Genomic DNA, 144,179 nt, shown 5'->3' with positions numbered 1-144,179 from the left:
ATAGAAAAAGAATCCTCTGAAGACTCAGACATTTTTTTAAAAAGATTACTCTTAAGTTTTGTTTTCATGCCTGATAACTGTACTTTGATCAATTTATCTGTTGGCTGGGAAAATTTATTTTTATTTGGGGGGGGGGATTTGAGATGGGAATATCAGTTTCTCAGAAGATGAACAGATCTGTAAAAAAACAAACAAAAAAAAAACTGCCAGATTGCTTGGATGGCATAGGATGGGCACGGGATGATGAAAGAGGGAACTCCAGTATGACCCTCAACCCCATCCCACCCCACCACACTGTTGGTGATGCCAACAGTGGTTGCTTTTCCTGTGGGCAAGTGATGCTGGGTGAGAGGGGAAAGAACAGTCAAGCATCTACTAATCACTGCTCTGAAATTATCCTGCATTACGTTTCTGCTACTCGCCAGCCTCGTTGCTGAGACCTAATAACATTCACCATGAGAATGGCACACATCACGTCAATATAATTTATTGCCAATTGCCAATTCAACGGCAGGAGGAATGCAGATTAACATTGCCATGAGGACATACCTTAAACCTCCCCCCACCCCTCTTTTTGCTATTTATGAACTCATCATCTGCTAGAAACGGGAAAATGTATACCCAGAGAGTGGAGAGGGAGCGTTTATTGCTGATAATCTCTGATAGGTTGTTTTGCTGGTCTGTGCACTCACCTCCTGGCTGGCTCTGGCTAAACTATGATTGGCAGAAGGCACTCTCAGCAAGCTCCAGACTCAACAAAAAGATGCTAGTGTAGATGTGTTTGAGACATGCAGGTGGGGTATGAGTTGCATGTGAGGTCCATAAGGGCCCAATTCCGTTGGGCTTTCATAAAGCTGTATAAACCTGGCTCTTTCATCAGGGCCCGGGTAAGGTGCAATGATCTGCCCCTTATGATGTATTTATATTGTTGAGAATATGTTTGAGCAAGCTATCCTTTCCTGATATGTTGTATGTATTTTTGTTCTTGGTTTTTGCTGTTCTTATTGTTTTTATTCACTGTTTTTAACCCTAATATGTAAGCTAGAGTTATTTTGGTGATTGAGGCAGCATACAGGTAGGGAGAGAAAGAGACAGACAGTGAGTGCACATTGGGCATGCTTTGTATATGGGACAAACTGTGATGTGGCAGGGTTCCAAAATAAGCATATGCATATGGCTAGCTGTGTGTTGGGAATAAGAACACAACGTCTTGGGGGATGGGGGGAATTGCGTGTGAATGCTAAGGATGTGTTATACCAAAACTATTTTGAATTTTGAATTCAATCCACAGAGTACTTTGTACCAATTCCATTCACCCAGTCAAAGCTCTAAGAACAAAAAACATTTAGAAAGAAATACAAGAATCCTGCTAACACCAATTTTAAGTTTCTTTGTCCTCTATGAACCTTTGGAAGAAGTTAACGCTCCTTGAAACATTACTGAGTTCTTCCAAATTTCAAAACTGGTATGGTACAAGTTGCTATAGGTATATGCCTTTCTCTTGTTTATTCCTATCTAGGACAGGAATATTGTGAATCTGGTGAATTTTTAAATTCCTGGTTGTCAGAGAAAGAAGTATTCAATTTGTTTGATAGTACTCTGAGCAGTTCAGTCAATGAGCAAGGTCTTCCTGCCCCAGTAAAGCTGAGGGTAGGGAGTTTGGCCAAAGAGATGTCTTGCCAGCGTGGTTCACTTGGTAGAGTTTGAAATCTGGGGGAGAGTCTATCATTGAATAGTCAAGCTACCTGTTGGGCTGTGGGAGGGGCAGAATTTGCTGAGGAGTTGTAATAGAAGTCCAGCAGAATAGCAAACTAATTTTTTAGGCAAGTAAAAGTAATGTATAGAGTTGGGAAGCTGTTCTTGGGGATTTTTTAGTATCAGAAGATGAAGAACAACTAAGTTGGTCATATGTAAGCATCTCCTCTTTGCTTTGGCTATGGAGTTATAAGACACAGCAGACACCTTTGTTATGCCTTCATCAACCATTTTCTCTTCTCCAAACTCTATTTCATGCATGCATGTTGTACAGATAATAAATCTAATTCCTTAGCAATGTAGTCAGTTGTCCAATTATTTTGCATTCTTGATGGTAAGAGCACTACATTATTTAACAATAGCACAAGATAGCAAAGACTCAACAATGCATCTTTCCTTGAATTTCTGCTATGCAGAGTAAACACTCTTGAGATTATCTGCATGGGTATTTGGGGCTGGAGTCTAAATTACATTGACTAGTCCTGTGTTTCAGTGGTCCTGACATTTCCCTGGGAAAAAAAGAACATAATTATAAGCAATGCAACCAGTAATCTTTTTATTAGATTTATGAAACTGTGCTATGTTTTGCAACCACTCAGCAATTGTAGAATAACTGATTAAAGTGAATGGAGAGTGAAGGCTCTTATTTAATTTTGCAAATTGCCAATAATTTTGCAAATTGCCAATAGATTCTGAATCAGACTCCAAACATGATTTAAATAAATATCTGCTCCCTGAACTGATAGATATTCCTAATATTTAGGTGATTTCTGAATTTTCATGTGTTTTGTCATATTCTAGGTGTAGTATCTTAAGTACTGGATATATCATTCTGTGTATTTATAAGATGCATTTAACTTTACTTTAAATATGCAGCTAATGCCAGGCATTGTGAGCCCTTCGAGGTAGTTCAGACTAGGAAACCAAACTTATGAATGCTAATACTATTTTTATTGTAAGGTTACAGTAACAGAATCAAGCAAGTCTGAATGCGTCTCCCCCCTCCCTCCCTTTATTTTCATGAGAACTAGGGAGGGTCATGTCTGAGAGACTTTCTCAAATTACATTTCTGCCCCGGCCCCAGACTCAAATTTCTTTTATCTGACCATTGCCTTGGTTGTGGCTCTTCTTCCTGTTCCTCAAGGTTATCCCTACTTCCCATTACAGGCATCTAGCTTAACTTAACCCGTATTATTGCTTAATTATTTGTTTTTTGTTTGTTTGTCAAAGACCAAAACAGACATATCAAAGAAAGGAGAAACCACTGTAGAAAACAAAGCAATATAGCCAGAAACTTACACAGAGTATTGAAGCTACCAAGATAACTCAACAGCTAGACATAAGATAGCAGTGCAGCTGCAAGAAATGTAATGGCTATTCTAGAAATATTTGGTAGCTTGTCAACTAAGAGGAAAAGTAATTATTGCATTATATTTTGCATTGCTGTATTGCACCATATTTCTATCATCACTTTGTGATGGAAATCTACACATGGAATGTGGGAAATTTTTCAATCGGTGAGCCAAACTGATTTGTCAATTATTAGTTACAGCATCTATGTCAACCTATTGATTTCTGCTAGCCAACTTAGCTTATTGTGGGAGAATAATTCTGGGAGTCTACACAGGTTGTCTAAATCATTAAAACTTCATTCATATGCTGATAAGTGGCCAAATTTTCTATGAATTTTAGTTGGCCTAAAAGGAATTAAAATCTGCATTAGATTGTAGCCGAATTCTATACTTGATCACCAGGAAGCAACATGGCTCCTTGGCTTTACCCCTCAGCTTCTTGCCAAAGGGCAAACTGGCTGGTTTCCTGAAGTAGAACCAAAAAAATTAAAGGGGTATCATGTTTTTTTTCATTTCTTGCATGGACAAGGAGCAGGACATTCATGTGGAATTACAGCTGGGAACCAGGGGGAACCTGACATCCCCTCCAATAATTCCCCAGGGATGCAACGGTGTGGATTGCTTCTCCTCCACTGAGATTTTTGCTGCTACAAAATGGGTTTTCCCTTTTGTAGAAAAAGCCAGCACTTGTGGAACATCATGCTGTGGACGCATATGCACGATAGCTCTTTGAGATTAGGGAAGGAGTTACCTTCCTCAACTGATGGTACAATATCTTGGTCTGACACTTCCTTGGTTAAATGGGGACAGATTCAAGGAACTGCTACCATTTATATTTTCAAACGAACTGGGGATCAGCCTTGGGTGTACCTGCAATCCTCGATGCAAAATGAAACCAGCATGGTTTCTAGAAGAGCCTACTGCAGCCTTTCTAATCTGGTGCGATCCAGGTTGTTCTACAGTACACTACTGTATTTTATGGCTGCAACTAAATGAACTCTTGGACCAGTTTTGTTGGCCTCTCTGCTCCTTACCCCCACCCCCCATGTCACTTTATGTAATAATTTAACTATCAGCCTGATGAAATGCACCTGACAGTTTCAAACTTTGTTTGCTGCTTTTTGATATAGTGGTTGTTTTTAAGAATCAATCTAAGGATCTATTTCAGTGTTTTTCAACCTTGGCAACATTAAGATGTGTGGACTTCTACTCCCAGAATTCCCCAGCCAGCATGGGAATGGAAATCCACACATCTTTAAGTTGCCAAGGTTGAGAAACACTGATCTATTTATTTGATTATGGATTTGATCCATACCACAGATGCCACCACAGCTTCTTATTATATGACAAATTTGGTTTGTAAGTGAGAAACATCTTTATGGTCACTGACCAGCATTTGTATTTGTATAAATTTGGGGAGGGCGGGTCAAGGGGGGCTAGCATTATTCTATGCATCTGCCATCAAATATGCAAACCTTTGCTGATTAAGCAACATCTGAATGGATGTCATTTTTAATGGATTCTGACTTACTTTCTATTTTGTTCTTCTACATATGTAAACAAATAGCGATCAATAACCCATTTTTGGCTTATATTAGCAGATGTGCGTATTTTCATTAAACAAACATGGTCCCTATCAGGTCCCAGGACAGCTTCTTCAAGGTCTTCATAGAAAAAATAGCTTAGGATTTATGTAGAGTGATACACTAGTTCTCTCTCTGTAATTTTGTCAGTATTTTTTTTTTCATTTATTGCATCCTGCACATTCCAGTGTCGGGACTAATGATCTTTTTGTTTCTCTATGGGTTGGTGTTTAAAGCAGAAAGTCAGCTGGGGGCAATTTTCCAAGAACAATTCCTATAGTACTTGTCATTTATCAAGAAATTTAGTCAGATTATTTTTCCAAGAGACCACATGATTATGAAATTTTTCCAAATGCCAATGAAATGGAAAGACTGGGGCAAAGAGAACTGCTACAAGCTGTAAAATATCTGTATTTTCAAGAACATTAACCTTTTGTGTGGTCAAAATGGTTGTGTAGATGACCTCTGATGGTAAACTACCTTAGGGACACCACACATAATACAGGAAAGAGGACTCCTGAGAGCCCGCTCTTAAGGAGCACGTATTTTGTAGAGGTAAATCTGGGCTTGCCATGAGCTGTATATTTTCAGGAAAGAACTACAGTCAATCGTGGCTGCACAAGGAGGGCACGTTTATGATAAATGAACCTATACCTGTAAGTAAATGTGTGGCATTCACTCTTTACTTACGTGGGTGTAAATGGAAGAGAGATATGCCCACTGATCATAAATTTTGACCAGACTCAATACGTTACCTCAGAAAATAGTCAAAATAAACTTGGAATAAATCCAACATGAGAGTGTTGCCTCCTATTAATTAGCATAGGAAACCTGCAAATTATTCTATTTTCTGATACTTCAGCAAAATGGGATGACCTTTGCCAAATGGTTGAAGCCTAATTTTAGGTAAAATGGTGCACCTTTCAATTCCATTTTAAAAAAGGAAAGGAGGCAAGGCACTTTACTCTTCTGAGAGGAAATCAGGTTACATTTGCAAGAATAGTCTGGGACAATAGACACTGCCCAAAAGTTCAGGAGATGTTGTGCAAAGGGAGAATTTACAAATTTGAGATGATTAAACACCCACACACCCACAGCCACTTATTATTTTATGAACAATTTGTATGAAAACTGCAAACACTGTGGATGGGGCATTTGGTATGAAATCGATTTTTTTTTAAAAATGAAGGTGTTAATATCTTTTGGACAGAATTTGATATGAAATTATATTTGCTGCAAGCAAAGGGTACATCTGCACTTACTGTTTAAGCGTTCCTGGCAGCTTAAGTCTAAAGTTAAGACAAACAGATCCAGACTGAGATACTGCAGTAACAGGTTGTAAGGTATTCAGTCTGAAAAGCAAGCTACCACATCCTCCTATCAGATGATTCCCCAGTTGTTCTGCCCCTCCCACAATTGCTTGTGGGTGAGTCATTTAACTTTACTTCGTGTGTGTGTGTGTGTGTGTGTGTGTGTGTACATGTTTTATGTATACACAACCACACACAAAATAAAGTTGAATTTGCATATTGTTGCTTAAAGTATCAAAATGCATATATATACAGGTACAATAACCAGCTTTAAAAGAAAAAAAGTAATTTCTTGCCAGTCATTTTATACTCTAATCACTTTTACTTTCCCTTTATAATCAATGCTAAAATAGCACAGTGACTAAGAACTTTACCTAGTAGGTAAAAAGTGGTCTTTTATCTCAAGTGACTGGAATAACAATGAAACAGTGGAGCCCTCCACATCACACACATCCTCACCGCAAAAAAAGCCCTCAGTGATGGGACGGAGGTGAATAAAGGCAGTCATCGTCCATTTCTTTGTTCAAAAAATGGTTGCTGTCTTCGGGACACCTAAGCAGCATGGGCAAGAAACCTTTTTAAAACACAGTAATATGTAAACACCACTCAACATCCTCTGTGAGAGTTACATGTTCTGTCCTGCTCATTCCTCCCAGGCTGTTGCTTTTTTTTTTTAACCTTTGTTTCTGCTTTGAAGCACATCATGCATAGGATCCCCACTTAGAGTCTCTGAATGTGTAAGGAGGAGGGGATATCACATGTTATACAGTTGCCTTGGGACTGCTACAAAGTAGCATGCGCACACACACAAATCTTGCAATTCTCGCTGTCTAGGTTCTTTCCCCCTTCCAAACAAATGGAGGGCCCAAATTCACTATGAGCAAATATAGACTGCTAGATGAGGGGCGGGAAACTGTAGAGTAGGGAAAGCACATATTGGAAATATCTTGAAGCAGATATAGAAGGAAAAAGAAGTTGCTTTGTGGGTTTCCCAGAGGCATCTGATTGGATCTTATGGGCTAGAGACAGGAAGTGAGCACTGGCTTTGAGTCTTAGGAAAGTAGGGATCTTCTTAAGATGGTATCGCTTGATCCCAGGTCATGGAGCTTATGAAGAATTTGGCAAAGGAGGATCCATCAGAGGCTGCCTTTGAATCTGCTCTGTTATCAGCAGCCACATGGAAATATGAGAATGTCCAACTGGCCTGTACTCCAGGGGTTGTTAAACTTGCCCCAGTTCTGTCTCCCTATAAATAGCCAACCAAGTGCGTGTCAGACTTGTAGTTTTTATAAAAATATATCTGGGAATGGGCCACTGACCTTGTATAACCCCAAAAGCTATTTGACTTTTCCTGGGTATTGAGGGAAAAAATGACCACAATGCAGTACAGTAACTGATTAACTATGTGATATTGACAGGGGAATCATGTACATGACAGAAATGTACTCAATCTCCTTAAGAACTTGCAGTGGGAGATTTTACTAGTTAGCTGCCCCTTTTTGCTTTATGCATTGTTGATATCAGGTTATCAGGTGCCAGCAAATGCCATTCATACAAGGTGCAACCGGGCATTTCACGAAAACCTGTCTCAGAGTAAGAGAGTATTGAAGGTTTGCCGGCCAAACCAAACATTAATAGAAGTGAACTTTGTCTTCTTCTGGATCCCCTCCCCCAATCTGGCAAATAACAGATGATTTTTACTGCACTGGAGATGGCAAAGAAACTGAAAAATAACTCTGGCATCAAAGAAGAGCCTGTAAGCTTCTCCTCGCTTCTCAGTGTAGTTGCAGATATGTGCATTCTCACCTTCTCTGAAGCCTGGGGCTGATTCAGTGAACAGTGCCTAATTATATTAAATAATTAAATTATTTCTCACTTTTTCAAATCTGAGAAGCCTGGTCTTCAAAATGGTCTTTTAAATGGTCTTTTAAAATCCATTTCAAGATGTGGTTCTATTACAGATGACTTTACTAATTCACAGTTTGAGAATTGACTCATTCACAAAGTACTTTTGGTGAAAGAGGAGTCATTCATAGAATTTTCTTTTCCAATGGAGATCAGGGTGGAAAGTAAAGATTTGACCCATAACACGTATGGTGCTTTTCCTTTAACGCTGCCACTTCTGTAGGCCAGAGGTGCTCTGTCACATGTGACAAGTGTGCACCCACTGTTCTCCCCATTTGGTTTGCTGTAAGAAAGCTGCAACTGGCTTTTCTTTCTCCACCACATGCATCTGTAACATGTAGTGTTCTGCAAGATACCTACACACAGTCACAACGTTATCACACAACTCACTGTGCAATGAAGGGACTGTTCTATTAATTTCAGTGTGTTTTAGTGACCATAGAGAGTCAACAAGTTAAGGAAAGAGGCCCTACTTCTTTTGAAATGTCACGTTCTTGTGCTAGTATGTATGAATTTGTTTGCCACAGCAAATGGAGATACAGTAAATAGAACGATAAGAACTTATTAATGCTGGAGAAGGGAGGCTGAACAAGACATGAGGTCTTGTATTCATATTTTATATATTTATTTTCAATACTGCTAGATCATCTTTAAGAACTATAACTCCCAAGGTGGCATACTGATCATGATGCAATGAATGCACAAAATATTAATAAAATAAATGACTACATGCAGTTACTTCTCCCCCAAACAATACAATCTAACTTGACAACCATGCAGGCCAAGGTTTGAGAGAATAGGCCTTTAAGGCTTGATATGGGGCTACTATGGAAAAGGCACTCTTCCTTGAGTTAGTCAATTTCACAGTCCTAGAAGTAACACCAAGGTAGACTTCAGCAATTCATGGAGCGAGAATTGCCAGATGTACAAGCTGGCTTTAGAAAAGGCAGAGGAACTAGGGACCAAATTGCCAATATCGGCTGGATAATGGAAAAAGCCAGGGAGTTTCAGAAAAACATCTATTTCTGTTTTATTGACTATTCTAAAGCCTTTGACTGTGTGGACCATAACAAATTGTGGCAAGTTCTTAGTGGAATGGGGATACCAAGTCATCTTGTCTGCCTCCTGAAGAATCTGTATAACGACCAAGTAGCAACAGTAAGAACAGACCACGGGACAACGGACTGGTTTAAGATTGGGAAAGGAGTACGGCAGGGCTGTATACTCTCACCCTACCTATTCAACTTGTATGCAGAACACATCATGCGACATGCTGGGCTTGAGGGATCCAAGGCTGGAGTTAAAATCGCCGGAAGAAACATTAATAATCTCAGATATGCAGATGATACCACTTTGATGGCTGAAAGCGAAGAGGAACTGAGGAGCCTTATGATGAAGGTGAAAGAAGGAAGTGCAAAAGCTGGCTTGCAGCTAAACCTCAAAAAAAACCAAGATTATGGCAACCAGCTTGATGGATAACTGGCAAATAGAGGGAGAAAATGTAGAAGCAGTGAAAAACTTTGTATTTCTAGGTGCGAAGATTACTGCAGATGCTGACTGCAGTCAGGAAATCAGAAGACGCTTAATCCTTGGGAGGAGAGCAATGACAAATCTCGATAAAATAGGTAAGAGCAGAGACATCACACTGACAACAAAGGTCCGCATAGTTAAAGCAATGGTGTTCCCCGTAGTAACATATGGCTGCGAGAGCTGGACCATAAGGAAGGCTGAGAGAAGGAAGATCGATGCTTTTGAACTGTGGTGTTGGGAGGAAAATTCTGAGAGTGCCTTGGACTGCCAGAAGATCAAACCAGTCCATCCTCCAGGAAATCAAGCCAGACTGCTCACTTGAGGGAATGATATTAAAGGCAAAACTGAAATACTTTGGCCACATAATGAGAAGACAGGACACCCTGGAGAAGATGCTGATGCTAGGGAGAGTGGAAGGCAAAAGGAAGAGGGGCCGACCAAGGGCAAGGTGGATGGATGATATTCTAGAGGTGACGGACTCCTCCCTGGGGGAGCTGGGGGTGTTGACAACCGACAGGAAGCTCTGGCGTGGGCTGGTCCATGAAGTCACGAAGAGTCGGAAGCGACTAAACGAATAAACAACAAAGAAGTAACAGCAAGGGAGAAGAACATCCACTGCTAGGAAGAAGCGGCGGAAGAGCGTGGCTGCCTTCAAGGCCTGCCTATAGGTTCCCTAGATAAACCTGCACAAGACATTCTGAACTAACATTCTGGGTTACTTCATTCATTATTTCATGGGCTGGAATGAAACTGGATAATGTCCAAGATGCAATTCTATATTCCCAACTATGAAGTATTTAAGGAAATTTGAAATACAGGCAAAGAAGAGCCAGGAAGCAGCATATTAAATGTAAGGTGCCACTTTAGCTGCAGCAAGAACAAAATTGGGAGATTTTTCTCCACCCCATTTAGTAACAAATAGGGCTTACAAACAAGTGTCAAGGAAAATTCCAAACAGTATGCACACAATCTAGTACTCCTCATTTATCAAACTATTTTTAGTCTAATATTCTTATACCAGCATTTTTTGGGAACAGAAATTCTCCAAATCAGAGTTTACATTCCAGAAATTATGACGTGGGACCCACAAGCTCTTTTGCAGAATCATTTGCAACCCACTCCCTCCCTTGAAAAGCACCTTGAGTGAACTGGCATGTTAGAAGGAGATTCACCCCTAATGTTCATTATCCATTAAGCTGCAGATTCATTTTCAGTCTTGCTCACCAAAGCAGTTCTAGGAGATGATGGAGCCTCACCCCAAACTCAGGTTAAATAGTATCATCAGAGATAGCCAAATGTTCATAGTGATCAAAATTGTGCTGGTTTGATTCTAGGTCAATGAAACTTCACTAATAATGGAGGTACAGTATATGAAACCTGCATCTTAGCTGCAGGAATGACCTTGCCACACAGTCAGTTCCATAGATGTTATAAAATGTGTCAGCTCCCAGTCTAAATAGGTGCTGAACTTTTTTCGAAAGTTTTTCGAAACTGGGTGCGCATGAATGTGTTTTCCCAAGTAGGCAATGAAAGTATTTTAATCATTTTAAAAACATCTTATAAATAAGGAAGAATGTAAGTCATTTACAGTTCTGAAAACGAAGATTTCTCAGAAGTTAGAGGTGGGTGGCTCAAGCAAGGGAAATCTTTGAAATGATGATATGAAGCCATGACAGAATGCTTAACAAATCCTTTACCATAAGAGGGGCTTATTTGTTTACCGGAAACAATTGTTTGCATTTACTTACTTATAAATGTGTTTTTAATAAACAGAAACTTCCTAGCATATGCCTTGGCATGTAGTATTTTGCTGTTAAAATGATAAAAAGGGGAATAAAACTGGTAGTATTTCAAATTCAACAAAGGAACAGCAATCCTTTTCCTGTTATGAAAAAAGAACGGAAAGAAAATATTAAAAAGTGGGACATTTCTCAAGAGGATGTTTTTTAGTTTATTTTTGTTCAAGAAAAGACAACATGTCTTTTCTGGCAGAAAATTAGGGGTTTTTTGCTTTCATACTATTTAAGAAGGTGATGATTTAGGGCACTATCCTGTCTTTTGGATAATGAAAACTCGTTTTCTGAATTATTTGGGAAGTTTCTTAATTTTTAGGGCATTTTAGACAATAAACAGGCACCAGGTCAAAAAAGTTCTAAAGCATATGCCAGATTTAAAACACTATATACAATGGGACTATTAATAGAAAGGCCCATTAAAACATGTGCTTGATTGCTGTACTTTGCTGAATCAGGTCCATGCATTGTTTCTAACATTCCTGCAAAAAAGGGAAGCCCAAGGGCCAATTTTAGTCTGATTAGAGTGAATGCGACTTGAGATTTTCTGCTAGAACTGAACTGATGCCTGGAATTAAATAATTCAGAATAAATCTTGCCATCTAATTGGGTCCATGCTTAAGCATAGTTCTGACCTTAACGACAAATCTACAATCAAGTCAAGGCATTTTTCTGCCTGAGATGAAGGGCAAGATAGCAGACACGTCCCCATCCGCTGTACACAAGCTGACTGGATTGGCAACTGAACCTGAGTTCACTGCTAATGAAAGGACAGCATCGCTCAAGACGCCTGAAGGCAGCAGCCTACCTTAAGACAAGCTCTATGATATGCAAAATCTGGTCTGCTTTGCTAATATTCCTGTCTCCCAGCATCTGGGGCCTTCTCTGTCTGAAGAAAGGAACACCCCCCCACACACACACAAAACAGTAGCCTTTTTGTCCTAAGTGATAATGCCAGAGTTAAGTATTTCTGTTCTGTTCTAAATCACTCATCATGTTTGGTTCAGAGGCAAAGTAATAGGACTTGCTATGGAGCTGGGGTGGCAGGGAGGGGCAGAATATGCATATCACACGGTAAATATTTGTTTGTTTGTTTGCTGATTTATACCCCACTTTTCCTTCAGGAGCTCTAGGCAGCATACACAGCACTCTTTCCTCCAATTTTTCCCCACAACAATCCTGTGAGGTAGGCTAAAGGTGACTTTGAACCTTCCTGATTGAAGCTCTAGGATATCTGGGAAACTCCCCCCCCCCTTCCCCTGCACACATCCTGCATTTCCATTCAGCTAGCTCAGGGTTTTTCAAACTTGGCAACTTTAAGATGTGTGGACTTCAACTCCCACAGCTGCCAAGTTTGAAAAACACTGAGCTAGACTGTTCTGAAGCAATTTTAATCTCTGACTGGTAAGTGTCACTGGTTTCTACTGTCTTCCTACATATCTTCAACTGTTCTAAGAACAGCAGGAATTCAACTTCTATTATTTTTTTAATTAAAATATTTCTAAGATTTTTAGAGCAAAAACTACCTTAGTGAGTTACAATAAAAATGCATTTATTAAACAACAGTAAAGCCTGTAACACATAAAGTATGAATAAGGTTTACAATCACCACCAGTTAAATCATCATCACTGTATCAGGCTACTAAGATAAGGCGTGTGTGTGCGCATGCACGCGTGTGTGTGTGTGAGCCTTTGAGTCAGTGCTGACTCCTGGTGACTGCCTGGACAAGTCCCTGCAGTTTTCTTGGCAGCATTTTCAGAAGTGGTTTGCCTTTGCCTGCTTCCTAAGGCTGAAAATGACTGGCCCAAGGTCACCCAGCTGGCTTCTAGTAGTGCCTAAATAGTGCCTTAGTGCCTAAGACAGGACCACAATGCATGGTCTTCTGGTTTCTAGCCTGGTGCCTTAACCACTACACCAAACTGGCTCTCAAAATTAGCCTTGGTTACAGCTAATATCCAGAAGAGAGCACTAAAACCTCATTAGGAAAAAGACTTGGGGGTGGGGGGAGTCAATAGGTCTCTAGGGCTTTTTAAGAAACTGGTGGTGATAGAGCCTGACAGAGCAAGAGGCCTTTTGCTCCACCTGTAAGATGCCACCATGGAAAATCTCTCTCTTAAAAGCAATTCCAGGAGGGTGTCGGTCTCTGTTCCAGGCAAATAGGGTGAACACCATCCTACCAGCAACACCGTCCACAGCAGTTTATAAAGTTAATGTTGGCAACAGTCTGTGAAGTAGGCTGGGCTGAGAGGAGGACCCAGCGAGTTTCCATGGCTGAGGGTGGAACTGAACCTGGGTCTCCCTGGTTCTAATCCCAGACCTTAATCCAGAGTTTCCCAAACTCTGAAATACTAAGACACCACCTAAAATGAAAAATGAATTTGTGCTACCCCCTTGTTAATAAAACTAAATCATCAATCAGTCAATCATCAAACTGTTGCTACTGGTGGATGGTTTTCATAGATATCTGGATCCTCCAAGATTTAGCCCTTTCTCAAAACTACTCCAGGCTTCATTTCCCACTTGGCTTGTACAAGCCTGCTGTGAGGTTGCCCAAGCAAGGTGTAAGCGAGTTCTTAGAGTGCTCCTGTTTTTCCTGAACAAGCCTGATCAAAGTTGCTATCTCCCCTATACACTGCGCCCAGGCGGTCACAACATCCCACTTGAGACCACAATTTTTAAAAATAATATTTTTATTCAATATTTTAAATTCTGTGCATGTAAACACCCTAACATTCAAGAAAAGAAAGAGAAAGAGAAGTGGGATGTTGTGCTCGTCTTTTGCAAATGCATGCTGTATCAAAAATATCTACTTTACAGCAGTCTGTTTTAACTATGCTGTGAATAGTTAGGCATAGAGCTCAAACATATGCAGTCCAAACTTCTGAAAAGGTCAATAGTCATCAGTCCACTGAGCTGTAATGAAACTTTATTTTTCCAGTGAAAAGGCTACATGCCTCCATGATCATGAGATCTGGGGACTGCAACTGTTAAAAGGTTTCCAAAATGTGCATTGCTCAGGCCAAACAGCTAACGGCTACAGTGGTCCAAAGACATTGACGAATACAATGGACATACTGCACCTGTAGAACCTTCCCGTCCCCTGTTAAGCATTATCCTTGCTCTGGCTTCTTTATGGAACAGGTGAACTTTGAAACTCAAACTCCATGAAATAGCCATAGTTAAAGTTCTTGGGATTTGGGTCTAGTAATTATATTCTGGATAACTGCTGTTCTGAAGGATGGGTAAGAACAAAAGAGTCACCATCTCATCTTCACTTGCAGTGGGAGGTTGTGGTGGTGAGGTTTGATTCTCAGAAAGGTCCTGCAATTTGCAGAATCAGAATAGTGGGCTATCCTTGCATTGAAACCAACTCCCAGATGTTCAGAGTGGACATTACTGCAGATGAAGCCTAGCAAAACTGGGTATGTGAATAAAAGGTACACCCAGCTGCAGTTAAAGTATATAATGAATTTAAGAATAAAACATTTACATGATATTGCTAGCTTTACAAGTGAAATCAGATTGAGGTTGGTCTTGGAGTTTTGTGGGAGATTTAATGTCATTCATTAATAACTAACTTGGCATGCCTCACCTTCCGTTGACATTTTCAGCAGGCTATAAAAACATTCCCGTAGAACTATTCTGCAGGAAGATTTAATTTCAATTCAGGGGTAAACAGTGAAAATTACTGAAATGGGGACATCTAGTGGCTCCACCTTTTCCTGCTTTTCAAAAGAGTAACACCTTGACAATACAAGGGCAAAAGACATTGGGCTTGTTCTTTTACTGAGAAGTAGATTTGATTGGTTGTTTTTTCCTTGCTGGCTCAAAAGATAAAAGGGTGCAACACAGAACCAGGTGAGCCTTAAAGAAACAGCACTGTACAAAAGATTCATGCTGTAGAATTCATTGTTTAATGCACATGTTCAGAATTTTCCCAAGTTATATTTAATCCAGAATGCAACAGTGCATTTGTTATCAGGATTTAATACGCCAGTATGTAGCAGTGGTGCTAAAATACAGCACGGGCTACTAATTAGTTTCCAGTTACAATTTAAAATGATACTTCATTTGACTGGCAGATGTTTCTTGCATCACATGAGAGGAAGAGATTATATTTTAATAAAGCAAATATTTTTTTAAAGTATGTCCTAACATTCAAATGCTGTTTTTATAGTGATTATAGTTTACATTCTCATTTTTATTTGATTTTCAAGAATATGGCATTTTACTTTTCTTCTTAGTGATACACACACTTTCTGTGTGTAATTTGCATGCACTACTTATAATAGTGGAATGCTATTGATTGCTACAATAAGATGTGAGTTTGTTATTAACTCTATGTTAAAAGAGCTCAGGAGGAATTAAATGATGCAAATCTGCAAGCCAAATTTGTGGGTGAACAGAGATATTAAAAAATGTGCCTTTAGAGGAAGTGGCAGGAATTTGAAACGAAGCTAAATTCCAATGGCATGTAAAGCATGTAAGATAATCTCTGCTTAATGAGCCTTTTTTGGCAAGGTAACAAGTACAGTTGCAATAAACCAGCTTATATAAGCGATAGCGTGATTTATATGAAAAGTCAGCCTTTCTGATATGTAGCTTTTTAATACAAAAAGAACAACAACTTTGTGGGACTCAGTTAGATTGAAATATGGTGACATCCAATGCCATTCTGTTAGTTTTCAGACAACTTCATATTCTTCCTGCTACACCATTCTGAGTCTGTGCAATAAGTATAGTTTTTCTTTCTCTGCTTTTGCCATATTATATGCAGGACAGAATCCTTGCTATAGGATGGGAAATAAAATAGCTAAAACAAAAATAAGCAGTGTTTGTGAAATACAATAAGGCAGGCTAAATCTGCTTTCAATTAAATATATCTGCATATTGCAATTGTGTGGGAAAAAATTCTTCATACATAAAAAAAATCATGGTTTTATACTGGTTAGTGTTAACTGATTTTTAGTTTATTCAGCCTGGATTTCTGAAATCTTATCACTGAATTATAAAAATCACAAAGACTGATTGCAAGGCATACAAAGATGTGGTAGATTCATTGCTTGGTTAGCATAAGAGTCCCCCTTTTAGGGGGAGATGGGCGGTGATAGAAATGTGAATAATAAATAATAAATAATGTTTATTCAACTTTTTTACTGGGTGCCCTGAGTCCAGACTGCAATTATTTCATGAATTTGTTCATAACCTCTGCCCAATTACAAAAAATACATAAAAATGGTATTTTTGAAACATTATTTTAGAAACATTAGGTACAAGTATACCCATTCCAGATTACAAGCAAAGGAACAGACTATTTTTAGGTGTATAGAATTTATTAAGAATGATATATGATCAAGAAGGAGCAGTGGTGCTGGATATGTTTATCATATCTGGGCTGCAAAAATCAAGACCACCACTAGATGGCAGGAAAGAGATTATTTTCTGGGTTGCCTTGCTGCCACCCAGTGGACATCTGGATTTTTGTAGCCCAGATATGATAGCCTACTATGGAACTATTCTCAGTCTGAAAGCCCTTATTTATATACCCCCAAAAGCTGTGCTAATCCAACACAGAGCCTTATTTAGGTTATACGGGATGGGCAAAAAGCCTTTCTTATTCCTTTTTTTTCCCTTGTTAAGCATTGATCTATGGAAAAAGGATATGATGGCTTCCTCTTTTATCAGCCCTTTTACCATAATCCAACTGTAAAGATGCTATTCTGACTATATTTCTTAATCAACTTGGGTTTCACCTTATGCCCTTAATGGAATGTACTGATGTGAATATAAAGCAAGCTATGCTATGTAGGATATATTATGCCTCAGCCTTTTCATTCAGCAATTATAACACTGTCTCCTTCAATATGTTGTGTGAACATGGCCACTGATACACCTAGCTCAGTCCTGAGGGGCAGTAGATTTTTAGGATTTCAGAAATGCCAGACATTGAACCTTGGGCCATCAGCATGCAGAGCATATGCTCTACATTTCAGAGTTATCTATAACCAGTTTCACATGAACTTTTTCATCCTCACATGAAGAAGCTCCAAGTTTGTATGCTATCCTAATGCATCATCGACTATGGGCAGTAGTACCTAAACAGTACCAAGTAGCAGTACCTAAATAGAAATAGCCACATAGCTTCACACCAGGTATTCCTTTAATCTGTGAGCGGGCAATCATTGTTTTGATAAATGGAAACCCGTTACATTTCCAGGCCAATGCAACATATATGCATCTTCCCCTATCAACCCCAAAAAGCATTTACAGGTAATACTACTTCAAGTATTTCCAAACGATTCCATTAAATTCTGACCTCTAAAGGAAGTTCATATGTTATGCGCCCGGTTATTGACCTTTCTTTAAATGGGCTGTAAATTAAACTTGAGCAAGTTTTTTTTATCACTGTGAAAGAAAGTGAACTGCTGTTAACCTCAACTAAATATATTGACACATATTGGTTTCTGGCAACAATTGGCCATTTAAAACTTTTAAGGACAATCTTCACAATTTACAAAATCTCTATGTCACTATACTTACTGGAACCAAAATTACTCTGGGGTATTATTTTCTGAGCCTTTTCCAAATAATAATTTAGAGCACAAACCTGATCTTTAAGATAATAATTATTTCCTAAATCATTATCTGATAACAATTATAAGTAGCCTTGTTAGAGATTGAAAAATAGTTTTGTTGCTGAAATTTCTTTTATTTATTTCTCAACTTGTATCATAATGATTGAGGTAATTCTATGCAGCTTACTTATTTGGGTTAAAACAGAGTACAAATAATATAACAAATAAGAATTAAAGCTCAGTTCATTTTGTTGTTGGGCTTTGTTTTGATGGGTGGGGGAGTAATGCTGAAAAGCTCTCTTCCTTGAAGCCATTATCAGTTTATAGATTTGTGATCTGGCAAAACAGATGGGTAGCTTTGCTTGCTGTTTTTAAAAGTTGTGAGGGATAATAATGTCATTAAAAAGAATGGTTTGAAAGGGCAGGTATGGAGGCAGAGATGTTACACAGCATATAACATGCTGTCTGCCTTTCCATGAACTTCTCCGGCCTTGGGACCATTGGTTCTGCCTGTTTTGACACTGCCAACACTAATTAAAATTAAAATTCCATACTCAAACAGGACAAACACCAAGGTCAGTAAATATTGCTTTCAGAACCCATGTTTCTGTACTAATGAAAGAATATTTCATTATATTTCAAATAGTCAAATATTCATTATATTTATTATATTTCAATTATATTATTTATATTTATGTTTCATTATATTTCAAATATTCATTATATTTCAAATGTTTGATTTCAGAGTCAGTGTGGTGCAATGGTTATGGCACCAACCTAGAGAAACAGGGAGACCATGAGTTCTAGTTCCATGTTAGATATGAACGCCAACTGGGTGACTTTGGGCCAGTGACTAGGAAGCAGGCAATGGCAAACCACTTCAGAAAACGTGGCCAAGAAAACTGCAGAGATTAGTCCAGGCAGTCACCAGGAATCATCACTGACTCAAAGGCATGATACATATATGTATGAAATAATATTTACAGATACCACCTCAGACTCCTAAAGAGTCATTGAATTTATTATGCATTATTATGTTTTCTGACATTTAAAAATTCTTTTACACGTATTTGTATTTATTCCTGATAAAGACAGGATACAACATTAGCCTCTACATGGGGCTACCCTTGAAGAGTATCCGGAAGCTACAGCTGGTCCAAAATGCAGCCGTGCAAGCAATTTTTGGTGCCCCTAGATTGGCACACATTACAAGCTGTATTGGGTACCGGTCTGCTTCCTGTTGCAATTCAAAGTGTTGGTTATTACCTTTAAAGCCCTTCATGGCACGGGGCCAGGCTACCTGAGGGACCGTCTCATCCCCATGACATCAACCCGTCCCACCCGATCATGCAGAGAGGGCATGTTGCGGACCCTGTCGGTAAGAGAATTCTCTTTGGCGGGGTCCAGGAAACGCACCTTCTCTGCAGTGGCGCCCGCCCTCTGGAATATCCTTCCCACGGAGATAAGACAGATTCCACCTCTTGTGGCCTTTCAAAAACAACTAAAAACCTGGTTCTGCCACCTCGTTTGAGGTGGGACGGGGAGTAATCACCCCTGGAGATGGTTAGCACCCTAAAATGGCCTCTTAGATACACGTGGGTGATATTCCAACTAGTATCATCATCTGGATTTCACACTGTATTTATTTTTAATATTATATTTGTATTTATATTTATTATGGTATTTTAATGTATTTATCCTTGCTGTAAACCACCCAGAGTCCCCCTTTTGGGGGGAGATGGTGGTGGCAAAATTCAATCAATCAATCAAACTTCTAGGAAGTAACAACAATTTAATATAAATGGTTGAATGTATTGTTGGCATTCTCAACAAAGTTTTGGAAAAAAACAGGCTGGAAAACTATTAAGTGTTGTAGAGGAAGAAATATCTCGCAAAGAGCTATGCAGAGATACGCAGAAATAATCTCCCGATGCACCGTTGCAACGAACAGACTCACAACACCTTTAACTCGACTAAACTCAGCTCATCACAGCCCTTCGGAGTAGACGTCACTTCCCCAAAGTCAGTCTCACGAAAAGCACGTGGCCGCCCAAACAGCGATAACGAAGCCTTGACGTTCCTTCGCAATCACGCGCTTTCTCCCTCGCCCGTCGCCTCCCCGTTGCCTCAACAACCGAGCCGTAAATCCATGCCATCATCCGAACGGCCCTCTGCTGCGCCTCTCCGTTGCCACAGCAACCACGCTGGACCGTAAATGAGAGCAGTCGTCAAACGAAGACCTTCGGTTCAAACAGTACGTCGGGATTTTAATAAGCTGGGTGGTCTCTTTCCGGTCGGGCTCGACTCTTGCCGACTTCATAGACATTTCCTTACTATTTTCTAGGCCACCGCGTGGGAGTGGTTTGCCACTGTCTTCCCCCGGGATGCTTTCCGATTTCCTATACGACACTGCAGCCCTGGGATTCCCTAGTGGTCTCCTATCCACGCACTAACTAGTCCCGACCTGCGTAGCTTCAAAGGTCAGCCGGGTGCTCCCAAGGAAGTGGCTAGAAGAGACACTGCTTTGAAGGATAACCCCTGCGCTAGACTCCCTTTGACTCACCCTTGGCGGCGGTGCACTGAGCCGTGCTTTACTCCAGAGCCCAGTTCCGCCTTAGGTTGTAGCTCGCGAACCCAGAAGGTGGGGCATTTGGAACAAACCAGAGTTCTTTTAATCTTGGGCATGAGTGTCGCGTGAACGCGAAGTCGGCGGGTGGACTCACTGGATCGATCAAGAGAGCTGTCTGTGGGAAACGGAGCGACTGAGCGGGATCCTCCCTCCGCGGGGCCTTTTTCGCGAAAGGGAGCTGCTCTGCCGTTCCGACCAAACGAAGCGGAACCCCCTCGGTCAATCTCGCTTTTACTTCGGAGGCGGCTTGAACACGATTGCACCGGGCTCGCGTTTACCACGCGCCACTCGGTGGGTTATTCCCGCAGAGCTTCAAATCCAGCAGCCTCTTTCGAGAGAAGCGCCGCTTTGCTATCTGGGCGGTGAACGAACGAGAAGCGGCTCCGCTTTAAGACTAAGAGTCCGGCGTAGGGAACAGGGTTTCCTTGCTTGAGAAACCGCTTTGAAATCCGGTTGCGGGTGGGCTATGATCGCTTTTAGTTGCAGGAGCCCATGAAGCGCAAACTGGGAGCGAGAGCTGCAGTCAGTCATCTAATCGTAAAACCTTCGGTTCCGCGTTTTAGTATGCATGTGCGGAGTGGAGACTCCCCTTTCTGTGGTTGTAAATGTAGTCCTTTGAAAAAAAGGTTGCAGAAAATCTCTGATCAGGTACTTTGAGCTTCTAAAATTATTAACTAATAAATTAAGTTCATATTCCTCCTTAGAAAGCATATAAAGGCTGAGTGTCAGACCTAGAAGTATGCATGGAGCTGTTATCTTTTTTATCTCTGAGGGAATAACAGGCTCTTCATTCTTCCACTGTTGCAGAGAAATCTGTGTGGAGTTTCTTTCCTTATTTACCAAGAGTAGGAGATCCCTGCAGGAGCCTATTTATAATCACTGTTTGTATTAAGTTCTCTACTGGAAACCATAACTGTTCTGAACAAGAGAATGAAAAAAATGCATGTTTGTGTGTGGGTGTGGGAGGGAGGGAGGTGTTACTACTTTCCCCTCAGTTGGTGTGTGGCGTGTAGAAGAACTTGTGCAAGTGTCTTTTTTTTTTCTTTCCCATATTCCTTTTGAGTGAAAGGTTATAAAAAGTGCCAGAGCAGATGGCAGCATCTAGCAGACACTGGCCATTCCCCACCCACCTCCAGAAGTGCTAAGCATGATCCAACCTGGTTAGTACTTGGGTGGGAGAGATCATTGCAAATGACTAAGCTGGAGACTAGAGTGGGAAGTGGAAAAACATTCTAAAAGAAGGCAGTGCTCACATTACTACCAAAGGTTCCAGTGTGGATGGGTCTATAACGTCCCCTGAAGCCATATTTGATTCAAAAGAGACTTTCTTTTGTGTTTAGGAAGGGCCTATACCTCAGTAGAGAGCCGTACCATTATCATGCATAAAAGACACACTCAGTCACTGGTATATCCAGTATTTTAGGCCTTGGTCCCACTTTGCAAGCTGTTAAGAGTACAGGTAGTCCTCACTTAACAACCACAATGGGGACTGGCAACTCCATCACCAAGCAACATGGTTGTTAAGTGAGATATCACATGACCGTGACAGGCTTACAACCTCACTTCCACCACGGTCTTTACATGAATCACCTGCAATCGTTAAGCATGACATTACGTGACCACAATTTCCAATTTTATTGGTGGCTTCTCCATTGACTGTGCTTGTTGGAAGCTGGCTGTGAAGTGAACAAATGGGGACCCTGAGACGCTGCAACGATTGTAAATGCCTGCTGGTTGTGAAGTGCCCAAATCTCAATCACATGACCACGGGGATGCTGCAACGGTCATAACTGCAAGGCTTGGTCATAAAGTTACTTTTTCAGCATTGTTGTAGCTTTGGTCACTAAACAGGGCAGTCATTAAGCAAGAACTACCTGTACATAGCTTTGGACAGCAGGAACATAGCTCCTGAAAGCTGTGGTTGCAACGTTGAGAGTCCCTGTAAAAGTTGCTACCAAACTGTAATTTTTAATGTGGCAAGAGAAAAGTTATTAAATACACAGTAATTATATTAACTATATTAAATTAAAACCCAATTCAGCATTTTCTTTGCCTCATTTTTTTTTGTCCTGAATCTGCCTCCTTTTGAAAAAAGAGTCCCCACTGTAGTGATGAAGCACCAAGTGCAACCCTTGGTTCCACAAGCGTACTCTGGAACTAGAAGAACAAATAGTCTGACACGGTGTGAGACAGCTGCATGTGCAGCCCTGTTCCCCACAGCCCTTTTCTTTGAATATGTGCTAAGTAGAAGGTTCCTTTATTTTGTTTGTGGGTATAGGAGGGGAAAGAAAAGAGCATACAAGAGACCAAGCCTCTTCAGGATTTGCAAATCAGTTTGACTTTGATTTCCGAGATGTGGTAGTTGCTTGCTTTTGTCAAGATCCCTTTTGCACGTCCACAGATTTTACTGGATTTTCTTGTCAGTCCTGCAAGTGCTTAGTGAAAAGCTTGAGTGCAAGTACAGCAAGGAGAAAAGATGATTTGATTGTACAAGCATGTCAGAGAATTGTATGCCATGTATCACTACAAAACGAATTACCAAAATAGAAAAATATTTCTCGCTAAAATTTGGGTTGGCAATCTTTTGCTTTTGTTCTGTTAATTTCGGTATATCTAATCAAGGGAAGGAGTTTTGGCATTAGTGGTGGGTAGAGTACAATTAATAATTAAGAGTATAACAAAATATATCAAATATTTCTTTATGCTATTTATCTTTAGGTACTTTTGCTGAAAGAGAGAGAATACAAAATGGCAGAAGCAGTTTTTCATCCTCCAAGAAGGAAAAGGAAAGTATACGAATCGTATGACTCTCCATTCCCTATTTCTCCCTCTGCAGAAGGCAGTCATGGAGGACTTTATAAAATGTGCCAGGCTGAATTTATAAATAACAATGTAATTGTGAAGAACCCTGAAGATATAGAACAGCTATACAGCAAGGTATTTTTGGCTGACTTTATTTGTATAATCCATTAAACTAATCAGTCTTGGATCTTGATCCTGTGTTGCTGTTTGGACAAGGCTGTTCTGCTAAATCAGATGGTTGATACCATGGTTTTGTTTGTTTTCTAGGGATTTTTTGGAAAAGGTATTCTTTCAAGAAGTCGGCCAGAATATAGTATTTCAGATCCTGTGTTGGCTGCTAAGTGGAAAGGTAAATTGGAATATGTATGTGTGTATTTATTTATTAGACTTACATTGTCACCCATCTTATATACTATAACCCTGGACAGGATCACAAAACAACAACACCCCAAACCACAACGGAAACTCCTGGCACCCCAAAGGCAACACTCCCCACACATCCACATTCAACTATACTGGGCTCCAGCTTCACCCTACCCCTACGCTTGTGGAAACAGCCAGCTCTTCAAGGCCTTCCAAAAGGCTAGGAGGGTGGGGGCCTGCCAGATCTCAGGGGAAAGGGTGTTTCACAGAGAAGAGGCCACCAAAGAGAAGGCCTGCTTTCTAGGTCCTATGAGATGACAGCATCTAAGGGATCTGGAGTGCCCCCACCCTATCAGACCTAGTGGAAAGGGTTGATTCTCTCTGGGAGAGGCAGTTGCACAAATAACCTGGCCTACCAGTCTCACAACAATCTTCCCTAAAAAGGGAAGGTTGGAGAGCGGACGAAAGTTGTCCAACATGGGTCCAAGGAAGGCTTCTTGAGAAAGAGGCATACCAGCGTCTTCTTCAAGGTGAGGCGCTAATTACTCCTTTAGTGAGGCACTAATCACTGTTTGGACCCAACTGCGTGTCACCTCCCAGAAGACCTTCACTAACCAAGAGGGGCACCAGTGCAGCACAGAAGTGGCAGAACTGATACCCCCAAGGACCTCTGTCCACTTCCTCAGGAGTAACCAGCTCAGACTCTTCCCAGATAAATTAAAAAGACATGGTAGCCATTTGGTTACACAATATTGCAATAGTGTGGCTTTGAGTCCTCTGATTGTGCAGATTGGGAGACAGCTACACTTTTCAAATTTATTTTCAAGATTAGTGTAGTTCTATATTTACCACAATTATTTATATGCCACCCCTCTCCCAGCTTTCCATGTGGTTTTCATAATAAAGCTTTTTGAATATCATACAGTAAGTATCTTATGAATATCTTTCTTGAAACTGTATCCAAACTATTTTATTAATGTTCTGATTCTTTGAATGCAAAAACAGTAATTATATGTTTTATTGCAGATGCTAAATTAAACATGCCAATAGTCTCATCAAAAAAGTAAGTTCTTCTCTTTGCTTTGTCTAGTCTAGAGTTTGAGCCGCAGCTTGCTTATTAACTATAAATTAACAGTCTAATCAACAAGTGTTGTCTTATTGTTAGTTACTTTAAAGAAACAAAGTGCTCTTCCTTTGATTCCTCAATTAAATCTTCCCTTTACCATTATCTTTCCAACTATTGAGTGATTAAGATGGGAAAATCTAAATATGTGGAGGTTTATCTGAACCAAGGATTATCAAGCAATTATTTAAGTCTTAATTTGATTTGGCTTTTGAATATTAGACAGTAGCAGTCATCTGTTGCAATAGTTTATATTGACTCTTGCTTCAGGATTTACAGGAGAAAGCATGTCAAGTGTGGTCCCTGTCTTTCCTTGTTCTCATAGCAAAGAAATGTTTTTTTTAAAAATGACTTTAGATTAACTGCAGTTTTTTGCAAGGGCTTAATATGGGGAACCCTGATTAATTTAAATTTTGGTTAGTAAACAAATCACAGTACGATTCTGGCTGGTTCTCAACCATAATTTCAGCAAACCGCATCTTTCCAGAATTAAATGGCAATTTTCCACCTTGGGATTACATTCCCTTTTGGAGCCATTAAGCCAGCTGCACATTTAAACTTGCCTTTTTGAATGGAGGATGGTTTCCTGGTCTTGCCATACTTGGTCAGCAGTGGAGCTTGAACCAGCTACAGCGCATACACATGCTTTATTCTTAAGAAGGATGATCTTAAGAAATTTTGTCTATGCTCCATTCCTCACTGACTTTTTATCTAGAGATAAAACATTTGGCTGAGAATGGCACATATATTCAGTTTCTTAAGCAGTAATGGTGAGTTCCCTCTTAACAGGAGCCTGAAATTTAGAGTATCCCTTGCTTGCTATATTTAGGGATGTATGAAAAAGCCTTGCCTGTGGAAAAGAAGAACTTACTTAAGCCTGCCAGGTCCTTTCAGTCTGACCTCTGAAAGCAAGAACAAGTTGCTCACACAGTTAGACATCCTCAGGTCCTCTAAAGGTGCCCCAAAAGAGCCTGTCTCTTTCCTGAAATTATGCTTCCTTATCCAAGTTTAAGAAGGGTTTAAAAAGATACGTATTTGTGTGATGTCAAAGCAATCCAGAAAGCTAAAGGAGAATACTCTTTAGAATTCTTCTTGATGAGATCACAGTTTACTGTGGATCAGTAGGTGAGGGATACTGCTTCAAAGAATTACTCCTCTGAGTTTGCTTGTCTGTTCAGAAAAAAAGTTTGTGTGCTATTTTTAAAAGTCATATCTCATGTTGCTATTGTTTCTTAGTAATGTAAAAAAAGTTCAAGAAATATGCTGAAACATCACAACTTCAAATTTAGGCATTTGTTAGCCAAATCTTAGAAACAGTGTTCATGCACTGGCTCAGATATGGAGTTTATTCCATCTTTTTAGTTTTCAGAAGAGGAACACAGGCATCAGAGCAGTCTTGGATCTTAAAGGGCTGAGCGAACTACTCAGAGAAGCATTTAAAAATGGAAGTGTTGGAGTTTACTGTGGCAGCCATCAGCAAACATTTCTGGTATCGATAGATCTTTTTGAAGCATACTTCATATCCCAGTCAAGAAGAAACTACAGCATTATACACTCCAATTTTTTCTGACACTATGACTCTAATGACTTTGGCATTGATATATAGGAATGATGATCATGCCTTGCCAGAACTTTGCCTCTGGTCTCAATTCCATTCTCTTTTACAAGATGAATGATAGATACAGTTTGAAAAGAAACCACATTCAGGAGATTGTATTGGCCATTTAGAATCTCATGAGTCTCGGTGTCCATCCCAGCTTGAATCCACGAGAAACTAGGATTGTGGCTGAATCTCTTAAGCTTACAATGGGAATGATTGTGGAAGAAGCAGACAAAATAAGTTTACCACAGTGCAGGTCTTCTTGGATGGGAAACAACATATCCAACCCAGTCATTAAAGACACTTTGACCTCAAGGGGGCAACAGCAGAATATTAGTTGGCTAGAACTTAAAATAGTAAGATTCAGTATCAGCATGAAGGACTGACACATTTTACTTAAAAAATAGTATTTCAGCAAAAGCTTATGTGAACAAGCAGAGAAGTATATAGTCAGTCAAGAAAACACAACCTTCCCTCTGAGAGGACAGTGCACAATATAGCCATTCTCTGTACATAATGCTACCAAATCTTGATTTCTTAAATGACAATGCAAGAGTTTCTTATGAAAGAGTTCACCTTCTGAACAATTAATAAAAATAAGTGGTGAAATTAAATATTTCCTTTAGTCTATTCCATTTTCAAAAGAAAATAATGCTCAAATATTCCTTTAAAAATGTGTCCTAAATGTAATTAAGACCCTAGAGCTCCAGCTGGAATTTAGATTCAGCTCTACAATTCCAGTCTGACGTTGTAGTATTATTTATTTTATTTTATTTGCAAGTTGCTCTTCTTCCAGGTATGCAAGTTACAAGAGTAACTTGCAAATTAAATTAATAATAACACAACCATCATCATAAAAGGAATGTGTAAAAGAGCGAAATTACTGATCTTGCTGTTCAATAACATATGCACTACACTTGTGAATTTTTAATCTTCTTTGCCTCAACTAGTGCTACTTAGCTCTAGACTCTTTGTCTTGATCAAAAGGTAAAAGCTTGAGTGGATGACAGTACATTCTTTATGTACCACTGAGAATCCCAGAGGCTGTGGGTCTGTTATATAGGACAATCCTCACTAAACCTGTCAGAAGGAGAGGTGGGTAATAACTGTAGTCTTCATGTGTTTTGCAATATAAAAATATCAACAACAATATTTTGTGGCCACAGATATAGAATATATGATTAAATAAAATAAATATTTAATATTTAAGACTTTTGTGAAACTGGGAAGTAATTGTTTGTTTTGCAGATACTTTGATATTGTTTGTACATTTATTCAGAACTTCTATATACTACAAGCCCATACTTCCTGTTTTCTTCTATTCCAGGTACCAATGTTGTGTTGGATGGGCTAAAAATCTTCTGTCAGAACAGGGAATGGATGACCCCACAATCCACACAATTATTCAAAATTACACTAAACAAATTAATCTAAGGATAGAAACTGGACAAAGTAATGAATTTCAAGATGAAGGAATGCTTAAAATGGAAGCCAATAAAGAAGAGCCAGCGCTTTTAATGACTTCATCTGAAATTAATGGGAATAACATCATGTGTTTCAAAGATGATTCACTTTGTGATCCATTAGTCAAATATGACTGTAGTGAATCAGACATAACAGACTCTAAAATGGTAGCTAAAACTCATTCAGCACAACAGTGTCCTCTTAATATGTGTGATAGCTGCAGAGAAGATGATTATATTGAACCAGAATCTCATTGTTTTATTAATAATGAATATGAGCATGAGCTTGTATTAATACAAGAAGAATCAGATCTGTGTTCAGAAGAGGAAACAAGTGAGGAATTGCATGTAAGTATAACTTGACTGAATGGTAAAGTCAATTTAAAAATTATTAAATTGGGCATTTTGCTTTATAGATGTCATTTATCCCTTTTTATTAAGAAACTCTGAAACTAGTCAGTTGATGGATACCAGCAAGGTGCAGTTAAAAACCTGTGCCATTTATTCTGTAATAATAGCTTAATCTGGGAATTGCAGTTCTAATTTCTTAGAGTCCTGTTGCATGTTGCAACACCAGTGAGACTGAATAGGAACATCTGAAAGTCATGTCTTTGCCTGCAGACCTGCTATAATGTCAGAGTTGAATGTTATGACCAGCAAAAGCTGGAGGATTTAGAAGATCTTCTAGGATTTAGAAGAGGTGAAAAGATCAAAAGGATGTTTTATGGCACAAAGCAGATACAGTTCATTATGGCTGACCTTTAGCTGATGCGGTGTAAATTACAGAGATGTTTTGATTGCTTCTTTTTAACTTGTATTACTTTCTTGTAGTTAATCAAAAAAGCAAAATTAGTATGCAGAAGAAATCCGTTCAGGATATTTGAATATCTGCAACTCAGTCTAGAAGAGGTAAGTTTTGTATTCTCTCTTGGTTTCTATCTGCATATATTGAGAAAAAGCCTTATAAGGACGTCTCTCTTTTTTCAAAAGTCTAAACTGAAAATTTCAAGGCACACTTATAAGATTGGGGAGATTAAATGGAAGTGTGCATAACTGGAGCAGCAAAGTGACTTTGTCTAGCAAGCCCTTCTGTTGTGGGAAGATGGCTTTTTAAGCAGCAACTAGCTGGAGTTACAGATCTACTATGTCATTTGCCACCAACTGCTGCATGATAGCTAACTTAACTCACCAAGTCCCTTACCACTTCATACCTACTTTTTCACAGAATTTATTCTTGAGATTTTGCCTTGATTTCCTTCTTCAGCAATGGATTTCTGTTGCTTAGCACTAATATACACTATGGAAGTCTACCCCTCCCTGGACTCCTTCCATTTTGTGGTAATACATAAGTAAGGGAAAGAATATATTCCCCCCTCCCCCCCAGTTTAACTTGCTCAGGAAAAATGCAGCATGTTAATTACTTTGCAGAAATACTTTTGTATAATCCAATACTTGCCTATTCACATGTAAATAATCATATCTAAACTCTGTTTTCTGTTCATCAAATTGTCAATATATACTTATAGTACCTTAAATATGATTTCCTTTTCAGATCTCTATAAAGAAAGCTTTCTCAGCACTTTAATACTTTAAACATGCACAAACTAATTTTATTTGATGTCATTTTTAGGCTTTTTTCTTGGCCTATGCTCTGGGATGTTTAAATATTTATAGCAATGAGGTAAGTTGATGCCTGTTGTCAGTAGTAACTCCTGAGTGAGAGATCTGTTGATTGGAATATTGCTTATTAGCAAATAATACAGCACACTATTTCTAAGGCACTTTGTACCAACTTTTAAAAGGGCTGCTAATTTTTCCGTTAGTATAAAAGAAAATCTTATTTATTGTGTGCATGTAAATAATTTTACCTATTTGTGCATGTAAATAATTTTTGGCTGCATTCCTGGAGTCATATTTCTGTTTAGAACAGACCAGTCTATATATAAGAATGAGGCAATGATTTTTTTAAAGAAAGTGTGCAGGACAGTTTTTTCAGGAATTATTGTTGATCTTTTATAATTCTGGAATGTTAATAGTCCTACCAAGCTACTATTGTCTGCCTTTTATAACAAATTTCACACTTGGCTTCTATCTTGTTTGTGTGTTTTCATAATTTTGCCAATAAAGCACTTTGACATTTCTATAATAGTAGAATATATTCATTCACAATAATCATATGGATGTGTTTTTAAGGCACCTTTATCTATCCTGAAGCTATGGGACCTTTTTAGCAAAGCACAACCCAATTTTAAGGCTACATACATGGCTTATCATTATTTCCGCGGTAAAGGATGGGTCCCTAAAGTTGGCCTGAAATACGGAACTGATTTGTGTAAGTAGTATTCTTTCATTATTAGCATCTCGTGAAGTAACTGGACAAGGGAAGGTCCATTCAGATGATGATGATGATGATGATATCTATATTCCGCTTTTATTTTGTACAACTCAAGGCAGTATACGTAATGCTTCTGCCTTGTATTTCCCCACAAAAATAACCTATGGGTTGGGTTGCCTGAGAGAGGGTGATGATAACTAGCCCATTACAGGTAGTCTTTGTTTAGCAACTGCCTTGGACAGCGACTGTTTGCAGTTACGATAGTGATGAAGAAGTAACTATGACCTTTTGCAGGTCTGTAAAGCAAAAGAAAGATGTAATAAGGTAATAAGCACAGTCGCGGCCCCTTTGCTTAACATCCAAGTTGCCGGTTCCAGTTGTGGTTGCTAAATGGGGACTACCTGAATATGTGCAGCATGTTGTCTGGTTTTGTCTCTATCCCCAATTCAGACATTGTCCTGAATTACAGTGTTAAGTAGTGAATTCCAAGATCCTGTCTGGAATGAATGAATGCATGGTATTTTGTACACCTAGAACATAATTCAGACATGTCATTTCCATATGAATGAGGAAATGACAGCATGGGGATAGTATGCTAGTAGGTGCTGCTGCATTCTCCTCTTTATGATGGCCAAATTGGAGTCATCCAAGTCAGCTCATAATCGTTCTGATGAGATAATCTTCATTTCCTTGCAGTGATATGGTTGATTCAAGTGGCAGTAAGTTAGAGAAATCACATGTGGGATTTTAATAACAAGGATTTTAATACAAGTATCAGCATAGCTGACCTCTCATAGTGTATAAATACATGATTAATGTATACAATTTTATTTGGTTAAATCCAAACTTAAATAATTTTGGGTCTTTATATAAGAATGTATCTCTTTCACAAAAGAAAGAGGGTATTTTTCTTGCTAAGTGCTTCCCCTTTTTTCAGTAGTCCTCCCACTGATTTGTTTAAATAATATATGTGTGTGCTGCTGTAATCTTAAATGTTTAATTGGTAGTCTACTATCCAGTGTGTATGAAATGCTTTTTACTATAAGCAAAACAAATTTTAAAATCTATTGCTGATGTTTATTTTTAATATTACTGAACTCATTTTTAAATGAAGAGTTCTAGTTTTATTCTTCTTTTCAATTCTCTGTAAAACTTGTGAGCATGGTGAATGAGCCCAGGAATTTCTCTGGATAAGTCCTAATTGGGACGTATTGTGAACAGTCTGTTCTCATCATTTCCTTTCCCATACCCAACATAATAGTGTGTTATCTTCAAGTTAACTAAGATAATTTAGACAATTTTTTCCAAAACTTGAATTTTAAAGCATGTTATTTATGCATTAATACCCATCTGCTATTAAACTTCCTGTTAACATACTGCTAATCGATCATTTGGTAGCATCAGCTACAGCGCATTAGTTTGCTGTATTATGTAAATGTTGTTTACGTTCAGTCATTCTTTAGTGGGGTTAATGTTCTGCTCCTAGGAATATTGGGATATTGTCTTGATTATAGTTAATTCTCCTTGTTATATTCCTGGAATACATTATGTGAAGGCAGCTGTAGTCTTCCTTGTAAGTATGTGTTCAGACTGAAAATTGCATTTTAGTGCTGGTGCTATCTGGGGTAAAATGTTGGCAAATATTAGGGAAGAATAAAAGTAAGTAAAATCAGTTTATTTTTAATAAGTATCTGGTATGATTTCTACTTATTTTTGAGTACATTCATTGTGATTGGAATACAAGCTCATCTTACTATAAAATGGTTTAGATTCTCAAAGTTGTGTAATAGGTTACCACAAATCTTACCCTATAATAACTGAAAACAAAACGCATGACATTTCTAGTAAATGAATGTTTGTTTTATTCCTGTTGTAGTGCTATATCGAAAAGGCCCTCCTTTTTACCATGCCAGGTATAGCATAAAGGTTTGGATATAATTTCCATTTTTACTATGTATTATGCTTAGCTTTGATGCTATTTTAAAACTTGATTATATGTTTGTTTCTAATTTGCTTTGATATAATTCAGAATATTATTTTCCCACAATAAAGGCCAAGAGAAGCCTCAAATTAGGAAAGCCCATAGGCGGCCATCTTCAATAAGGACATTGACATAATCTATCCAGCCCTGGAATGTTCTGCTATCCACAGAATAGCCCTGGAGATGCCCTGAGGTTCAAATAAGGGACTCGGAACATTTGAATAGCTGGAATTTCAGACATTAAGAAAAATCATGTTGATTTTGGCATGCTTACTACATTATCAGAATGCATTTTATTAAAAGCTTCCCATGTGATCTTTAAACACTGTTTTGATAAGAGCAAACCAGTATTGTTCCTTCTACTAGTGAAAGCAGTTAAATCATGAAACTGGGTGGTAAGGAATTACTCTCCTCACAAATACCTGTTCTGGGGGATCCTCCCTGCTGTCCAGAGGTGATTTGGAGAGGGGCGAGATGGCTGCAGTGGGGGGAATGAATTGCTCCTACCTCTCATCGAAGCAGCTTCATCATTGTAATATTACATTGGATTTTACCCTTCCTTTAATCTACATAGTCTGCTTGCCTGTTTGAATGAATACTGTGGGAAAATATCCCTAATTTACCAACTTCAGAAAAGAGACTTAAAGAATATGAAAAAAGCATTTAATATTCAGTTGCTTGCTAAATTGGTTCTTTCACCTATGCTGAAGGAGCCATCAATATTTAAATTACTGTTTGGTTGTGATTTTTGAATACATGTTTTAACTGATCATCCTAAAAAAGGATCTTGGGGGTTATTTTCCAGCTATTCTGTGATTGCCGAATTAGTTAATGATGATTTTGATGGACCATTGCACAGACCATTCAGCTGGAAATCTTTGTCTGGATTGAACAGAACTACAGCAAATGTTTCTAAGGTAGCTGATAAGAAGAATCATTTTAAAGTACACGAAAAATGCTATGGAGGGAAATGGATGTGTAACTTTAAGGACAGAAGGAGAAATCATGTAAAGCATATAGTAGAAAAATGTTGCTATAAATGAGTGTATTTACGTATGTTTTGTGGTTGTCACTGGAAAATAATCTTTCCCATAAATGTTGCAATGTGTGAATTGGAAAACAACCACAAATGTGGTCTGGTTGACTCTAAGGTTGCTTTGATGAGAAGATTCTGTTCTTTTCCATCTTTAATTTTCCATCACTGATATGAAGCAGATCTTAGATATTTCAAAAAAGAGTGAAAAAAGGCTAAACCTTCTTAGTAGTGGTCTACCGGAATATAAAATGTCAACTTTCCAGCTTTTGTGGGGTCTTGAGTAATTCAGATTCTATTTCTCTAGTAATTGAGATTTCCTTGAATACTTATTTACCAAGTGCTTTTACAGAACACTTTTCAAGTATATTTTTATGTAGTTTGTCCTAATATACTTTTTAGGATAAATGGTGATAATCCCCACTGTACATTCTAGGAAAGCTAAATGGCTGGAAAGAAGCAACTGAATTATAGTAATTATAGATGAAGGTTATCTCTGAAGACCAGGAATCCTAATTTTTAGGGCTCTGTACCACTTTGGATTCAAAGGCAAAAGGGAGCTTCGGAAGACCCAGTAGCACAAACGTACTATGTGCCTACAACTCCTTACACCAAATGCATGTTTTCTTGGGATTGGGCTGCAATGGGCAGCCACATAATCCTAGGAAAAGACACAGCTGCTTTCAGGAGTTGCAAGCAGGTCTACATTTACATCCCCACACACTCCAAAGTATATTTTGCCTTTGAATCCAAAGTGCTGTACATCCCTATAGGTTACCTGTTTGCACACAAGGATTTTTCTCACCTCAATTTCCTCTGAAAATTCACTCTAGAAAATCACTGAATGGTTTGGAGCTTCCCCAGGAACAGTGAAATGAACAAAAGAGCTTCCAGTGCTCTTCTGAAAACTAGAAACTTTATGTAAAGCACACTGTTACACAAGGACTCTTTTACCCTTGTTTTTAATTGGAATAATAGATAATATCTGTCCCGTTACTATTGTAAAGAGTGAATGAACCTTAATTTGAAGCTTTCAGGAAAAAAAATGAGCATATTTACATTTACTTGACATTTGATAATATAATTTATTTGTCACCAGGAACTCATGTTCTGCTATTTGATTAAGCCATCTGATATGAATGAAAAAGAAATGCTTTCACCCGAATGTCTCAAAAGAATGAAAGTTCAGGTATGTATGTCTCCTCCCAATTTAACGTTTTGTCAGGTACAAGCATTGAATTATTATTTATTTACTGCTATAAACCTACGAGTATAATACATGGCTTCTGGAATTTAGAACACATACACAATATCTGGATTTGCAATACAATTAAATTTATCTTAGTATATCAGAATTATCTGAGTCATTTATGCACTGTCAGTTCCCTGAAGCCAAATATATATATATTAGAAGAGATTGAAATGCAGCTACACCTTTGTTTGAATAACAGTTTCATTTCTTCCTAAGAAATAGGAATGATGGAGGATCCAAGTACATTAAACTAATTTGTCCAGCAATAAGTTAGATAGTCCTTGTTTAGTGACTACCTTGTTTAGCAACCTTTGCAGTTATGGAGATGAAAAAGTAACTTTGCGACCAATCCTCGCATTTATGACCTTTGCAGTTCTGTAAAAGCGAAGGAAGGCTGAAGTAAGATCATAAGCATAGACACGGTTATGTGTCTTAGCAACCACTTTGCTTAACGACTGAGTTGCTGGTCCCAGTTGTGAAGCACTGCTAATAGCAAGGCAGCAGGAGACAACGGTATCCCAGATGAACTGTTTAAAATCTTGCAAGATGATGCTGTCAAGGTGATGTATGCCATATGCCAGCAAATTTGGAAAACTCAAGAATGGCCATCAGATTGGAAAAAATCAATTTATATCCCCATACCAAAGAAGGGAAACACTAAAGAATGTTCAAACTATCGAACAGTGGCACTCATTTCACATGCCAGTAAGGTAATGCTCAAGATCCTGCAAGGTAGACTTCAGCAACTCATGGAGTGAGAATTGCCAGATGTACAAGCTGGGTTTCGAAAAGGCAGAGGAACTCGGGACCAAATTGCCAATATCCGCTGGATAATGGAAAAAGCCAGGGAGTTTCAGAAGAACATCTATTTCTGTTTTATTGACTATTCTAAAGCCTTTGACTGTGTGGACCATAACAAATTGTGGCAAGTTCTTAGTGGTATGGGGATACCAAGTCATCTTGTATGCCTCCTGAACAATCTGTATAACGACCAAGTAGCAACAGTAAGAACAGACCACGGAACAACGGACTGGTTTAAGATTGGGAACGGAGTACGGCAGGGCTGTATACTCTCACCCAACCTATTCAATTTGTACGCAGAACACATCATGTGACGTGCTGGGCTGGAGGAATCCATGGTTGGGGTTAAGATCGCTGGAAGAAATCTTAACAATGTCAGATATGTAGATGATACCACTTTGATGGCTGAAAGTGAGGAGGAACTGAGGAGCTTTATGACGAAGGTGAAAGAAGGAAGTGCAAAAGCTGCGTTGCAGTTAAACCTCAAAAAAACCAAGATTATGGCAACCAACTTGATTGATAACTGGCAGAGGGAGAAAATGTAGAGGCAGTGACAGACTTTGTATTTCTAGGCACAAAGATTACCGCGGACACTGACTGCATCCAGGAAATCAGAAGACATTTAATTCTTGGGAGGAGAGCAATGACAAATCTCAATAAAATAGTTAAGAGCAGAGACATCTCACACTGACAACAAAGGTCTGCATAGTTAAAGCAATGGTATTCCCCATAGTAACATAGGGCTGCGAGAGCTGGACCATAAGGAAGGCTGAGAGAAGGAAGATAGATGCTTTGGAACTGTGGTGTTGGAGGAAAATTCTGAGAGTGCCTTGGACCGCAAGAAGATCAAACCAGTCCATACTCCAGGAAATCAAGCCAGACTGCTCACTTGAGGGAATGATATTAAAGGCAAAACTGAAATACTTTGGCCACATAATGAGAAGACAGGACACCCTGGAGAAGATGCTGATGCTGGGGAGAGTGGAGGGCAAAAGGAAGAGGGGTCGACCAAGGGCAAGGTGGATGGATGATATTCTAGAGGTGACGGACTCGTCCCTGGGGGAGCTGGGGGTGTTGACCGACAGGAAGCTCTGGCGTGGGCTGGTCCATGAAGTCATGAAGAGTCGGAAGCAACTGAACGAATAACAAGCAGCAAGCACTGCCTGTAATTGCCTTTGAAACAGCAGTGCCAGAAATGATGCTTTCTATAGTTAAAAAAAAAAAAAAAAACTTGGAAAATAATGTTTTGGATGCAAAATATCTGTTTTTCCTCCTAAAGGAATTTGAGCTTATTTTATCTTGAAATGAAGCAGCCCCATCAAATCAGAAGAACCCTGTGAAGCAGTCACAATATTGGAATGATATCCTCGAAAGGTTTAAAAAATCTCATAATATGTGCAATGCTAAAAATAACACTTTAGATCTCAGCTATGTAAAACATCCATTAGATAGTAAGTTGATCCTCAAAAATCTGGAAGGTCAGCCAGAAGACATTGGAAGTGCTATTGCAACTAGTACAGGCAATTCTCATTATTTGCAATAGTTACATTCTGTGAAAATGTCATGAATACTGAATTAGTGAATGCTGAAACTTCAGCTGGGAACTTGCACATCTGGCAATTCCAATGTTTTGCCACTCTGCATGTCTGCAAATAAGTGTGATAGTGCCGTGAGTACTGATTTTGGGGTGACAAAAATATTTTCACAAATAAGCAAATTCATAAATACGGACCCCACGAATAACGATTGCCTGTTATTTCCCTTGATGAACTATTGCCTTATTTAGAGATGAAACAATTATATATTGACTACAGGGAAACAATATTTAGGAAAGAATCAGTCTTCCATTTCCACTAATAGTCTCAGTGGTTTTTGTGCTTGCAGCAAGATTCATGTCTCTGGTTGGCTGTAGCTTGGTGTGGACCAAACTTCTGCAGAAGCAATCCAAGTGCAGAGCTTCTCCTTTTTGCTCTCTCTTCAATAGGAAAATATACATCAGTTAACAATATTATTCAGTAAAAATATTTATATATTTTACATATTTTATAATCCATGTCTTTCTTTTTAAAGGAATTGATCCTAAATCGCTGGGTTTCATCCTGTGAATGCAGTGAACAAGAAGATCTGTGAAAATTGGAATTAGAAAATAGAGTACTATTGAGTAATAGAGCTGTAGTAAACTAAATAAACCTTCTAGCAGGTCTATATAAAGTATTTATAATACACAGCACTATAAGTTTAAGATTTAAAAAAAACTTGGATGGTGATAGAGCTATTGTTTGATATTGTCTTACATAAGCAGAAAAAACATTACAAGTCTCTTCTTAACTGAGCATATTTTGTGACTGTTAGCTCCAGAATGATGTTCTAGTTATGCCATTGCATACTGAAAATTGTGTTTTCACCATATATCAAATTGGCTTTTCCTACTATAATGATTATATATATATATATATATATATATATATATATATATAAATCGGTCAATCAATCAATCAATGTATGTTGGGGCCGACTTAGTTCAATTATTTTAAAGATAGAATATTTTTTTACTTCTGTCAACCAAGATTTTTTGCTACAATGCATTAAACATTATACACAAATAAAAGTACATTTTTCTTGATGTGGTTGATGAGTGTAGATAATGCCATGAATTTTGAATTTAATTCTATTGGTAGGAATTTCCCTTAAGTTCTATTCATGGACATTCCCACAGAAAAAGGAGAGATTTTACAGTGTGTTTCCTATATAGTAGAGAAAGAGGAATTACTAAAAATTGCCTTCCATTTCTAACAGAAAGGAGGATCCGCTCTTGTTTGTTGATCCCATCCATGAATAGATTTTTTTTTCTGTTCATACATTCTTAGGGTCCATCTCAATGTCTATTAAGGTAATGCTAAGAATCGTCATTTAGACAGAAAGAGCTTAATAGAAAGATTATATTGTGTTTCAGTCTCTGCAGTTTTATGGATAAGAGGACATTGTTCTCACTGATTCCTCTTGGATTCCCATCCAATTAAGTATGTTGATTACGTTTCCCATTTTCCTTACAACAGGATAGGAACAACATGTTATGTCTTAACCTGATGGTTTTAGTTTTATTTACTGTCAATAAGTGCTTCATTCTGGAGTCAAATGGCATTTGTAAAAGGACTGCCTTTTTGAGCACGATGGTCAACAACATAAAATCCATTCTTGCACATTTCCTTGTAGATAGTGATATATCTGGAAGCTTTTCTTGTTCGTGGAATTACAAACTTCTCTGTAAATTCATTTTTATTCATTTGCTGTTGTTTTTGGGCATTCAGCACACAATTAATAAATGTCAGTGCATAAGTGTAACAATTATGGAAACATTCTTCATACCTATTAAATAGATAAAGAGAAATGAGCCTCAGAGTAACAAAAACAAAGTTCCTGTGTAACAAACAAATATTTTATTAACTTCTGGTACATTTACTATACATCACATTGTCTCAATGAGAATAGAATTGCAAACAAATCTTACAGTACTTATTTAATGTATTTATCCTGCTCTCAAAAAAGACATCCCAAGACCCTGTTATTCAGTCTAAATAATGGAGAGGAAAAAAGCAAGCCAGGCACTGGTTTTTAGTTGTATATTTTTATCATGCTCAGCTAGAATAGGAATAATTTAAAGGGAAGTAACTAGTGTGCAGAAGCAGAGTTGCCTAGCAAGTGGGCAGCCTTATAAATAGGACAGATACAGAAATAAGAAAAAGTGTGGCAAAGAACATTGTCATACAACGATTTTACAATACTTTATTTACTAGTGCTGTGCACCCTTTGAACATTATTCAAAAGAAGTGTGAGCTTAGTAGCTTCTTGCATGGAAGGCTGAAAAAATTCAGATTGCTTGATTGTAGGAAGGTGCTGCACTTAGACAAAGTCCAAATCATTTTTGAAGTGTGTTTATGTTCTTAGTTTATATTATCCTTAAAGCTCAATACGCCTATTGTGATAAAAAGCAAATCTGTTTACAGTTTTCTTCAAATCAAAAGACTGACATTTTTCAATACCCATGGTAGCCACCAAGGTTCTTCTCATTTGAAGGTCATGTAGTCATGTACTTCCTCAGATTATAGCAAAATATCTTCCAATTATTATTTTTTTCACACGCTATTTTTATAGAATGAAAGTTTCATACAAAATTCTGCGATTGTCAGGGAGCTCACATTTACTCAGAAAATGGACCAGATTCCAATTTTTTTAAAAAATTGGAACTTGGGTTGGGAGAGGTTATAAGCCAGGGTGGCTTTGGTCCCTCCCCACTAGAGTGAGATTCCCCCGAATGAAGTGGCGGGGACGAGGAAGAGGAGCAGCACCACGGACTGTATTAATACAGGGACCGAGGTGAAACAGCAGGCCTCAGTCTGGCAGGCCTTGGTGGTGGTGAGTGGGGGGTTTGGAAGTAAGAACCTGGCCATCCCCTCCCAACCGGCTCTCGGACGGCAGAAAGTTGTTGGGGTCCCTCCAGGGTGAGTGAAGGACTCTCTCCCGGGGGTGAGAGACAAGGGGGGCGGGGAGTCTGGGAGCATGTGTTTGTAGGAAAGAGCACTCACCCGAGAGAGACGGGGTGAGTGAGGAGTCGATGAGTGTCCCCCCGCAACCAGTAAGAGAGGTCAAGGGGGGCATAGTGAATGGGTGGGTGATGGTCAGGCTCTGATGGTGCAGAGAGCGAGAGCTGGTGTGCCAGAGGGTCTACCATCGCCCTGTGGGCGATTGAGGGTGTGTAAGGATGTATGAATGCGTGGAGGGAGCCCTATTTCGAACCAGGGACTCCAGAGGTCCAGGAATGGGGGCTAATGGATTAGGAGTCTCGGGGGGCTGTAGGGCAGGTCACACCATTGAGGTGGTGACGAGCAAGGGACGCTATGGTGGGAGCCAGAGGGTGGGCCATCTTCAGGGAGGACGCCCCCGGTGTTTGTTACTGGTGGCATGTTCCAGCCCTCTGTGCTCAGACCCAGGCCCTCGTCAGCAGATTCTTAGGGACCCTGGTCTCCAACTGCTGCTCCTCAATGCCAGCTCAGTTAACAACAAAGCCCCACTCATATGTGATTTGATCACTGAAGAGGAGGCATGTATCACCAAGACCTGGCTGGGCCCTAAAGGTGGGGTGCCCCTTTCAGAAATGTGCCTAGCCGGATTTACAGTATGGCACCAGCCGAGACCCCAGGGAAGGGGAGGAGGGGTGGCTGTTGTCATCCAAAAGTCTCTAGAGGCCTTAAGGGCACTGCTCCACTAGTGGCTGGCTGTGAGACCCTGTTCTTCAAGTTGGGTTCCTGAGAAGAGTTGGGATTGTTGCTGCTGTACCAGCCTTCCTGCTGCGTAGCAACCTCCCTACTTGAGCTGCTGGAGGCCATCTCAGGGTTGGCGGTGGAGTTCCCTAGGCTTATAGTGTTGGCTGACTTCAACCTGCCGTCCCTGGGGCGTGCCTCGGAGGTGGCTCAGGAGTTCATGGCTACCATGGCAGCCATGGGCCTGGTTCAGACTATTTGGGACCCAACTCAAGACAGTGGCCTCATCCTGGACTTGGTTTTCTTGTCAGAGCAGTGGCAATGTGATCTGAGGGGAGAGTTATATCTTTCCCCTTTGTCATGGTCAGATCACGCCCTGGTGACCTTGAGATTCTCCTATGCCACCCCCCTCCACAGGGAGGCAGAACCCATTTGATTGGAACGCCCTGGGCGACTGATGGACCCAATGAGGTTTCAGGGGGAGCTGGGGGTTATACCCGAGGATCTGCTGCATGCCTGGAATAGAGAGGCACCTGGGGCCTTGGACAAGATCGCGCCTGTGTGGCCGCTCTTGCCCCATCGAACCTGACACTCCCTGCGGTTTACGGAGGAGCTGAGGGTTCTGAAGAGGGTCAAGAGAAGCCTAGAGCACCGCTGGAGGAAGACGACCGAATCCGACCGAACACAAGCTAGGGCCGCTACTAACGCCTACCTTGTGGTGTTAAGAGCAGCAAAGCATCAATATTTCTCCACTGTTATTGCGTCCGCAGAATGCTGCCCAACAGCCCTGTTTAAAATTACTCGATCTCTTTTGGGGAAGGTGGGCTTGGTAACCCACCTGCAGGGCTGTGCAGAGGAATTTGCTGAGCATCTGCAGGATAAAATCACTCGGATCCACTCCCAAGTTAGACGCTAAGCATGAGGCATCGTCTGGGGAGATACCAAGGGAGCGCTCTTACCTAGTTATCTGGGAACAGTTTGATGCTGTTGGACCTGAGGAAGTGGACAGGATGCTATGGACAGTAAATGCCACCACTTGTCACCTAGACCTGTGCTCCTCCTGGCTGGTAAAAGCAGCTCAGGAGGTGGCAATGTGGTTGGATCCAGGAGATGGTTAATACATCCTTGAGAGATGGGGTGTTCCCGGCTGCCTTTAAAGAGGCATTGGTGCACCCCCTCCTCAAGAAACCATCTCTGGACCCTATGTTCTGGACAACTTTCATCCAGTCTCCCACCTCTCCTTCTTGGGAAAAGTGGTTGAGAAAGTGGTGGCTTTACAGTTCCAGAGGGTTCTGGAGAAAACTGATTACCTGGATCCCTTTCAGTCAGGTTTCAGGCCCAGATATGGGACAGAAACAGCATTGGTCACACTTATGGATGATCTCTGGCGGAAGCGGAATGGAGGGAGTGCATCCATACTGGCTCTTCTTGACCTCTCAGTGGCTTTTGATACCATTGACTGTGGTATCCTTTTGGGGCGGCTCAGGGAGTTGGGGACATGGTCTTGCGCTGGTTCACCTCCTTCCTTCAGGGCCAGTCCCAATCAGTGATTGGGAGCAAGAGGTCTGACCCTCGGCCCCTCCTTTGTGGGGTGCCGCAGGGTTCAGTTCTCTCTCCGCTCCTTTTCAACATCTACATGAAACCGCTGGGTAAGATCATCCGTCACCATGGGATGCAGTATCATCAATATGCTGATGATACTCAATTGTATATCTCCATCCCCGGTAAGTGATGCTGTGACTGCCCTCTCTCAGTGCCTGGGGGCTGTAGGGGTCTGGCTGGGGAACAACAGGCTTCAGCTGAACCCCAGTAAGACAGGGTGGCTGTGGGTTAATGGCTCTTCTGTAACCAGGACTTTGTCATCTTTGGTTCTGGATGGGGTTGCAGTGACCCAGACAGACCTGGTGCGTAACTTGGGGGTCCTCCTGGACTCATGGCTCCTGCTCGAAGAGCAGGTGGCAGCCGTGGCCAGGAGGGCCTTTACACAGCTTCGTGTTGTGTGCCAGTTGCACACTTTCCTGGATCGGGAAGCCCTCCGAACGGTCACTCACGCCCTTGTTATCTCTCACATATACTGCAACGCGCTCTACATGGGGCTACCCTTGAAGAGTATCCAGAAGCTTCAGCTGGTCCAGAACACAGCCACATGGGTTATTTTTGGTACCCCTAGATCGGCACACATAACACCTCTACCATGCAAGCTGCACTATGTACCAGTCTGCTTCGGGGTCCAATTTAAGGTGTTGGTTATCTCCTTTAAAGCCCTACATGGCATGGGGCCAGGCTACCTGAGGAACCGCCTCTTCCCCTCTATATCAACCCTTCCCACCCAATCATACAGAGACGGTATGTGGCGGGCCCTGTCTACAAGAGAATTCCGTTTGGCAGGGTCCAGGAAGCGGGCCTTCTCTGCAGTGGCCCCCACCCTGTGGAACACGCTGCCCCCGGAGGTGAGGTTGGCCCCATTGCTCCTGACCTTCCAGAGGAACCTGAAGATTTTGCTCTGCCGTCTTGCTTGGGGCAGAGAAAGGAGTAGCTCCACTTGGGGATGGCTGGCACCCTAGAGCGCTCCTCATGTACATGGACTGTGTTAGGTCTTGCCACCTGGACTTCATTTTTACTGCTATTTTTATAGTTATTTATTAATGCTGTTTATATTTCTATATATTGTATTGTTTTATATTTATTGTTTTAATTGACTATTTTTGTGTAAACCACCCAGAGTCCCTCTGGTGGGAGGAGATTGGTGGTGACAAATTTGATAAATAAATAAATATTTTGAAAAGATCCTTCCAGTTTGCTTCCCAAGCTAGTTTTCCTTTCCTGTCCTAAGCCATAGGGAGAAAAGACTTGAATGGATGGAGACCCTACATCCCTTTGCATCCCACTCACTTCATGGCCAGAGAAGAATTTAAGTGATTGGACTGGAAGAATGAAGAAATCTCGGCAAACAAACAGGTAGCATCTACTGCCTGAGGTGGTTACCTTATTTGACCTAATGATAATTGAAGCCTATATTTCTAAAACATAGAAAAATTTTGGAATACTGGAACTGCTTTTTGCTGTAGTACTATCAACAGTTTCTCCAAGCTTTATCATGGCTGGCTTAATTGCAATCTATTTATTTAGAACACTTTTGTTAATCTAATTAAATAGAGGTAGTCCTCACTTAATGACCACAATTGGGACCAGGAACTCCATCACGAAATGATGCAGTTGTTGAGTGAAGCATCACGTGACCACTCCCAACTTAAGTCAGTTCCACTGCAGTCGTTAAGTGAATCACCTGCAGTCGTTAAGCACAATGTCACATGACTGCAACTTGCAACTTATTGCTGACTTCCCCATTGACTTTGCTTGTCAGAAGCCAGCGGAGAAGGTTGCAAATGGTGATCACATGACCATGGGACACTGCGACCATCGTAAATGTGCACCTTTTTCAGTGCTGTCGTATGTTTGAATGGTTGCTGAATGAGGCAGTCATTAACTGAGGACTACCTCGATTTCTTGAAATAGGTTAATGAAGACAAAGGTTCTGAAGAGGTTTATTCTCTCCAAATGATTGCATCAGATTCATCTGTTACTCATAACCTAAGCAAAGTCCAAAAATTTAACATAACAGTTTTGCTATCTTTACAAGTCACAAATACCAGTTTGAATTGCGTACCTGTGTGGAAGCCAAATTTCTGCTGCTGAAAATTGTTCTAGGTAAGTATCCCATTGTTTAAGGAGCCCATACATATCAGGCTGCATGAGTGGAATGCTCACACATTGTTCCCATCCATATTCAGCTACGGTAATACCAGTTTCATTGTAATTGTACACCAAACCTATAGATACAGCAAGAGATGCAATCAGAAAGGCAAAATTGCTGTGTACATAATGGTAATGTGGAAGGCCTGATTATCACACATGAGTGACTAGTTCTTGTAATATTTTCACTTCCTTTACAGACATGTTGTACTGAAGCTGTGGTCTGAAAATCCTGGTTGTAAGAATCTAGTGTGGAATAGTGAGACAAACAGTATTTACCAAATGTGGCTTTCTCACCATCCAATTGTCTAAGCTTTTGGTGTCTCAAAAGCACTAAAATATTATCATTTTGAACAATGGAAGAATTATTCTGGTAATAGAAACAGACTGTCTGAATACTAAATTTGCTTTTTAAACATGAAATAACCTTTCAGAGTTTGCCATCTTTTATCCATCTTCCCATTTTGAATGACTAAATCTTTCAGGCTTGTCCTGCAAGCCTGCCCTTCTACAAGCTGCACCCTTATGTGCACAATGTCTACTCTGATCCTACATGATGTAGGATGAGGGCAGGCTTGCAGGCAATAGCTTATTTATTGTAAACATGCCAAATTTGCAAGGCAAGCCTGAAAGACTGTCATGTTATTCAACATAACTATCAGCAAATGAAAGGACTGGTGAAATTTTAGTGAGTAGGCTAAATCTACATGTATATAAAGCCTATGTTCAGTAGGAAACCTCTTTCTTTAATTGGGATTGTTGTATAGACTTGAGGTAAAGAGAAAAAGATTATAGAAGGAAAGCAAAATAGTTTGAAAAGTGAGAATGAGAAGGGCCCAGAAATGTTTGCTACGGAACAGATACTCATGCTGTCAATAAATAGTGAGAGAAAGAAAAGCAAAAGAGTAGGATTAACACTCCAAGAAGCAGCCAATGCCTCTGCATCCTATCTGTAGAAAGTAGCCAGAGGCCTGAAGAACAGAAGAGCAGAGAACCATCTTAATTGCCATGTTGTCAGCACGGGTGTGCAAGCATCCAACTGTTCCTTGACCAAAAAGCATCCTAGCCCTTACAAATGATCAAAACTGAACTTTTGCAAAGGTTTGGGATTCAGCAAATATTTGAATTTAATAGTTTCAAAAACATTGTGCTTTCAAACCCACCCCAGTCTTCATCTTCCCCAAGGGCTCGATAATTTACTTGGCATGAGGCACAGAAGGGTGATCTTATCAGGGGCTTCCCAGTTACCTCTGAGTACATTCAGCCCCAAGGCATGCTGCCTCCCCACTTCTTTCTCAGCGGGGTAGGTTACTGGACCCTTTGAAAAGAGGGCTGGGGTATGCAGCCAGACTCACTTCAGTTCTGATTTTCATCACTACCAGCATCCCAGTTCACATGCCCACAACCCATGACATCCCTAGAATCCAACTAACTTTTAGAAATTATTATTTAATTGCTTGCTGATAAACAGTGAGCTACATGGGCCCTAACTGGAAAATGCTTCAGGGAGAAACCAGAAAAACTGCACTTGCCTGGAGACCTCCTGCCCAATAATGAACCGTACACTGAAGGGAAGCAGTTTGCTGCTTCCACTAGAAGCGAGAGATATCAGAGTTAGAAGGGGATAGTAGGAGCGCCAGAAGTTCATAGTTTATTAGTGAACTATTTTCACTAATATTACTTATTAGTGAATTTTCACTAATATTATTTATTAGTTATTATTTTCTCTTCCTGTGTTGTGACTTTGAAAATACTCCTCCTAGCTGGAGATAGAGCACGTATTTATTTATTTAACAAGTTTGTATGGGCACCCATCTGATCAATGGAATTTTGGTCAGTGAACAGAAGATAAAAACGTAATGATTATGTGCCATCAAGTCAGTGTTGACTCTTAGCAACCACATAGACTTTCTCCACAATACATAATCAAAAACAACTACATGAGGCCACTGTAAAAATGTCCTTACCAACATAACAAGCACACATATGCCAAGCTTCACTAAACATCCTGACTACAGTGCCTGGGGGGAAAGCCAGGTCTTTATGGCCTTCCACAAGGCCAGCAGGGTTGGGGCCATCAAATCTCTAGGGAGAGTGTTCCGTAAGGCAGGCACTATGACAGAGATGGCACTTTTCCTAGATCCCACTAGGTGACACTGCTTCATTGTGGCCATTTCATACTGCTATCAGCAACAGCCAAACTACTCTGCAGGATAGAAAATACAAATTGTCTGTCCTTTACAGTATATACTTACAATGCACTGAGACTAGATATTTAAAAGGTTAATTATACATTTTCCTTACCATCAGTATTGGTTATTCCAACATGAAGGTCAGAATCTCCATCATAATCTCTGAAAAGACATTTAATATGTTTCATTTCGGAAAAAGACATTAAATGTTAGACATTTTTTTCATTTATTTTAAATGTTTAAAAAATAGGCTGGATACAACATAATGCCATTAAATTACTGTTCAAATACAATTAGATACAAATGTTGTTTGATTGGCAAGAATAATTATTTCTAAAAAGCTACTAATTGATAAAAAAGCTCCCCAGTAATCAGATGCATAAAGTCCACCTCGTCTAAGTTGGTGCTCGTCTTATGTTCAGTAATGATGGAAGGCAGTTTCTATGTGCTTTGTTTCCAACTATGGAATTACAAAAGCCATACCTTAGAAATGTTCCTGTAGTGGGCTTCAGTAAAAAAGAACATCTTTCTCGGTGTCCATTAACAAATGGGCTAGGGATACTGACAGGCGCGTCTTCCAGACTTCTGTAAATCAGCCTCTGCCCGCACAATGGGCAGTTCTCAGGAACAAAGGAACCAAAAATGTCTTTGTCACAGTGGCTGACCTTAATTAAAGCTCTCTCTGAGTCCAAAGGCTGCATGATTTCACTCCCTCCTTGGCTAAATGAACCTGCCTTCCAACTTGTATTTAATCAACAGAAGCCGGTACAATTGGACCTGGAAAAAGGGAAGAGATTAGTTGAGAATGACAGCTCCCAGTACCAATCCTTCCTGCACTGTGGATCAAATTAGCAAATGAGATACAAGCTATAGGAGGGACAGTTTTTCCCTGGACATTCTTTTAAAGAGATATTGTTCACTTTTTGTATTAATTGTATCTGGTACTTGTGTGTGGAGTAATCACATTTGATAAATAGAAACCAACACATTTGTCTGATATTAGTCTGTAGAATAACCTCCTGTTAATTAATGTTAAGCAGATAATATCTTTGTAGATCTCTCACTCTAATAAACAATAATAAACAAGTGTAGAATTGCCGCTACCTCTTCCTCTTCTGACTTTGCATAACAGGCAAAAAGGTAACACTTTTTCTATTTTTCTAGTTCACTTGGTTGTAAACCGAAACTCTCCAAATATAACCCTACTATTCCTTTTGGCTATGCTGGCTGAGATTCCAGGAGCTGCAGTCCCAAAATACCAGGAGGGGACCAAGTTGGAGAAGATTACTTTTGTCCCTGGCAGGAAAAGATAAGCATCCTAAATTTAATGCCTGCCTATCATGCAGTTATTAAAGCATGGGGGCTCCATCTCCTATTCTATTAACTTATTATCTGCTATTCTATTAACAATTTGAACAATACAGGGCTATTCTGACATATGAATGAGTGCAAAAATGACATTGCAAACAACTCACAATGTTGTCTAATAAGAACATAGGCACGAAGGCAGAAAAGACCAAATAGCAGTTATTAAGATTTCCAGATCTGAAACAACTGCATGCTGGTGATAAGCTGCCAGATAGCGAGAAAACAAGAACCCAATACTGCAAAATTTCCAAAATGCTGTCCCCATTCTAGTTAGCTTGTACTGTTATTAGACCAATACAAACTACCATCTGCATACTGCACAGGTTAAATAGTGGCTCCACAAAATAATACACAAATACAAATGTATTTATTATAAACGGATACAAATGACTTAAGATCAAGAATATTCAGATCCCAGTTGGAGGAAATATCGCTTTTCCAATTATTGCCTGACATAGTGAGTTGTTGTCCTTACCGTATGAGACTAGAGAGTTCATTGAACTGCTTCTTTTCCAAAGCAATATAAACAACATCTGTCCTTACCTTTACAGCCATGAGACTGCTGTTAACACCTTCCTGATCATTATGCCCTGCCTTTTAATTTATACGTTTTATAAGGCAACCACAAAAAGAGAATCCAGCATGAAGAGTTGCGTTATGTTGACTGTAGGTTGATTTAAAAGGGAATTTTAAAATGTGTTAATTACTGTTAGGTGTCAGAATGGTTCTCGCGGTTATTCCACATACGCTAAAGCTTTAGCATAATCGTATTTCCTGCATTTCCTTTTTCCTTGTTTTCCTGCGCGTGCATGGGGTGTGTGCGCGCGCGCGCGTTTGTTAGGTACATACGAGACGGACTTGCTAATTTAAGATGCATCTCATCAGCTGAGCTCTGATATACGTATATAACGCAACACTTCAAGGTATGTCAAGATAAATCCGTTAATGTTCTAATTTCACACCATCTGATATTTTTATTTTTGCTGCAGCCTAAACCCACTGTAACTAAACATACCTATTGCATGCCTATTTCACGCCCCACAGATGAGAGAACGAAAACCAGATTCTATCCTGCTGCTTGTTTTTTTCCCCCCACTCCCTGCCAAATGGGCAACTTGAACCATCTGGACGCCTCAAAAGTCGCGGATCCCGCAACCCTAGAACTTTAATCTGGGGAACGAGGGGGGCGCTCTACCCCGTAATCTCGCTTCCGGCACGCGGGCTCTGTCCCGCCTTCCGGATCTCCACGCGCTGCCCTTGAATGTACTGTATACCCGGACCGCCGCGTTAGTCTATGGTAGCCAAAAAGTAGAAGGAGGCCAGCCGCCCTTTTCCCGACTGACCAATTTCAGGAAAGCTCGTGCCTTTTCATAAAAACCGTCAGTCGGGAAAGGGGCAGCCGGCTGGCCTCCTTCCGACCTTTAATTTATCGTCAACGGCTTTCCTGTTGAAGGATCTGCACTGTTCACCCTCCCGGTGAGAAGGATAGCACCGCTCTCCTTCTCTATGGTGGAGCGCTTCACCTCATAATTTCCGGCCGGAAACCAGTTCCTGTAGCAAAGGCCCGGCTCTCTTTGTTGGGCTGCCAAACAGCTTTCCCTTCCTCTCCCCTTCCCAGCGCTACAGCGGAACCAAAATGCGAGGAGCCGCGCAGGGAGGGGACGCCGAAGCAGGAGTGGCGCCAACGGAGACATGAGCAGCCCGAAGGACGTGACCTGCAGGTCAGCGGGAGCAGTTACCGCGTGGGATGAGCGCTCTGCCTTCCTCCCCACCCCGAAAAACGGACGGGCGCTTGCAGACGCTCCGCCCACGGGGAAGGGATGGGGGACGGGACGGGGCCGCGATGTCTCCGAGCTCCTTCCCCGCTCTCCTTGCCGATCTCCTCCACCTCCGATCAAGCCGCGAGAGGAAGGAAAAAGCCGGACAGCTGGACCGCCGGTGGCTTCCTGTCCTTATTCCACTGACTCGCCAGTCCAGCTTTTTCACACGCCCCCCCCCCCCAGTGGCCCTCTCTTCCCCCGGTCTTTGTTTTGTAGCCCCTGAAAATGCGCATTACGCATAGGAGAGCTTTCTCCAGAATAGGGAAGGTTATTGAGAGTCTTCCCCCTTGCTTAAAGATCCAGACCCGATTTTTCCTAAATGATTCCTAATGGACAGTGTTTCTTAGGACCAGGGCCTTCGTGCAACTGGCCCAGGAAACATCTAAGCATCTCTGCAAATCACTATCGGGTGGTTCTCTTAGCCACCTATCATAAGAGATTGAAGTTTCAGACAGGATGGAAGTATGACAGTAATTTTGTCGATTGCTGATTTGTTCCAAAGTCCCTCCTTATTGATAATCGTAAGATTTTTAGGATATAAACTGTACAGTAGAATGTACATTTACCAGTGTGCATTCAAAATCTTAAAATATATTTTGTAAGTTCTTTTAAAAGTACCAATAACATTCCTAGAGGAATCAGTCTAACCTGATTTGAGCCAACAGCTCAGAATCCACCTCTCATTTTAGGATTTTTCTGTATTGCAGATATACAAATATTTCACATTATGCTTTTCTAAACTTTCTGGAGGAAATCTTGGCAGATTTGTCTCACAGACTTGACAAATATTGAGAGAAAAATTACGTATTTGACATCTGTTGCTTTATGTGACTCTACTTTTCTGTTGTTGCAGGTATTTTATTCAAGGAGTATGTCGTGAAGGAAATAGGTGTATGTTTTCCCATGACTTGTCTACAAGCAAACGATCTACTATCTGCAAATTCTATCAGAAAGGACAGTGTGCCTATGGAACTCGCTGCAAGTATGAGTTGTTTTTCAAGATAAAACCTGAAGTTTTTTTTAATCACGCTAAAGACATTTAAGGAGCTGCTTATTGTTTGTGTACTCCTCGACCCAGTGCTAGTGCAGTTCTCATAATTTCTTGCTAGCACTGTTTGCTGTGAGACGATTGGGAGCTCAAGGAATCTGGAAAAGCCTCTTTTAGAAGAGCAGCTTTAGTTTTTTAATAGCTGTTTTAAAAGAAACTGTGGAGAGATATGGGCCATAAACATTTGCAAGTTTAGCACTCCAGTCATATGCGTATCTACTCCAAAATAAGCTTAATTCAGCAGGTCTTGCTCCCAAATAAGTTGCAAAAGATGGCAGTCTCAAAGTATGCTAATATAATGTAATGTTTAGACCCCAAGTGGTTGCTTTAGAAGGAGGAAAGACACTCTTGACTTTGTAGTTTAATTCTTTTTTTTCTTTTTATTTGAACTCCAAAATCCAGGTCAGGTATAAATTATATGTTAAACTACTGGGAAGTCAGTAATCCTGATCTATTGTAAAACGCCCAGAGACCTGTCACTAGATTATGATTTACTTTCTATATATCCACATCTTAAAGTCATAACCCTGTACATGCATGGAAGTTTATTTCATTAAATTCAGTAGATTGAATTAAGATTGTTAAACTAGAATACATGACAATAATCCCTATTGAATTTAATGAGTGTCTATATAGGACCAACTAAACATTACCACAAAGTGAAGTTTTAATCATTTGGAGTTCTAATTATATATCATTACATTGCTTTGCAGTTGAGTTATATTGAACTTTGAATTTCATAGGATAAGGTTTTTACATTATATATGGTTTTAGTTATATTGTAAAGTTAATAACTAAGGCATGTAAATAACTAAAAGCTGATTAATTCTTACTTCTTCAGCATCTTTCTTCTAGGATTAGAATAATTTAGATTCTGCTTTCAGATGGTCAATTCTGTGAAACAAATCCATATTGCAAGTATTGCTGTCTTTGAAAACATTAGAAAATTTTACAATCTTATCTTTGTGTTCAGCAAGCATGCCGAAATAAATCCCTGTAGCATTTATATTTCATTGTTGTTTTCATTTGTTTCTAAGATATGATCATGTTAAACCTCCGGGATCCTCTGCATCTGGTGGCCCAGTGGGTTCTAGGCCACTTTACATTTCTGCGCCACCATTCCAAAGACTTAACTCCCCATCAGAGCAGAATACAGCTGTTATCAAAAGTAAAGTACATGAATCTGGCAAACGTGAAAAGAAGACCTTAGTGCTCAGGGACAGGGGTGAGTAACATTGGGTCATTTTTTAATGGATCCTTTTTGTACTGGTTCTTAAAAAGGTAAAGCTTTTGAATCAGGTTCTGCTCCTGGTTACATTACATACATGTCCATATAGTTTTCTTGGCAGCAATACAGAAATTGCTTATTGTTGTCTTCTGAGATTTTTATTTATTTATTTGACTTTTCAGTCTAACTTGCAATCCAGGTTTTTCCGGGTGGCTTCTTATCAAAGTACTAACTAAGTTTAATCCTGTTTAGTTTTTTGAAGTCAGCCAAGGTCAGCCATCTAGCTAGACTTGACTAGTTATCTTAGTGTCCTATTTTTTCAGATGTTTCAAAGCAAATAGACCTATGTTTTCCAAATAAAGTGGTCTACTGTGAAAATTGACAGAGATGCAGATGATGGTATTACTTCTGTTGTGTGTCAGTATTCATGCCCATTATATTTCATTTGCCAATAATGGTAAATCTGTCATACAAATAAAAAAGTGCAGTTATTCAAGCCAAGGGTGGATACATCCAAAGTATTTGCTTCACCAGACATCTGAAAATACAAGGCACACCTAAATACTTTATTACCATTTTTTGCCAGCCCTCTGTAGAACCGAGTCCTTGGAAACATACGGCAATTCCCAGCATTCCATCCATCAGAGGCTTGGTTCACCATATTGGTTAAGAAAGCTTTATGCCAGCTTCAAGTAATAACCCAATAGCATGTTTGGTCAGAGATAATTTAGCATCAGTTATCCATGTTCTCATAACCTACTGCTTGGATTATTCTAATGTGTTGTGCAGACATAGGGCTGTTCTGAAAATAACAGTAGTCCATACACTTAATCCAAAATATGGCTGTACAGTTGGTAACTGGGACTTGATGTTTCAAAACTAGTAATTGATGCTTTGTTGGCTATATGGGCTTTAATGCTATTTCTAAGTCTGGAAGAGTTTACAGTCTTTAAAACACTAAGTAACTTGGAATCAAATTAACTGAGGGATGTCTCACACCATATGTACCTGCCTAAATCTTGAGGAGGGGCCCTTTTCTTACTATTCCTGGCAAATTGACAGGTAGCAATTAAGGGGAGGCCTTTCCAGTGTTGGCATCGTGGATATAAAGTGACCTTGTCTTAGAAGCTTGCCTGATGTCAGTTGAAAAACTATTATTTTTCTAGTATTTTAAATAGCCTGCTAGGATTTTATAGGCTCTGACTTTTGCTTTAGAATGCTTTAGGACTTGCTTTTTATGGTTTGTATTGCAATCATTTTTAAAAATATATGCATAACATTCAGAGAATTTTATGGAATAAATATAAATAAAACCATCAGTTCCAATATTCTCTCACTCGCTAGAGTGACCAAGAAATAGATCCTGCATTAGACTGTGTAGTTAAAGGCAGACTTGATTCATAATGGGTGAAGTCAGAAAGGAGATTTAACCCCGGTCTCCTCCCCAGTAGTAGTATCGAATTGCATTCCTCAATGTTCTTCTCTATGATTGGGTGGCTGCTACTCATGTAGGGAGAATAGTAAGTGCTGCACTTGGAGACTGTTGTGTTGAGGCCAAAATTTGCTCAAGCCTCTTCTCTAAGGTCCTTGAAACAAGCTCTTCTTTCATGTGCACTCCATTGGTTGTCATTACTAGCATTTTGTTAATCTGCAGTGATTTTCCTGCACCGTTGTAAACTGAGAGATTATATTGCTGCTGCATTGTTTTTTAGGTGACTAATACCCAGATCTTTGTGGTATTATAGTATGTAGCAGGAGATTATAATGATTTCTGTGATTTGAAGTTGAAAGCAGATTTTCCATGTTTGATGGAAGCACATCAGCTGCTATTAAAATTAAAGTTTAGAAATGCTTGCTAGTTCCTCCTGCTTTAGAGTAAGGGATTCTATGAGAAACTTTTTCATGGTTTGAATCATGACCTGTTTTTTAATGTGATCAAATATTTATTTCTCCTCTTCCCAGACTTGTGCGGATCCAATGAAGAAAGGACAAGGCCCAATACAGTAAGTGACTTGGCATGTTGCAGTATTCCAGCTGACACACAGGAAACAAAGCCCCATTCATATTTAGATGCTATCCGCAGCGGGCTTGAAGATGATGCTGAACCTGGGAGTTCGTGTGCATATGATGAACAATTGTGTCCCTACGCAGCAGCTGGCATATGCCAGTTTGGGGACCAGTGCCTCTACCTCCATGGGCAAGTGTGTGAAATCTGTGGGTTGCAAGTACTTCATCCCTTTGATCCAGAACAGAGGAAGACACATGAGAAGGTAAACTTGACCGGAAATGAAACTAGCTTGGCTTTGTTATTTTCAAATCCAATTATTATTTAACTGACAAAAGTATCAAGCCAACATACAATACGGGATGTAAAATATAAGAGTGACTAAGAGTGAACCATTATACGAGTATGTAAAAATATGGAAATAATCCTCATCTGATTTACTAGCTCTTGCTAGCTGTCAATTCCTGGTGGATTTTATGTACCACTGCACAAAACATGATGACTTTATATGTTATGGAGGGGTTTTAGCACAGGTTATAGGCTTGATCTGAAATCTGTGTGAGTATTGGGGAAATGAGAGCACTCAAAATATCTTTAAAAAATTAACACTAAAGAAAAGTGTTCTTAGAAGACTCAACTTGTCCACAAGGGTATAATCATTGTGTGGATCTTCTATATCTTCCCACAAAAGCAGCTGAACAGACAACATGTCAAAATGTAAAAGGACTTAGTAATCTTTTTTACTTAAATTTCAAAGGCTTACTGCAAACCTAATAAAATACTTTATTATTTTCCATAATAAGAAATCACTGTATAAACCAGTGATGGCAAACAATTTTGGGCTCAGTGTGTCAAAAATTTGGAAAATGCCTAACTTGCCTCTGCTGGTGTGCCCCCCCCCCAACACAACAACAACAAAAAAGCTTTGTGCAAAGCCAACGAAAGCACACCCCTTCACTCAAAGGCTTCCCTTTGTACCAAGGAATGCCCTTTCACACAAATTGCAAGCAGTTTCTCCAGGAACCGGCTTTGCACGAAGGGGCTGTTGTTGTTGTTGTTGTTGTTGTTTTCCTTGGGAAGGAGATGGGCAGTGATAAAATTTGATAAATAAATAAATAATTATTGCCCTTTCACGCAAAGTCGGTTTTTTCGCAAGAGGGAGCAAGAAGACAGCCAGGTTTGCTGGGGCAGCGGAGAGCAGGGCAGCAGGGGTCTCGGAGATGGTGAGGGTGGCTGCAGCTGGGGTGGCTGGGGCTTCCCGTGATGTGGCAGTTGTTGGGTGTTGGTGAACGCTGGCGTGTCACCCAGAACCTTGTGGCATGTCACCTTTGACATACGTGTCATAGGTTTGCCATCACTGATCTAAACCGTAGGTTTGCATAGCTTCTCTCCTCTTTCAGACCTGCAAGGAGGAGATTACAGCACCCCATGACATCTGAATCTGGGAAATGGTAGTTTCTGTATAAAAACCAAACTAAAAACCAAACCAACAAACAAAAAATAGGTGAAAGGATATTAATCCTTCTTTTTTAATTTCCCAGTTCAGGCACCGTATTAACCAATATTACATTGAAGCTAACAGCTGCAAATGTTAAAAATTATTCATTCCTATTCAGTTTATGACCTGTTGTGGCAAACTTTGTTAATCTGTTGTACTGGCTGCACATTTTGGAGCTTCACACATGCATACTTCCCTACACTGACCTCATGTGTCATGCTGTGATTTATGGCTTAGCATACTGTGTAAAAATCTGTGCTTATTTATTAAACTTGATGGTTTAGAAAAGGCACAGTCTTTTGTCCCATAATTCCATTCAGTTGCTTTTAAAATCCAGATTGTTGTCGTCCTCTTCTTCATGTTTCTTTCTGTCTAGTATTTTAAATGCCAACGATGTTTATGGTGATGGGTTATGTCCCGCTTTTCTGTAAGAACAAAGTGGCTGCCAGTTTTTAATGAGGTTATTTGGTACTATGCGATCCATTTTTTATTAGCAAAGTTTCTTTTTAATAAAATTGAGATGCTAGAGCTTAACGCCTTCAGTAGTATGCAGAGAGACAGCTCTTTCTCAGTTATAGAGGAAACTGCCCTGTCAGTTGCAATCCTGTATCTACTTACTTCAGAGTAAGCAAGATAACCTTAATGGACTAGTTATGTTCTACTATAAGCATACTATTTTATAAATCCAGAGTAACAACTCCTTTCCTCTGTTTTGGCCTTTTCTTTCCCTATTTAGATGTGCATGGCTAGCTTTGAACATGAAATGGAGAAAGCTTTTGCCTTTCAGGCAAGCCAGGACAAGGTATGCAGTATCTGCATGGAAGTGGTGTATGACAAGCCATCAGCCTCTGAAAGAAGATTTGGAATCCTTTCTAACTGCAATCACACATATTGTTTGTCCTGTATCCGTCAGTGGAGGGGTGTCAAGCAGTTTGAGAATCCCATCATAAAGTAAGTCCCAACATCCTGCTCGTTCATAACTTAGTTTGCTACATGTTTACTTTCAAATATTTCAGTCCTTGCAGCCTTAAATAAACTATGGAATAGCTGATAGTTGACTAGAGGAAATATTATAGCTTACAGTTGTGTATGGCTTTCACTGGAAGACACATAAATTCAACAGAAACAATAACAGGGTGGATTTCTCAGTTGCAGACAGACCGAAAGGAAGCAGATTATCTTGACTTATTTCAAACTGGCTTTAGAGTGGGCTTTGGGGTGGTGATTTCTGAAGGATGATCTTCCTTTGGGCATCAAGTCACAGACTGTGATGTTTGGTGCTGGTTGATTTCTGGGTCGTTGTTAATACTATTAAGCACAGTATCTTTCTGAATCACCTGATGCTGTTTGCAGTAATTCGGTTCATTTTTTCAGACAGATTTTAGTTAAGAGCAACTATGATGTCCTTCAGAGTTCTAGTCTATCTTCATTTTATTTCAGTATTTACATGAAACTGATGGAGTTCTCCAGCAGATTTTGAGCTAAATGCTGCTAGTTATTGTGCTGATGTCACCCAAATCTTTTTCACTAAAACATCCTGAAGTAGTAGCATGCCTCACTCAAAAGCTTGCTTGTAATCAGTAATAGATTGTATAAGAGATAATAAATTAGAGTTGAAATCAGCAAGAACAATGTCCCCATTGTGAGGGGCTCCCAATTCCAGAAACAGGTAGATCTGCTCTGAATGGGATACACTCCTTGACAAGGAAAAGGAAGTTTGGGGTGCTTCCAGATTTCAGATCTTCACAGAATGAAATATTGGCAAGAAACGTACATTCTCAACTTTAGCTTAAGAGGTCGATTATGTCTCTTGCTGGGTAAAAATAACCTTAAATGGTGGTTATTGGTAACCACCAGGCTTGACTAGGCCACATGGGCTAAGTAGAACTGTCTTTGTCTAATCCAGAAATATCAACTAACAATTCAGCAGGCAATTTGGTCTTTGGAAGAACTCAGAGAGATCACATTACACTTCTGCTGAAGGCGTTATAGTGGCTTCTAAACTGTTTTGTGGTTAACTGCAAAGTAGTGGTTGAAATGAGCTCCCCCTCCCCCCACGGGGTGGGTCATCTTATGGGGAAAGAAATAATTAAAATGTGAAAGTTGCCATTTGCAGCAAAGCCTAAAGATATAAGGATTTAGGATTTAAAAAACAAAATACATGAAACAGAGCTATAACTGCTGCAAGATGGGACATGTAGAATAAAAAACATAAAGGTTGCTTTAGAATACAACTTATCACAAACTTGGCTGAAGGCACCATTAACAAAGAAGGCTTTTAGGTCTCACCTGGAAAGCTTGGTCTGAAGATCAAATCAGTATGAAAAAAGTTGCCCAGTTTGAAGCCCAGTACAAGAGATCATCCCTTCTGCAGCCCAGCCTAGTCCATTTTACTGAATTGGCTTTCCTTGCAACATACAGTAGATGATATTATCCTGCCTCGTTGTTTTAAGAGCTGTGCATTTTCATAAAGCCTTTCTTGTCCCCTTGTTACAAGTTCGATGCAACTGAAACACCAATATGAAATGGTGGGAAAGAGGTTTGTAGGTCACCATTTGGCATAGGGGGAGAAAAGCTGGATGCCACTTCCTACCCTTTCTGAATACAACTCTTTTGACTTGCTTTAATTAAAGCAGATGCAGGGGTTACGCCTCTTGTCTCAGTATTGACGTGCTTGATAAAGGTTAAAATACTGTGTGGATACGGAATGACATTCTGTGAGAAGGCACTTTTAATCTTCAGTCTATTCCCATGTAAGACTTGAAAACCTACGTTGGTAGAAATCTCCATTTAGCAGTACTAGATTGCTTTCTTGTTTGGCGGCCTTAAGCCTTTGACATTCCCTTTTGAAGGTATAAATCCACTGAGTAGTTTCAGGATGTTTTAATGGAAGCATGCAAGGTGTTTATAGCTCTAAAGGTGTGTGAAAAAAATGGATTTGCTGACTTGGGGAGCAGTATCTTAATTTTACACTTGGTAGCATATTTGCAAGACCTGATTCATGTTTTCGGCGTCTTTCTCTAATAATGCTTACTATATTTTTATTGAAGCAGTCATTTCAACAATCAAATAGATTGAAACTGTTTAAAAATGTACGTTATCGTTTATAGTATGGACAATTGTTTGAACTGAGTTTTTAATTTGGACTTGCACAAGTTGGTATTTCTTAAATTCAAGTCCTGCCAGTTTTCAAAAAAGATTCAAAGGAGACCAACAAAGGGGTAAATAATAGAAGATTCCAGGAAAATGAAATAGGTTCTCTTCAAATACTGTAAAGTTTACTTTTATTATAAAGAGTTAAGCTGCAGGAATGAAAAATTAGATCCGAAAAACACAAATTATGGACTTTCCTTAATAAAGAGAATGCTTAGGTTCAATAAAGTGACATGGTAGATATCTTAAAAATCATGTATTCAGAGAACCTTTGGGGTTTTTTGCTCCTTGTTCTGCTTTTTGAGTTAGGTAAAGTAGCTTCTTCAACAAGAAATATACCAGCTTTTCTTTTTGCTACTCAAGGTCCTGTCCAGAATGCCGTGTGATATCAGAATTTGTAATTCCCAGTGTGTACTGGGTAGAAGATCAGACAAAAAAGAATGAGCTAATTGAAGCATTTAAGCAGGGGGTTGGGTAAGTATACTTACAAGCACTTAAGACCGGTTGTAAAACAATTTTTTATGGCCCAACCTTGATCAAGACTTGTTTTATGTATGGTTTAGCTATGGTCCATGAGGTTTCTCAGCTCTGTACATGTACATGGAGTACTTACTACAATGAAATACTTTGTTTATGAGATCAAAGGAGAATGAGTAGATTCCGAGTTGGGGGCTGTTATGTCTGCACCAGCTTCCAGTGGGGCTTTTTTAAAGCCCATCAGTGTTATAGCTGAAATACAACAACCAGCCAGTTTGGTATTGCATCGAGAAGTCTTGAGCAAAAATGTTGCTCCTCTCCTTCCCCCCCCCTTCAATTCTGGTTTGGCGGTAAACTCTGGTTTAATTAATTAGTATTGTAGCCCACTTTTTGTTCAGGACTAAGAGCAGCCTACACTGCACTCCCTCCTTCCATTTTTCCTCAACAACAACCCTGTGAGGTAGGTTTGGCTGAGAGTATTCCTGGCCCAGAGTCATCCAGTGAACTCCCATGGCTGAGAGTGGACTTGAACCTGTGTCTTCCCAGTGATACTCCAACTCTTCAACCACTACTCCACAGTGGCTCTCATTTTGTGCAGTGATTTAACTTGGTGGGTAACCAGTGTTTCCCTGTAGATCAAAAATCCTGCACATTTTTGGCACAGTTCCAAACTGATCCCAATGTCTTTGTGTGGGAAGTTCTGTTTTTCCTCCAAATTCTGGCAGAATCCTCCCCTTGCTGTGCATGCATGTGCACTCTCACACATAGACTGCTTTGCTGCATTATGCTAAGCCATTGTGTTTTTGCAGTTTGTTTACCATAATGTGTAGCCTAACACTATGTATGAAGCAGTCAGGATGATTAGTTCAACAAACCATAAACCATAGTTTTGCACAGTATAAATGTAACCTAACTTTAAGGCTTTTAAAATCAGCATTTCTCCAGTTGGCCATTATGGTGCAGCTGACAGTTGGTCAATCCCCAAGTAAATGTTGGCAGCTGGGAAAGTGAGTTTATCTTTTTGCCATACCTCCACTTTAGCAAAAATCTGCATACCTGTCGGGCAAAATAGGAGGTTCAGGGAGCAGTGCAGGAGGGAGAGAAGGAAAAGAGTAGGACACCTGAAAATGGTGCTCTTGGCACCTTTGAGAGGGGAAAGAAATTGTCCCTTGCTCTGATTGGGTGTTTTGTTTATTTATTTTATTTTATTTTATTTTCTATCCTGCCTTTATTATTTTTATAAATAACTCAAGGTGGCGAACATACCTAACACTCCTTCCTCCTCCTATTTTCCCCACAACAACAGCCCTGTGAGGTGAGTTGGGCTGAGAGTTTGAAGCCAGTCCAAGCCCAGTACTATAGGGATATGTAAAGAAGCTATGATACAGGTAGTCCTTGGGTTATGATGGCAGTTGGGACCAAGATTGCTGTCACTAACTGATACGGTCATAAAGCATGCAGTCACATGACCGCATCATTTGTGGCCATGCCATCCACCGCCTGGCCTACCTACGCTTGTGTGTGACCTGCACCCGGCCTCCCACGCCCTTCACCAACTCATGCACCACGCCAGCCCTCCTGCAGCACCCCACACTCCTTACCTGGGGTTCCCGCAACTTCCCACTTGATGGCCTGCACACAAGTGCAGGGGAGGGCTTGGGAGGCCAGGTGCAGGTCACACACAAGCATAGGCAGGCCAGGGGGTGGATGGCCCGGCAGGACATGGGCACAGGAAGGCCGGGGGGTGGATGGCGTGATGTGAGTGCATGACTGCCAGGGGACTTACCAGAGTGACTTGTGACCTTCCCTGTTGGCTTCCTCATTGACTTTGCTTGTGGGAAGCCGGCAGGGAAGATCACAAATGGTGATCATATGGCGGGACACTGCAACCGTTGTAATTGTGAGTCAGTTGCCAACCACCCAAATCGTGATCATGTGACTGTGGGAGCACTGTGATGGCCAGAACTTTGAGGACTGGTCATAAGAACGACTTGTTCAGTGCTTTCACAACTTCAAACAGTCTCTGAACAAGTGGGCGGTAAGCGAGGACTACCTGTACAGAGTAGCAAGAATTCTGTATGACAATTTATTTTCAACTGAAGCAAACTTGTATGTTTCAAAATAGGACCAGCTGATTGACCACCAGAGGCTCAATCGTTTCAGTCAGCATGTGCATCTCTGATAACCCATGCTACGCACCCTAGTCTTATTTATGAAATTTGCTGCTGCACCGGAGTCTGAAAGAGAAGAGAGCTGTATTTCTGTGCTGATGGGAATGTGATGAGTAGCAGGGATAGTAAAATGCACTTGCCTGTTGTTGGTTATCTGAGCCATTTTTAATTGCTCGGGCCTAGTTGCTGAGCTCTTGGAAGAAGAGTCTGTGAAGTTTCCTAAAGACAAGGCCATGGAGTGATTTGGGCACTTACTCATGAGGTGACTCACAGCTCCACTGGTGTGGCACTTTCCAGCCAACTTAAAGGAAGGAACTTTAGCAAAGACAAGCCATGGCTAGGTATCCTAGAACTCCACAGCAAAAACATAAACAGAGTCTGTCCTTCTTCGTTTCTTCACTTCAGGCAAGGATCTCTTCCCCACTCCTATTTGCATGGGATTTACAGTGCTGGAATCCAAGGAGGCAATAGGGGCGGGGATACCAAAATGCCGTAGAATCTCCTCTGTCATTCCCTCTGTGCCACAACTCCGATCACCCATCAATTAACACACAACACGGTTCTTCCAAATTCTCTGGTGTGCCCTGTCTTACTAACTTATCCCTCAGTTTATCAGAAAGCTCTTTCTGAAGCTGTTGAATTAGGGCAAATTCAGTGTACGTCTCCTGCATGTAGCTAAAAATTAGCCACATACTCCGAAACTCACAATTTCCTTGTTTTAGCTTACAAATCTCCCAGTTAGTAGTTAGTGGTCATCAAAAGCATCTCTGAATCTTTGCATGAAGTTCTGTAGTTAGCTGATAATGCATCATTGCTCTCAAGGAGTAGGACTGTCCATCTGGCTGCCACTTCTTTTAGCAGACTAAGGTGACCTTGGCCTGACCTGTGGGGAATCCTATTGGTCAGCCTGCCATGAACAATTCACACTGAGTTGTGAAAGTCAGGGATTGATCTTGAGTCTCTGCAAACGTCTCTGGTAGACTTCCAGAAGAACAGAACAACATTGGCTGTGCAGCAGCTTTTGGGGCTGCTTCCAGCTAAGGTAAGCCTTGACCTAAAGGCTGTGCTAGCTGTACCACAGTGTTTTGCAGGTTCACTGTCTATGTATCTTGCTGCGGTTGATGTGGTAAGAATGCCTCAGTCGCTTGTTCTGCAGCCAGCGGGGTGCCTCAAGGGTCTGTTGCCCTACTCTAGATCTGGAAGGCGAGGTCCAGTGCCTCTCTGATGAGACAGCAGGGAGGCTTGCAAGATTGTTGTCAACCCCTTGAGATAGCCAGGTCAAGAAATCAGCATCAGGGATTCCAGGAACGTTCTTTATTTTAGGGGGGAATAAGAGAATCTTGAAAGCCTGCCAGAGTTTCTCCATGCCCCATCTTATACCAGACAAAATCAAGACTATTAGTTTTGATTAGTTCCTTTCTCAGAACTGTCTTTTCTTGTCCCTTAATGGTTTATTGCCCTCTTTTCCTTCCCTAAGGCCAAATCTATATTCTTTTGCATATATATGTAGGACTGTGTTTTCAAATCATATTATTTGGTTAGCACATCTTTAATTTAATTAAGTTATCATCAAATATGTTCTACAAGTAGCAAATTCAGAATGAAGATGTGAGTAGGTTTAAGAAACACAATATTTTGATCAGTGTTTTTTCTTGTAGGTCAAGGCAGTAAGTGAGGGGGATGAAAAACTGCACCCAACTATGCTTGGTTTTATTTGAAAAACCAATCATCAGTATATACCATATTAATCCATCTAGTACAGTGATGGCAAACCTATGACACGTGTGTCAAAGGTGACACGCCACATTTTGGGTGACACGCCAGCCTTCACCAACACCCGACCACAACTACTTTCCCTATTTGAGTTACCAAAGAAACTGAACAGACAAAAGGCACTTCAACTCCCCCACCCACCCACCCACCTATTCCCTCCCCATCTCTGCCCTTTTGGCCACCCTGCACCCTGCCTTGCCCCGGGAAGCCACAGCCAGCCCAGCCACAGCCGCCCTCCCCACCTCCGAGCCCCCTTCACCCTGCCCTGCCCTGCCCAGCTCACCTTGCCATCTTCTTGCTCCCTCTTGCGTGAAGCCGGTTCTTGCAGAAGGGCGCAATACTGCTACTGCTACTAATTACTGTCATTGCCTGTTCACGCAAAGCCGGTTCCTGGAAAAGCTGCTTGCAATTTGTGCAGAGGGGCTCCTTTGAATGAAGGGGTGTACTTTTGCTGGCGTCACACAAAGCTTTTTGTTTGTTTGTTTGTTTGTTCGTTCAGGGGGGTGACACACCAGCATAGTCAAGTTAGGCAGCTTCCAAATTTTTGACACACTGAGCTCAAAAGGTTCACCATCGCTTATCTAGTATTTGGTTAAAAGTGTGTTATGTTTAACAAAATGACGTATTTGTAGTTCTGTGACCTTCACTGCTGGTCTTTAAAAAGTTTTGTGTGTGTTTCTAAGAAAGCTGAGCTTTTGTTGTTTACATTACGTTGCTCTCTATTTATGCAGTGTTTTGCTTATCAGTCACATCAGGAGCTGTCCTATTAGTAAGTGTAGAACTGAAATCTGCAGCTGCTGATCAGAACACAGAGACTGGACTTCTGTTACTGTGGTCTGGGTTTGAAGGCTATAATTTATACATTCCCATGTAAATTAAAGTGTGGCTATATTAAAACTGATTGTTAGACAGGAAAAAGTATTCAGACCTAATCTGAATACCCATGACAGTCTCCAGGTAACCTGTGGAATAAACCCATATGCACACAGACACAAAATGACCCTGTGAATTTCTATCTTACGAAGAAATAACTGAAAAAGATTTGAGCGTGTGGTTGTAAGTCTACCCTAAGTGAGAATGTAATTTCCTTCACTTCTGTTTTTTCTTCACACTATGCCTAATGAAATGCTTAAAATCGTTGGCTCTGATACTTGTCAGTTCTCTCATGCTACGTATATTTTTTTGAGTCTCAGTCGTTAGTCCTCTGTCAGAATGGGACTCCTTAGCGTCTGATTAATGGGAAGTACAGTTAACATTCTTCATTTGCTATAATTGAATGAACTAATCCTATGTTTGAGAATGGCTGAAGTACTAGATGACTGGAGAGTAAATATTGTCCCTGTCTTCAAAAATGGGGGAGAGCGGGATCAGGCAGGCAGGCATCTATACTTGGGAAGATTATGGAGCAGATTGTCAAAATATTAATCTGTTGTGGTGGTGGTTTTTTTTTGGGGGGGGCCTTCAACTTAATGTTGACTCCTGGCACCTGCCTTAGCAATTTCCTGCAGTTTTCTTGGCAAGATTTCAGAAGTGATTTGCCATTGCCTGCTTCCTAGGGCTGAGAGAGAGCCCAAGGTCATCCAGCTGGCTTTGTCATAAGGCAGGACTAGAATTCAGTCTTCTGGTTTCTAGCCTGATGCCTTAACCACCACACCAAACTAGCTCTCAATATGCCTAAAAACAATGAGGGTTAGTAGTTAGTACAGGTAGTCCTCGCTTAATGACCAGTCGCTACAGGTAGTCCTCACTTAACAACCAATCGCTTAACTGTTCAGTTACGACAGCCTTGGAAAGGGTGCTTTATGGCCTGTAAAGTACTTCTGGCCTTTGTGAAGCATCAACCACTCCCCTGTGTCACCTGACTGTATTTCAGGCGTTTGGCAACTGGTTTACAATTATGACTGGTTGCCAAGTGCCCCATGATCATGTGATCATCATTTGCAATCTTCTCTGCCAGCTTCCCCAGAAAGTCAGTGGGGAAGCTGGTAGGGAAGGTTGCAAGCAGAGGGAAAGGAGGGGAGGGGAAACCCTTTGTGAGCTGCAGGAATGGAGCTCAAATCCTAAAGATTTCTGCTCCGGTCCTGCAGCCCCACAAAGGATTTCCCCACTGTGCATGGAGGGGAGATGAAATCCTTCGGCAGGCCACTCTTTCGCTCCATCCGCTTAACGACCTGGGAGATCACTTAACAACCACAACCAGGATGCTGGGATTGTGGTCGTTGAGCAAAGTAGTCACATGGGCATCTCGCTTAAAGACCAGTTCTCTCAATGACTGAGATTCGGTCCCAGTTGTGGTTGTTAATCAAGGACTACCTGTATGGATTTGTTAAGAACTCGTCATACCAAGCTATTCTCACTTTTTTTTTTATTGGTCTGTTTCTTTAGTAGACCACAGGAATGCCCTGGAGTTAATATATCTTGATTTCAGCAAAGAGTTTGATGAAGTACGCCATGCTGTTTTGACTAGCAGGCTAATCATATGAGGGCTGAGTAGCAATGACAGTTAAATGCTGGCTTGAAAATTATACTCAAGAAGTGCTGGAGTGAGGAATCAAGGGAAGTGCCACAAATGGGCTTACTGACTTTTCAATGTCTTTATTAACTCCTTGGTTGACTAGCTGGAGGGAATGCCTGTCATACTTCAGATTACATAAATTTGGGTGGGATAGTTAATACCCTAGAAGACATATATAACATTCAAAATTATCTTGATATATTGGAAAAATGGGTTGAAAATAATAGAGTAAAATTGAAGAGAGAGAGAACAAGCAAGTACAAAGATCTGGGTATGTTTCACTTTGACAGTGGTGGTCAGAGAAGAAGTGGTTTTGTAGCAGTATACATCTACAGATTGTTTGACATGGGTCATTGCCAATATTATTGGAGAGAGAAAAGGAAAGGTGCTGGTGTTTATTCCAGCACACAAATACAGCCAAACGTCTTAAATGCTGATTTGCTTTCCTTTATACTTTTGTCATGTCAGTTCACATTTCTGAGATTGTCCCAAAAATGTTCATTCCCAGCTGCTTTTAGGATAAATCTTCTGTGTATTTGTTTTTTTTGTTTGTTTGTTTTTCCTTTTAGAGCCACTAAACTCGAGTTTTAATGATAAACTGAACTGTCCATCTCAATATGAGCAGTCCTGATATGCATTCTTCACCCTCATATTCTAGGAGAAAAGCCTGCAAGTATTTCGAGCAGGGCAAGGGGACTTGCCCATTTGGGGGGAAATGTCTGTATCTCCATGCTTATCCAGACGGAAGACGGGCTGAGCCAGAAAAGCCACGAAAGCAGCTCAGCTCTGAGGGGACAGTCCGGGTAAGAAGGCACACAACTGTATAGATACTGCCTCAGTTTCCTGGGACTGCTGGGGTCACTAATCTGCTCCTTTCACCTACATCTAAACTTTTCAGACAGCAGATACCATTTTGAACAGAACCCAATGCTTTGGATAGGAGGAACACTTTGTCTATGATCCCCACACAATAAATCTAATGCTTTAACTACCACGCCAAACTGGTTCTCAATATGCCTACCTTTGACAATCTAGTTGTTTCCATTTTGGAACCAATTGGCCTCGATAATTTTAAAACACAGGAACTGTTTTGTTTTGTAAAACACAGAACTGTTTGCCTAGCAATTGTGGTTCCAAACAGCTTTGAAAATTAAGTATGGACATAAAATATCCTTGCTTACTGACCACTTGTTCAGTGACGGTTTGAAGTTGCAATGGTGCTGAATCAGTGGTACTTACAACCAGTCTTTGAAGTTCTGGCTGTTGCAGCATCCCTGTGGTCATGTGACCACAATTCAGGCACTTTGCAACCAGCTTGCACTTTCGACAGTTGCAGTATCCTGTGGTCACGTGATCACCACTTGCGACCTTGCCTGCCGGCTTCTCTCAAGCAAAGTCAATGGGGAAGCCAGCAGGGAAGGTTGCAAGTCACTCTGGTAGGTGTTCCCCCCTCCCCCCGGCCTTACTGTGCTCTGCCCTGCATCCTCCTTCCCTTGGCCTCCCTGTGCTCGCACCAACCCACAGCACCCCCTCTCCCAACTCGCGGCCTGCGCTGGGCCTCCCAGGGCTTCCCCTACCCCCCTGCAGCAACCCCACACTCCTTACCTGGGATTCCCGCCACTTCTGTTTATCTGTGCATCTTGGGGTTACGGCAGCAGCCAGGACTGCCTGGATTGCCATCGCTAAGTGATGCGGTCATGTGACATTGCACTTTATGACCGCATCACTTAGTGACAGCAATCCCGGCCCCAATTACCGTTGTAAGCTGGGGACTACCTGCATGGGTGTAGGGGGGGGGAGAGGGAGAGAGAGTGTGTGTGTGTGACTTTCAGTGAGGACTGCTACATTGTTATTGTTAACATTCATATAGCTGTTGCCTATGTCCCTAGCTATAATCATAAATTACTTGTCAAAACTGTATGGATCCACAACTGGCACTGCAGCAGTACTTGCTAACATCAGAGACATACAACACTGCTGTTATGTTTTGGCTTCAGTGCCCATGGATTTGCACTTTGTGCCTGGTGAATATTTATTTTTACTATGCAGTTGTGGAGTCTTGAGTTCCTACATAAGTGCTGTTTCCTCCCATCCATGCTCTTGATTTGAACAGCTGATAACATCAGTTAGGGGAAACTAAGGTTGAGAATTCAGCACAATTTCTCCAACAGATAGTGACATAGGTAGAACCAAATCTTTAGGTAAATTCTACATGCTAATCTCTCTCTCCCCAGGGGACAGCGTATCTTACAGATCTGTCTCTCTTTAGCTAACAAGTGACTAATTTGGGAGAGAGAATGGTATGGCCAGGTTGAGTTCCACATTTTGAAATTTATCAGATCAATCCTACAGTCTGCTGTGCTGCTTGAGACGAGGGGCAGTTATCTAGTGGTTTAGAAGCAGTTTGTGTGACAGAGTTTTACAATGGAACATACAGTAGAGAGTCGTTTTAGAGAACAAGGGTCTCTAAAAAAGATTATGTAGAATCCAAGGGGGAATAAATCCCCTCCATAAAAATAGAAAAAGTAGATACAGGCATTTTGCAGATAAATATTAGCAAAGGCCATACAGTAAACATAAGCTTATATTAGGTTATTGTCCACTGACAAGAAACAGGACATCGTTTAGTTATAAAGGACATACTTGACATACAGGAGGGTCCTGATTCAGGTATTGAAAATGAAGTGGAATGATCTGTGAAATGGTTCAAGCTTTCTTCTACGTGTCTGTCAAAATTGCATAGTGATTCAGAGTCCTGAGCTGTCATTACCCAATTGCTCTGAGCAGTGAGGTAATTTTTAGGAAGAAAAAAAATCTAAATTATAGGATTTTATTTATGTTCAGGGCTTATATGGCTGCCTATCTCATATGACGACTCTAGGCAGCTCACAACAATCCCTAAATACATGATTAGAACAAAAGTACCCTTCCCCCCAGCCACCAGACAAAAACATCCTCACAGCTCAACACCCATCCTAGTCCAGTGCATTCACAGATTCACTTTTGTACTGTAGATATTTTTGTTTAAAAATAAAACATCTCCCCCCACCCATATAGGGAGATATAAAAACTCCAAGTGTTGTAGAGTTCACTGTTTTGGGGGGGTCATTTTGAGCCTGAGGCAATCAAAATTTGGGTATAAAAAAGAACCCGTGACAGGAAGAGCCAGGTCTTTGCAGCTCTCTGGAAGGCTAAAAGGGTAGGGATCCCTCAGATCTCAGGTGGGAGGCTGTTGCAAAGGGCTGGGGTGGCCACCAAGAAGGCGCGCCTCTGAGGTCCCATTAGGTGGCAATGTTTAAGGGAGGGGACCTGGAGCTCACCCATCCTATCTAACCTAGTAGGATGAGCAGATACCTTCGGGGAGAGACAGTCCCACAAGTAATCTGATCCTGTGCCATGTAGAGCTTTGAAGGTAATAACCAGCGCTTTGAATTGCACCTGAAAAGCAACCAGAAGCCTGTACAGCTCACACAGCAGTGAGGATGCTGTTTTATCTACAACAGATAGGGATAGAAACATCCCCAGCCCCCTTTATCCTCCTTGAAGAAGTTGATACTGCCATGCTAGGGGTGAAAAATCCAGCTCCCATGATCCTACTGGGGGTGGGAAAGAGTAAGGGTTGGGATGTTGCCCTGGGGGTAAAAAAAAAAAAAAAGCTGTAGTAAGAGTACATTGGTAAGAGGTATATGTGTGAGTAATTCATGCCTTCTGTTTTAGTTCCTCAATTCTGTTCGTCTGTGGGATTTTATTGAAGACCGAGAAAACAGGATGCTGCCAGTTGCCAGTGATGATGTATCCGAGATTGGAGAGCTTTTTATGCATCTTTCTGGCACAGATGCTGAATCTGCTGCTCCTCCCTAGAATACTGCAAGTTCTCTCTTCTGTATTGATCATTCTGTTTCTTCAGTAACTTTGTACCACAATAGTAGAATTACTGTGCCGTGGAGACTGAGGCCCTGGTGAAATTCTAGTATGAGTGTCATTGTAGAGCAAAAGTGTTGAGACATCATAAAATGAGTGCTTGGAATAAAAGTGATAGATGTAATCATGAAGAGAAGAACTTTTCTATTAGAAGGGAGCAATATGTTCTTTAGTTTAAGAGAATATTTACTCCCGTTTTATTGAAAAAAAACTTGCTATTCTAAGATTTCAGATAGATCCAAGTACTTGGAGGTTGTCTTTTAAGTTCATCATAACATCTTAATAAAAGAAAGGAAAAATACATCTAATTACCCATGTCAAATATATCAGTGTGGCTTAATACTCCCAGACTCTGTTTTCAGGGTTGTTAACAAAAAACAACGAGCTCTATCTTCTAAAGCTTTGTAACAGTGCACATGACCAATTTTTAAAATAAAAAATATTTTCTTAAAAATTTGGGCATGAGCAGTGTTAATGTATTTTATCAGCAGCATGGTTATTTAAACATTTGCTGCACTACCTGTGCTAGTTCTCCCTGCTCCTGTAAGTTGTACCCATTTTTTTCCATTTTAATCCAACTATAAGTAGTCACCATTTAAGAGTATTTGTAGTAATGAGATATCAAAGAATGAAAGCCCAATCAAAATTCATGCTAGTTACATGATTTCCTTGGAGGCAATAACCATTATTTATTTTGTATATAAGTAGAGGATTCCTTTATTAGTTAGCTCCAAGTAGGTGAGGGGTGGACTTTCAGAAAATTGTTTTAGTTCCACTATGCCAAAGTTCAAATACTGAACTAAGAAACCTGTTAAATCCATACATGGGCATTATAGGCATTGCTAAATTACTGGTGCTTTGTCACAAGATTTAATTTAATGTAGGATCTTAAAAAGTTAGCACTATCTGAACAATGCCTGGAAATTAGGACCATGCAGCACTTCAGATTCCGAGGCAAAAAGGAGCTTCAGAGCAGACAGGTTTGCTCAGGTAGCACCTTTCTGCAGCTCCTTAAAGCAGCTGCATCTTTCCTCGATGCTGTACATTTTTGTCTTCACATCAAAAGCACTGCAAAACTCTCCTGGAAATCAAGAAGCTGTTCCACTGTTTAAGATGTTTTCTTATCCTCATCCTGTTAGTAAAAGCAATTAACAGCACTGCCAAGCCTTCAAAAACATAGCATTCAAGGATACCATACTATATAGGAGGTTAGCAGGTCATGGAAACCCATGACTCAGCTCTGTCCAGCTAGTGGGTGGAAGTAAGTGGTAGAAGTTAAGTGGAACAGGGACTACTTGCACTGCATGTACTCATTTGCATACAGAGAACTCTCTGGGTTTTCAGTCTGCTCTTGTATGGAAAGTGCAGTCCCCAACAGAACGGAATGAGCCACTTGCTAACTGTACCGCCCTGCTTGATCTTAACTGAATTTTAATAGCCCTTAAGAAACATTGTCTGTATTCCTGGTAACTGCAGGAAACACACTTTTCTTGGCAGCATTACAGAAGTGATTTGCTATTGCTTTCTGGAATCCTTTTCCCCCCCTCACTTTAACATACAGCCCTAAAATTCCCAGGTAGTCCCCCATCAAAATATTAATCATGGTCAACCCTGCTTAAATTCTGAGATCAGCTAAAATCAGCTACCACCTGCTGAGACAACTATTAGCCTTTTAGGCCATTACTGTCTATTACTGGCAACATCTAATGGAAGACCTCACCATGTTGTAAAGTACCATCACAGGTGCTGCTGACATCATATTCTAAATCCTCACAAATGGAATTGTGTAGATATTGGGAAAGCACGCGGGAAATAGATGAATCCTGCAGGTCTCTGCACGGTATAACTACCACGAATAGGTCTAGTATCTCTGTCTAGCCTGCTTGTCTAACACAGGAGCAGGCAGCCCATTCTACCAGGAGCGTGTTTGGAGTGTTGGGGGTATGTTGTGGGTTCATTCGCTCAGACAATGGCTGTGTGTTTATATTTACAAGAATCTTTAAATGTCCAAAGGGGTGGTGAATATCAAGGGGGATGTCTGTGGACACCATGTGGTCAGCACCTGCTCTAGACGACCTTTTAAAAATGCATTTAATTCAGACGGGGTTTGGAGCTGATGGTATCAGAGGGGAAAACAAGCATGGCCATAGTCCCATTATTCTTCAACAGCATAGTTCCGAAATAACTTACCATTTTCTGTACCTGAACCAGATATTCAGTCTCATACAAAAGTCCTCGGTGGTACCTTTGATAATTAGCCACATACTAAAACTCATTATCCAGAAACCAGCTACTGGTAAAGGCCTCGAAGTTGTAGACAAATATCCAAGCAGTCTCAATAATTAACTTGCTTCTTTGCCAGTGGATATTAGTGTCATTTTTTTTTGCCCCATCCTAAGCATGACACTTATTCGAAGACTATATCTGCTATTGCTGTAATTTATTGAGATAATTTATTAAATATTGTTGCAAGTTTGTGGTCCTTCAAATGCTGCTGAACATATGCAGCTTCCTTACCACTGATTTAGAACTTCAAATGTTACTAAGAATTGCAAATGTACGCAAAAAATACAGCCCAGGAGTGAGATGTGATTTGCCAGCAATCCTTTTGCAGAATAAGCAGAGCCAATGTTTTCATCCTTCGTTTTGTTTTGTTTCAGCAAGATTAAGGAGTAAGCGGCGTGCTTTAAACCTTGTGGGGACTTAAGGCATCTGTTTCAGCCTTTGAAATCACCCAAACCTAGGAAAACTAGGTCCTAGTCATGGCTATATATCATCTAAAACCTGAGCCAAAGATTGTTATATATTCCAGTATATCACTGGTTTCTTCAGGATATCTGCAAGATAAGAAACTTGATTATGGCTGTCCAAAGTTACACTGCTTTTCAAGAACTCCCAACATCCACAGTTGATCAGAAGAAATAAACTAAGTTGTTAGTATGAAAAATGTACATTGTCCTGTGTACGCACTGACTGACAATCACTTTAAAGGTAATTTTTCTTTATTGACAAATGAGGCAAAATGCAGGACCATGCTGCAAATTTAAATTCAATTCCTTTGAAGAACAAATTGCTCTTCCACTTATCCTAACACTGGAAAATAGTCTACATTGTTGCTCTTTTGACTGACGTGTCTTTGACTTCTACTTGAGAGCTTAAGCAGGCAATAATTTTAGCTTAAACTTGAGCCAGTAAGATTTCAGGGATGATAAAACCAGCTTCTCTCAGTCTCCTGCTAACTCTTCACGTTCTTAAATTACATCTCCAGCTTTCCAACTTCAACTGATAGCATGACAACTACCCTATACATCCAGTTGTGGAAATGAAAATTTTTAGTTTTTGACTTCTATATGGCTATAACCCTACATTAATATTTTGTAACCAGACACATACTTAAAGCAAAGAACATATCAGTTCTCCCAACAGCTTTTCTCTCTACTTTATAGGCTATTTTTAGATCTAATATATCTTCGTATAGGATTACTGTCAGATTTATTTTAAAAATTATGGAAAATATCAAGGCCAATGCATGTCAATCCCATGATTTTTCAAGTTGGTAGTGTTCCAGCTGTTCAGAGCTCAAAATCTTACAGTAAATTGCTAAGAGACTCTAGTAGTGAAATAAAATCTGATGGGAGTTCTAGCCATAGGAAACTAAGGGAACATAACTCTGCTGACATTCACTGAAAAAATTGTTCAGATTAAATCTCTTATCAAAAAAGCCCTTCTCAACAGAGAATATGCAGAGGCCTTCATTTATTGCTTCTCAAACAGTTTGTTCTCTGGACTCCTTTACAGTCTTAAAAATGATTGAGGACCCCAAAGAGCTTTGGTTTATATGGTTATATCTGTCACTATGTACTGTATTAGAAATTAAAACTGAGAAATGTTAAAAGTATTATTTGACTCCATGGGCCCTTTGAAAGGGTCTCAGGGACCCCCAGGGACTCTCAGATCACACTTTGAGAACCTCCGACTCTACATCATTCAATAGATTACAGGATATAAAGTGCACTCATCTTTTAAACATTTCTTTCAAACAGCACATTTCCCCTATGAAATCTTAATGTTTTAAGTTGTGTATGTTTTTTGAATAATCTCAGCCAATTTTTATGTAAGTATTGATATGCCTCTTGGCACTAATCTAACAAAAGCAAAGAACCACACTGTTCTTTGCTAATGTTTACTTGCATATAAGTGTGCTGCTGGCTACAAAAACAAAGATTGTTGGTGCTTCTGAACTGAATAATATAACATGGCAACAAGAAGACAAGAGCTTGCTTGGAATGCCCACATGCATTGAAGCCTGGCAAACCAACCCAAGTGAACAGAACTTTGCATTTTTAAATGCACTAAAGCTCAACATTAACAGGTCATGAGAACATGCACAAAATGTAAAGTGTACATCAGAGTTCAGCTAACCACCCAACAAAGCTAACACAGTAATCTTTACATTTACACAATCTCAGCAGTTTATGAGTTGTGGGCATAGTAGTGCACATAAACATCTTTGCATTCTCTGCCTGCAAAATAAAACACACCATAACATAACAGACCTGAAACCCCTGATCTTTAATTCTAATCTCTTTGCATCAATAAAAAAAAACAGTAACTTACCAGGCTAGCTTCTTTCTGGCCATTGCTAAATGATCACTTCTCAATATTCAGGAGTATGCATCAGTCCATTCTATTTGAAACAGTAGCAGCAAGGATTGAGTAATCCGTACTACAAACCTGGCCAGATTTTTGTCTTTTTTCAGTTGCTAAAAACTGAATTGGACTATACCTAAACTTTAGCTTATGAGTTGCATTTTTAAAGACATAAACCGAGGAGTCCATCAAATGTCACTCCTCTGTTCTCTCCTTCCTCTGCACTCCCCAAGTTGACTTCAGAGATTCCTCAACTATCTAGACTGGACCTGGGGGGAAGTGAGGAGCTGCAGGAGCAAAGTGGGAACCCATTCTGCCAGCAATTTTTGTTCCATTGGGGGACAGTCAGCACAGAATGCACCTACATGAAATTTAAAGGTTAAATTGATCCTTTATTTATAATAACATTTCTGCTGGCTAAGACTGCACTGTGGCCCTTGGCAGTTTTAGCCTCAGTTTGTAAAGAGTTCTGAATTGTTAGTTTCAAACTCATTGTCATGCTATTGGTTTGAATTCAGTTACTAGTATTATAATGTGAATAAGATAAAGGAGTATCACCTTTTCCTTGTACACATACTTAAAGTGCATGTGCACTTCATTGTTTCATCTTGACACTTTTCTCACTGGAGCTCTTCCTGATGTTTGCAAAGCTGTACATCTTCTAGTGAAAGCTTTGAAATGTATGATTTAAAAATTCTGCAGCTTTTACTATATAATCCACTTGATAAAATTATTTTCATAGTTGGCTAATGAATAAAGAAACAAACTTGTGAAACTACCTCCATTTCATAGCTACATGAAGTTGTAACCTGAGATAGAAGCATAAATACACTGATGGTTGGGAGAACACTTGGCCCCAACCTGGCAGGCCTTTAAGAAGGCAGTTAAAACCTGGCTCCTTTGCCGGGCACTCAGATCAGGATCAGCAATGTTCCCGTTTGGAAGAGTGCAACAAGTTAGTTCTGAACACCATTTGTTTTATTTTTAATGGCATGTGATGTTTTTCTTCTTCTCTATTTCTTGTTTAATGATTTTATACACTACCCAGAGTCACGTCGAGTTGGGTGGCCATATAAATGTTTTAAATAAATATGCACAGTACAAGTAGAGATAATTGCATTATGAGTAGTTGTTAAATAAATAAAGCTATTTATTAGCTGTGAAGTAGGTATCCTTGTATAATTAACCAATATATTGAAATAAGAATGTTTGTATTCTTGTTGCAATAAAGTTGAACCTCTGGATTAGGAGCCGTTATTTTGCATGAAACGGCTTTATAGTCCCAAAGGATTGTCATAACACTGCGGGCAAATCAGCTGCAAGAATATTACATAATAGTGCAAGGAAATATACTTAGGGCAATTAATCTGGACAATGTAATTTTTGTGAACAGACTAAATAGATTAGTACAGGTTTCCCTTCCTTTATGTGAATTCACTATGTGAATTTGCTATAATGCGATTCCTCATTTTTGTCCAAGAATTTGCTTTATGTGAAAAAAAATATTATTAAACAATTTGTGTCGGGATAGTCAGTTGGTACCAAAGGACTAGAAACATGACTTCTTCCCACCAAAACCTCTTAAACGTTTTCCCACCAAAACCCTCTCTTCTTTCACTCACATATTTACTGTCACGTTGAAAGGTTGTTCTAATTGTGCATCCTGCCTCCCACCTACTTCTACACCCACAACAGCTACTACTGTTGTTATTAAAACAGCCATCAACGTCTTGTCTATCCCCCTTATCTCAAATAAAAAGGATCTCTCTAATACTAGAAACAAAGTTGGACATATTCATTGCGCTGAAGCTAGGATCCTAAAACAAGTTTTTAACCTGGGCAAATCTACTATGTCCAACATAACAAATACTGCTAATAAAATTCGTAGTGCTGTGATGCATTCTATTTTGTCTGTCATGATAACCACACACACTAGAAAGCCAGCTGTACAAGAGATGGAGCATAAAATGAGGGAAGCCTCTATTTCTTAAACGATGTTCCACAGAATACCAGTGTTCTCCAAGCAACTTGAAGGTAATGCACAAACTGTTCCAGTGAACTGAAAAAAAAGAAAAACTTCGGCTGAAAATTACAGGAGGATATTAACTTTTAAGTAAAAAGGCATTTATGATTCTACATTCTTTTGCTATGTATCTTTTTAAAAGTGGATTATCAAACACTACAACCAAGACCAAACATCAAAACGGACTACAATTTCTTTCACAAATCTCACTCCAGACATTAGTGAAATATGCCTTCATATGCAACCTCATATATCCCATGAAGACTTATAACTGATATGTTAAATGTAAGAGAAAATAAAGTATCATTAAAACATGTATTGTTTCAATATTTTCCTTTCCTTTTAAAGAAGAAATAGGTGTTCCGACAGACAGATGTTATGTGACCTTGAAAAGTTTAAGAAACTCTGAGATAAAGAACAGAAAAAAAGATATGGATTCCATGCAAGGTCTTAATTATAGTAACAGCACTTCTTAGCCATAATCGAGGGTTATATGTGACTTACTGGATATAAAAAAAATCCATATTAATGTGAACCTCAGTGCTTTAACAGCAATTTTGCTTAACGATTTCTACAATTTATACAAAGTTAGCAGATTTGAAATAAAGAAAAGCTAAATAGGAACATTGATGTTACAGTAAGCCTTGTGTGGTGCAGAGTGGTAGGGGGCAGTATTGCAACTGAAACTCCCCCTACGACCCGAGTTCGATCCCAGCGGAAACTGGATTCTTGGGCAGCCGGCTCAGGTCGACTCTGCCTTCCATCCTTCCGAGGTCGGTAAAATGAGTACCCAGCTTGCTGGGGAAGGTAGCGACTGGGGAAGGCAATAGCAAGCCACCCCGCTATAGACTGCCAAAAAAAAGTTGCGAAAGCAGCATCCCCCCAAAAAGTCAGACATGACTCGGTGCTTGCACAGGGGACCTTTCACCTTCACCTTTCACCAAGAAATCTGGAACAGTTTAGCACTTTTACCCAGCAAGAAAGAACAAGTATCTCACATCTATGAAATGCAACTACAACATTCCAAAAGTAACTGATCAGTCCTATGCATATCCACTTAAAAGTAATCCACAATGAATTCAAGGGGATATAATTGTACGAAAACGTGTAGTGCATTCTTCCTCAACCTCAGCATCCTGGAGACGTGTGGGTTTTAACTCCTAGAATTCTCAGCAATGGCTGGAACTTCTGAGAGTTGAAGTCCATACATCTGGAGAATATCCACACTGGAAAACAATGAACTGGCAAGCTGCATAAAATTTAATCTGTGTGAGATAAATTATTTGGAAATGTACAGCACAGTTCAAAGGCCATTAATATAAAGTGCATAGAGTATTAACATATATATTGGATGACTCAACGTTCTGTTTCAGTAATCCAACAATTCAACCATCTCAAAAAAAGGAAAAGAAAAGAAATTGGAAGTATAATGTGCAACTTTCAGAGCATGTAATGGGTAGGTCCAGTTATATCCGGCTATCAGAAGAAAGGCACTTTCTTCTTATATAATCAGAATCCAGTACTAGCTTCCAGCTGGAGGAAGAGGACAGTGTTGTTGGCCAAACAATCCTCCCTGCGGCCTCCATTGCAATCACACATGCAGCTTCTTAGGAGGCTTGGAAGACTGCAGAGGAATCACACACACCCCTCCTTCCCACCATCACAGACTTCTGTCGAGTGCAAGTCTGAGCCCAGCAAAACATGTCAGGTATTTGTGGGACAATACACAGTGAAAAGCTCTAAATACAGTGTTTTTTAAAAATAGCACTTTAGAAAGGAATTGCCTCAGTGTTTTTTTATTCCCGTCCTTTAAAAGTACCTGATAAAAGTAGAATTTATGGGTAAGAATTATGGATACTTAAAACACATACATGCACGTAGTTGGAGTCAAACCTGCCATGTTTGAAACAGCTAAAAAAACAAATTAATGACAAACTTAAATTTAATTTATTTATTAAAATAAGATAATCAGAAGAACCTGGGTTTACAATAAATGTTTTTCTCTCAGGAACAATAAAAACAAATTAAAACCCAAATCAGCAAGGGAAAATCCTGTATATGCCAAATTTCCTTATAGTGCATCTCAGAAAAAAAGTTTTTTCAAACAGTCTAAAGGCTGCTTGTTTTGCAGAAATATATTGACATTACTTATTTAGTTTTTCTTCTCCTCCCACAAAACTATCATTTCTCACTGGACACTCCAGGTGATGCAAGAAACAAGTCCGAAGTACCCAATAATTTTCTTATGTTACCTTATGAAGATTGTAGCAAGCTTGTGCCAGCCTCTGACGAGTAGTACTAGTTAGAATATACATCTCATCTTAAAATGATTTTTTTTCTCCTATGTGCAAAATTACTTGTAGTGATGAAACTTTAACCACCAATATTAAGTGATTATGACAAATACTCAGTAGGGGACACTTCCATCAACTTGCATTTCCCTCTTCCCTTAAGTCATCTTTACAAATTGGTGTTTTAGTTATGATATCTCCAAGCCAGAATGTTCTTAAGGTATAAGAAAAGCAGCACCATCTGCGTTGCCTTTTCTCAAATGCTGTTGCTATACAAAAATAACAGTTTGTTCAGCAGAATGCAAGAGTTGAAACCAGGAAGTAATACTCTTTTTGTTCCTCTGTCCTTTTCATGTTTTTGCATATGGGGAAAAAATAAGGCTCAAGTGCATCTATAAAAAATAGCAATAGAACTTCTTGTATATAGTCCGTGCACTATTTCCATATGATAAACTGTAGAAAAAGGCAACATGGAGTTTTGTCCCTGTAGGCTTAAAACAGTAGAAATTCATAGCAGCTCACTCTTAAAATTGGCATCCAGGTGAATCCCACGCTGGCTATTCGATTCTGTAGATTGGAGCTTTCAAAACACAACTGCTATAAATAACTGTTACTGGGGAGAACTGTGAACACTGCACATGGATCTCCTAAAACACAGGTAACTTTGTTGAAGTCAGAGTGCATGAATTTATGTCCTGGGTATGAGTTGCACGATGCAGAGAAGGTTCTGAAGCACTTCGGTTAATTTTAGGTAAAGAATGTTGCAGCAGTTCAATGGAAGACAGTATCTGGAAGAGGACAGGGAAAGAAAGAGAAGAATGTTTTTATTTTCAGAAATTCCACATCCATATAGACTAAATTTTGAATATTATATTCAGAATATAAACATTATAAATATTAATGTAATAGACATACGAAAGAAGAAAACATGAGTAGATATAAGCTTAGTTTCAGTTGATAAAAGGCGATACTTTATAAGTTGGCAATTTCTTGTACTTTAAAAATCAAAACATTATTGATCATCATTCATTAGAATATAACATGGCCCTCTTCCAAATCAAAGAGTTCAATGATAGAGCAGAATTTTTATTTTTTGATTTGCAATTCACAGAACATGTACCCCACTCAGTTTTTTTTTCTTATCCTGTTTTATTCAAATGTATCAAAGAACTATACTCACCTGTGGAAAAAGAGGTCTGTCTTCTCTCACTTTTTTCACACAATCTGCTACAAGCCTCTTCATAGCTTTTGGACAGTTTTTGTATAGTTTACTGAGATCAGGTGATGCACAGCCATGACCAACCATGAAAATGATCTATGAATCACAAATAAATATATTTTTGTAAACAGAGTGTGTCAACTTCATAATAAACTATTCCATCATTCTCATAAAAAAATGAAGAGCAAATAAGCAGCTGCTCAGCTCTGGCTCAGAGATTACAGTACCCTTTCGTACACAAAGATGTCCGTCCAACCCTCTGCATTTTCCAGTAGGGCTTGGAAAGGCACTTGGATTGCCATTATTAGTGCACTAAATTAAGTTCCACCTAAGCACTGCCAGGTTCAGAAAAGAAAAATGCATTCATTGAAACAGCCTGACTATAGCAGGACACTGCCCGGAAACCCAATTCTTTCAGATGTGTTATGGCACAAAAAAGTGGATGAAAGTTGATAGAAACATGAACTATCACTATTACCACCTTGAGCAAAAGTGAAAAACATTCTAAACTATTCAGGGCAAGGAGAAAACAATACAGAAGGATGTTCTAATACAGAGCTAGCCTATATTGCACCAATTCAACTCTGCTAGTACAGAATAGAGGTAAAACCTTCCTGAAAGATAGAACTTGCTGAAACATTCACTTTCTCCTTAGAGTGCAAAAGCTAACCAAGGAGTAGGAAATCCCTATCAAGACAAGTGTAAGAATTACGGTACTCAACAAATTCAAAGATTAGGAGTTTCAAGTCTTGACTAGCCTTTCAAGTCCTTCTCACGGGAGATAGATTCCTCTGCTCAGCCACAAAGAAGCTGTGCTTCCTAACACTTCCCCATAGGACAGATATTCTAGACTCAGCTGATGGTTGGCAGAGGGACTTAGTGTCAAGGCATGAGGCATCTCCACACAAAAATTGCCTTTCATCCCTGAAGGACAAAAGCAGGAACGTATCAACTTTACTCCTGTGTAGCAGCAACATTTTCAGTCTATTTATTAATCAGTAGCCAAGAACAGGCCTTCGTATCCTCCATTTGGTGCCCCAAGAAGATCTGTTGGTTTGGTTGTCAAATTTACCCAGAGTTTTTCTCCCCTGGAATGAGTAGGAATGCTTCCAGGAAAATCCCTATCTCTGCAGCTTCCATCTGGGAAGAAGACTACTCATTTATTACGCTCACTAGAGGAAAGTGTTGTATTTGCCAAGGCAAGTGAAAATGTTGAAGCCTAGCAAACTCTGATCACTCTCTTTAGATACTGGATTAGTTAGATTTTTTAAAACTTTAATTCCATCATATCTCACTGCTCTGAAGTAGTTTCAGGCCCTTCTCCCATCTCTGGGTAAAGTAGAATGCAAACAAAAAAAAGAAGAGTCCACAAGCACTTTGGTATCCTGCTTCCAGTCTCTCATTAACAAGAGCAATTACTAAAGCAATTCTGGAAGGCAAAAGAAAATTAAAGGGATTTCTTAGAACATACAGTGTGAAAACACCAATGGACACAGTTAGTTCAGGGCAGGGGAACTCTAACTCTGCTTTGGTAATAATCTGATGCAATCGTGTCCTGGGCTCACACAGAAAGAGTGTAGGACAAAGGTGATGGCATTACACTGACCTAACTGTAAATAGAAAGCATTGCAAAATTATTGAGAAGGCATGCACTATCATATCAGATAGATACAACCCAAATACAACTCCTAACTAACTAAATAACTGTCTATCTATCTAGTAAACGATATATACCACCTAGAGTCCCCCATTGGGGGAGGTAGGCGGTAATATAAATTTAATAAATAAATAAATCTATCTATTTATCTATCTATTGCTTTGCTCTGTTACTTTTCATGGAAAATTTACATGATTTGAAAACAAAACTTAATCCAAAAATATAAAGCATTCCATCAAAAATAATAATTTCTCACCTGATCTCTGTTGTTAATATGTGAATAGGGTAACTCTCCTGTCATCAGTTCATATAGTACTATTCCGTAAGAATAGACATCTGATTGAAAGCTGAATGGGTTGCTATCTTGCATTCGAATTACTTCTGGTGCCTTTATAAAACATAAAATGATTTTATAAAAAAATTGTACCAACCCCACCCCAAAAACCATACCTGACAACCATAACTTCACAATTTAGAACAGTGTTAAATGTTAAAAATAACTTTCAAATGCATTTAAATTGGGTCTAAGACCATACATACATGCCCACCCACTATTCCCTTTCAAAGGTAAGCAATATTATGCACAGCGTAGAAAAGGAATGAGAAGCAAAAGGTCAAATAAATTAAAGGTATTAGGTAAGAAAAAGATCATGGAGCATAACTTAAACTGGTCTACACCAAAACCATTCACCTTATATATTTTTTTTCTTTATGATATCTGTCAGTGAACAGAAGGTTGAGCAGCAAATTAAATTAAGACTATGGACCTCTACACAGGCTTTTCAAAGGGACTATCCAGTGTTGCTCAAAAATGATGCCTGCAGCATTGGATGAATACATAAGGCTGGAACCAGATCTCTCCCCAGCAACACTCTTATGCATGGGTGTAATGGCAGGTTGAACAAGACACTATAGATAGCTATAGTGAAAGGTGCCTCACATTGTGAAGGCAGGGGTGGGAGGTGTCAATTTGTGCATAAGTGCAAGCTATATTGTATATACAGTCAGGATCAGAAATATTGGAACAAGGATAACTGTTTTGGCATTTGGCCTCTGTACACCACCACACCGAAGTTGAAAGGAAACACACCCAGATGGGAGTGAAGTCAGGACTTTCAGCTGTCATTCATGGGGTTTGACAAAAGTGGGGCACTAACCATTCAGGAAGTACAGCCAGTGGCATACACACACACCCATCATTGGTGGCTCATAAGTAATGGAATGAATGGCTGACAAGCAGCTGCATGGCCAGGTGTGGCCTGTTTCCTGGGTACCCCATGACCAACCAAGTAGATAAAAGGCCTGGAGGTGGTTCTGAGTGTTACATTTGCATTTGGTACCTGTTCACTGGAACTCTCAACATGAGGTCCAAAGAGGTGTCCATGCCAGTGAAGAAGGCCATCATTAGGCTCAGAAAACAAAATAAACCCATCAAAGAGATAGCAAAAACATTGGGAGTGGTCAGTACAACAGTTTGGAACATCCTGAAAAAGAAGGAATTAACTGGCAAGCTCAGCAACAGGAGAAGGCCTGGAAGACCACAGAAGACAACTAAAGTGGATGACCACAGAATTCTGCTCATAGTGAAGAGGAACCCTTTTACAACATCTAGCCAGGTCAAGAACGCTCTTGAGGAGGTGGGCATGTCATTGTCAACATCTACAGTCAAGAGACAGCTTCATGAATGTAAATAACAAGGTGCAAACCTTGGTAACGCTCAAGAACAGAAAGGCCAGATTAGACTTTGCCAGAAAAAGCCTACCCAGTTCTGGAATAAGATTCTTTGGACTGATGAAACCAAGATTAACTTGCACCAGAATGATGGGAAGAGAAAAGTATGGAGAAGGAAAGGAACAGCTCATGATCCAAAGCATACCACTTCATCTGTCAAACATGGTGGAGGCAGGGTTATGGCATGGGCATGTATGGCTGCCAATGGAACCGGGTCACTGGTGTTTCTTGATGACCTGACTGCTGATAAAAGCAGCAGGATGAATTCTGAAGTGTATAGGGCTATACTTTCTGCTCAGATTCAGCCAAATGCTGCCAAACTGATAGGACACCGCTTCATATTGCAGATGGATGACCCAAAACATACAGCAAAAGCTACCCAAGAGTTTCTCAAGGCAAACAAGTGGGATGTTCTTCAATGGCCAAGTCAGTCAACCCAATAGAGTGTGCTTTTCACTTACTGAAGAGAAGACTGAAGGCAGAAAGACCCACAAACAAGCAGCAGCTGAAGACAGCTGCAGTAAAGGCCTGACAAAGCATCTCAAGGGAGGAAACTCAGCATTTGGTCATGTCCATGGGTTCCAGACTTCAGGCAGTCATTGACTGCAAAGCATTTTCATCCAGGTATTAAAGGTGATCCTTATGTTTGTAATGATGTTGGTTTGTTCCATTACTTATGAGCCACCAATGATGGGTGTGTGTGTATGCCACTGGCTGTACTTCCTGAATGGTTAGTGCCCCACTTTTGTCAAACCCCTTGAATTACAGCTGAAAGTCCTGACTTCGCTCCCATCTGGGTGTGTTTCTTTTCAGCTTCAGTGTGGTGGTGTACAGAGGCCAAATGCCAAAACAGTTATCCTTGTTCCAATACTTCTGGTCCTGACTGTAGTTTGGAACTGTATCTAAACCAGGCCATTGAAGCAAAATTATTACTTTGTTTTAGAAGCTCTGTATCCTATAAACATATTATTAACACTGCAGCGTCAGAAAACACAGCACGGTTCTTTCATAACAAGGAAAGCAGCTGTAATGGAATAGAAAACACTGTATCTTGGGGCCTGAAGGTTAAGGTAAGAATTTTTTTTCAAATTTGTTGTACACAAATTCTTATTAATGTTAGATCAATGCTGTATAATTTAATCAATAAATTATTTTCCCCTTTATCCTTAATACACCTTACCATCCAGAGAACAGATCCTGTAGGCTGTTCTACCTGTTGAGAACCACTCCATCTGGATTTGACTGTTGCCAAACCAAAGTCTCCTATCTTCACTGTTCGATCTTCATGAAGAAATATATCTTGCACAATTGTTAAGGAACATATGTGGACCGTAATTTGAATTACCACTGTCCTGCTTGCAAATAGGTCAGCCAATGTTTTTAGTCTGTCCAAACTATTAATTATAACATTTACAGAAATTAATATATTTGTAAATTACATAATATTAATTGAAGGAGCCACCTATAGGAAGGATTTTTATGCTTCTTTATCAGCCTTCCAGAGAGATATTTTTGCTCATGTTTTGCCAGATGAAAATATCGTTTGCCCCCCTTCCCACCTACAAAACCCAGGGCCACATCACCAAGTAGGCCAGCAACACTTTTCCCCTTATTACTGTCATTTTGATTTGGGAGAAAGACTGAGGAATAAATCGTTTAATATTTATGTGGCTGTTTTACATAGATGGGACCGGCACTCACTATTCTAAACTGATTTATCATAGGGTTTACCAATGTTATGTAACAAGTTTTATTGACCACTTATATTATTTTGGCTTCTGGACTATTTAAACCATTTTAGCAAAGAAGTACTGTTTTAAGGGCATTGTATTTCCAAAAAATACTGCAAAAAACGTTGTCCATAAGCAGGAAGACTAACAATTAGATATGAACACCTTCCAGTTAGGGACTATATGCAGCGCTGCCTATTATTCTGTGTGAGTTTTGAGCAATAGCTCAGCTACAATAGCAATTTTCAGCCCTACCTGGTATCAGAACAGCTAATGAATACAGAAGGATTCATTTGTTTTGTCAACAGCAGTAACCCTGATCTCACCAAATCACCACCATTTGTAAGCCGTACTAAGCTTCTTTACTGCCTTAATCGAGTAACCATCAGAAATCTCCCAAGTAGAAAGGATACTATTTGATTTCATGTCTCTGTGTATTATATTCTTTGCATGCAAGTAGCTGTAAATAGAATTAGAAAGATTTGAGCGATTTCAAAAACAATAAGCAACTGAAGTAACTTGCCCAAAATAGTTTAGACAAGCATTTCTATCTGTTTCTATCTGTGTAGTATCAGATAATGCCATTTCTTTCTCTACAAAGAGAAACGCAGGTAGCCCTCGGATAATAACCACTCATTCAGCGACTGTTTGTGAGTCACTCCCACTCCTGCTGCTTCTTCTCCCAGGGAGCCTGGCTATGGAATATGAGATCCCGAGCATCTTGTACTCCACAGCAACTGCCCATCTGTGTTTGTGCAGCACCGCAGCAGCCGCTTGTGCACCCTCCTGTTGGCCACCCCCATCCTGGCCACCTGCACGCCCTCCCACTGCCAGCAGCAGCTGCCCCTGCTCAGCTGCATTCATGCAACGCGGTAGCAGCCACCTGCGAGCCACCCAGGACTCACAATTTCCTGTGGCTTCCCCATTGATTTTGCTTGTTGGAAGCCAGCAGGAAGTCACGAAGAGGTCCTCACTTAATGACTCATGGTCCTCACTTAACAAAGCAACAGGGGACTGTGGGGACTGCCATTGCTAAGTGATGAGGTCATGTGACATTGCACTTTACGACCGCATTGCTTAGTGACAGAAATTCCAGTCCCAATTACCATCATTAATGGAGGACTACCTGCAACTAAACCCCACTTGCTCTGGAGTACTGCCCAGTGTTTCAAATCTATCAGGAAGCACAAAAGGCTTTGCCAAAACTCAAGATAACATTTCCTCTAGAATAAATTTTGGTCCACTGAACAGGCAACCGCACTTTAACAGCTTCTTGATGCAACAAGTTCTGTCCTCGTTAAGCCTACTCACTCCATTCCTTGTGCTGTCTGTCTTGCAATATCAATACGCTGTAACATTGGAAACTTGGTCTCCTGAACATGCAGGTGCTTATAGAGGCTACTTCCTTCACACCACTGTGTGACAATGGCCAGATTATCTTTAGTCATATAGCCCATAAATAGTAGAATATTAACATGTCGAGTTTTCCTACCAGAGACAAATAAGAAAACATATTCAGCTGAAATTTTAAACACGTTAAAATCAATTAAAAATGCTGAAAGTCCAGCTCCACATGGTTATATAACATAATGTAAAACAAACATGAGATCCAGAAGAACTTGTAAACTAAATCCTTAATGCTGACATTTAGTCTTAGTTTTGCCATAGTTCCAACACAATCCCCTTTTAAGTTACCTGGACTGCATGCACTAGTTTATGGTAGGACTCTGTTCCCCCCCCCCACATGCTAGGGTTGCTTAATTAATAGAGAGGTACTTATCAGTTTATCTCATGGCTTTTGGCTTATGCAATCTCACAGAATTTCATCTTGTCTCCCATCTTCATAAAATCACAGATAAGAACACAGAAATTTTTATACTAATGATATACTCCTGCACCAAAATTCAGACTCATTTTAGAAGCAGAGCTTTAGCACACAGCCCATTATGTGCAACTGCATAAGGGCCAGGACAAATACAGTTTGGGCTCAGGCTTCAATACAGTCACTTGTCAAGTCTGGTTGCATATGCAGATGATATAGCCATTATCTCACCTGAGGAGACCATTAAGAGTAACTGCCTAGTTATTAACTACCAAGAAACAAAAAAGGGTCTTTCAAAGAGACCCTTTCAATATGGCAAATTACTGGGAAAGTTATGAAATATTTCAAGAGCTTGAAATATCTCAGAATTGTTTTCCACGCTATGAATACTTGGAGAGTTCAGTATTTGAAAGACAAGGTGAAAAAAAGTACAGCTGCCATCTTAACTTATGCTGTATGAAAGAAGGTAATTTATACACTGAGTGGATTAAAAACATTTGAGGCAGAGCTATCTTATTCTTATTTTTGAATATTTTAAGGCACATATTTATAGTCCAATAATGTGTCCCAAACTCAGTCCTTTGGGTTGAGGCTAGAATGGCATCAATTAAAATTTGAATTCAGATAGCAAACATTACCACTGGGTTAAATTAAGTACTTTTCAACCTAAATAATTTGGCTGTTCTGACTTTTTAGGGTAAATTTCAGTCTTCTTGGTGGAAATTACTTAGCTGAACTCTAAGATATCACAGACTTCCACTTAATACACTTACCTCAATAGGTTTTAAACTGACCAAATCATTCTTCAAGCAATGTACCAGAGACATCGATCTAAAAAATTATTTCAGCTAGGTTTATCCTTACTTTATCCCAGTGAAACCAGAAAAAAGCACTGCACCTGCCCACCATTTAATATGACATCCACAAATACCAGAAGAGTCTTCACATTAGCCCATTATAATAATCTTACAGCTGTTCTTCAGAGACAAGTTTTGAAACATTCTTAAAGAAGAATGTCTCTATCCTTATAGTGAGGGGGGAATCAAAACCGCGGGTCATGTACTGCTGTGCTGCCTCTTTGTAGAGATATTCAGGCTATATATATTTCCCAAGTCACAACACGAAATTAGGCAGGACTGAGGATGACGACAACAATCTCGCATTAACTGATGAGGAGCTGGAGGTCTTTGGTAGTTAGCCAGAATCTACATACTGGCTATGATGGAATGTAAACAGTGCTTCAAGTGGGGTAAGTCCAAGTATCGCTTTATGCTAATATAATTTTGTATGTGTTTTGGTATATTACCTTAATTATATTATGTTTACATTTTGATGTATTTATTTTATCGTTAGTTGCTTAAGTCTATAAGCGCAATAAACTGAATTTTAAACTTCACTACACTCTAAGCAACAATGTTGAGAGGATAATTTTCAGAAACAGAATGTTTTCTAGCAATGAAATTCTGGAACTTTGTCCATTTTGTTTTTCAACATAAAATTTCAGGTATCTGGAATAAATATGGCATTTAAACTCAAAGCTGTCACTGCGCATGTATATACAATATACACATTGCAGATATGTGAACAAAACATGCTGATTTCAATGCCTTTATTTTTCCCCCTTAAAATGAAAAGGGACTATCTGCTATTTAGATATCTTCCCTTGAAATTATTTTGTTGAAATTATTACATTAACAATTTTATTTTTTTCATCATGGAGATCTATCCATGTGGTCATGAAGAGTCAACATTGACTTAATAGCACATAATCAATCAATCTTCTTTTTCATTCTCCCCACCAGCACTCTGCACTGTATTTAAGAGCCCAGTGATGATTCACCTTAATACAGCTACTTCATTTCGAAAGGCTTGAAATTGTTCTGGGGTTGGATCGACAACCTTCAGTATCTTTACTGCTACATCTCCTGCAAAAATAATTAATAATAAGCATAACAGCAAAATCATTCATGGAAAAGTCTCAAATGCAGAACATTTACGTACATACACAACTGCTGTATAGTAAGGGAGAACTTGAAAAGAATGTGCCAGTTACCGTGGACAGTACAAAGCTGGAAGTTTCACTAGTCTGCATAAAAAATTATGCTTTTTGACAGATCTATTAAAATGGATTTTTCAGACTGAAAACCACATATGCATTCTTTTTCCTCAGAGACAGTACCAGTTTAGATAAAAGCAAAATGGTCTGAATGCAAAATGCTCTGTTTTTATTTTGAAACAACCCATTTCAAGTGTGGAATAAGCTGTTCTGTTCATTTCTTAAAATATATTCAAGCTCTCTGAGTCAGCCCTGGTTTAACTTCAAGACATGGTTTTGAGCTTTAACCTGCCAAATGATTGAGATATGTATTTCACATTATAAACAGCTATTTTGCCCTCAAAACAAGTCACTTCAAATTCTAAACAGTTCAAAAGTAAAACAGTAGCATACTGCTAAACATATTATTCTGTTAACTAATATTTTAAAACTGTTAAGTTAAAGAACACATTGATTATAGAAAGGCCTTTGATTGTGTCGATGATGTCAGGCTATAGAATGTGCTTAGAAAAATGGGAATCCCAGAACATCTTATTGTCCTCATGAGAAATATACTGTATACACAGGTCAGGAAGCCACAGTACAGACAGAATATGGCGATTTAGGCTGGCTCCAGGTTGGCAAAGGAGTGAGACAAGGCTGCATACTCTCCCCTTATTTATTCAACCTATATGCTGACGGTGAGCTGGATTGGAAAATGAGCATGGTTTTAAAATTGGAGGAAGAAACATCAATCGCCTGCACTACGCCGATGACACTACTCTGATAATTGAAAACACAAAGAATCTGCAAGCTCTAGTGATAAAAGTCAAGGAGCAGAGTGAAAAGCTGGGACTAAAATTAATATAAAGAAGAACAAACTAATGACAACAAGTACAACAACCAGCCTTTGAACTGACAATGAAGATACTGAAGTGGTAGTTAGCTGATCTTAAAGGCAGAAGCAGTAAAGGAATAAGCAGTCGAGAAATAAGCTGCAGACTAGCACTCGTAGAGCAGGCATGAAGGCCTTTGAAAAGAGGTTCTCACTCAAGGTCCAAATGACTAGTCTCAAATTATCTGACTCAGAACACATAGTGCAAAGACCTTGCTCGCTGGAGATGGATTTAATGCTGGAAAAGGTGGAAGAAAAGACAACAAGGACCAGCAGCAAGGTAGTAAAGGTAAAGGTTTCCCTTGACGTAAAGTCCAGTCGAATCCGACTCTAGGGGGCGGTGCTCATCTCCGTTTCTAAGCCTTGGAGCCGGCGTTGTCATAGACACTTCCGGGTCATGTGGCCAGCATGACGACTCGGAACGCCGTTACCTTCCCGCCGAAGCGGTACCTATTGATCTACTCACATTTTGCATGTTTTCGAACTGCTAGGTGAGCAGGAGCTGGGACTAGCAACGGGAGCTCACCCCGCCGCGCGGTTTCGAACCGCCGACCTTCCGATCGACAGCTCAGCGGTTTAACCCGCAGCACCACCGCAGCGCCACCCGCAGCAAGGTGGATGGACTCAATTACACTGGTGATGCGTGCACCACTGGAAGACCAGCTTAGGATCAGATCATTATGGAGAAAATCTATCTATGTGGCTGCTAAGAGTTGACACCAACTTGATTGCACATAATCAATCAAAAGTTAAAGAACATAGTGATAGACAGTAAACAATTTCGTAAAAACACAAATTCATCTCTTTGCAGATCGTATGCTTACTATTCTTAAGGATCTGAGCAGAGACAAATATCACTTGAACTTAAATGATATATAGACCAGAATCCAAATATCTCCATTGGTTTTATATTGGCTTGAAGGTTCTTTCCACTGGTGGAACAGCAACCTTCTCCCCCTCCCTCCCTCCCTCACCCTGAATGCTGCTAGCCAACACTGTTGAAATGCAGAAAATTCTCAGAACAAGTTGCATAATGGCCCAGGGGTCTGTTCATCTAAAAAAAGTAGTAGGAGGTGCCACACAGAATACCCGAGCACATGGGTGCTGTTAAGTAGCTCTTTGGATCCTCGCCATTGTTTCAAATGCTGTATTCCTGGAAATATGCCCAGTCTTAAAAGGTTAAAACTATAGCACGTATACTTTCCCCTCATCAGAATAATGGAAAGGATATGTTGAAGTACAATTTTTATGAAGGAAAATGTCTTAGCCACTTTGAGCAGGGAAGAATCTTCTAGCAAGTGTAATGTGTAGCTAGGCTTCCTCTCAATATGATGCTGCCCAAACCAGCAACTCTGCTTCCTCATAGACTTTTCCCTTCTGGACTGGGCAAAGGTTGAATGCTCTTGTTTGAAGACAACAAGCATCAAACCTGGCTTGTATGCATCTAACAGCTTTTTTTTTTTTTGAAAGCTTGCCCAGAGAAGAGGGAGAATGTCTCAACTAGTTTTCAGCCAGGCAAAAATCCTGACTTCCATACAACAAATCAGTACTGAATATTCAAACTACTGATTCATAAAAACTGCACTGATACCTCAACAACTATACAAGATTGGAAGACCAAGACTGGAGAATATGCAGCAATGGAAAAACTGACTGCTGGAAGAAGGCTAATCGAACTGAAGCAGGAATGGCTCCCTTATATACAACGTATCACACAGCAAGGCAAGTTAAGACATTTAAAATATGGTTTCTGAAGGAAAAGAAAAACTGCTTAAAAATAATTAAAATGATCTGAACAGAAATGAGTAATAATCATACAAGTTTAAAGCACAGTATAAAAATAGTTAAGTAGCAATTAGTGACTGGGGGAAAAGAACAAAAGAAGGGAGCTGCTTGAATGCTTCTTATAGACTTTTTTTTTTTGAGTTAGCAAAGTACTTCTCAGTCATGAAGTCTAGCCCATTTTTATTCTGGCAAAATAAATAATTTTTCCTTTTGGATTTAATTGTTGCACTTAGAGTAGTGTATCTACAATGAGTTTAGAGGAGAAAGCTTGCCCAGAGAAGAGGGAGAATGTCTCAACTAGAGTTTTCAGCCAGGCAAAAATCCTGACTTCCATACAACAAATTACACAACTGACCTAGATATCCTTCCGTACTGCCCTAAAACACTAATTATAATTTAATCCTAGGAAAAACAAAAACTAACCAGCTTTATTTGTTTTTCTATCCATAATTTTTAAGCAAAAAGAAATAAATGTAAAACTACATCATGTCAGGTTTGTTTTTAACCTTAGTTAAGAGCTGAGAAACCAATATAGATCACATCTTCCCTTCCTGAAGCCCCATGAATTGTGAGCTCCCTTCAGCCTATTTTGGTCGGCTGTATTCAATTCCATTTGGTCTGCTGTATTTATCTGATGTTGCCCTGGTTATGTGTTGAACCCTAGATGAATTCTTAAGGAGATTCTTCTTAAGAGGTGTTGGATTTCCTCCTAAATTGCTGTTATAAGCAGTATCACTCAGACTATTAGATGTGGACACACTAAGTAGAACTGAGACACTGAAAACCGGAACACTCTGCACCCTATATAACATCTGGCCTTTGTCAAGTCAGCTTTTCCTGCAGCAAACTGGCAATTTCCTCAATAAGCACCCTTATACATAAGCACTCTGCCCCATGGTCACAAAGGTAGGAGAGAAATATGCATATACATTTATTTATTTACTGTCATTCCCTTTCAGAGCATCAGGAGAGTCAAATGTCTAGCTATGGTGATGAATGTATCCAGTCACTTTTCCCTGCCCTTATCCATATCTGTATTGAAGGAAACAATAACATGAAGATACTATTGCATCTTAAAACAGCTCAAATTATGCCACATGGATCCCACTATATACACTACTGCCTCTATTCCTGACTTTTAAAAAGACGATACTGTTATTGATATTATATACTTTTGGAAGAAATAACTTATCTGTTATCTGGTATACCACTCCACTCATCAAAAACATTATCGCAGTCCTTAGTACTTACCTGTGAATCGAAAATGTATAAAAGGTATACAGAGCCAAAAATGTAGTTTTTACTACCTTATATACATTAATAACAGTTCAGAAGTTAAAGAAAAAATGCTGAATAGCTACCATGCCACTTTCCTTTATAAACTGTTCCAAACGATCCTGATCCGACTCTGGTTGAGAGCATAACTTCACTTGCTTCTATTTCCCAATAATAACTTGAATCCCTCTGTCCACGGGGTCTCTGCAAAACAAGCAAGTATTTCTAGTACAGACAGCATGACATGGAATCCAAGTTTTAGGATTTCATTTAAATTCATACGGATACATGAAGTATGTTTCATAATACTTGGATATGCAACCTGGATTGGCCATTGTGAATTTAAATTCTGAACAGGAAATATATGTAAGAAAAATAGGATTAAGTCATTAACTTTCTGTTCAGAAATCTGTGGATAATCTGAAAAATAACATGCAGTATAATTTTGTTCCCAAGAAAATGTTCCAAGTTACAAAACTTATCTTGCCTTCTTATAAAAGTATCACTCTGAATGCAATTTCATTTCTGTTCCTCTACTCCCTGCAATATTGTCAATTAGCATGAGTTCCACCAGCTCAAGTGGCTGGAGCCTAGACCAGAGTTACAGTTCTAACACAGAAGGTGTGGGAGAATGTCTCAAGTATCAGTAAGAAAAAAAATTATTTTATAAAAGCCCTGGGTGTTTTATTAAATTCCTTTGTCAAGGGCACTGTCCTTCCCAGCTAAAGCAATCTGATTTAAGGGTACTAGTGCCTATCCTCTTCTTTGTACAGTCATGCAGAGAGAAGCTCTACTGAAAGCTTTAGGACTTCATCTGCACACTTACAGTTGGACTGCCAATCAGATATGGTAAAGTGAAAGTACCAACTCTGACGAGTTCATAGTTTTCAGAATCTCACACAATATTCAGCTTAGGTCAGAAACATTTAACCACATATATAGACAAATCAGACTCTCACGTGCAGATATTTGATATCTGTATTATATTCATTTTATCCAACTATATTTTGATACTTACTATTTTTTTTTCTTGTGGATTAGCTCCTGCAGCTCGCTCTCTCTGAGCCGGAACCGGTGTTTTGGGCTGTGACCATCCTGTTGGACTTGTATTGTTGGGGCTTCCTGACATAGCTGGTGGTGATGCTTCACATATTTAAAGAAAAAAGTAAGATTCTAATAATACAGAACTCCTTCACAAACAAGGCTTGTAGACAGGAATTGGCATGAAACTTGCATATATGCCATATTGTTTAAAGACTAACTAGCATTTGACAGTATCAGTGCTAGTTTATACTGAGCCGCAACATTCTAGCACTTCCCATGTATACAGGTAGTCCTCGCTTAATGAGTGCCCTGCTTAGCTACTATCAGAAGTTACAATGGTGCTGAAAAAGTAACTTTACAACAGTCCTCGCACTTACAACTGTCGCAGCATCCCACAGGCAAGTGATTGCCATTTGTGCACTTCACAGCCAGCTTCTAACAAGCAGAGTCAATGGAGAAACCAGCAGTGAAATCCCAAGTTGTGGTCATGTGACCACATCTCGCTTAATGACCATGGTGATTCGCTCAACAACTGCGGGGAAAAGTGATGTAAGCCTGTCATGGTCACATGTCTCGCTTGGCAACTGTGTCACTTAGTGATGGAGTTGCCAGTCCCAATTGTGGTCGTTAAGTGAGGACTACCTGTATACACTACTAGTTATGTGCAAAACAGTTTCTCTTCAGAATATTCTGTCTGACCCTAAGTATTCTGGTGGTAGTTTGTGCATTTCCAAAAGTATCTGTTTCAGAAACACTTTGAAACATTTCCTGTTTCCCACGATATATTTTTGGATAGGTATGAATCTGGAACATTTGAAATGGCCTATTCTGGCAGGAAAACTGAATGTTGTGGGGATGAACTGCTTCATTTTGCACTTTTATGGAGTACCTAGTTACCATATTTTAGTGAACACACTCACCAGATTCACTGTGACTACGTATAGCATCCTGAAACAAAGAAAAAAAAATATTATCACTATTTCAATACAACTTCTGTGAGAAACAGAACAGAGTAGCAAATTTCTCTGTAAAGAGAACCTGACTCAGCGGCTTTGATTTTAGACATCAAAACATCAGCCAAGACATTTGGTGAGGAGGGGATACTGGCAATTTGAAACACAAAGAATCCTAATTGCACTTTCAGAAACTACACATGCTTAGCATTCAAGACTTTTAACATGAGGCCCAAGTGATTTATTTACAGTCTGTATAGGAATGTCAAAATTATAATCCATATTTTTGTACACTTAGAAATTATTTAAATAATAAGTGGTTTACAAGCAATCCAAAATAAATAAGCCAAAAAAGGAAGAACAAATGCATAGGATAGTTTTAATATTTCAAATTCATTTTTGCGTAAGATGCTTCTTATCCTAGTGTCTAAAGCAGATACTTTGCTTAAAACATAGCAACAAACTGGATCTGTAAAATATTCAGATGCCCTCCAGTATAGCACTGCTGCAGCTGAGCTGGTTGCTCTTTCTCTTCCTTCATGCTATGCATGCTAGCCTATGTAAACATGCACAGTTGTGATCAAAGACACATTTGTACCGTTCCCCGTCTGTCCAATACCATCCAAATCAATATTTGGATAATTGACAGAAAGACACACATGCCCAGCACTCCACAAAACAAAACCCGAGGTCAAAACATGGGCCAAAGTATGGCCTGAAGGCACATGATGCACTTCTCTGATGATAAACTTGTCTGTCCTGGTAAATTGGCTAGAAACCTCTCAGAGCTTTTTGAAAGATACCTAGGTTTAAGAATACAATCCATACAACAGAAGTAATGAGGGTTCAAAAAATTTTCTAATAAAGCTATAGAAAAGTTGAATGGAATCCTGTGTGAGAATTACATGCTATATGAAAAGATTCAGTTATGAAAAAGACAACTGGGAACAGCTTCAGGTCCCCAGATCTAAGCGTAAGAGCACAGGAGTAAGAACCTATTTATTGATTTCATTCTGTCTTTCAGCCACATAAAAATTGTGTTCCAGATGATCATCTGAGCTTCTGAAACAGTTTTTAGGTACACATATGCAAAGGGAAAAGGGCACGTGTGTACAAGGTTCACCAAATGATGCCTTAGATCCCTGTCAGACTGAAAGCAACTACTGCATGTTCTTGTGGACTTATGTAGAAGACAGGTTGTTTTCCAATGTTTAAAAGAATCAAGACATATAACCAAGATCCCAAATGCTAATGCTAAAAAAAAAATGGCTGAATTTCAAGTTTTGCCCATTTGAGTATCAAATACTTACTTTCATTTCAATTACAGTACTGTGTGTTCTTTTATAATAAAAAATTGTATACTGAAATCTTACTTCATATAAACTGAACTGTGAATGCAGATTCCCATCCAGCTATTTAGTGAGAATCTATACCAATTCATCAATAAAGGGATGAGTATTTCTGACTCTATTTTTAATACATATTTAACCAGCATATTTACTTCTATAATTTGAAGATATAAGAGGTTGACATTGAAATGAAAAAGTTCAAGCTATGTGGCTATGGAACTTAGACTATACTGCAACTGAAAATTCTACTAAATATTAACAACCCTGATTTTAGTATTAGGGTCAAGCAAACATGCCACACTAGTACTTCAAAATGAAGTTTCAGTTAATTCACTCTAATCTGGCCAACTGTTTTAGCAATTCTGTTAAATGAACAAAGCAAAGGCATCCAGACAATACCTACTCTTCCCCTTAAACAGAATCGTCTGCACCAGGACCTGGGAGAAGCATTCAGGCTGTTATTCTAGTTCAAAGCAATGAGAAATAAGAAAAGAACAGAAGGAGTAGTAAAAAAACCAGTTTCCAGCTGCTAAAGATGAAAGAAGTATAAAACAGAACTTGGGGGAAAAAAGAGTTAATATAGTAGCTATGTGCCTGTTATATTATCTAAGAACTGCAGGAATTTTAAAACTGATGCAATAACCTCACAAAGTTAGCCAAGCAGACTTTCCACAGACCATGAAAGTTCCTGAAAGGGAAGTTCTCTAAATTATCTTCTTCCCCCTCCCCAAAATTGGAGAGCAGTAAGATTCTGCCATAAACCAAACTTGCATGCAAAAGAGACCTATGAAAAAGAAAGAATTCAAGGTATGTTGTGAGTAAATAGAACACTTAACCTTATAAGGAAAACACATGAAAAGAACCTGATGGTGCAAAATCAAGCAGAATTACATTTCAATTACATTTCATTTCTCCAAAAATAAAAAACCCCTAATTACATGCAACAAAAACCCAAGAAAAAAACAAAATATCATGGAGTCCAAGGAAAAATAATCTTTTTCCTCCGTTTATCTCGAAACTTTAGGAAACACTTCACTGCTGACTTAAGCATTTGTAGGTGTGACAACATGACCTATTTATCTGTTCCACAGAGAAGACAGATCAATGCAAAACACATAAATACAAAATAAAACCCAGCACATTCATGCAATCAGAATAACCAGGAACTCAAAACTCTTAACATTGCCTTGTCTGTAAGAAATGTACATTCTGTAGCTGGAGGACAATTTTTATAGAGAAGGCAGTATTTTTCCCAGAATGAATATAAGAACATCAGTATTCTGCAAAAACATTTTATTATACAAATTATACACATCTGAGAACAATCTGTTCAAACCAGAATTTGAAAATCTACCCATTACTATTTCCAATATCATAACAAATCGTTGGATATCTTGAGATACCCTTTTATAATTCCTTCCTGTAAATTTTAACACTCAGATACTTGAAACCTCACCAATATTAAGAATAGTTCCCCAAATCTACATTGGCCACCTACTACCCTGTCATTTGATGTTTGCAATGGGAAAAGAAAAGCAGTATGAAAAATCTAAATAAAAATTGGATTTTACAACTGAATCTTTTGGATCTCAAACAAACGAACAAACAAACATTATTAACTCCCTATAAACTGTCTTATAGGGCTGGCCCTGTAATAAGGCAGAATGAACTAACTGCTTTAGACAAAATGAACTGAATCCAATACAGTAAAATACAAGATGTTATCTATTTATTATTACTGTATTTTTATTCTAGGAAGATATACTTTGGGGATTATTTGTTTGAATGCTATCTTGAATTTGGAGAGGATACTGAGTAGTACATTTGCCCTTTCACCTTAGACAGCATAAACAGCATAATATCTTGATGTGCCCTGTGATACAAGGATGGTTCTTTCATTCTGCTCAATCAGCTATTGTAAGCAGTTGTAACACAGTAAGTCGTAGTTAATAAAGATCAAAATTGGCTCCACCGTTCGTCAGTTAGCAGAGATAATAGCACTGAAAGAATGAGATGTTACTAAGTTTATCATATATGGTTGCAAGTAACTTGTTCTTTGATCCTCTAAATCATAGCATAGAAAATTGATAACGATCTATGTGAGGATGTTGTCTGAGAAATGTTTGATGAAAGTGTTTTTCTTAGGCCAGGCACACAGGAGATAAAGAACATACAACTAAAGCAGCTTAATTCCTACTCCTCCAAACCGTGGTTTAGAGAATAAAAAAAAAAACATCTGAATGAAACCAAGAATTATTAATAGAGATACAGTTAGATATTTTAAGATACCAACTAAATAACAGGGAGTAAGTATACCTCAATTATCCGGTTATCCACAGGCATAGTAGTACTGACCATGTGGACATTTGGGGTAGATGTAGATCTCTGTCTTTGAGAAAGAGAACATTCAGGAGAAGGATTTGTTCCACTGAATGTGAAGACATGAGGAGTAGAATATCTATGCTGAGAACTAAAGGAGAGAAAACAAGTTGTAGATTTATGCCTTTATATTAAGAAATTAGCATTGACTTGTGAGAATCTAAAGAACCTATTTCAGAGTCTACCAAGTAACTAGTTTTATAAGCTAGTTCTCTAGAAATAAAAAGTTATGTTGGAAACTATCATAGCTTCATAATTATGTCCTTTCCCCCTAATCCACCTTGGTTTCTTACAACAGTTTCCCAAAATATTCAGATTGAAGAAACTGATTTCAAATTAGGATGACATCCCTAAATTGCAGACTTATTCTCAACCATGGACTGCTTTACAAAATCATTACAGGTAGTCCTTGCTTAACATCCATTCATTCAGTGGCTGCTCGAAGTTATGACGGTGCTGAAAAGTGGCCTTACGACCGGTCCTCAAAGTTCCAGCCATCACAGTGCCCCCACGGCCACATGAACAAAATTAGAGTCCACCTGCATTTATGACTGCCCCTCCTGCTGCTCCCCTCCATCCCCCAGCTGATGTCATCATCTTTGCCTGCCTCCCTCTGCTGTACTCACCATCCTGGTCACACACAGGGAGGCACCATGGAAATGTCCTGCAGGTCAGCAGGTGAGAGCTATGGGCAGGGGGGCAGATGTCACAGGCAGGCACAAGGGAGCGTGGGCAGCTGCACACCACGCCATGCGCCACTACCACCCAAGATCTTGTTTTATGGGAGAAGGCCCCAGCTGGTGTGCAAAAAAAGGACCCCGCTGTGCTGGTGCAAAAGGAGGACCCAGTTGATAGTGACATGCAGTGTGGTGGGCATGGCAGTGGGCAGGGCTGGGCAGCAGGTAGGTGGGCGGCCAAAAGGGCAGAGATGGGGGGGAGATAAGTAAGTGGGGGAGTTGAAGTGGAGGCAATCCCTTATCTTCTTCCAAAAATGGCTTGATTCTGGGTGGGTCTTTGCCTAATGACAGTATGGGACTCGCTGAACAACAGCAACTGAGACTGCCAGAACTGCTGTCGCTAAGCAGAGTGGTCACATGACATTTCGCTTAACTATTGTGTTGCTTAGCGATGGAGTTGCTGGTCCCAATTTGGGTTGTTAAGTGAGGACTACTTGTGCTAAGAATTTTTTTATTTATTCAATTTATGTAGCCACTCAGTTCACATAAGTGACTCTGGGCAGCTCACAGAATTAAAAACCACAGCAAAATATAATAAACAAAATAGAAACTTATCATAAAACCATTTTAAAGCAAGATTAAAACCATAAAAACATAATCAGCAGCATTTACAATCCATAGATCAGTAGGCTCCAGACTACAACCAGATCTCCAGGCACAATGGCAAAACCATGTTTTCAGAGCTTTCTGAAAGGCAGGTAGGGTCAGAGCCAATCTAACCCCTGGGGAGATGATATTCCAAAGGGCAAGCGCCACGGCAGAAAAGGCTCAAAATAGCCACAATGTAGGAATGATACCGTCAAACAATTTAAAAACTTCTATATAACCAGAATTAACTTGTTAAGTACAAATGCAGCTGAAATCTTTCCAATTATCTTTACACAAGGCAGTTACTAAATAATGCAGCAACTGGCAAATCCAGTGTTTTTATGCACTGCCTTGGGTCCACATCTTAGAGTCACTGGGCTCCCTCCTCCCCAAGGGAGGAAATCAAAGACATTATTTGGGTTGCCATTTGTCCCTGAAATCTAAATTTAAAACCAAGGCTTAAGATGGTCTTGCAATTCTGGTGTGGAGGGCAAGCAAAGAACAATTATTGACTAATTATAGCTTACCAAACCTTGAAGCTAAGGCACATTCCAGAAAGTAACCAAACTTTGGTTTGGACATACAGATAAGCATGCCCCTTTAAAAATAGTTAATCAAAAGATTTTTAAAAATTCAATAGGGAACATTAACCTCTAGAATGCTAATCTTTGTTGCTCTGGACCTTACTGCTTTAGATTGGGAGGCAAAGGAATTACTTCTTAACTTATTAGGACTGTGCAAAGCTACACCGCTTTGCTAAGCTGCCTTAAGTGGTACTGATGAAGTGAATCAATTTGAAGGGAAGTGTTCCTTCCAAAAACTTACCATTCTACATACACAAGAGTTTTGCCCAGAAATTCATAGTGCTTTTTTCATGCATCGTTATTCAGGCTTATGTCATGACTGCTATGAATCTTATCAAAAACAGTAACAATAAAAGAATACAGCTTAAAGGGCCGCTTACTTAACAGGCATCCGAGACACAGATTCACGTATTCGCCGAGTCATCAAAGGAGGTGCTGAGATACCACTATCACCAACATTTGAATGTGGAAACAATCTGAAATCAAAGCATGCCAAAAAAAAAAAAAATACCGAATTCAAGAGATCTTAACATTTGAACCAGGGCAATTGTGTTTTCTTCAACAGAAAAATTATAAACAATTAACACAGGTTGCACAGAACTTCAAAAATGCATCCACATAGTACGCTACACCATAAGTAGAATGGATGTCATGAGCACTGATGGTGAGCAGGAGGGGGCCCCTATCCAGGGAGGAAAACGCATGCGTAGTACTGAGGAATTAAGCAGCCATTCAAAGAGACACAGATCAGACCCGCCTTGACTTTAGGGGTTTATCTGTCTGGGTTTTTCCCACGCTTCTTCAGTTTGTTAGGATTTTCTGTCTTATGTAGCAGCAATAAACACTAAAGACCTACTCCTCGTCTCAGCGTGGTTCCTGTTAGGACAATGGATTAAGTAAACCATGGTTAAGCAAAGTATGACTTAGCATGATGGTCTCCATATTTTTAGAAATGAATGTGTACTTCAGAGGAGTGTGGCAAAACTGGATCTGGTGAGATAAATTATTCCAAGTTTATTTTGGGGATAAATAGCTTAAAGCAGGACTTCCCCTACCCAAAAATGGTAAACTTAGAATTCTTATGCTGATATCTTTTCTATTTTTTTTTCTTGATAGCATAGTATCTTAGGTAAGGGGATAAGGATAATATATTCTGTCTCTCATTTATTCTGAGGACCAGTTGTTTATAAACAATTAAAACATTATTTAAGTATGAACAGATAATATGGACATAAACTGCTTCTGTTTAGAGGTACAGAAGTGTGCACTTTTTTAACAGAATGCTGTTATGTTTTCTCACATGCACTAGTGTCTCTCCCTTTTCTTTATATATATATTGATTGCCTCAGTACCCTTTGCTTACTCTGTCAGCTGCTTCTCTCCTCACACCTCTCTCTCTCTCCCTTTTTTTCTTAACTTTCTGCTCAGCCTTATAAAGAAATGACCAGTTAACCCTTTAGTAGAATGTACTAGCACATGTATGTAAGTTGTAGAATGTAAGTGTGCAACTTCATGGATTGCTACCATATAATAGTGAAGGGGCTTGCACATCTGAGTAATGTGTGAGCTATGCTGTTGGAATATACACTCCCAGAAGGGTCACCCATGGCAGGCAAGTCACAGAAAAGGAGGCAGCCTAAATACAATCCATTGGAGGTAGAAACAGCAACCTATTCCAGTGCTCTGACAAGAAAACCAAATGGACATTCACAACCAGAGAGTATCAGTATGATACTGAAAAGATGAGTCACCCAGATTGGAAGATCCCCAAGAAACTCCTGGAGAAGAGCATACAGCAAGTACAAGTAGCACTTATGTTTATGGTGTGGCTAGACTAAAGCCAAAAGGATGTGGCCAGAGGCAAAGAAAAGTCCAGTGCTGCAAAATATGTATGGCATTGGTATGTGGAATGCCACAACCATGAACCAAGGCAAACATGATGTTATCAGAGCAACAGCAACAAGACTGAATGTTGAATTCTGGGAATCAGCACACTGAAACTCACTGGAATGATACTTCATATCAGAGAAGTATCAAATCTTCTACTGCATGGTCCAAAACTATGCTCCAACCCCAGATGCAGAGGAACCAGAAGTTCTATGACAACTTGCAGCACCGTGTCAACACAAAACCAAAAAGAGATGTCATTGATTAATTGATTGCTCAAATTTCTATCACCGCCCATCTCCCCCAGAAGGGGGACTCTAGGTGGTTTACAAGAAAATTTACTCATTATAGGTGAGTAAAATGCTGAGTTTCAGAGAAGAGCAAGGAATTACATTTAAACAAGCAATACCCCAAAATTGAGGATAAAGAATGGGAAAAACAAGAGATTTATGTAATACAATTATAGAAATGAAGGGAAACTTTTATGCAAAGTTGGGCACAATAAAAAATAAAAAAGGCAAAATCTACTGGAGAAAGAAGATATAAAGAAAAAATGATCCAAATATATGGAAGAACTATAGAAAAAAGACCCCAAAATCAATGATACAAAGGTGTGATTATTGAATTGGAGCCAGATATTTTGGAAGGTGAAGTTAAATGAGTTATAGAAAATACTGCTAACAACTAAGCTGCAGAAATTGATAAAATATCAATATAATTACTTAAAATCTGTAAAAATGATGGAGTTAAAGAACTACATATGATTTGTAAGTGGGTATCAAAAACACAGCAATGGCCAAGGAATGAGTAATATCTGTTTACCTTTCAATTCCAAAAAACAACAATCTAAAGAATTCCATACTACTGAATAATTGCACACATCTCACATGCCAGTAAGATAATGCTGAAGACTTTACAATCCAGATTTCAACAATAGATGGAACATGAACTGCCAGACGTACAGGACACGCTGGATTCAGAAAAAGCAGGGGCACCCAAGATTATATTGCTAACATCTGATGGATAATGAAAAAGGCAAGAAAATTCCAAAGAGATGCTTATATTGGCTTTATTGATTATACAAAGGCTTTTGACTGTGAAGACCACAACTAATCATGGATAGCCCTTAAAAACATGGGTCTACCAGGCCACCGCATTTACCTATTGAAGAATTTTTATGATAATCAAGAAGCAACAGTAAGAGCAGAATATGGAGCAAAACAGAGAGTTGTTTGCTACTTGGGAAAAGATTATGACAGATCTAGATCAAATGTTAAAGTGCAGAGATATCACATTCACCACAAAGGTACATACTGTCAAGGCCTTGATTTTCCCAGTTGTAAAATACTGCTGTGAAAGTTGGACCATCAGAAAGACTGAACAAAGAAAAATTGATGCCTCTGAAGTGTGGTTGCTGGAGAAAATTGTTTAGAATACCTGAGATTGCAGGATGAACAAATCATTCAGTGCTAGATGAAAAAACCAGATTGTTCACTGATAGCACTAATAATGAAGCTAAAGCTTAAATATTTTGTACACAGAATGAGAAAGGGTCAGTGGAGAAGACCCTGAGGTCTGGGAAAAAAAGCTATGGGGGAGGTGACAAGTGACTAGATACTATCACTGATGACACAAACATGAGCTTATAAGAACTCAAACAGTTATTGACAGATAATCATGGTGAAATGATACCTTTGAGTTGGAAGTGACTGAACAACTGAAAAACGACAAAAGGGATAAATAAAACATTTTGGATTCAAACTACTTTGAATTTGAGGCTCTCCCATTTCAAGTCTAAAACAGTTGCTTTGAGTTTGAAACATGCTATTTCAGGTGAGAAAGGGGGGTTTCTAGTTCCAAATATTACCAAAATGATTGAAATAATACATAACAATACATAATGAATGCAGAACAGCTATTTTGAACTCAAAGCAAGGCATTTTGATTTTAAAGCCTTTTGCAAATTCCTTGCAGAATGTGTAAGTTGTCATTCTATCACATGGTTCATATTAGCTTTAGCTGAGATCTTTAGTACAATATCAGAACCAGGACAGAAGAAAAAATGGCAAAGGAAAACAGTAAAAAATTACCAAGGACAAAGGATTTGTAGACCTGCTGACACACTGCTTCCTTAATCATGGTTTATTCAGATTACATATGGCTTAGCTAAAACACATAAAGCCATAAATCATGATTTCTAAATGACCATGGTTAGATTCACTACAGTGCACCAAAATCAAATAAACCACATTTCGATTTCCCATAATGTGTGAACCAGAAAATAAAAGTAGTTGCAATTAAAATGTGGTTTTAGATTCTATGTAAGTGCTTCACTTTGCATCTTTGAGCAAAGATCCACTATAAATTTAGCTATAAAGCTGCAGCAGTGAGTAGAATGACAAAGATTCTAAACAAACAGGAGGGGCAGCTAATTTTACAAATACTTTTCCCCATTCATGATATTACCTGCTGAAACAAGCACCAGAATTAAAAACAAAAGAAAAATAAACCAAGTATGTTTGGGAACCTGCACTGGCAACAAACACAGACCAAAGCTCCTGCCAGGTGCACTAAGAACAAATAAAAAGTACAAAAGGTGCAGTTACAGCGGAATGGTTAAAATAATGCATACAATTGCTGTGCATCAAGTCTCAGGTGGAGACAGTTGCTGCGGTAGTCATTCCAACATGGGGAACGTAGGAATTAGGCAAATGAAATGCCAATAGCAAACAAAATAGTTCAAACTTTCAGAAAAAGTCCCTGTAAGTTTACATACAATGTTTAGGAAAGAATTATCAACCAGGAAGCTAATCGACCGTATGTTGACTGGCCCTTTTTATTTTTTAAGTAATCAGGGTTCTGAATTATTTCAGTAGGTAGAATTGCTTCCATAGTGGATCCTAAAAAGTCCTTACAAGAGTTGCCGGACATTGCTCCAGTCCACGCACATAGTTGGAACTTTTGTGCTGCAGTGTTCATGGAATTTGTAACCGCAGGTTTGACATCGGAATCCATTTAATAAAAACTTCTGACAGATGTCACAGTATGCAAGCTTCAGAAATGTTTTCCGTGCCTAGAAAACAATTGTGATTGTTTGTCACTTATGTTGCTAATTATGAAGAGCAAACAACCTTCAATAAACGTGTTTTTAAAAACTAACTTCAGTTTATTTGTATTTTCAAATGGTTTCAGAATATTTTCATGGGCACTGAGCATCCATTACAATCAGCAAACTCTAATATCTTGATCAAATTTTAATAGGTACACAGAAACAAATACGTGTTCAAACTTCTAGATGATCAGATATCCACATTTATAACATGTATCATTTGGAGAAGAAATTCTCAAATTTCCCCTTAATTCCCCCGCCCCCAAAAAACCAAGTACATACCTTTTCTTCTCACTATGCACCATATCAACTTCAAAGATTCTTTGAAGTTCAACACATCCAAGGGGACATAAGTTGGAGGAAGGCTAGTCCATGCTAAATTTACAGATGGATTTTTTTTAATCACTTTGAGTATTTCTATATATCCTAGCCCAATGCATGTGTTACTAAATGAAAGGACAACGAGACCATGAAAATCTGTGTTCCAATCTTTGTGAACTGATGACGAGGGCTTTTACATCATACAGAGGACTGTACATTCAGCAAAGCTTAGGGTCTTTCTTCGTAGCTTTCTCACCAATTTTCAGAAGTTTCAGAAAAAGGAGCCGAAGCTGGCATCTGTGCCCCATGCGCCCTCCAAACTTTCATTTTGTAATACCTGTACTTGATTAGTGAGAATGTTCTATTAGAATCATTAGCCAAGATTGGAAGAAGCACTGAGATTCTGGTGCCTAGAGGACCATAACCAAGCACAGAACAAATTAGTGTATTTTCTGCCTCTTTCTTTATGCAAGAAGAGGAAGCCCAAAGTATCTTTGACTACTGAGTCATCCAGGTGTTGAATGTTTTAACCACACAATACCAAACTCGCAGGCAAGAATTTTTGAAAGGGACATCAAGTGATGACTTCCACTTCAGCACAAACCATCACTGATCTCTATGGTAGTTCCTTTCCTACTATCCTATATATATATATAGGATGTGTTGCAGGAGAATCCATTCACACGTTCACTGTGAGTTGCTAAATACCATAGAGGAGTATGAAGAAAGGAAAAATCACCAACTGGTTAAGAAAATTAGTTTGTGTTATTTATATTAGTTAAAAAATAACTTTCTAACAATGCAAGCATTGATCCAAGGATCAAAGGAGCATTGATTCACACCTGGCTACTTTAGGTATAAAATCCAAATACAACTACACTTGTGACCATCTTAATGGATGTTAAGAAAGGAGAAATTTTAAGCTGCACTTGAAAATTCTTAAACTTGCAAGGAAAAATGTCCAATGCAAACAAGAAAAAAACAGAAAAGAAAAAGACAATGTACTGTAAGACTAGTGAACAAAACTGTTCATTTTCTATCAATATTGGAAAGGCCAGAAAACTCAACTATATTATAGGTTTCTGATTTACATGTTGATTTTGTGAGGAGGCTATGTGATAAAGTCTGTTTAGGTTTTTCATTCCTATCTGCCAGCATTGCTTTCCATAAAGCCTTTCCAGTTCTTCTATACATACAAAAGATCAACATACAAAGTTATGTGTTGTGAGTGGAACATGATCAAGGAAGTCAACTTGCAATTCTTCTCCAATCAAGGATGCCGCATCTGTACTCCAATCCAATCGTGCTTTTTTACTATGAAAGGAAAGAAAAACTCTTAAATATACTGCAAGCATTCAGTTTCCAAAGATGTTAGAACTACGAAAAAACCAAAATATTTGGAAACTTCATTTATTTCAGATAATTATTAGTTAGAAGCAGAACTATCTTAAGATACACATGATAATATATTTTACTTTACTAGGCTGCAGTATTCAAATATTGCAAGCAATAAGACTTAATATTACACTTGCTTGTGGACATCTGCAGGGAGGGCAAGGGTGGCGCGTGATAAAACATCTGAAACTATCATATCATGACTTCTGTAATTGCTTCAGCCATCAGGACACAAGCACCTGATTGCAGCACTTGCATGTTGATGTCATGGTACGTGTCATGACTCTGGCGTCATCACCAACTTTGTTAAAGATGTTGCTGCAGATGCTACATAGCACACTTGAACCCTCAAGTTATCTAGAATTAACATGCCTTCAAGTGCAGAAAGGAAACTGACACGTTCCATGATTTTGGCTTAATGTGGCCTTCAGTATAAGCCTTAAAAGGACTGAAGTTATTCTCTCCAACACCTCGGTAAAGAATCATTTGACCTGGTCCTACAAAAAGCAGAATATCTAAAGCAAGAATCATGACCAATTTGTAAAAACGTCATGCCTAAAGAAAAGAGTCTGCAGCTGCTAAATGAAATGAAATACACTGAATATTATCTTCAATAAATACACGGGCAGAAATTATTTAAATGGATTAATTCAACTTAATTCCAATTCTTACCCTCTGTGTTCACTAAGTAATTGAAAAACAGCACAGCATTCTGGCTGCAGACCTCTAACTTTGAGTGCTTTCATGAGACAGTCATGAAGAGTCATTCCATTACGTACATTTACCTGTAAAGTACAAAAATACAGTTTTTCTAATTCCAAAACTATCAATTATTATTTAGCTTGCTAATCTTCATATTTCAATTATAGTGTAATTGTTCTCAAACTCTGGAAGACTCAGATCATTAGACAATAGCCTGACGGCTTAAATGCTGGTAAACTGGTAAACGTGCAGTGCAGTGCAGTGCATATAGCTGAAGATTCCCCTCCTTACTATTGCCACTTCTCTTTCTTTTTTTTTTGCATCTACTCCTGTAACTCTGTACACATTTGCCTGGGAGAGGCAGCTGATTTGTTTTAAAATGCATTAGTTACAATATAGCAGCAACTTTGGGAGAGAGAGACTACTCAAGAGAAACACACACGCTACGCTGTCCATTATGTTTGTTAGGGTTATGGCTGCACTAGTACTATATCTGCATTTATTGTTTTTGGATCTGATTATTTTTGCAGGATGAAACAAGGATGAACTGGAGGAGGGAAACTGAACAGAGATAGAACATCAGAGATAAGACATTCTTTGGCCAGGAGATAGGGTCAATGCACCCAGATGATCTTTGCAGAGCTGTCGTAGCTACTTGGATTACTTGCACCTGGATATTGATGTGTCCAACTGGGCTTTTTAATCTTTCGGGGAGATTCCTGTTACACAAACTGACCATCTCACTTGAAGGCTGGTTTATCAGCCTCACCTAGTCCCAGAGACACAGATCTGGGCGACGTCTGCCTCAGTTCCATCGTATCTGGATTATTACAGTGTACTCTACCAACACTGTCTTCAAAGAATACTTGGAAACTACAGCTGCCCCAAAATGTAGCAACCCAGTTGTCAACAGAGGCTGCACTGAGAGCAGAGGACTGATCGTCTGAAACAGCTACTCTGGATTTTCAGTTTGTTTCCAGGCTACAATTCAAACTGCTGCAGATGATCTCCAAAATCCTAAATGGTTTTGCACCAATACATTTAAATGATCCTCTTTTTCAGTCTGAGCTTAATGCCTACTGGAACTGCATTTGGTGGCCTGTTGTTCAGTTCAATGAACTGTTTGGTGGCCTTTCTAGAGGAATGCACCTTAATTCTAGAATTCCCTTCTCAGGGAAACGATCTCATTTCCTCACTAAAATCCTTCCAGAAGATGAGAAAATCTTCAATACTAGGAAGCTGAACTTCCTGATATATCGATTTAACCAGTTGCTGTTTTGTTGCTTATTACAGCTGTTGTTGCACTGGAATTTATTCTGCTATTTTGGGGCTTCCAGCACCCCATTTGGACTGCCTAAAGCACGAGATTGTACTATGGACATTTAGCGGCAAAATAACTGAATTTCAGTGGGGTGACTTTTGTGTTAAGAACCAGCACGGTAATGGTGGGAATAGGAACGCAAAGCCTCTATAAACTCATATTCCCACCTAAAAAGCTCCAGACCTAGAGAAAATGGTCAAAATCACACCACCATAATGTGACAGCAAAATGTCCAAATTCTGGAAGTCCAACTTTAGGTAAAAATGTTAAAACACAGGTGAGAATATGAGCAAAAGGCCTCTGTTGGTGAAACATTCATATCCACACATTAAAACCACCTTAAATCTCCCAAACCACTGAAAAACAGGGTGAAACATGCTGGTCTTTCTCTTTTGGAGATATCACCATGGCTTCCTAAAGCCACTCAGATGAGTAGATGCCCCCCCCCCAAAGTTGCTGTTTTAAACCAATGCTATAAAACTATTTATATTGCTGTGCACCGCCTAAAACTGTGCTGGTTCACCTCCTTCCTCCAGGGCCAGTCCCAATCGGTGGCGATAGGGAGTGAGAGGTCTGACCCTCGGCCCCTCCTTTGTGGGGTGCCACAAGGCTCGGTACTCTCTCCGCTCCTCTTCAACATCTACATGAAACCGCTGGGTGAGATCATCCGTCACCACGGGATGAGGTATCATCAATATGCTGATGATACCCAATTATACATCTCCGTCCCAGGTGAAGTAAGTGATGCCATGACCACCCTCTCCAGGTGTCTCGGGGCCTGGATGGGGAACTACAGGCTTCAGCTGAACCCTGGTAAGACAGAGTGGCTGTGGGTTAATGGCTCCTCTGTATCCAGGAAATTGTCACCTTTAGTTCTGGATGGGTTGCACTGCCCCAGATAGACCCGGTGCATAACTTGGGGGTCCTTCTGGACTCACGACTCCTGCTCGAGGAGCAGGTGGCAGTCATGGCCGGATCGGGAGGCCCTCTGAACAGTCACTCATGCCCTGGTCATCTCCCATATAGACTACTGCAATGTGCTCTACATGGGGCTACCCTTGAAGAGTATCTGGAAGCTACAGCTGGTCCAGAATGTAGCTGCGCAGGTTATCTTTGGTGCCCCTAGAAGGGCGCATACAACACCCCACTACATGAGCTGCATTGGGTGCCAGTCTGCTTCCAGGTCCAATTCAAGGTGTTGGTTATTACCTTTAAAGCCCTACATGGCATGGGGCCAGGTTACCCCAGGGACTGTCTCATCCCCACATCAACCCGTCCACCCATTCATGCAGAGAGGGCATGTTGCAGACCCCGTCTGTAAGAGAATTCTATCTGGCGGGGTCCAGGAGGCGGGCTTCTCTGCAGTGGCATCTGCCCTCTGGAACATCCTGCCACCAGAGGTCAGGCAAGCTCCATCCCTTTTGACCTTCAGGAAGTCCATGAAGACTTAGCTCTGCCGCTGTGCTTGGGATGGGGAGGGGGAGTCATCCTTGGGGATGGCTGGCACCTTGGAGTGCTCCCCTCATATTTATGATCTTTTGTAGCCATTTGGATTTATTTTACTTCTTAATTTTATATAGTATTGTATTATATTTCATGTTCCATTATGATCATCGTTTTAAAGTTTTAATTGATTAACTTATTGTAAACAGCTCAGAGTCCCTCCTTGGGGGGAGATGGGCAGTAGTACAAATTTGAGAAATAAAATAAATAAAATAAAAATTATATTAATTAATATTGCTAACATGGATTCCTATCAAATTCACCATTTTGGATTCTGATTGAGAGGAAACCTAGTTATTGTTAATCATGGTAAGCAATTGTGCAGATGTACAGTATTAAGGCAACCAAGGAAAAAGAAAAAATTGCCCAGAAGAACGCAAACAGACATGAAGGGTTCCCATTTCTGCCTTTCTTTAAAACTCACAGCAGACAGTTCAGCAGCATTACACCTAAATTGGGCTTCTCTACAGTACACAATCTACCCTCATCTTTAAGCACTTTATAGTAGCCAAAGGCAACCAAAGGTTGAACTCCATACAAACAGAGAAGGGTTGGAGAATACCCTCACTGTTCCATACTTGGCAAAAAAAACTGAGTAACAAGAGTGCTCTTCACAGACGAGAAGCATTTTTATAGATAGATAACTTCTATGGGTTAAATTAAGATTCTGTCTAAACCATTAGCATGAGTGAGTACAGAAGCTTGTCAATCATTTAACAAAAGAATCAATTTCAGACTCTTTCTAATTTGCCTGAGCTTATATAATTTTTGCTGCTGGTGTTTAATAATCGATATTTATGATGTGGATGCAAGTCTAAAATTCTTTAAAGTTCAACTCAGTAGTCACTTTCAAGTCAAGAGCAAAACATAAGAAAGCATCTAATATCCAGAAAGGATGTATTAGCAGGACCCACTCAGAAGAGATGGTATCCACATATTCAGCGAAATGATATTAGTCTCACTACTCTCTCCAAAGTTACGTGTGGGTATATTGAGTAAACATGTTGAACAAAATGTCAGTGTATCCATTCTGGAGTCTACATTTAAACACTTTTAGACTACTGGGGCACTGGAATGTTTATGAACTGGTAGGGAAAAAACAGTGAATCTTTTATTTTGCCCAAAACAAGAAACAGACTCACCACTGTGCGTTGCTTGTTAGGCAAAAAAACACGAATAGTATTACTTGTCTTGGAGGAATCTAAAAGTTTCCCATCATCAGATGCTCTGCGCTGATAACCAAACTGTTCAACAATGGTAGGTGAAATACAGCTGGATCCATTGAAGACAGAATCCTTTAATCCAATTCCATCAGTAAGAGCCTTCCAAGCTCCATGAATGTGGTCCATTGAAGCAGCTTTAAGCAACAAAACCTTTAAAAGAAAGACAAGTCTACTTAGGAGCATGCTGAAACCAGTTTCTTATTATTCTGCTATAAAGAAAATATTTGCAACACCACCAAAGCATAGTATGGGAATTTATAATTCAGTAATTAAGTATAAGAAAACTTCATTACAACTGTGCTTATTTTGCCTTAGTGGATATACACTGATATATGCACATATTTCTGTAGCAACATACTGTGACCACTGGTAAGACAAATGTCTACATTGCTAAGTTTTCTACATTATTACTTCCTTGAATCAACAGACCAGAAGCATTTACAATGGCAAAAGATGTACTAAGTAATTAATAACTTGTTTTCCTAATTTTTCTAAGAGAAAATCCAGGTATTTAGGTTATGCATGCTACTTGTAAGTCAAGGAATTTATTTCAGCCCATGAAGGGCAATTTGTAAAAAATAATCACCCGTGGCTGCAGGGAACATGACAGTAACGCAACAGAGGGGATGGGACTGACATTTTCAGCCATTTTTTACTTCTTCTTCTTCTTCTTCTTTTTGGTGAGGAAAAGCCTTAGTTTTTGGTTTTAGAGGTAAAGTAAGTGTGCTAAGCCAAAACACTCTGAAAAGTTATATTCCTGAATCCCTGTATTTTGTTGTCAATTTTGTTGTCAATGTATGATTTTGGTAGGAGAGTCTAACAGCCTCAGTTTAGCAGTATTCAGGAAATAAATTAATTCCCACTTACGCTGTTAAAGAATTTATATACCGTATAAGAACCTTTCTTTATAATAATCACTGATCTAGGGCCTCATTTAAATATTGTCCTAAGCCATGATGTGTCTTGACATAATAACTGAATCCACCAATTGCAGTTTAATATTGCATAGACCAGACTATTATTACTTATTCAATAAAGCATCGTTAAAATGTTTCTGGCTTAGTATGATGTGGCAACTGGGCCACTGTTGGCTCTGTTCTCTTTTCCCACTACATCATCTCAAGCATTAAACCCAGACATTTTTTAGAAGGGAAATATACCATACAGATAGCTATGCCTAATCACTTACACAGGCTACTGTATTTCAGTCCTCATAACAGACATATAGCTTGCTAATAGCTTCTTAAAAAGGTAGTAGTCCTGTTTCAGCACTGGAGGGATTCATTCTTTTTCCATCAGCTTATTCACTCATCTGTACAGAATTTTATATACTAATATAACGTTAACAGACACAGACAAGATTGCACTATTACCATAATTAAAGGTATCCTTGCTCTCCAGTCTATTATCAGTCCCAATCAAAACTGATCTTGAAATTTAACATTCCCTATTTGATCTAGGAACTGAACCCTTAATTGAAACTCTATATTCTTTTATACTAGATAAGTACAAGAATATGCAGTTTAAAATTATCTATTGGGTACAGAATATTACTTCAGTTTCTAAAAGTGTAGCATAGTCTTCATTAACAAAATCTGACCAAACTAATTTGCTAGAGAATCTTCAACAATTAGAATTTTGCACATAAACTGGAGAGAACAAGTACTCTGAATGGTGAGAAAAGAATATACCTCCTCTCTCTATGCACAACCTATTCCACCCACTCAAAACTAGGTTTAATGGCATCTTGCTTCTATTGCTGTGACCTATTTTGTATTGCTTTTGCAATATACACCAAGAAGTTAGAATCTACCTTAAGGTCAGAAGCGTTCATCGTTTTCAGAGAATACTATCCATAAGACACATACACACTGGCACTCCCAGGCTGAACCTATGACTCACTTAAATTCCTATGAGAACAGATGAACTCACCCCATATGACCTTCTATCACATCCTTTTTTGCCACTAGGAGGGAGAAAGGAACCATGATTTGACAACCACTACAGACCAGGTAAGAAGATCTGGAAACACCAGCCTTTGGGGTCCTCTATGGCAGTATTTCATGGCTGGCTGGGGAATTCTGGGAGTTGAAGTCCACACATCTTAAAGTTGCTGAGGTTGAGAAACACTGCTCTATGGCCTCTGGCTGAATACTGAGCAGGCAGGAAAAGGAAAGCCTACCTGGAATTGTCATGGCAGCACAGGAAAAATGGTATAGAATAAGCATTTGAGGTGGGAAACTTTCCACAGCTATATTTCTCTGTTGAAAAATGTCCATATTAAAATATTATATTTTAATAAATAAACATTTTCAGATGAATCATGCATACATACATCCTGTATAGCGACAGTTCAGACTTATGACGGCACTACAAACCTGTCCTCGCATTTATGACCATCGCAGCATCCCGTGGTCACCTTCCCAGCCAGCTTCCAGCAAGCAAAATCAATAGGGAAACCATGTGATTTGCTTAACAACCACGTGGTTCACTTAACGGCCATGTGGTTCACTTAACAATCATGGTGATTCGCTTAATGACCACCACAAAATGTTCATAAAATCAAGTCTGATTTGCTTAACAACCACACCATTTAGCAACTGAAATTCCTGTCCCATTCTGGTCATTAAGCAAGGACTACCTGTAGGTATATGGCTTTTGGGTTCTGGTAGTAAGATAACAGCTTCCAGTGCTTTTATGTATTTTTCTTGACATCTAAACAATGTAAGAAACTCAGTAGCATACATTTACTATGTCCTACATTATTTTGGTAGAAAAAGTAAGTATTTTGAATACCATTTAAAACCATATTAAAATGGGTGTGGCTATTAAAGAAAAATGGAAACAGATATATGGCATGTAAAATAATACGAGCCACTTTAGGCTATAGTCCTATAAATTGTAATAAAATAGTTAATGCTTCAGGTGCCACAAGATGCCCTTAATCCTTTTTCTTTGTTTTTTGTTTTGTTTTGTTCTTTGCAATATAAGACCATCCATTTAGGAATCACAATATGACAATGTGTTGAATAACAGCAACTACTGTGGTTTATAAATCATAACTTACAGCTAGCACAATGAATGAATCCAGCCAACTATAACTTATTCAACAATGCTGCATTATTAAACATTAGTGGGACTTTTTTTGGAGGCTGTAACATAACATTGTTCAGTTTGAAAATTTAAGCAGAAATCCCCCATTTAAATGACAATAAGAAAAAAGATCCTAGTAAAATGATAAAAAAGCAGCAGAAGAAAATGGGTAAAGGCTGCAATTGGAAGAACAGAAGCAGTCTCCATAATAATTTGAAGTTTTCTTATATAAATTGATGAACAAAAGCGCATCACAAGGCTACTGATAAATATGTGAAATCATAAAATATTTCAAATTGACTATGTCATATGTATTTGAGACACTAGTTACTTATGTAAACTTATGTTTCTGTGAGTCAAAACAATAAACTATGATTTAAAGGCTCCTTTACCAACCAAGGATCACATTCTTGCTTACAGGAAGCCCCCAAACCAGGGAAGAGTTAAATGTTGAATAGAAACATTATTTCACAGAAGGCTTTTAGGTTTATGTTACAGATTGTTAGGAGCCATGATCTATTGTAAATTCACATAGAATTTGAATTACATTTCAGCATATTCCTCATGAGTTTCAGTGTACTAATAGCTCTTTTCTTAACCACTATTCTGCATGTCCTTTTAATTTAATAGACTGTAAGGTTTGGGGAAAAATAGATCCCAGAATTCTACAAAATTCATGCCATTATTAATAGGTATTTTAAATAATTATCTCTGCTGAAGTGCTTCTGAAGGGTTTGCAGAAGCTGTTCACATATTACATTAAATAAGCACCCCCCAATTAGTACATTTGTAGCTCTTAGCACCAGTATCAACATTTCTATAGGTCAATAATGGTGACATCAACAACAGTTCATTGAACTGCCAGTTCAGATGGGTACTCTAATCTAGAGTAGCAAAGGAGGTAGTACATTATCAGCACTCAAATGTTGATGTTTGTTGTTCACCACCGTATGTGAACATAATCAAACAATCTGAAGCTTGCACTTGATACTCCTTGTCTATGTTATTTAAAACGTTGATAACTCACCTTTTATCTAGAAAACTCAACCAAGCTCTGTCCAGATTTCTTCTTCACAACACACTTATGAAGTAGTTTAGACTGAGAGATAGCAAGTGACTCAAGGTCACCAATTATTTTCATGGCAGTGTAGATATCTGACACAAAGCTTTCAAGTCTTATCTCAGCTTTGCAACTGAGAAATTTTAACTTTCGAAAGGCTAATCATTGGACTTTATAGTTATGGTGGTTACTGCCTATTTCAATATGGGAATCTGAGGTTCAAAAAGTACTCACTATCACTGACCGGACGTTTGTTGAAAGGCTATTTATTCAGCTGTGGTTTGCTGAACAGAATTATCTTTGCCAACTCACCTACAGTCTCCTGTGCCACCTCTCATACCAACTTTATAATCTTCAAAAACAGGTGTTCCAAGTATACACAGGGTATCAGAAAGTATCACTAGCCTTCCTCAGAAGGTCAACAAGGAAAAGTCTGATATTTTCAAAATATAATAAATCTGTGATTTGTTAAATCTTCATTTTACCGAAGACATCTGACAAATAGTCTGACGTACAGTATATTTGCCATTTTAGGGGGTTTAAGTTTTCTTGTTCCCAAAGCAGACATGCTACATGAAGAAGTCTGTGAGATAATCAGTGCATAGACCCATTACTAAGCAGAAATTAATACACCACCAATATTTCATTGCCAATAAAATAGTTATTACCAAGATAATTTTTTTACATGCCAGATGCAAAATACACATGAGACTATCATAAGAAATACTGACACTATTTCAATTAGAGGAACATTCATTTCCCATTCCTTTATTCCTCCACAATTTGAATATGAATTAAATAATTAATTCAAAGCTAAACAGCTAACAGTAAATACCACCTGATTTTTAACTTGAAGTCAAAAAGGCAGTGCAATATATTTTATTATTATATTATTATTATTATTAAATTTGCATGCCTCAACAACTGTGAGTGGCATGTCGGGGGGCATGGCCCTTTATTTCTGACAACAGCTGTAAATCCAGCTGGGTAAGAATTTTAAAGATAGCTTTAAGTATTATGGTTTTACTGCTGAATTCATAGCTTCATTAGGATATAAGAATGCGGAAACAGTTACCAAACAAATATGAGACAGAGAGTTTCAAAGAGATGTAAATTTAATCCCTAGTTCCTGCTTTGTGGTGTCTATGAAAAATAATTTTATGTCAACATCTCACCTTACTAACATGACCAATTTCAACACCAGTGGGCCTTCACAATAGCCCAATTTAATGCTATCAGTGCTCCTATCAGGTAGAAATAAATAAAGAAAAATCTGCTACTCCTAAAGAATTTGCCATTTTGATCAAGATGAAGTCAAACACATGTGTCATGTCCTTTTGTATTTCCCTTTTTATAATTCGTATTATTTATTTTACGTGATATACCACCAGCTACCAAAGTCTCTTGCAAAGCAAATTTAAAACTGGGCCATTAAAAACAGTAGAAAAGATTAATAACTCAAATTATTAATTAAAACCAAGAGTTTAAAACTTGTATAAAATATTTTTAACAGCCCTTTTAAAAGCTACTAAAGATGTCAGTCATAATTCTGCAGGGAATGCATTCCAAAGAGCTGGGGCAACAAGAGAGAAAGCTCAATCCAAGTCACGCCCAGACAAGCTTGCAGCAACTGCAGATTAGCATCTTCAGATGATTTCAATAAACGTGAAAGTTCATATAGGTGTTCCATCATATAGCTTGGACCTAATCCATGCAGGGGTTTAAAGGTGAGGAGCAGCACCTTGTATTTACCTGAAAACAAATTGGCAGCAAATTGGTATCACTTCTGTCTTCAAACAAGCCTAGGGACACTTTGGTCCAAGTATTAAAGATAGCTGGGGAATAAGCCTGATAAAAGGATTAATAGTTTATGTTTTAGATTCTAAACATTAGAAAATTAAAAATAAAAATACACAAGAAAAGGTAGAAATAACCAAGGACAATTTATGAATTAGGGGGGGGGAAATCCTCAGGCTAAAAAAATGCTAGGTAACACCTCCCTACAGGGTATCCATGTGATATTATCACATTTGATCATCTTATTCCCTAATCCTTATTTTTTTCATTTACCAGAAATATTTTTTTTTAAGATTTACCTAGCCCTGGAGTAGGTAAATTAAAAATAATGCATTCATCAAACTGCTTTAAGAATACCTGGTTGTATTGGTGGCAAGAACTGAAGATATTATGCTGAACTTGAAATATAAACATTACATAGCATGTAATCACCACCAAACTATCAGTATAGTTTCAAATTACGCTGGGCACAAAATAGACAATTCATTAATGGTGGCCCAATGGTCCCGAGGGGCGATATAAATAAGTCACCTACTAGCAATTCCACCTACTAGGAGTTCTATGCCCTAATGATCTTTTAAAAACAAGGTGTCATTTCCCACAAAAGGAATGTGTGCAGTTTGGGCAGCAAGCAAATTTTACATTATCGCTACAGCAACCATACATTGGTTTTGAGGAAGATCACTGTGAACTGATTTTTTAAAAATTGCACAAACTTATTTTCCCAAAAATAAATAGACAGACTATTAGAAAAAAGTGAGTATTTAACTTTTTCATGGAAGTTAAATGTCTTACCAAAACAACTAAAACAGGTAAACTTACATGAAAAGGAAATGGCTCTGAAAATATATTCAGGAATTTGGAAAGTTTCCTTTTAGAATTCATCCATATACAGTATGGCAGAAACATAGTCTTACAGATTTTTTATTATCTCTATCTGATAGTTAATGTGTTGCTTTTGCCTTTATTTTGTAATACCTGCACTTCATACTTTAATCCTTTGGAGTTCAATTGTGTTTGTTTTACACTCTTATACCTATCAACATGGCATGATAATCATTACCCATTCTCATTTAAAAGGCATGAATTTCTTCTTTTCAAATGTCTTTATTTTCAAGGGCTGACCCGTTTGTTTCAGAGATGGCACAACCATTAAAGACTAAGGGCTGGAGTACACATATTTTGCCACGGGGATGCTGCCATCACCATTCTGGTTAGAACATACAGAAGTACTTACTGTGTGGAGCTCCGTGATCATGCATTGAAATCCCATGCTGTTTTCAGCAACATCTCCACCATGGCAAATGTAGTTATGTGCTCCAGCCCTAAGAATACCAAATGCAATATGTCCATATCAGGTCCATTAAAGTAGGCCATATCAGGTCCATTAAAGTAATATACCGTATATAATCTCCTCAGTACATGATAAATTTCCATTTTCCCATCTCGGTGCACACCAAGCCCTCAACATTTCTGCTTGGTCTCAAGTTCCACTACAGCACTGAGCTTGTACCATGGCTAATCACTACCTAATGAAATAAGTTTTTTCTGTATATGTCTACCAAAAGCTTTTTAGAAGCGCACAGAGAAATCCTCCCATTTATGCATGCATTTTTTAAAGAATATTTTCAGGATTTTAGACAATTCAGTTTAATTTTGAACTTTTAGATATCAGTACAATTTATCAAGAAGCTCTTTAGTTACCAAAATCATTTATTTTTTACAACGGTATAAGATGCTTGTTTGAACACTTAAAACTCTTAAAAACTCTTAAAATTTAGATTTCTGATCAGACATGCATTATATTCAAGGCCAGTATAAAGGATAGACTGATTATTGAAGTATGTACTTAAATCATGGTTTAGCTATGAAGTTTATTGGGTGGCCTTTGGCCATTCTCCAATCTGATGTTCCTCATGTTACGATGGGGAAAAAACAAGATAAATTTTGCAAAAGAAAAAATATTCTATTCAAACTGTTAGAAAATTGTTTTCAGTATCTGTACCACTTCATCTCTCTGCCATGCATCTATTAACCCAACCCAGCCCATTCTTTCCATCACCCAGTGGCGTTTCCTAAAATATAAGGTCTGGAAGAGATCTGGAAGTTCATCTAATACAACCCCCTACCCAATGCAGGAATCTACTATTATAACATTATAACATTCAATAATATAACTTGGAGAAATATTCCTCTTCAGAAATGCAATTTTGCTACAAAGCACAAGGTTTTAATCACCACCACCCTAGTAAAAGAAATGCTGAAAATGTACACCAATGGGTAACATTATTAATCTTAGAAATGTAGATTAAATGCTGCATTAGCAAAGACCATCTTCTCCCTGCCAGCCTTCCCTAGACTGGAGTCCTCTCAATAAACAGAAGGAGCCTCTCCACTGGTAGACAACTCAGTTCAAGCCTCTCTGAATACCCTGAAGTGGAAAAATTCAAACTAGTGGTTCATAAGATTCCCTACATGCTGTGATAACTGTAACAGCAGCTGCCAATATATTATTTGTCAGCATTAATGGTAAATCATTCCAGCTTAGCCTTTTAATCACCGAAAAACACTTACTCTATCAAACTAATGATAATGACACAAATCAGCAACACCAGAAGGTATTTGAAAGATGGGGAGAGAAGGGAATCCTTTGAATCCTTGTTATTTGATTCAAACCAACTATGCATAATACATGCTTTATTTTAAATGTATTTTCCATAATTTTTACCTCAGCAGAATACTTAAATGTAATTCTGAGATATGTTATACCACAGATGCTTTTAACCCAGCTACTTACTCAACTCCGTATAAAACCAGGATTCTTATTAAATGACACCAATAATACTTTCCGCAATAATTTATTTCTGTAATACCAAAATTATTCACCAATTCCACTATATTAAGTGGAGCTTATTAATGAACAAAGATAATATATTTTATCCTTAATAACACCACTCTTTTAAATTTAGGGACTTTCACTTTTGCCATAGCAATCAATGAATATTAACACTTAAAATAAATTACTGGGTGGATACCAGGTGAGGCACCCCTGGAAAATAGGTGCTGGCAGTGGGAATTTCCAAGCTGCTAGCCCCAAGGCATGAGGCAGGGCCAGAGTGTGAAATTCCAGAGGCCTTCTGAGAGAGGAGTTTGAGACCTCCAGTCTTCCACCCTGCCAGTTCAGCTATCTGCTACAAAAAGCTCTGCCTCGATCAAGGCAAGATTACCCTCGCTGCAGTCAACTTGGAAAAGCTGTATCGCTTCAGCCACTCGCAGCTTATATGTGGGTTGAAGAATGGAATGTTGCATATTTCATGAACTTGGAAATCAGAATAAGTTCCCTTCTCTATGCTTCATGTGTACAAATATTGCAGATACCTTTTGGCATTTGCACAGCTAATAGTTTCTAACCCTTTAAAGAAAAAGTGCACGTTATTTAAACATTGCTACGAAGGGCAAAAGGCTGAAAACAGAGGATAAATACAATTAAGGATTAATCTGACAGAAAGAGAAGGAAAACTGGGATGCTTGAACTGCAAATGAATTAACAGAATTCCTTCTTGTTCTCTCCAGCACAGACTCGGCATGCCCTGCTCTGGAGAGTCTGCTAATCCTTTGAAACAGAATTAAGTAGAAATAGGAATGTATAGCATGGAGGAAACACCTATCACTTCAGCCGTGTCTATTTTTCTGGCAAACACCATTTGATACATCTCACTGTAACTGAAAAAGGAATTATTTTTAAAAATAAAAATTAAACTCAAATTACGTTTACTAGAGATTTGTATATAAAAGATAGAAGAGAAATATTTGTAGGTAGGAAATATACTATGTTTATACTTAGAGTAAATTCAAGTGAGCTAATGCAAATATTTTTTACATAATACATTAATAATCAAACACTAGAAGAGGATTTGATGGTACAGAATGTAGGGGTTCTGGAATCACTACATACTCTGTATCTCAGAATCCCTTATGTAGTACTTCTTAAAATATTGAAAAATGTGAAAGCATTATTTGGGGGTTATTGATGTTGTAATACATACAAATATGGGTAGGATCAGAAGAAAATTAAGAAGTTTTACTTGCATCAGAGTTGATATATGAAGACATTTTAATTCAGAAAGATTATACTTCTATGCAGTACCACATGATTATTACTCATCAGAGTAAGGATACATCAGAATTTACTAAAGTAGCTATATGATCTCTATTTATACTACGTTTCTACAAAGTATACTTTAGATGAAAATTCAAAAACACAAGGGATGTTGGTTAAAGTATTTTGTTTGAACAAGAAGAGCAATGTCAATGAACAGTTATATTAGAATTAAATTTAGTGGTATGTTTCCAATGACTGAACTGGGAGAGAAATTATTCATATATTATCTACTCCATGCTGTTTCAGATGTCTGCTAACCCAGGATTCAGATGGCCCTGACCCTGTTGGCCTTTCCTAGGGTCCTTAAGACCTGATTTGTTCCCTTGGCCAGAATATTGAGTGAGCCCATCTCTAGAAAGTATGGTAGCATATTGGTTAGCATCTTCAGTTGCCAATTTGTTCTGCTGTTTTGGACATGTGTTGTTTTCGTTTTATTCTTTCTAATTTTGCTTGTACACTGCCCAGAATGACTGTGAGTTGATCTACTTCTAAGGCTCCCTGACATTCTGAAGTCGATTGTCAAGGTGCACAGGCAGTTTCAGTAGTAAAGTCCTGCACCTTGAGTGGAAGCCCAGTGTATAAGATTTATCCTTTGAGGTTTTTAAAGTATTTCTGATGTGCTGCTAGTGGTATTGTGATATGACAAGAAAATTTACTGTCACAACAATATTTAATAAAAAAAACAGAAAAGCTAGAAAAAAAATAATGTATGAAGGAAATGGAGATGAATTAAAGGGTTTTAAAAAATGTGTGTGTAGAGAGTAAGAAAGATGACATTAACAGAGATATGCAAGATCGACTGCCAGGGCAACATGGGATGAAACATCCCTTAAATCCACAACAGACAGATAATATTCAGGAACAGCACAGACAAGCATCTCCCTAATTCACTGGAGTTTAAGGTAGAGGAGATACAGCACAACCATCAGCTTAGATCCCTATCCTTTTCTGATGAAAGCCTGCAAGGAGATGAAAGGGAACCTGGGCAATCTTCTCTTCTGAAAAAGGTTGCTGACAGTTTGGTGGGTCTGCAATTGCAGAAGCCTCTGGAGGAAACGTTATCTGAACCATTTTCAGTAAGGGTTTGGGTCCTGGTATGGAACAAAACGCATAATGATCACTCTTGTGGATAACCTGTGGTAGACCAGGATAGGGGAAGTACTATCCTCTGACCTTCACTGATATATCAGCAGACTTTAATGTTGTTGATCAATCAATCAATATTTCATTACAGTCACAGACCAGAATTACAAATATAATACAAATTTGTACAAATACAGATAAAAATGCATTAAAATGAAATAAAACAAATCATGATAATATTAATGGTGGAATCAACAGTGGACAATCAAAGTCTGCCTCATTTTAGAGACAGTATAACAAAATTTAGCTATGTTCAAAGAAACTGAATCATGCTGATCAGATAGGAACAACTGTACATAAAAAAGGTCAGAATTTCCTGGGTATTTTATCAAATAGGGAGTTATAAAAAGGGTCCGTGAGTCCTTATAGAAGGTACAATATAGCAGGACATGAGCTGTAGTTTCAATAGCCCCTTGTCCAAAGTGGCACAATCTCAGCTCATATGGAACAGTTTTGTATCAGCCCTCCAAAACTGCTGTGGGAAGAGAATTGCAACGTGCTAGAGTTAATGCCCTTCAGAATTTGGAGACAGTTATATAATGTAAGTATGCTGTTGATCATAGTACCCTGTTGGATCATATATGACTTTTAGCAGTCAGGGGCATCTTCTGCAGTAGTTTCCTTCTTCCTAAATGGGTGGTTCCAGCCTGGGGGCTGAGAGGTCACCCCTAAAGCTCTCTGTTGTGAGGTTCCACAGAGGTTGACACATTCCTTCCTCTTACTTAATATTTACAAGCTGCCAGATCATCAGCCAGCATGAAGTCAGGGATTGTCAATATGCAGATAATACTCAGTTGTATATCTTGCCTGTGGGATGAATAGGGGATATGGTTGCGGTCCTGTCCCAATTTCTGGATGCTGTGAGAGTATGGATGGCGATGAACAGGCTTACTCAATCCACCAAGATGGAATGGCATTGAGTGTGGAAACTATGCAATTCCAGAGATATTCCATCTCTATTTTTGGATGCGGTTCCGTTTATAATCTGGGGTTCCTCCTAGATTCACAGCTCCTACTTAAAGAGCAGGTGGCAGTTGCGGCTAAGAGGGCCTTTACAAAGTTCCACCTTGTGCTCCAATTATGGCCTTCCTCAAACCGGGAGGCTTTGCTCGTTGCCATTCATGCTTTAGTCACCTTCCATTTGTATTACTGCAATATGCTCTATATGTGCCTTAAAGACCACCCAGAAACCGGTCCAGAATGCAGTGGCTTGAGCAGTTATAGGCATTAGTCAATCTGCCCATGTAACAACTCTGCTCCAAGAACTGCACTGGCTGCCAGTTTGTTCTAGGTGCAATTCAAGTTGCTGACCATCCTATTTAAAGCCCTTCATAGTTCAGGTCCTGGATATCTGCAGGATCACCTTTTCACAGTGATCCCAGCACATCCTTTGAGATCCATAAGAGAAGGCTCCCTCTTGGTTCCTTAGGGAACATCACCTGCAGTGATCCCACCCTTATATTAGACAAGCCCCAAGTCCTTCACACATTCATTAAGACCTAATTGTTTCAGTGGGCTTTCGGGGGGCTGAGAGGTCATATTAGTCTCTCCTAGATGACAATTGTCTTATGGTTATTCTTCAGTGCCTGGATATTATTCATTATATTAGCTATATTGTTATGTTCATGTTAAGTTTCATTTCTAATCTTAGAACTGTTCTGAAGGTCTGTTCAATGACTAGAGTAGCATATAAGCCTAGTGAAACAAAATACAAATAAATAACATTAACAACTCTGAAATACAAGAACTAATACCTTTATTTCAACTTCTAAAGTCAACTATTTTAGACTGGGCAGCTGATAAAGTAGTTACTGTGAAAGAATTACAAAAATATTTTAAAAACTCTAAGATTAAAGATTGATGGCAGACAAAAAACAGTAAAACATAGAAACTGCTATTAGTAACATTCTTTAAAAGGCAAAGTTCTTGATTATAAGCCAATATAGCTTTAGTAAAGGTAAAGGTTTCCCTTGACGTAAAGTCCAGTCGTGTCCGACTCTAGGGGGCGGTGCTCATCTCCGTTTCTAAGCCTTAGAGCCGGCGTTGTCATAGACACTTCCGGGTCATGTGGCTTTAATCCCCCCCAAAATAAATATGTATGCTACTTCTTATAAATGACTTTTTAAAACAGTTATTATAGAAGAGTCACATCAATTCTGGTTTATACATTGTAATTGCTGCAAGAAGCCTGGCTGTTAAAATTCCCTATGAAACAAGATAATGCGAGATAATATAATGAAACTATTATTTCATAAGATACAGGTAAAGGTAAAGGTTTCCCTCGACGTAAAGTCCAGTCGTGTCCGACTCTAGGGGGCGGTGCTCATCTCCGTTTCTAAGCCTTAGAGCCGGCGTTGTCATAGACACTTCCGGGTCATGTGGCCAGCATGACGACACGGAACGCCGTTACCTTCCCGCCGAAGCGGTACCTATTGATCTACTCACATTTGCATGTTTTCGAACTGCTAGGTGAGCAGGAGCTGGGACGAGCAACGGGAGCTCACCCCGCCGCGCGGTTTCGAACCGCCGACCTTCCGATCGGCAGCTCAGCGGTTTAACCCGCAGCGCCACCGCGTCCCTCTCATAAGATACAAATGAAGCTTTTTTTAGAACAGAGAAAATTTTTATTAAAGTTGAATAGATTTTCTCATGTCAAGTTTTCAAATCCTTTAATCCAGTGAACTGTTTACTTACACACATATTTGAAAACTAGAAAAATGAGCATATAACATATTTTTCACTCTACAACCATATGCACTTATCAAGGATGTTTTCATTTGCTTATCTTTTTATAATGATTACAATTTTTTTTTCAGCCTTCGAGTCAGTCTTGACTCCTGGTAACTGCCTGGACAAGTCCCTGCAGTCCCTTGGCAATGTTTTAGAAGTGATTTGCCCTTGCCTTCTTCCTAGGGCTGAGTGGCCCTATGTCACCCAGCTCGCTTCATGTCTAAGGTGACACTAGAACTTACAGTCTCCCGGTTTCTAACCTGATGCCTTAACCACTACACCAAAATGCTCTATTCAAAACTACTGGTGACATTTTATTAGAAAATATGTTGATGTAATTGGCATTTTTAGCACAAAGAAATTATATAACACTTGTGTAAATTGTAAGCATAAGCACACTTATAATTAGCATTATCTTAATTTACAATATTTCAGAACTTCAATAAAGGAATATAACTGGAAATCAAGTGGTCTATAGATTTATTAAAGATCAAACAACAGACATGCTTATACAATTCCAAAAATTCAGAATAATCACTGGACAAATAAATTGATAACTATATTTGTGTAAAAAATCTCTAGAATATACAAAATGTTTACTTGTTACAGAATTTAGAGTAATAAAAGACTAATTAACTTACCATTTATATATCATATTTCCACCAATGAAATATTATCAAAATGGTTTGTTTCAGAGTATCCCAACAGTGGCAACAGGTAATCAGCAAATTAAAATTATTTTACTAATTTATTTGTTGATTACCTGTTGCCACTGTTAAAAAAACATTGGTAATTCATTTAATATACAAGATTTTAAAAAGCAGGATTAGCAATTCCTAAATAAATAAATGTGAATAGTAAAACTGAATCAATAGACAAGAAAACTCCATTTACTTATTTGAGAACAGCTTCTTATAAAATAAGGAGCAGTAATTTAAGTCGCCAAGAGAGGTCTTACAATTAAATTAATAAGGATAGGTTCAAAAGGATTTCAACCTGCTACATTCATGAGCAGCAATCTATGAGTTAAACTTTAAAGTAGTTTAATCTAACCAAATGGGGCAATAACCCTGATTAATAGATTAAGAGAATAGAGTAGCGCTCTCTCATTTGCCCAGCATGCAACAGCTCCCGGAATATCAAGGATTACATAAAACATTCCAATTCTTAAGTACTACAGAAAAGCCCAGTGTACCCCAAGAGACGAGTTTTGAGAATCCTGTACTTCAAATTTCTCCCTACGCATACAGACCCCAAGATAAACAGGTAGCTCTGTAAATTTTTTAGGCCATACTATGCTACAATAAGAATAGAAGCAAAAACAGAGTATTAATCATTTAAAGGAATTCTACACAAGCAACTTGTGTTCTGGCATCAGTTCCATGTAGGTAATATCCCCGATAAATAAAAAAAATTAGAAAAAATTAATAAAGTTAATGTGCATAAATGGCATATTGTTGTGTTCAATCCATTCACTTCTACTTTATTCAAAGACAGGTGACCAAATGAGGAAGGAGAGAACTTTAAGTAATACCTGAACCCAGGATTGTGGGTCACTGTGCCCAAACAAGATAATAAATCAGTTAAAAACCATGATTTGTTAGTATGACTAGATGCCCTTTGCTTATAATACTGTACAATTTCAACTTAACAGACCCTCATTTAAAGGGCTTTGGGTGCAGTGGACTATCTGGTCAGGCTCCAAAACCTTAAACAAACTGGTTGCATTCAAAGTACTTTATCTTACGGTTCTATACGTTTTACCTTAATTTTATGACATCTGCAGCAATTAGTCATTTGCATAGTTACACCAATCTGAAGTAAAGGTCGCCTGGCCTCAATTAGTCTATTACACTGAATTTTACAGAATTAGTTTTAGATACTGCACAAATTTCCCTCTTCTAGTGTGTTACCCACTCCTATGGAGTAATAGTTCAGCTGTTGTTATTCAGGAAAATCATTACTTTTATTATATTTCTCTACAATATATGTGGACCTCCCCAATCATCAGATTTTGGATGGTATACAATGAAATTAAAAAACACAGAAACAGCACATACAAAATGAATGCATGCCAAGATGAAACACCCACAATTAATCGGTTTGGGTTAAAAACACAATTAAATAAAAATGTTTTAATAGCTTTAAGAATGGAGGGGGCTTATATTTATCTTCAGGAGAAGCATGCTCAAGAAACAGAAGCCACTTAGCAACAGCAATCACGGCAGTCCCTGTTGCCATCATTAACAAAATCCCATCAGGTCGTTAGGCGAGGACCTACCCCAATCCAAGCCACTCCCAGCTTCGTCCCTCCCAGCCCCGAGCCTCAGTAAGATAAGGGACTACCTCTTCTTCAACTCCCCCCACTTGCCTATGTCCCCCCATCTCTGTCCTTTTGGCCGCCTTGCACTCTGCTACCTCTGCTGGCCCTGCCACCCTGCACTCTGCTGGCCCTGCAGGCACAGCCAGCAGTTGCCTCACATAGGGCCAAGCTGAGCACGCCTCATCAGTAGAGGGAGGAAGGTGGTGAAGGTCAGCTGGGCACAACAGGACCTGAAGAGCGCAGGGCGGTGGGATGGCTTGCCCTGGCACAGGGCTTGAAGCGGCACTTGTAGGCGATGGCAGCGGTGCTGGGGCTGAAGTAGAGGCCCAGGCGGGGAGGGGTGGCTGGCTGAGACTGCTGAAGGCTCCAGGCCTCTACTTCAGCCCCAGCACCACCAAAGAGTCCACTATATAGGGCAGCCAAAAGGGCAGAGATGGGGGGAGATAGGCCCCAGCAGTCTTAAGTGTGGGCAAGCTGCCAAGCGCCTTAATTTTTATCATGTGACCGCAGGGGCACTGCAACAGCCATAACTTCAGGGACCTGGCATAAATACCATTCATTCAATGCCCTATAACTTCTAACGGTTGCTGAACGAATGGTCGTAACTCAAGGACTACCTGTACAAAAAATGCCCACCATCTAACCCAAGTCACATGTACTTCTTCTGGAGGAAAGAAACCAGCAGGCCCTCTCAAGATGTTCAGACAAGCCATGGCAATCTGAATAATCAGGTTCATGTAAGTCTTACTTACAGCAAGAACCTTCAACCTATGTTTATAGCTTATAAATTTTTGGTTATTTTAGTCATATGGCAACCTCCTAGGGAGCATGTACAAACTGTTTATTTGTCTTTGAAGTCAAAAAGGATTTCACTAGTAGTAGTTTTGTGTTATTAGCTCTTCAATAGAGGATGGAAAACAGGTGTTGATGATTCAAGGAATGTTTTAATACCTACATGATTACACCTGATCTTTTTAAGGAAAGGAAATAATTGGAGACCATGCACAAACTGAGCAGGAAATTTTCTTCTGTGCTTAATATCAAAACAAGCAACTTACTGAATCCTTTGTAGAAAACACCAAAGCACTTGGACTATACTAAATTTGAAAACTGATTAATTCTAAATATATTCTGTAGCAATTAGCTGATTTAAATCCTGAAGCAATATTATGAACACTGAAAACTGTATACTCTGTGAACATGTTATCACACTGCAACTTCTGAATAAAAACATCATACAGCTGTTCTGTTTAAACACAAAACACATCATGTCCCAGTAAGATCCTATTAAGTTAGTATAAACTAATATTTTTCTCCCAAAATGGTGTCAGCTTAGCAGACCAGTTAACTTCTCAATAGCTCATTCATTTTTATGCCTGTTAGAAGAAAATGTGCAAATGTTCTAATATGGGTAAGAATAAGAAATGAACAAATTCTACCATGGGCTAGTGGTAGTTTGTCATAATTATCCTAGCATCTAAAGGGAGTTCTAGTTCTAGTAGATTTAATCTTTTTTTACCTGAAAAATGCAAACGCCACATTTCTCTCCCCACACAATTTATGGTGTATTTTGTTGTTATTGATCTTATTATGTTGCATTCCTGATTGTTATTGGTCATTGTTTTAGGATCTATTATGCTTTAAACTTAATTACTGGAAATGGGAATTGTGAGACTGAGTCCGTGGATTGAAGCAGCACAGAAGCTGAAGTAAATAAATAAATTCCCACGGATAACAATATGTGGGAAACAAAGTCAGACTGCTGAAATTCCCCTGACTGTTGTAGCACTTTTTCAAATAGCTGCAACCAGAGGAATTGCTGCCAGCCATAAATGCAGTTGCCTGGTTTATAAGTTGTTATCCATGTTGTTATCCATGGATATCTACAACTGGAACGACGAGGAATCTCTCATACACCCAGTCGTAGGCCTCTAATGTGCAATGCATAAAGTCTAAGCAAATATTAGGCAGGCTGCTACTGACTGCATCCAAGGGCCCCAGAGCAGAATCCATTCTAGCTTTTCTGCACCAAAAAATGTTCAGCATGCACCTATAAGGAAACCCCCTGAAATAAGACTTCTTCATAGTTATCTCCCATGAAAAGAAAAGCAACAGCCTAACAGGCTGGCACAGAAAAGAAGCAGCTAGTGTTGAAGACCAGATTTAAGACGAGTCAGTCCAGAAATAAATGCACATACAAACACATTCCCAAGTAAAGTCATACTTCCAAAGTCTCTAATTAATTCTATCTTTTCATGCAACAGAGTGCCAGTGTAAAACTTCCCTGAAGGGTTCTCTACCAATTAATCCACTGAGTTGTTGAAATATAGTGGTGAAGAACGTCAATAAGGAAGCCCTGGATTCAAATTTCACTTCAACCATCATTGAAATTCACATTCCTATACCACCAGGTCAATTGTACAATAAAGGTCACTTAACTTTTTTAATGTCACAATGGCCACCACACATTTTACAGTCTTTTCCTATCTTGCTTCTACTCTCTGGAATCATAGAGTACACAATGAACAACATTTTGGGTCTGATTTTGTGAGGATCAAAAACGCCCCTGAAACACTTTTTTTCCAAATCTTTTATGAAACTGGAAGAATAATTTGTTCTGATTACAATAACCCAAGAACAGTTTAACTTATAGCAGTGATGGAGTTAGATCATGTTTGTAAAATTGTGTGTCTGTATGTGTATAAATAAATATGCTGTAATTTTATTATTAGATCTGCTTGTAATAAATACATACCAAATAAAAATAAAACTACTATATCCCTCATACGACTTTGGGTATTCTTGCTTAGATTATACCCATGCCCCCAAACACACACTTGCCACTGATAAATGAAGTTCTTCAGAGGGCTGTTACTTATGTACGAATATATGAAAAATACTTTGAACACTTAAAATACTTTATATACAAGATCAGATCCAATTAATTCATTTTACTGACAGAAAAAAACTTTCATCAGTGCAAAGGGAAATGAGAAATTTTCCCACCAGTCCTCAATATCATCCCAAATTTAACTCACTAGGTGGGAACTTTCTATGGATCAGGGATTGCATAGGAAGCCACATAGGGAAAGAGGACAGCATAGTCTTCCATTTACATGTTAGATTCTACCAACATACTTTTCAATATCTAAGGCCAAGACTCTGTACATCAACCTTCTCCATTTTGGAAAATTCACCACACGTGTAGACTTCAGCTCCCAAAAATCCCTGACAGCATAGACAGCACTGCTAAAAGTTGATGTACACACGTCAAGAAAATATATAGGTCAGGGAAAGCTATTGTACATGTCTTTCGCATAATTATACATTTTAATAAAATCTCACTATTAAGGATTCAAGAAAACTTTTCCTACAAAATGAAGAGCTAACAAGCTAACATTCAAAATCAACAGGGAACTGAACCAGAACCGTATCAGAACAAAACTCAGTTTTCATTTTATTATTGTCTAAGCAAAGCTCTGAAACATTAAGGTGGCCAATACTCACATTTTTCCCCCATTAGATTTTTTTTTCCTGGCTATAAAACGCATAAAACAAATTTCAATTACTGTCCTTTGGCTTAAAATGACAAGGGCATATCTTCTGGAATAATTAAAAATAGCACTATGAAAGATGCCAAAGGAGAGTCTTTCTGCTATCCGGCTACTGCTTGGTCCGAAACATTAACTGGCTTTCTTTTTATAATTCTTTGGCTACAATAATGAACTACAGCTAACCCAGCAAATTTTTAAAAGGCCGAGAAAGAAGACTCAATTCCTCTCTTGCATTCAACTCTCCCTTCAGTTTTTCCTTTAGATTAGTACAACTTATTTCTAAAGTTACTTGATTTCATTATCTCAGCAAACAAGTACTTAAGTCTAAAAAATGAGATGTTGGTCTTTCCTGTTTCTTGTCTGATGCAAATGCACCATACTGAAACATTATTTTCAACAAATCTTTTCAAATACAGATCAGCACTGTATAAATTGCAATCCTTAAAAGTAAATGCAGTTCATCATATGGGAAGTTGCAAATACGACTACAGGTTTGACTTTTAGTTTGTTTTATGTGCTATGGATATCTGAAATAGATAAGTCTGTTTATCTGCAGTTCATCACATCCTACTATGAACCAAGATAAAGAACTGAAGCTAAACAGATTCAAATAGTCTTCAATTCGCAAAGTCAAATATTATTCTTCCGCATCTGCAACAACCTTCTCAGCAATATTTCCTATGAAACTGGCTTTGGAAGATTGTTATTCCCTCCTAAATATAATAAAAATCATAACAACAACAATAGACAGCCAGTTTGGTCTAGTGGTTAAGGTGCTGGGCTAGAAACCAGGAGACTGTGAGTTCTAGTCCCATTTTAGGCATGAAAGCCAGCTGGGTGACCTTGGGCCTCTCTCAGCCCAACTCACCTCGCAGGGTTGTTGTTGTGGGGAAAATAGGAGAAGGAAGGAATATTTGGTATGTTAGCCGCCTTGAGTTATTTGTAAAAGTAATAAAGGGGGGATAGAAAATAAATAAATAAATACAAAATCAAACAGAACATGAGATTCTGGAAGATTTATCATGTACACTGTATTTAGAGATGTCTCATAATTCCTTAATTACAAGGAAAAACTTGAGAGGGGAAGTGAGATGGATTTTTAAAAATGCAATGTATGTTGAAACATTTAACTCAAAGATCCAAAATTATCTGCTCATTAATACCCACTGCCCTTTTAATATTTAATTGCCAAATTCATTGGAGAGGGTGAAATGTTTGAAACTAAATAATCCATGCAAGGATGTTACAATACAACTAGAATAATTTGGAATATTTGGGATTGCTGCTAACATTGGATAAAAGAAATATACATCTTACTGCAAGCAAAAAAGCCTTTTTGGGGGCAGGATTTGATTTATTCTATGCTTATTTAAGAGGAAAACCTTATGGGAAAAACTATGATACCATCTCTACACTATTAAAAATGACTGCAAATCTATATTTCATAAATACAGCATACACATAGTACAGTATACTTTCTATGCCAATCCATACTAAACAAATATTAAGCAAAAAGATGTAATTCTTCCTCTATTAAGTTACTGCATCCTTAGATTTTTACCTACTCTACCGTATAGCTAGCAAAAATGTTTTCTTGATCTATATACAGTATTCTATAAACCAACAATAAGATAAAAATTACAACTGAAATGCAACATTAAAAACCCCTTGGGTCTAAAATCCTGTAACCAATTTAATTACTATTAACACCACACCCATCCAGCAAGTCAGTGAACCAGCCTCAATCAGTTCACAATCTAAAAATATACTAAACATCCCAAATGTTCTTAAATGATACTATGTGCAGTGAATGAAGTACATTGCTAATTGATACAGTTTTATGAGAATCTGCCAGTACTCGAGCAATTTTGGTTACACACAGCTGTACTGGAACACCAGGTCGGGACATAAACAGCCATGTCATCACACACACTCAGGTGGCACCGAAAAGCCTAATACAGACTTAACAGCATCATCCAACAAACTGTACAGAAGGTACAACTGATTTAACTTGCAAAAAATGTTGATAGTTAACTTTTCAATCATGTATTTTTGATCATATGTATACTTTCTATTCTATTCATGCAACAATCAGGCTTCTTGCAAAGGGCTTGTTGAAAAAAGGACAATAGCACAGTACAGAACAATGTACTACTGAAAATAAACTTGGTAGCTTTTTTCAACACTGCTCAGAGGAGCATGTTTCTATTATGGAAATTTTTGCAATATATTCCATGAATTAGTTTGACAATAACTGTACTCTTCAGTCAGCTACTTATATAACTGCCAAGAAAAAAATATAGTAAAACAAAACTACAATACACCGTAATTTTAATGCTTAAGGAGAGTCTGGTCTTATGATGAATAACTGCATCAACTGCACTAATTTTTGCATTTAATAGCAACATGTGCTAGTTACCAAAAAGCCCAGATTTTCAAACAAAAACAACTTACCAAAAATATTCAACCAAAACAATCTGAAATTAGAATCTTGCCTGAAAGTCAAAATTTTCATAAGAATTAAATTGCCACACAAGCACCCATGTTACAGCAAGTAGCCTGAACAGAAGTAAACCAATAACTTGCCTATGTTCATATTTAAACAACAGCTGTACTTATTAGGTTTTTTCCTCATGTTGGTTAATTATACTTCACTAAGTTTTAATGTGATCTGTTCCATTTTGAGTTAGCCTTGTATATGAATCCAGCCATTAAGCCACGATTAAAGGTCTTATTTTGCACCCCCGGCAATGTACAGTTTAACAAACCAGTTAAGTAAATCATGGCTTAGAACAATGTGTAAACCCATCTAGTGAAAAGCACACCTTTTGTGAGTTAAAATACAAATCAAATATGTGGATACAGTACTTTCAGACAGATATCATAGAGTTTCAAATGAAAGGACATCAGGCACTTTATTCTCTTTCTCTTTAAAAAGCCTTGACTGGAAGCCCTATTATTTAGATAGTCCATTTTGTTTTTCATGCTACAATCATAAACAGATTTACTTAAAAGTAAATCCCATTCAAATCAGGACTTTAATTTAATTTAGTTTAATCTTGGTAAGTCTGAGCTATTAGTGGAAAGTATTATTCCCACTTACACAAGTCAGATTCCCAACCACTATTAAAAAAAAAAGACTCAAGACTATTCAAGGCAAACCTATTTATATTACCATCACTGGCTTGGTTCGTATTACTTAACTTTCTTTGATCTTTCATAAATCAGGGCCACTTAATGACCAAGAAAATCTGAGTAGGACAAAGGCAATTAGTCATGTCTCTTAGGATCCACAAAGAGTTATCACAGCCATAAAATTAAGAATAAATTCTCTCCAGAACGCTTCACTTCCACACAGCCGAAATCGTTTCCACAACTCCCCAACAGCTTTTACCCCAAGAAATTGCAGAGCAGCGTCTCAACTCCCACCCTATTCGGTCTCCTTGCGGCAAACCGCAGCTGTGTCTTTTTTTATTCTCCCAACGGAGCAACAGTTCATCTCTTCCGCAGGTTTAATTCAGAAGCCTCTCCCGGAGGATTCGTTCAGGGGGATCCTGCTGCCTCGCAAGTCTCGCTGGACGTCCGCCGAGCCGACGCTTCTGATGCTCCGCGCAACCCCGCAAAGCCAGAGAGCGCCAACCTGCTGCCCGATGACAGCTGGCTGGAGGCGGCGACATCAGCATCCATTCCTGCTCTTGTCAATAAACGGGGGTCAAGCCGCATCGCTGCGTCGGACGCCAGCAGACAAGATGCCTCCGATCCCCGCCAGCGACACACGGACTCAAGTTCCCCGCAGGACAGGCTGATGCTCCGGCTCTTTCCCCCTCCCGAAGAAAAGAAAATGAGGAAGGAACTCGAAAGAGAGAGAGGGAGCCCAAAATGGCAAACGGGGAACAAGCCAGATTCTTCCACCTGGGCGCCTTTCTTCGCAGAGAAGCCGCAAAGCAGGCATCCCGTGCAAGAGGGCTAAGAAAGCTGAGAGCGGCAGCAGCGGGGATGAAGCCCACCGCTCAACCCGAGACGACACCAACGCATCCGCCTCTCCCGCTCGGAGCTCCTCGGGAGCACAAGTCGCCTTCGCTGGCGCCCGAGGCAGAAGCTCCTAAGCCGAGCTGCAGGCGGGGGGTGGCTCCTTCTCCCGCAGCCCGTGCGAGCCCCGCTACTGCGTACTGTACTCACGTACCCGTATACTCTCGAGCCAGCAACAAGCGTCCCCAACTCCACCCGATCCTGTCCCAGGCTCCGGCCCCGAAAGTCGCCCCCCGCGCGCGGAACTGGCGCCTTACCTGCCCGCCTCTCGGGTGCCGCCGCCTCCCCGCCGCGAGGGCTTTTCCCTCACTCGAAGCCTCCCGCTCCTCTCGCCATCTAAAATGGCGGCCTGGGTAACAGCTAGACATTTATTGCAAACCCATCGAAGCGCTCGGCGCTCGATTCCTGGCGTCTGGAGCGCCGACACTTCAGCATCTCGAGCGGCTCCTTGCCCCGCCCCTGGGGCTGTTCGCTTGTCTCGCCGCCATTTGCGACTCCTGCCCGCGGGGAGCAAGAGAAGGGGCGCGGCCAGAAGCGTCGCAATTCCCCCCGCGAGGCAGGAGAATAGTCCCGGCTGGAAGAGCGGCGCGGGTGGTGGACTGTGCTGTTGCTGCCTACTCTTGTCTAGACTGGGATTAAGTTTCCCAGATGTGCCTCGTCTTCATGGATGTCTTCTTACCTTCTTAACCTCACGCCCAATGGAATATAAAAGAGGGGCTTGATTATAAGATTATAGCCTCCCGTTGCCCTTGCATTTTCAGCTGATACACCAAGGAACGTACTGTTACTCCGTCCGTGTATTGCACCTCTACATTTCTGAGACTGGAGAGTTATTACAACTAGACTGGATGCAATTGATGTCTCAGGGGCTGCGTTAACATAAGACGCGAGCGCGTGGTGTGGTGAATTAATCCAGTTGGTTGGGGTCTCACAACTCAGTGAACCACAGACTAACCTACTGACTAGGTCTGCTCAACTCGCTAGTCAAGCACACTTCATCTTACAGTACAAACCCATCCTGTCGCATAGAAGTGAGGTAGACAATTTTAATCAGCAAAATCAAGCAATTAGAAATCAAATCATAGTGAGCAATAAGGGCTTTGGCTTGATAGGTTATGCGAATGCAGCCCTGATTTGATTTAGCGTGAGTAAATTCATTAAGATGCGGCTTATTCAATAAATTTTTAAGCAAGCCATAGTATAGTGTGATGGTTGAATCCTGTCATTTTGTAATAATTTCCAAAGAGATGATCATGCTGCTTAGTTTAAGACTAGGGCAAGATTAATAGGCAGAAAATCAAGCCTTTCACCTGAAAACATTCCCAGATCAGCCTCTCTCTAGCAGCATCCCTGAAGAAATAATGCAGAGGGCAATTGCAACTTAACCTGCAGCATACCCAAACTTAAAAAGAACAAAAGCTGCCTGCTGCTGTTTAGTGTGGGAAGGGAAAGGAGGGGGGAGAGTGCAAGGGGAAAGCATATCCAAAGGGAGTAGGAAGTAGGAGAAATAAGAGGGATACCCAAGATTGGGGTGGGACCTCTCAAAGAAATTCAGATCCACTGCCTATTCATCCCTAATAGCAAGATTGGGAGCAAAAAGGAAAAGTATTTCAACACTTCAAAAGCTAAGGGCCCTTCTACACCATCATCATTTTTATTCTAAAAGAGCTATGAAACACATTTGTCTGCACCACTGCTACTCTTCAAGGACAGGGAAAATGTTGTGATCACCAGAATTCAATCAATCATGCTCCCTCCACCTGACCACAAAGAAGTGCAAAAAAATCAGTGTCCTATCAGCCCCAAATTCCTGTAGGTCCTGATGGAAGGATGGATGGATGGAAGGAAGGAAGGAAGTTATTGCTCCACATACATACTCCTCCCTATCCCCCCCTCAAACCCAGCCAGCTTACTGTGATGGAAAAAATCCAAGTTGCCTTGCATCCACTATGCTGCATACAAAAGTATCTAAAAGTGTAATGATTTCATACTGGCCGTTTTGCAGTTGGTGCTTCCCCAATACTTAGTATGCTATGGCACTATGCTGCTATAGGAGCTAGAGGGGAGAATCAGTCCTAAACAAGGCAGACAGACGCCAGAAATTCCATTTTAAAATGCAGCCAAGTTTTAGCTGGACCTTTTGGCATTTGTAATTCCTTGTACCCCTTACAGGGTGAAATTGACACGTTTCTTTCCCCTTCTCTTTAGCAGGAGACCAGCCAACATGCAAAGTGCTAAACTGCTTGCATTTTTTTCCAATGACTGCTTTGAAAAGGAATAGATCACTTGAGCCAAGGGGAGGCCAGTGGGAGAATGTACCTCCCACAATCTCCAGTGTTGTGTAGGGTAACTTTCCTCAGAGTTTAAAATAAAGTGGCTGAGTGCCAGAAAAAGCTGACTCACTGTCAAAGAGCTAACAGAGTCCCCCTTTTAGGGGGAGATAGGCGGTGATAGAAATGTGAATAATAAATAAATAAACATCATCTGATCTGACAGGTCCAGTTTTGAACTGGGGCAAAATCCTTGTGCAGAATTAAATGTTTTAGTTTGGCACCTTGAAGACTACTTTGTTTCCTGGTCTGTACTCACTTCATCAGTTACACAATTTATATGTTTTTGCCTTCATACAAATCCTGTTATAAATATGCGTATTTGTACAATATGACAAACCGCTCTGGTTGTTTAATGGGGACACACAGTCTGCCATCCTAATCCCCTTCTGTATAGCTCCATATTCCCTAACTATTGTCAATGGCATCCTTTGGCTAAGCATGTTGTCTGAACATGGTTCGTTTCCAGTTAAAACTACCCAGAATTTGAAATGTGTAAGTCTTTCTGTTTTCCAATTCCTATTAGTGATACCCTGAAAAGATGGCCCTGTGGATTTGAAGTCTCTCACTCAGACCTATCAAGACTGAGTGGCTGTGGGTGTTTGGGCCCCCCAGCTGTGGGGATATTCCATCTTTGACCTTGGATAGGGTAGCAATTCGCCCTTTAAGGTTGGTGCACAATGTGACGGTCTTCCTGGACTCACAGCTCCTGCTTGAAGAGAAGATGGCAGCTGTGGCCAGGAAGGCCTTTGCCCAGCTTCATCTGGTGTACCAGTTGGTCCAATCTTGGAAGTTTGAAAGTGTAATTCTCCCCCTATCTCCTTTACACTCCAAGAAATGGGGTCCTTCTGACCCTCTTGCCCCGCCCACTATCCAGCTGCGGACTATGCTGTCTCTTATCTGACCATTCCTTAGGCAGCATCTCTGGGCCCAGTCTCCCAAGGACATTCCCACATATCAAGAAAGACTGAATGCCTGATGAGATGCCCTGTGCCTGCAGCCTCAAGGTGGCTGCTACCGATTCATACCGTATCTGTGCCACTAAGTACTATCTCTTCTTTTTCCCCCTTTGATTCATTACAGCCTGCAGTTTATCTTTTTGGCAGCATTCACATTTCTCCCTGACATTCTGAAATTTATGTTCTGCTATTTCATGGTGCTTCCTTCAGCTCCCAATTTCATAAATGTTGACTTCACCAATCTGTCTTTTGCTATTTCTGAAGTAGGATTCTTAGAAACACTTTATCAGTCCATGTACTAGAGAGCTGGCATATTAATTCACATGCACGAGCATATGTCATCAATAAAATTGGATAATATGAATTTATATTGCTTATAATTTATTCAAAATTATTCATTATTTTTTGCTAATTACCTTCTTTAGAAATAGCTATTCCCCAATTGTTGAAGCACAGGACATAAGTCAGTGTATGTGCTTGTCATACTTCCTGCAACTAATCCTTGTTCCTACATCTCTCTGTAGGGACTGTACATATAAAAATTCATGCATGCATGTGGAAGAAGGTAATTAGCAAAAACGGCGGGCTCTTTTAAATCTTGTCATGAATCTTTCTTGGTCATCTTGGTGGATTACTAAGTCCAGACATGGATTTAGGACATTAAATCCTATTGTTCTCATGGATTCATGGCAACATTTGATATCATGAGCCATACTATTTGGGGGGGGGGATGGTCATCTCCCTGGATTTGGCTTAAGAGCAACAGCGTTACTATGAGAAGAACTCTGGGTGGCATCAGTGCCATAATGTTTTATCCTATCCTCTGTATTTTTTTAACATGAAACCACCAAAGGAAGTCAAATCAACATGCAAATATTTTATGACTTCTGAGGGAGGAATGGCAAACCAGCATGCCTCTGAGCAGAGACAACGACCACAGCAAAGACCAAGGAACCGGTGAATAGACCGGTTCCTTGGAACCTCTTCAGATAAGGAGTGGACAGATTACCCACTTGTGCTCTGGACGGCTGCTCCTCGTGAGGAGACTGCAGGACAGTGGTTTTCCACAGGTTTCAGCAATGGGAGACAAAGGGATAAGCCATCATGCTCTCAACTGCGGCACAGCCTTTTAAAGGACATTGGATTTGCTAATCTCTCTTCCTTTTTTTAATAAGAATTTTATTAAGTTTAGAGCAAAGATAAAAACTACAAAAAAGGAAAAAACTACAAAAAGAAAAACACTTTAAAAAATGAGAAAACACAAGATGAAAAAATATTTTTAAGAGATTACATAAAAAGGTGACTTCCAACTTTTAACAGCAAGAATATACAACAATTTCCCATAATCCCTTGCTCTATGTTAAACCAAAATCATATTATTTTTATAAATCATTACATTAGCATACTATAAAGATCACTAAATGCAATTGCTCCCTCCCCTTATATTAAAAGAAAATATATAAACCACCTAAACAATCTCCCCCCACAAAAAACCACATACTTAATTACTTCCTTCCTACCACTGTTCTATACATTTCTGTCTGCTATAATAAAGCTCAAATTTTAAAAAAGCAAATAAATTTTCTTCTCTTAATACTACAGTTATTACAATCTTAATCATATTAAACCTAAAACCAAACATTTATTATTTACCTTATTAATCTCAATCCACATCCTTAAAGAAGAATAACATCAAAGAACAACATCAAACAAGCCTTAAAAGCAATCCAAATAAACATTGTCAAACCCTTACCCCACTTCAAAATAAACCAAAGCATTCACATATTTCCAAAATACACACAGGGCTTTTTTCACAAAAAAAACCAAACAGCCCAGCCCCCCACAATACTCCAACCTCTCAGCAAAACGCCCCCCATAGATAGAGTCCCCCATGAGGGGGAGATGGGCGGTGAATAAATTTATAAAAATAGATAGATAGATAGATAGATAGATAGATAGATAGATAGATAGATAGATAGATAACAACCCCCTCCTTTCCACAACATTCCATCAGAGCAACAACACTTATAGTTTGCAGTTTGAGTTCCTTTAATTTTTTCCAAACATCTTCAGACATTTTGACAAAAACCTTGATCTTGCTGTTAATAGAAACCTTTGTATCATTATTAAGATCTTCAATTCCTTCCATTACATCCCCAGCCAGATGCCACATTTCAAAGCTAATATTTTCAGCGATGTTCGAAATATCTTGTATAATAACTTGGCAAGAGTTAGAGAGAATCTGTCTAAGGTCTCGATGGAACTCTGAGAAGATCTCCTTGAAATCCTCCATGTTCCAGTCACCTCCTTAACCAGGGAAAGTAGCATGTAATGGAAAGTTTCTGGAAATGTTTACATAAGTAAAAGGCTGATAAGACAAGTTCCCTTGGCAAAAATAGCAGCAGAAAACTGAAGATTCAAAACAGCAGATTCGACATGTAGGAAAAGTGAGCACAGCTGAACAGCGAGCACAGCTTTCAGATCGCTATATTCCCACCAGAAGTCTGCTCATCGATCTTTCTAAACAATTTCAGAAATTATCTATTTAACTATCTTAAGGCTAATAGAGATCTTCAGAACAACAAGGCTGAAAATCCATTTGGTGAGTTTACCTTCATTCTTGAATAAAAGAAGAATTAACTGTAAGCTTAAGAATTTAAAGAATTGGAAATAAATGGCAAAAAGCTAAATAAGACTCTAATCCAAGAAAGTTATAAAAAAATTAAGGGCCACACAAGTTTGGAATATTAGGACTTTTACCATAAGATTTTGGAAATAATTATACAAATAAACAGCCTTTCATGGGAACTAAATTGATTTATCTCTCCTAAATCATAACAGAAATTTGAGACTTTAGGATTTTGGAATTTGGACACTAGAGGGGACTAAAGATTTTAGGCAGAAAAGGAAAAGGAAAAAAAAGTGAAAGCTTGCCTTTTGTTTTGGGTTAGTACTGGAATTTACAAGATGACACAAAACATTATGACATTTGAAATACTTCAGGAGAGTTTTGAAGAATGGGGTCAGAAACTAGCAGCCACCATATCAGCAATGATGTCTGCTTCTATGGATAGGCTATGTTCAAAAGATGTTAACAAAGGAATGACAGACGTGAAAGAGAATATTTTGAGAGATTTACAGGATAAAGAGGTGAAACAAATTTTGTCTGATGCAGAAATATTAGAACCAGAAATATTGGTAAATAAGGCATGGATTATAAGACAAAAAAGACAACTAAAGTGGAAACACAAATAACAAGCCAAGAGAATCACCTAGATAAGGACTTTTTAATGGATATACAAAAAAAGTTGGTTAAAGCCTTGAAAATTAAAGTGGAAATACAAATAATAAATCAAGAGAATGACCTGGGCAATGACTTTTTATTGGATTTACAAAAGAGGTTTCCTAAAGTGTCGAAGAAGCCTTTGGGATAGGAAATAGAAAAATTGAAGAGAGATCAATCCTATGACAGCATCTGAATGAATTGAGGATCAAGATTGTTAGAAGTAAAAAGAAGGAATATAAAGTTAGTTTAGACCAAGGCTAAAATAAGACACATTTCTATAAAGCTCTGGTAACCCTTTGTGGACTTTTTGCTGACACTAGGACTGAAAAGTTGATGATTTATGGATTTGCATATGGATAAGGATGTCAGAACCAAGCTTGCCTCTGACTCGGAAAGTGAAACTAGTTCTGAGTCAGAGGAGGAATTGGAAACTTACCAGGCTGGAACTGGAAAAATGAAACTCCAGCATGACTCAGCAGAGTGGGAAGAACTTACAACGCTGATTGGGCGAGATCCAGAGGAGGATTTGAATACACCAATCAGTGTGCCGGAGATGGGCTGAAAAGCGCGCAAAGGAGAAGGCAGCTCAATTGGCTGCAGGAGACTCCAGCGCACCAAAAATCGGGATAAAAGGCAGCCGCACAGACAGTGAGCTGCTGGAGACAACTGATCGTCTAACTCTGCAGCTTTGGAATAAGAGTCCTTACCGGTATCGGAATCAGTGTCTGGCTGAAGAGGAACCAACGCTCGAGCTCCACTCCGAAGACAGATTGAATCCTGCTTCGGCTGCCAGCGAGGAGACAGAGTCGATGTCATGAGTAAGGATGGCAAGCAGGGGGCTCCCATCCAGACTGTCAAGCGCATGCGTAGCACTGAGGAATTGGTCAGCCATTCAAAGAGACACAGATCGGGACCGCCTTAACCTTTGGGGTTTATATGTCTGGGTTTTCCCACGCTTCTTCAGTTTGTTAGAATTCCTGTTAAGTACTAGCAATAAATATTAGAGACCAGTTCCTTGTCTCAGTGTGTTTCCCGGCTGTTAGGACAGTCAGCTGTGCCCAGCAGCCTTTGCCTTGCTTCTAGCCGTGAATCTCCGTGATTCCCTCAGTGGCATGAGTTGGCTTCAGCTTCCTGGCACCGCCACTTGTACACAGTTCTATGTGACTGCGCTTCGCAAACTCTAGCATGTTCAGAAGTTTCACACCTATCCTGTTCAGGGTCCGGAATAGTGGACCACGACATCCTTCCAGCTGAGTCCAGCCAAGTTCCAAGTTCCAAGCCTTGCTCCAGATCTCCAGTCCAGAGAATCCAGCCTAGTCCCGGGCTTCCAGCCAAGTCCAGTCTAATTCCAAGTTCCAAGCCTTGCTCCAGATCTCCAGTTCAGAGAATCCAGCCCAGTCCAGGGATTCCAGCCGAGTCCAGCCTAGATTCAAGTTCTAAGTCTTGCTTCAAGTTTCCATTCCAGAGGTTCCAGACCAGTCCGGGGTTTTCAGCCGAGCCCATCCCTGTTCCGGTTTCAAGCCTTGTCTGCAAGTCTTCAGTTCAGAGTAACCAGCCTAGTCCAGAACCCCCAGCCAAGTCTAATCTTGCTCTGAGTTCAAGTCCTCTCCAAGCCTCCAGCTCATCCCTATCTACTGTTTGTAGTCCTGTTCCAGGTCCAGTGAGTCAGAGATTCAGCAGCAGCATCATTCCAGTACTGTTCCAGTTCAAGAACTGTTGCCTCCAGCCTTCGTGTTCTGGTTGGCCCAGCTGGGCTTATTTAACCCAATCATGCACATCAAGGACTTACATACTGTAAATAGTTATTAATAAAGAATATTGTTTGAGAACTGGTCTGGTGCTTAGTCTGAACAGGACAAAGGGATGGGTTATGGGAAGAATAAATATTTGTTTGTAACTTTATAAGGGGTAAAGAGTTATTAAGTCTGTTTATATTTGTTGTGAATGAGGATCAGAAGTCACTTCTTTAAATATATCTTTTTCCCTCTTTTTTTTCTTTCCTTGCACCTTTTATTCTTTCTTTCTATCTCACTTTTTCTCACTGAGTTTAGTTTGTATTAGCTTTTACTATTATAATTAAAATTTTCAATACAAATTATTTTAAAAACATACAAATATTTTATGCTGCTTATCCTATGG

General features: G+C 39.4%; 4 protein-coding genes across 8 annotated transcripts; 2 read left to right on the top strand and 2 right to left on the bottom strand.

The window, feature by feature from the left end:
• Positions 1–19,873: 19,873 nt before the first annotated feature.
• Positions 19,874–37,809, top strand: TSEN2 (tRNA splicing endonuclease subunit 2). 4 transcript variants are annotated; one of them, XM_063291834.1, is made up of 12 exons: positions 19,878–20,058; positions 23,152–23,370; positions 23,503–23,584; positions 24,625–24,661; positions 27,649–28,132; positions 28,616–28,693; positions 29,415–29,465; positions 29,978–30,116; positions 31,996–32,032; positions 32,906–33,017; positions 34,233–34,322; positions 37,257–37,809. In XM_063291834.1, exons 1-12 carry the CDS (start codon positions 20,020–20,022, stop codon positions 37,314–37,316), a joined length of 1,428 nt encoding a protein of 475 aa, XP_063147904.1. In that variant the 5' UTR covers positions 19,878–20,019; the 3' UTR covers positions 37,317–37,809. The 4 variants fall into 4 exon arrangements, 3 of the variants coding, with proteins under 3 accessions (XP_063147903.1, XP_063147904.1, XP_063147905.1); XR_010067093.1 differs by lacking the exon at positions 37,257–37,809 and having other exon boundaries at positions 19,874–20,058; positions 31,996–32,045; XM_063291833.1 differs by lacking the exon at positions 37,257–37,809 and having other exon boundaries at positions 19,876–20,058; positions 34,233–34,951.
• Positions 37,810–38,257: 448 nt separating this feature from the next.
• MKRN2OS (MKRN2 opposite strand) lies at positions 38,258–47,147 on the bottom strand. Its single transcript, XM_063291839.1, has 4 exons — positions 46,873–47,147; positions 46,502–46,551; positions 44,112–44,274; positions 38,258–38,552 (listed from the first exon to the last, which is right to left on the bottom strand). Exons 1-4 carry the CDS (start codon positions 47,088–47,090, stop codon positions 38,318–38,320), a joined length of 666 nt encoding a protein of 221 aa, XP_063147909.1. The 5' UTR covers positions 47,091–47,147; the 3' UTR covers positions 38,258–38,317.
• Positions 47,148–49,339: 2,192 nt separating this feature from the next.
• MKRN2 (makorin ring finger protein 2) lies at positions 49,340–69,690 on the top strand. The gene is made up of 8 exons (XM_063291841.1): positions 49,340–49,478; positions 50,431–50,559; positions 51,663–51,850; positions 53,816–54,123; positions 56,093–56,307; positions 58,873–58,983; positions 66,104–66,248; positions 69,163–69,690. Exons 1-8 carry the CDS (start codon positions 49,450–49,452, stop codon positions 69,304–69,306), a joined length of 1,269 nt encoding a protein of 422 aa, XP_063147911.1. The 5' UTR covers positions 49,340–49,449; the 3' UTR covers positions 69,307–69,690.
• Positions 69,691–77,975: 8,285 nt separating this feature from the next.
• On the bottom strand, positions 77,976–135,866 carry RAF1 (Raf-1 proto-oncogene, serine/threonine kinase). 2 transcript variants are annotated; one of them, XM_063291832.1, is made up of 18 exons: positions 135,723–135,804; positions 118,762–118,849; positions 111,494–111,724; positions 107,498–107,610; positions 106,642–106,744; positions 104,916–105,073; positions 100,494–100,589; positions 98,142–98,295; positions 94,444–94,471; positions 93,498–93,622; positions 92,566–92,683; positions 88,330–88,414; positions 85,979–86,155; positions 85,081–85,127; positions 84,118–84,236; positions 81,463–81,594; positions 79,511–79,645; positions 77,976–79,118 (listed from the first exon to the last, which is right to left on the bottom strand). In XM_063291832.1, the coding sequence occupies exons 2-18, from the start codon at positions 118,795–118,797 to the stop codon at positions 78,978–78,980; spliced, it is 1,998 nt and encodes a 665-aa protein (XP_063147902.1). In that variant the 5' UTR covers positions 118,798–118,849; positions 135,723–135,804; the 3' UTR covers positions 77,976–78,977. The 2 variants fall into 2 exon arrangements, with proteins under 2 accessions (XP_063147902.1, XP_063147901.1); XM_063291831.1 differs by lacking the exon at positions 118,762–118,849 and having other exon boundaries at positions 135,723–135,866.
• Between the last annotated feature and the right edge of the window lie 8,313 nt (positions 135,867–144,179).

The sequence above is a fragment of the Candoia aspera genome, chromosome 2 (assembly GCF_035149785.1).
Source record: "Candoia aspera isolate rCanAsp1 chromosome 2, rCanAsp1.hap2, whole genome shotgun sequence".
Classification (NCBI taxonomy): Eukaryota; Metazoa; Chordata; class Lepidosauria; order Squamata; family Boidae; genus Candoia; species Candoia aspera.
Note: the sequence above shows the minus strand (reverse complement) of the source record. Positions and strands in the feature narration are given on the sequence as shown.

What these genes read in the sequence shown, in the direction of transcription:
- MKRN2OS (XM_063291839.1), bottom strand. Translation starts at nt 47,090, where the DNA reads ATGCAGCCTTTGGACTCAGAGAGAGCTTTAATTAAGGTCAGCCACTGT. An exon ending in TGGAATAACCAATACTGATG is followed by an intron (nt 44,275 to 46,501) that starts GTAAGGAAAATG and finishes CTGTATCTATAG; the next exon opens with GTTTGGTGTACAATTACAAT. An exon ending in GAAATTTGGCTTCCACACAG is followed by an intron (nt 38,553 to 44,111) that starts GTACGCAATTCA and finishes TCTATTTAATAG; the next exon opens with GTATGAAGAATGTTTCCATA.
- MKRN2 (XM_063291841.1), top strand. Translation starts at nt 49,450, where the DNA reads ATGAGCAGCCCGAAGGACGTGACCTGCAG. An exon ending in GCCTATGGAACTCGCTGCAA is followed by an intron (nt 50,560 to 51,662) that starts GTATGAGTTGTT and finishes TTTGTTTCTAAG; the next exon opens with ATATGATCATGTTAAACCTC. An exon ending in GCTCTGAGGGGACAGTCCGG is followed by an intron (nt 66,249 to 69,162) that starts GTAAGAAGGCAC and finishes CTTCTGTTTTAG; the next exon opens with TTCCTCAATTCTGTTCGTCT.
- TSEN2 (XM_063291833.1), top strand. Translation starts at nt 20,020, where the DNA reads ATGAGAGCAGTCGTCAAACGAAGACCTTCGGTTCAAACA. An exon ending in GAAGACCTTCGGTTCAAACA is followed by an intron (nt 20,059 to 23,151) that starts GTACGTCGGGAT and finishes ATTTATCTTTAG; the next exon opens with GTACTTTTGCTGAAAGAGAG. An exon ending in TAGAACAGCTATACAGCAAG is followed by an intron (nt 23,371 to 23,502) that starts GTATTTTTGGCT and finishes TTTGTTTTCTAG; the next exon opens with GGATTTTTTGGAAAAGGTAT.
- RAF1 (XM_063291831.1), bottom strand. Translation starts at nt 135,833, where the DNA reads ATGTCTAGCTGTTACCCAGGCCGCCATTTTAGATGGCGAGAGGAGCGG. An exon ending in GGCACCCGAGAGGCGGGCAG is followed by an intron (nt 111,725 to 135,722) that starts GTAAGGCGCCAG and finishes TTTCTTTTAAAG; the next exon opens with GTTTTGTTGCTTAAAGCTGC. An exon ending in ATCCACAAGAAAAAAAAATA is followed by an intron (nt 92,684 to 93,497) that starts GTAAGTATCAAA and finishes CTTGTTTTGCAG; the next exon opens with AGACCCCGTGGACAGAGGGA.